This window comes from Macaca mulatta, chromosome 9 (genome assembly GCF_049350105.2).
Source record: "Macaca mulatta isolate MMU2019108-1 chromosome 9, T2T-MMU8v2.0, whole genome shotgun sequence".
Lineage (NCBI taxonomy): Eukaryota > Metazoa > Chordata > Mammalia > Primates > Cercopithecidae > Macaca > Macaca mulatta.
Genome location: NC_133414.1, coordinates 54,951,946 through 55,096,124, shown reverse-complemented (window position 1 = coordinate 55,096,124; position 144,179 = coordinate 54,951,946). Strand labels below are relative to the sequence as shown.

The 144,179-nt window shown below is 36.2% G+C and overlaps 1 protein-coding gene and 1 non-coding gene across 2 annotated transcripts; both read right to left on the bottom strand.

The window, feature by feature from the left end:
• Window positions 1–32,585: 32,585 nt before the first annotated feature.
• Window positions 32,586–104,700, bottom strand: LOC106996122 (ankyrin repeat domain-containing protein 30B). The gene is made up of 21 exons (XM_077946302.1): window positions 104,434–104,700; window positions 93,966–94,080; window positions 93,588–93,761; window positions 91,592–91,698; window positions 89,858–89,995; window positions 87,186–87,241; window positions 84,049–84,110; window positions 82,733–82,823; window positions 77,621–77,649; window positions 77,455–77,527; window positions 71,654–71,684; window positions 68,765–68,837; window positions 56,489–56,567; window positions 56,105–56,166; window positions 53,840–53,930; window positions 51,621–51,649; window positions 51,450–51,522; window positions 48,271–48,332; window positions 45,067–45,984; window positions 43,520–43,669; window positions 32,586–34,010 (listed from the first exon to the last, which is right to left on the bottom strand). The coding sequence occupies exons 1-20, from the start codon at window positions 104,655–104,657 to the stop codon at window positions 43,556–43,558; spliced, it is 2,601 nt and encodes an 866-aa protein (XP_077802428.1). The 5' UTR covers window positions 104,658–104,700; the 3' UTR covers window positions 32,586–34,010; window positions 43,520–43,555.
• LOC114676003 (U6 spliceosomal RNA) lies at window positions 88,514–88,620 on the bottom strand. Its single transcript, XR_003726834.1, has one exon. It is a non-coding gene; the product is annotated as a U6 spliceosomal RNA (small nuclear RNA).
• Window positions 104,701–144,179: the final 39,479 nt, after the last annotated feature.

The window sequence follows — 144,179 nt, the reverse complement described above, 5'->3', positions numbered from 1 at the left end:
TAGAGTTGTCTAATCATGTCAACTAGACCCGCATGGAGAAGTCTGATTTTTATCCTCAGGGGTCAGAGCCTATTTTTAAGACAAGCCACAGTATCTTTGTGTTACATAGCCAACCACTTTTTATTCTTTTTTTTTCAACTTTTATTTTAAATTTGGGGGTACAAGTGCAAGTTTGTTACAAAGATATATTGTGTAATGTTAAGGCTGGAGTACAAATAAATCCATCATCCAGGTAGTGAGCATAGCACACAATTGGTAGTTTTTCAACCCTTTTCTCTCTCCCTCTCTTCTCCTGTTCCCCAGTGTCTATTGTTCCCATCTATATGTTCATGTGTACTCAATGTTTAGTTTCCACTTATAAGTGAGAACATGTGGTATTTAGTTTTATTCTTTTTTATACTCAGTCTAGATTTGTAGCTCACAGGCTGGGTAGATAAAGATTTTTGTGTTCAAATTTCCAACCAATAGCAGCTATACGCACATATCTGGGCCTGCCAATTTTCCCATTTGCTTGTTGAAGAATCAACTCTTATGAAAAAATCAAGATCTGTTTATTTTCCTAAAACAGTGTAATGAATGGAATCATAAGTAGAATTGGGTAACCATGGGTCTCTGAATCCAGCTCCTGGGCACACACTTTCTCCTGCTTCTCAACAGTTAAGTTTGTGGATAAGGGAAGATTAATCATAAAAACAATATCATGGGTTGCCCTAATACAGAGGGCCTGCTGCTAGGTAAGGTAAGAGTTACACTAGGAGAACAGGGAGAGATAAGGCCACTGACTTAAAATGGAACAATCCCTAATCTTAGGGGAGAGGTGGAAAATAGAGCCTGGAGCTTAGGCAGGACTTTATTAAAAGGGAAGGAAGGGAGCAAGTTAAAAAAGGAATGGACAGGCTAAGCTAATCCCAAGAATGCAGCAAATCAATGTATTAGCAAATAGCTATTCAAAATTGTAGGAGTTTACATTTTAGTAACTGGCCTTAAGATTGGTTTTAGTAACAAGCACAATACTTTTTTTTTTTCTTTTTTAGTTTTCTCTGTCTTTTTTTGTCCTTTTTATAATGGAAAACTTCAAACATACACAAAATGGCAAGAATAGTACAACAAATTCCCAGGTATACATAACCCAACAATAACAATTGTAAGCATTTGGCCACTCACATCTCTTTAGCTCCCCCACCTCCTCCCTATCCTCCCAAGTTCCCATTGAATTATATATCATGTCATTCATAAATAATTCCATATATTTAGTTACAGCTCAATGAATTTCCACAAAGTGAACATGCTCATGTAAACCACACCTGCACTGGGAAATAGAAATTACAAACACACAGAGCCCCCTCTGCAGTACTCTCTTAGTCCTTTCCTCACTACTTCCCAAAACAGTAGCCACTATCACCTATTGTGAACTTTGTGTATATGGATTCATAGAATATGTGTATTTTTTGGTTTGGCTTCATTTGTCTAACATTGTTGGTAAGATTTATCCATGTTGTTGAACATAGCCATAGTTTGTTTATTTTCATTGCTCTATAGTATTTTATTGTAAGAATACACTACAATTTAGTCATCCATTCTACCACTGATGCCTAACTGGGTTGCTTCCAGCTCTTGACTATGACAAATGCTGCTGCTATGAACATTCTTATATGTCTTTTGGTACACACTTGTATTCATTTCTGTCGGGTATATAACAAGTATGAAATTGGGTCTCAAAATATGTATATATTAACTTCATCAAATGCTGCCTAAGAATTTTTTGAAGTGGTTGTGCTATTTTACCTTTGCCAGTTCTAGTTGCTCCATATCTTTGCAGTCACTTGACTGTCTGTATTTTTTATTTTGACCAGACTGGTCTGTGTGTCATGGTATCCCATTGTCACTTTAAGTTGCATGCCCTTGATGAAGACATTTTCTGATGCTTAATTGGCTCTTTGAATATATTCTGTAACTGATTTAATGGCGTTTTTCATATATTTTGGATATAAGTTTTTGATTGGACATAAACATTGCCGATATCTTCTCCCACTTTAACTTGCCTTTTCTTTCTCTTAATGGTGACTTTCTTAACACAAAGTTCTTAATTTTAATGTAGTCCAATTTATCAGACTTTTTCTGTATAATTAATGCTTATTTAGTCTTACTCAAGAAATTTTTGTCAACCTCAGTGTCATAAAGATATTCTCTTATGCTATAGAAACTTTGTTTTTTGTTGTTGCTTGTTTGTTTGTTTGTTTGTTTTTTGAGATGGAGTCTCACTTTGTAATCCAGGCTGGGGTGCACTGGCATGATCTCGGCTCACTGCAACCTCCTCATCCCGAGTCCAAGCAATTCTCCTGCCTCAGCCTCCCGAGTAACTGGGACTATAGGCACCTGTCACCACGCCCAGCTAAGTTTTTGTATTTTTAGTAGAGTAGGGGTTTCACCTTGTTAGCCAGGATGGTCTCAATCTCCTGATCTCGTGATCCGCCCGCCTTGGCCTCCCAAAGTGCTGGGATTACAGGCATGAGCCACTGCTCCCGGCTGTTACAGCAGCTTTATAAAAAATTTTTTAACCTTTCACATTTAGCTTTATAACCCACCTATACTGACCTTTGTTTATGATGTAAGATAGGAGTCAAATTCTTTTATTCCCCCATAATGATATCCAAGTGATCTACTAACATTTATTGAAAAGATTATTGTGGCCTCACGACACTGCAGTTTCACCTTTGTCATAAATCAGGGGATGGTATAAATATGAATTTGTTTCTGGTTTCTTTATTTATATGTCCTTCTGCTAATATCATCTTATTTTAATTGTAATAAAGATGGAAACACCTGATGGTATACATTCTTGAGCTCTGCTCTTCTTCAGAACTTTCTTGATTCTTCTTGGTCTTTTACATTTTCAAATACATTTAAAATTAGCTTGTCAATTTTCAAATTACCTGATAGGATTTTGAGTAGGATTTCATTCAACCATTATTTAATAAATATAAATGACTTATTTACAATATAGAATCTTTCTGTTCATAAGCATTTTGTATCTTTTTTATGCATATGATATGTATATCCTTTTTTAAATTTTTACTTTAAGTTCTGGGATACATGTGCAGAACGTGCACATAGGTATACATGTGCTATGTATTGCCACATAGGTATACATTGCCACATAGGTATACATGTGCCATGATGATTTGCTGCACCTATTAACCCGTCATCTGGCTTTTAAGTCCCACATGCATTAGGTATTTGTCATAATCCTCTCCCTTCCCTTCCCCTCCAATCCCTGACAAGCCACGGTGTGTGATGGTTCCTTCCCTGTGTCCATGTGTTCTCACTGTTCAACTCCCATTTATGAGGGAGAACATGCAGGGTTTGGTTTTCTGTTCCTGTTTTAGTTTGCTGAGAATGATGGCTTCCAGTTTCATCCATGTCCCTGCAAAGGACATGAGCTCATTCTTTTATATGGCTCTATAGTATTCCATGGTGTACTCTAATTTGTATATGTACAAATTAGATCTCAGGATTAAGAAACTCACTCAAAACCACAAAATTACATGGAAATTGAACAACCTGTTCCTGAATTACTACTGGGTAAATAATGAAATTAAGGCAGAAATAATGAAGTTTTTTGAAATCAATGAGAACAATGAGACAATGTACCAGAATCTCTGGGACATGGCTAAAGCAATGTTAAGAGGGAAACTTACAGCACTAAATTCCTACAACAGAAAGCTGGAAAGATCTAAAATTGACCCCCTAACATCACAATTAAAAGAACTAGAGAGGCAAGAGCAAACACATTCAAAAGCTAGCAGAAGACAAGAAACAATAAAGAACAGAGTAGAACTGAAAGAGATAGAGACAAGAAAAATCCTTCAAAAAATCAATGAATCCATGAGTTATTTTTTTGAAAAGATTATCAAAAGAGATGGACCACTAGCTTGACTAATAAAGAAGAGAGAAGAATCAAATAGACACAATAAAAAATGATAAAGGGGACATCATCACTGATCCCAAAGAAATAAAAACTACCACCAGAGAATACTATAACACCTCAATGCAAATAAACTAGAACATATAGAAGAAATGGATAAATTCCTGGACACATACACCCTCCCACCATGAAACCAAGAAGAAGCTGAATCCCTAAATAGACCCATAACAAGTTCTGAAATACAGCCAGTATCTAATAGCCTACCAACAACAACAACAACAACAACAACAACAACAGCCCAGGACCAGATGGATTTGTAGCCGAATTCTACAGGAGGTATAAAGAGGAGCTGGTACCATTCCTTTTGAAACTATTCCAAACAATAGAAAAAGAGGGACTCCTCCCCAACTCATTTTATGAGGCCAGCATCACCCTTACCAAAACCTGCCAGAGACACAACAAAAAAAGAAAACTTCAGGCCAATATCCCTTATGAATAGCGATGTGAAAACCCTCAATAAAAGACTGGCAAAATGAATCCAACAGCACATCCAAAAGCTTATCCACCATATGTAATACTTTTCAATAAAGAAACATTTCCATTTATTCAGGAAAATAATCTTTGAGTCTAACATAGACTAACATAGATTACTCTATTTCTTTGAGTCTAACATAGATTATAGCCTTAAAATGAATAAGATTCTTCTTTTATGTACTCAATGAATGTTTACTTTCAGCCTCTTTTATGCTGGGTACAATTATGGGAACTGGAGAGAGAAGGTCTGTCTTTATGTAGCTTGCAGTACAGTGACAGAGATAGAACAAGCATTCATCAACAGTTCCACACTAAAATGATGGGTGTAATAAATGCTATGAAGAAATATATTAGCCAAGTGTGGTGGTGCTCACCTGTGGTCCCAGCTATTTGGGAGGCTGAGGCAGGAGGACTGCTTGAGCCCCAGAGTTTGAGGTTGCAGTGATCCATGATTGTGCCACTGCATTCCAGCCTTGGTGACAGAGTGAGACCTTATCTAAATAAAAAAGCATAATAATACAAAGAAACATAAGGCAGGGTAATCACATTCAGGGAGACAGGGACTGCTACTTTAGATAGGGAGCTCTGGAACAATCTTTTTGAGGAGGTGACACTTGAGCAGGTCAGAATGGTATGACGGAGTGAGGTAAGTGAATGTCTAGAGGGCAGAGAGAAGAGACACTGTGCAGAGTCTGAATACAGACAGCACTTGATGAGCTCAAAGATCACCACAAAGACCAGTCAGACTGCAGGCACTGGGAAGAGGAAAGGAGAATGCACACAGTCCGAGGAGCAGATAAAACACAGACCATGGTTAAGAGCTTGGATTTCTTTGTTAACTGTGATAGGTAACCACTGGAGGATTCAGAGCAGGGAATGAAATAGTGTAAGATATGTTCTTACAGGAATAGTCCAGCTTTTATGGGAGAATAGATCATAGATTATCATAAATAGAATAATAATAAATGCAAAGGCAGCTTAGAAATGATTATATATGTCCAGGCATTGATATTGGTGGTGTTAAAACTGTGAGGACCAATATGATGGCTGCCAGCTGCATTTAGTTGTTTACATTTAAATTAATTAACATGTCATAAAAATTTATTCCTCCCAGGGTCTCGGGAAGAAAGGGAGAACGGGGAGTTACTGCTTAATGAGTGTAGTGTTTCAGTTTGGGGTGACAAAAAATTTTTGAAAATACATAGTTGTGATGATTGCACAACATTCTGAATGTAATCAATGCCTCTGAATTTTATGTTTAAAATGGTTAAAATAGCAAAGCTTATTACATATGCTTTAACCACAATAAAACATTATAACATTAATCATAGAAGCAAAACCCTAAAACCATTTTTTTTAATTGTATATATTTGATGAGTATAAGTGCAAGTTTGTTACATGGATATATTAGGTAGGAGTGAAGTCTGGGCTTTTAGTGTGTTTATCACTGGAACAATGTACACTGTCCAATTTCTCATCACCCTTTCCCTTCCCACCCTCTCGGCCTTCTGGGTCTCCAGTGTCTTATCATTTTACACACTATGTTCATGTGTACACATTATTTATTTCCCATTTTTAAGTGAGAACATGCAGTATTTGATTTTATGTTTCTGAGTTGCAAAACTATAAAACTCTTAGGATAAAAAATAGCAATAAATCTTTATGGCCTTGGGATTGTCAAGAGTTTCTTAGATATGGCACCAAAAGCACAGTGATAAAAGAAAATGAACTGAGCTTCATCAAAATTAGAAACATTTGTCCTTCAAAGGACATAACAAAGAAAATAAAAGGACAGGGCTGGGCGCGGTGGCTCACGCCTGTAATCCCAGCACTTTGGGAGACTGAGGTGGGCGGATCATGAGGTCAGGAGATGGAGACCCTCCTGGCTAACACAGCGAAGCCCCATCTCTACTAAAAACACAAAAAATTAGCTGGGTGTGGTGGTGGGCACCTGTAGTCTCAGCTACTTGGGAGGCTGAGGCAGGAGAATGGCATGAACCCGGGAGGCAGAACTCGCAGTGAGTGGAGATGGTGCCACTGAACTCCAGCCTGGGCGACAGAGCAAGACTCCACCTCAAAAAAAAAAAAAAAAAAGAAAAGAAAAGAAAGAAAGAAAATAAAAGGACAACCAGAAAAGTGTAGAAAATGTTTGCAAATTATATATTTGATTAGAAATCTGTAACTAAAATATACATAGAACTTTTACAACTCAACAATAAAAAGAAAAAAAATAACAATAGGCAAAACATTTAAATAGGCATTTTTGTAAAGAAGATATAACAGTGTCCAATAAGTGCATAAGAAAGCCTAACATCCCTAGCCATCAAGAAAATACAAAATCAAAACCACAAGGAGACATCACTTAACACCCAATAGTGTACCTATAATAAAAGAGCACAAACAATAATCAGTGTTGGTGAGGATGTAGAGAAATTAGATCTTTCATACACTGCCAGTGGGAAAGTAAAATAGTACACACTTTGGAAAACTGTGAGATGGTTGCTGAAAAGATTATGCATAGGTAGCTTATGACCTAGCAATTTCATTCCTAGGTACATACCCAAGAGAAATGAAATTTATGAATGAAACATACAAAAGCTTGTTCCTAAATGTTATAGCGGCATTAACATAATTATTCATAACAGCCTAAAATAATACACAGCATTTTTCATTATTCACAGTAGCCTGTTCAGAACCCAAATGTTCGTAACCCAATGCGAACTGGTAAGCAAAATGTGCTGTACCAATATAATACAAATTTATTAGACAATAAATATTAATGAAGTGCCAATACAGGCTAAAATATGAATGCACCTGGAAAACCTTTATAATAGGCCGGGTGCAGTGGCTCACGCCTGTAATCCTAGCACTTTTGGAGGCCCAGGCGGGCAGATCACGAGATCAGGAGATTGAGACCATCCTGGCTAACACGGTGAAACCCCGTCTCTACTAAAAATACAAGAAAATTAGCGAGGCATGGTGGCGGGCATCTGTGGTCCCAGCTACTTGGGAGGCTGAGGCAGGAGAATGACGTGAACCCAGGAGGCAGAGTTTGCAGTCAGCCAAGATGGCGCTACTGCACTCCAGCCTAGGGGACAGAGTGAGACTCCTCAAAAAAAAAAAAAAAAAAAAAAAATTGAAGAAGCCAGATACCAAAGGACACATATTGTATGATTCCATCTCTATGAAATTTCCAGAAATGTCACATCTGTAGAGACAGAAAGAAGGGCAGTGGTTTCCAGGGACTAGAGCTGCCGGGGGGGAAATGGAGAGTGACTGCTAATGAATAAAGGATTTCTTTTAGGGGTGATAAAAATATTCTATAATGGATTGTGGTAATGGTTGTAGAATTCTATGACTGTTTAAAAACCCATAGAATTGTACACTTTAAATAGGTAAATTGTATGGCATATGTTGTATCTCAATAAAGTTATTATTAAAAATTTGGTTCCTCAGTCACTTTAAATATGCAATAGCCACATGTGGCTAGTGGCTACTGTACTGTACAGCACAGACATAGCACACTTTTATCCTCACAGAAAGTTCTATCAGACAATGAAGGGCCAGAGTGGCTATGATGGAGATGGTAAGAAGTGATACAAGTTGAAATTATTTTGAAGGTAGAAATGTGTGCCTTCACTTTCTGCTTGCATTTGCCCTAAGGGAGCCTACAGAAAACTTTGATTGGAGAAAAATTTAGAAGTTGTGAGAAACTAAGCTGAAAATCAAATTTTGCAGTTATGGTTTTACAAGCTTTGAGTTTCTTTCTAATACCAGTATTTCCAATGCTGGTTGATTCTTGGACTAAAATAAATTAAACATAAAAGGCATTTTTCTAAAAGGACAATGTGTTTCATATATTATGGATGTACACATAATAAACAAAATTGTTAGATATTATAAGATATTCTATACTGAAAAAAATCTTTTTTTTTTTATTATACTTTAAGTTCTAGGGTACATGTGCATAACGTGCAGGTTTGTTACATATGTATACTTATGCCATGTTGGTGTGCTGCACCCATCAACTCGTCAGCACCCATCAACTTGTCATTTACATCAGGTATAACTCCTAATGCAATCCCTCCCCCCTCCCGCCTCCCCGTGATAGGCCCCAGTGTGTGATGTTCCCCTTCCCGAGTCCAAGTGATCTCATTGTTCGGTTCCCACCTATGAGTGAGAACATGCAGTGTTTGGTTTTCTGTTCTTGCGATAGTTTGCTGAGAATGATGGTTTCCAGCTGCATTCATGTCCCTACAAAGGACACAAACTCATCCTGTTTTATGGCTCCATAGTATTCCATGGTGTATATGTGCCACATTTTCTTAATCCAGTCTGTCACTGATGGACATTTGGGTTGATTCCAAGTCTTTGCTGTTGTGAATAGTGCCGCAATAAACATACGTGTGCATGTGTCTTTATAGCAGCATGATTTATAATCCTTTGGTTATATACCTAGTAAAGGGATGGCTGGGTCATATGGTACTTCTAGTTCTAGATCCTTGAGGAATCGCCATGCTGTTTTCCATAATGGCTGAACTAGTTTACAATCCCACCAACAGCATAAAAGTGTTCCTATTTCTCCACATCCTCTCCAGCACCTGTTGTTTCCTGACTTTTTAATGATTGCCATTCTAACTGGCGTGAGATGGTATCTCATTGTGGTTTTGATTTGCATTTCTCTGATGGCCAGTGATGATGAGCATTTTTTCATGTGTCTGTTGGCTATATGAATGTCTTGTTTTGAGAAATGTCTGTTCATATCCTTTGCCCACTTTTTGATGGGGTTGTTTGTTTTTTTCTTGTAAATTTGTTTCAGTTCTTTGTAGGTTCTGGTATTAGCCCTTTGTCTGATGAGTAGATTGCAAAAATTTTCTCCCATTCTGTAGGTTGCCTGTTCACTCTGATGGTAGTTTCTTTTGCTGTGCAGAAGCTCTTTAGTTTAATGAGATCCCATTTGTCAATTTTGGCTTTTGTTGTCGTTGCTTTCGGTGTTTTAGACATGAAGTCCTTGCCCATGCCTATGTCCTGAATGGTATTACCTAGGTTTTCTTCTAGGGTTTTTATGGTATTAGGTCTAACATTTAAGTCTCTAATCCATCTTGAATTAATTTTCATATAAGGAGTAAGGAAAGGATCCAGTTTCAGCTTTCTACTTATGGCTAGCCAATTTTCCCAGCACCATTTATTAAATAGGGAATCCTTTCCCCATTTCTTGTTTTTCTCAGGTTTATCAAAGATCAGATGGCTGTAGATGTGTGGTATTATTTCTGAGGACTCTGTTCTGTTCCATTGGTCTATATCTCTGTTTCGGTACCAGTACCATGCTGTTTTGGTTACTGTAGCCTTGTAGTAGAGTTTGAAGTCAGGTAGCATGATGCCTCCAGCTTTGTTCTTTTGACTTAGGATTGTCTTGGAGATGTGGGGTCTTTTTTGGTTCCATATGAACTTTAAAGCAGTTTTTTTCAGTTCTGTGAAGAAACTCATTGGTAGCTTGATGGGGCTGGCATTGAATCTATAAATAACCTTGGGCAGTATGGCCATTTTCACAATATTGATTCTTCCTATCCATGAGCATGGTATGTTCTTCCATTTGTTTATGTCCTCTTTTATTTCACTGAGTAACCACATGATTATCTCAACAGATGCAGAAAAGGCCTTTGACAAAATTCAACAGCCCTTCATGCTAAAAACTCTCAGTAAATTCGGTATTGATGGAACGTATCTCAAAATCATGAGTTATTTATGACAAACCCACAGCCAATATCATACTGAATGGGCAAAAACTAGAAAAATTCCCTTTGAAAACTGGCACAAGACAGGGATGCCCTCTCTCACCACTCCTATTCAACATAGTGTTAGAAGTTCTGGCTAGGGCAATCAGGCAAGAGAAAGAAATCAAGGGTATTCAGTTAGGAAAAGAAGAAGTCAAATTGTCCCTGTTTGAAGATGACATGATTGTATATTTAGAAAACCCCATTGTCTCAGCCCCAAATCTCCTTAAGCTAATAAGCAACTTCAGCAAAGTCTCAGGATACAAAATTAATGTGCAAAAGTCACAAGCATTCTTATACACCAGTAACAGACAAACAGAGAGCCAAATCATGAATGAACTTCCATTCACAATTGCTTCAAAGAGAATAAAATACTTAGGAATCCAACTTACAAGGGATGTAAAGGACCTCTTCAAGGAGAACTGAAAAAATTCTCATATAAGCACTTATATATGACAGGCACAGTTTTAAGAACCTTATATATATTAGCGCCTTTAATACGTTAACAACTATTTGAAACAGTGTAATTAAGTGCATATTCCAAATGAGGTGCAGAAAAGTGAAGTCAAATATGTCCAAGGTCACAGAGTTAGTAAAAAAAAAAAAAAAACTGTAAATTTTATAAACGAGTTTATATTCATGAACTGGGGAAGAATAATGGACTCCAAAGACTAAAAAAAGATAACTTCAGAGGAAACAAAAATAATTAGACTAAGAAGTACTCATTTGAAAAACTGACACCTAATAGAAAATTTCTAGGAAAGAATTGTGGTGGACAGTAATAAGGTATAGGTAAGAAATAGTTTAAGCTATTATGACCCAACAATTCCATGAGCAGAGAGCGGTGCCACTAAGTTTTATTTTATACATGTGCACTGTTATTTTAGTATTAAAACATACCTGATCTTATGGGAGCACATTTATTTTAAAAGTGTGAAATGGCCTTCTCCAAAATTGTTGAAAGGCCCAGTTGCTTAATTCATGCCCATTTATAAGTATCTATATGGTAGTCTTAAAAGATGAAGAATCGGTTTCCACGGTGTGGACTCTGGGGAATCAAGAACAAATGTTTTCAGGAGTCTTTTTTTTACGGTAAGTATATTCTCTTTTCCATCACCTCCCTTGAAAATTTCAACAAGAACTATCTGAAAACTTCCTTTTTAAAATCAAAACGGGTTTTTCATTCTCCTGTCAATAACCACATTACACTTCAAGGAGGGTTGCTCAACTATGCTTGACTGGATACATGGTGGGAAAACTCCAGTATGGCCCGACACCAGAGCTCTTAATGCACTTGGGTTCCTGTAAAGGTGACATGCTAGTTTTAATTAACCTCGAATCAGTTTTTAGATCAAAGGCTAGGAGCAACCATGGGAGTATGCATACGGCTGTGATGGTTGAAAGAAATTTGATTCACTGAATTGCTTGAGTGGAAAAATTTATTCTGAAACTTAAAATGAACTATCACAAACTCCATCAGCAAAGGAGCACTTTCAAAACTCTCTCTAAAATCACATGAAAATAAGCAAAGTGAAATTCTTGGAAGCATTCTAGCAAATGAACAATGCACCCATATGTTCTCAAAATATTTTTTCCAAATAATCATGCTGCTTTGCCCATGGTGAACATTGCTGATTTATACTTGAGGCTCTCTCTATGGATGGTGGAGAAAATTGGTAAGATTTCCTGTCTTTGTGACATGATCCACACAGTATCAAAGGAAGAAATGAAGCCACTTTGGCAACTTTAGTATGTGGTCAAACAAAACTCATGTTGGGCTCAGGGTGTGGGCAGGCATCTAAGGGACAGCTTCAGGCAGCACTTGGGGAAAGGAAATAAGCCTGAAGGTGTCCCTCTGTTAGATAAGGGTCTCTTCACTTTGACAGAACCCCAGTTTGTCTCAAATTGGTACCATGTTTCTATGCTTTTTTGGGAGTGAGGAGAATAAATTCTTCTAAATGACAATTAAGGGTATAGTAAGAATTCACTGTACTTAGGACAGCAAATCAGCACACATAGACAAGTACTCCAATCAGTTGTCATATCCTGGTCCTCTGGAGCTTGCAATCCTTATTCCTGCCACCTTTCCCTCCCCCCAACCCAATAGCAACCCCCACTCTTCCCAGATTGTGTTTTTCTCTACAAAGCAGTCCTATCTTCTTCAGAAGCAAATCTTATCACATGACTCTCCTAACTCCAACTCTTCATTGAGAAGAAGTCCCTCCACCCAGGTGTTAGTGATAAAGTCCTCCCTCACTTCTCTGCCCTCTTTTCTAGCCCCCACCTCCTCTCTATGCTGTAGTTATCTTGACTGGGTGGTGGCTGCCCACCTTATAAGGGATGCTAGAAATGTGTATAAGTGTGTTTTGATTGGTAGCTCCAGAAGGATAGGGAAAGTGAGAGGAAAGTGTCTTAGTCTTTTGATCTATTATGAAAAAATACTATAAACTGCATGGGTTATAAACAATGTGAATTAATTTCCTATAGCTCTGGAGGCTTAGAAGTCTAAGATGAAGGAACTGGCAGATTTGGTGTTTGGCAAGGGCCTGTTCCTCATAGATGGTGTCTTCTTACTATATCTCACATGGCTCAGGGGGCAATGAGCTCTCTGGAGTCCCTTCTATAAGGACACTAATCACTAATCCCACCATTTGTGAGGGGTTTGCCCTCAAAACCTAATCACCTCCCAGAGGCCCGATCTCTTAACATTATCACTTTATGATTTTGGGTTTCAGCATATAAAATATAGGGGTATGGGGGCACAAACATTCAGATCACAGTAGAAGGTTACCATATTTACTGGCCAGGATCAGGGTGCCCAGTGTCCTGAACAGGGGTTCACAGTCTGGCAAAGAAGAGTCAAGTTCAGGCATCCCCATCCCCATCCCCATCCCCACTAAAACACTTTGCATAGCCACAGCAACTCAAGTCCTATGCCTCTGCTTGATCCTGGCCATGAATGCTCCTTCTCTGAATCCTTCCTCACACCTCCCTGACCTGTATAGCCATCCCCTAATTATCTTTCAATAACTTCAATATCACTTCCTTGGAGAAGATTCTCTTGAACTTACTAAACTATGCTCTTTTATCATATAAGCTCTACCTACAGACCCCAGGACTCATCACATTGGTAAATAAGCAACATGTACACATTTTTTGACCATCAACTCTGACCTTAAGTAAGAGCCATCCCATTACTGGGTATATACCCAAAGGATTATAAATCATGCTGCAATAAAGACACATGTACACATATGTTTATTGCGGCACTATCACAATAGCAAAGACTTGGAAACAACCCAAATGTCCATCAATGATAGAGTGGAATAAGAAAATGTGCCACATATACACCCACCATGGAATACTATGCAGCCATTAAAAAGATGAGTTCATGTCCTTTGTAGGGACATGGATGGAGCTGGAAACCATCATTCTCAGCAAAGTATTGCAAGGAGAAAAACCAAACACCGCATGTTCTCACTCATAGGTGGGAATTGAATAATGAGAACACTTGGACACAGGAAGGGGAACATCACACACTGGAGCCTGTCGTGGGGTTGGGGAAGGGAGGAGGGATAGTATTAGGAGATACACCTAATGTAAATGACGAATTAACATTAGCACACCAACATGGCACATGTATACATATGTAACATGTGCACGTGTACCCTAGAACTTAAAGTATAATGAAAAAAAAAGAAAAGAATCAATTGAGAGCACCCCTGAATGGTGGGTGAAATATAATAAAATGTCAAAAACTAAATAGAGTCAGGAGGAATCCATGCAGGGATGGAGAAGGACAGCCTAGCATTGGTTTTCAGCACCTGAGCAGAAAAACTTTCTGCCTAAAAGGGCAGCTTGGCACAAAACATCTGAGGAGGACAGGGGTGAAGACAGAGGGAAAGCAGCAGAGGCAACCTGATGAAGGATGTTGAAGTCCCAGAGGGAGTGAGGACTCGCCTAAGGGCAGAGAAACAAGAGACTGGTCACACAGAAGGGTACTGAACAAATAAGTGAGTACAGCAGGTCCTTGAATAATGGCATTTCATTATAACATTGATGAAAAACAAATCTCATCTGAGGTCCCCGTCCGTGAGGCGTTTAAATGTTCTCATTATGTCTGTGTGGGGTTTCTTCAGGGACTCTGTTTTTGTCCTACATCCCAAAGCTCAGTAGATGAGATTAACTGATGTGTCTACATGATGCCAGTCTAACCAACAGTGGATGTGTGTGTGAGTGACTGTGCAATGTCATTATGTACATGACATTGCTTACAAGTTTGATGTAGGACAATTAATCCTTTTCAAACACTTATAATTTAGATTAAATCACTGAGCAGCATTGACAAAGAAACTCTATAATAATAGGGTTCCCTCATGGCACCCAAAACTGCCAGGAGAAGCTCCTGCCATCTGCAAACCCCAACTAGAACAAGCAGGTTGGAAAAGGATCAAGTGAATGAATGCAAATTACTGTAAAATAAAAATCTGTGAGAACTATGATAATCACAAAAGTGCTCTTGTTGACAATGATGCCATACAAAAGCACTCTGCGAGGCTGACATACTTGTTCCTGTTTCTGAACTGCATAATGGTAAGTGGTGCTCCTTACAATCTGAAATCTGCTGACATTGATTGCTTGATGCAACCCACCACCACTACAACTACCATCACTCAGTGGTTCACCAGAAATTTGAGTAAAAAATATCTTACTTATTTTTATTAATCTTTAGAAAAAGTTTTCTAACAAACATTAAACATTGAAATCAATGTGAGCTATGTAAAGCTATGTAAAGTTCACATTGATTTCAATGTTTAATGTTTGTTAGAAGTGTTTTGGGTCCTTATTTAGAAGTTCGGTGATGTTTCTGGGCCCAGAAATATATCATAGGAATGTCACTCTTATTTATATCAGTTAGCCTATGGTAAAAGTGGTTTTATTATACGTATTTCACTCAAGCTCAATTCCAAGACCTATTGACCACATTAAGTAAGGACTTACTATATACTAAGCATGAAGGGAGCCAGGTTACTATCAGAGATGGGAGTTACAGATGCAATTGACCCTTGAATGACATGGTGTGAACTGCATGGGTGTTCTTGTTAGCAGATATTTTTCAAGAAATATAAAACAATTTGGAAATTAATGGCAATTTGTAAAAACCTGCAGATGAAGCAAATAACAGAAATAGCAAACAAAAATATTTATATAATTACTAGTCTATTTTATCATTGCTACCATGAAATGTACAAAATCAATTATAAAAAGTGAAAATTTATCAAAATGTATGCATATAAAGAACATGATGCCAGCTTCAGCTAAGAGAAATGTAAACAAGCATAAAAATGCAGCATTAAATTATAACTGCACAAAGTTAACTTTAGCATGTATTGTACTACTGTAGTAAGTTTATGACCACCTGGTACTACTGCAGTGAGCTCAAGTGTTGGGAGTATCAGCTCAAAACACCATGTGATGATAATCATCTCCACAGGAGCAATTCATTTACCTAGGAAAATGTGTCGTACAGTAAAAGGTAATTTCTCATGGTTCTTGTCTGTTTTCCATTATTCTTTTTGTAATGCCACGAACCTCAAAACATGTGAAGTGCCACTATTGATGCCACAAGTGCTCCGATGATGTAAAGTCATGACTTTTTTACATGAAAAAGTTGAACATTTCTCCAAAGAAAAAGTTTTGAAAATATTAACAAGTTATAACCTATTAAATAGAATGAACCATGAATCTATACTGATACAAGTAAATTAATAACTTGAAGGTTTGATGAGAAAGAGATATTCATATAGTCTCAAATGAACTCTCTACAAAATAGTAATTCGTTAAAAAGTGAAAAAATAACATGACAGAGAAGATATTCAGCAGATACCACCATTAATAATAAAATCTAACATCACCAGTAACAGGCCAAATCAAAATTGTGGTCAAATAATAGGATGCAATAAGATCACAGGAGCATTTCTGTGATAGCCATGTTCAAAAAGTATGATATAAAACTAATTACAAGGAAACATTACAAAAACCCAATTGAAGAACATTCTGCATTACTAAACTTTATCTTCTAAAGATTCAAGGTCATAAATATCAAGGAAAGACTGAGAAACTGCTTTCATTGAAAGTCTAAGAGATATAAAAAATAAATATAATCAATGGATCTGAATGGAATCTTTTGCAACAAGGAATATTATAGGCAAGTAATAAAACAAAAAATCTAAGAATTAAATCTTAGAATATATTAATGTTAAATTTCTGTGAAGATTATATTGTAGTCACATAGAATGTCCTGACTTGTAGGAATACCCACTAAGAAATCAGAAATCATGGTAGAGTGTCAGCAATTTACTCTCAAATGGTTCAGATAATGTTCTTTGTAATAATGCTTGAAACTTTAATTTTAAGACTGTTTTCAAAAGCTAATCAAAAAACAAATAAGTAAGTAACATAAAAGGTGAAAAGTCTTAGGAAAACCTTAATTTTTCATGAGGAAAGATCCATATAAATCAGCACTTAAAATTACATAAATTTGATGATATGGTGTCAATTGTATTACATGCAACCATTGCCAATGACCACAGTACTAATATAACAAAATGTGTCTGTTGGCTGTATGAATGTCTTCTTTTGAGAAATGTCTGTTCATATACTTTGCCCACTTTTTGATGGGGTTGTTTGTTTTTTTCTTGTAAATTTGTTTCAGTTCTGTGTAGGTTCTGGATATTAGCCCTTTGTCAGATGAGTAGATTGCAAAAATGTTCTCACATTCTGTAGGTTGCCTGTTCACTCTGATGGTAGTTTCTTTTGCTGTGCAGACGCTCTTTAGTTTGATGAGATCCCATTTGTCAATTTTGGCTTTTGTTGTTGTTGCTTTTGGTGTTTTAGACATGAAGTCTTTGCCCATGCCTATGTCCTGAATGGTATTACCTAGGTTTTCCTCTAGGGTTTTTATGGTATTAGGTCTAACATTTAAGTCTCTAATCCATCTTGAATTAATTTTCATATAAGGAGTAAGGAAAGGATCCAGTTTCAGCTTTCTACTTAGGGCTAGCCAATTTTCCCAGCACCATTTATTAAATAAGGAATCCTTTCCCCATTTCTTGCTTCTCTCAGGTTTGTCAAAGATCAGATGGCTGTAGATGTATGGTATTATTTCTGAGGACTTGGTTCTGTTCCATTGGTCTATATCTCTGTTTCGGTACCAGTACCATGCTGTTTTGGTTACTGTAGCCTTGTAGTAGAGTTTGAAGTCAGGTAGCGTGATGCCTCCAGCTTTGTTCTTTTGACTTAGGATTATCTTGGAGATGCGGGGTCTTTTTTGGTTCCATATGAACTTTAAAGCAGTTTTTTCCAATTCTGTGAAGAAACTCATTGGTAGCTTGATGGGGATGGCATTGAATCTATAAATAACCTTGGGCAGTATGGCCATTTTCACGATATTGATTCTTCCTATCCATGAGCATGGTATGTTCTTCCATTTGTTTGTGTCCTCTTTTATTTCACTGAGCAGTGGTTTGTAGTTCTCCTTGAAGAGGTCCTTTACATCCCTTGTAAGTTGGATTCCTAGGTATTTTATTCTCTTTGAAGCAATTGTGAATGGAAGTTCATTCATGATTTGGCTCTCTGTCTGTCTGTTACTGGTATATAAGAATGCTTGTGATTTTTGCACATTAATTTTGTATCCTGAGACTTTGCTGAAGTTGCTTATAAGCTTAAGGAGATTTGGGGCTGAGACAATGGGGTTTTCTAAATATACAATCATGTCATCTTCAAACAGGGACAATTTGACTTCTTCTTTTCCTAACTGAATACCCTTGATTTCTTTCTCTTGCCTGATTGCCCTAGCCAGAACTTCTAACACTATGTTGAATAGGAGTGGTGAGAGAGGGCATCCCTGTCTTGTGCCAGTTTTCAAAGGGAATTTTTCTAGTTTTTGCCCATTCAGTATGATATTGGCGGTGGGTTTGTCATAAATAGCTCTTATTATTTTGAGGTACGTTCCATCAATATCAAATTTATTGAGCGTTTTTAGCATGAAGGGCTGTTGAATTTTGTCAAAAGCCTTTTCTGCATCTATTGAGATAATCATGTGGTTCTTGTCTTTGGTTCTGTTTATATGCTGGATTATGTTTATTGATTTGCGAATGTTGAACCAGCCTTGCATCCCAGGGATGAAGCCCCGTTGATCATGGTGGATAAGCTTTTTGATGTGCTGCTGAATCCGGACACATGAAAAAATGCTTATCATCACTGGCCATCAGAGAAATGCAAATCAAAACCACAATGAGATACCATCTCACACCAGTTAGAATGGCGATCATTAAAAAGTCAGGAAACAACAGGTGCTGGAGAGGATGTGGAGAAATAGGAACACTTTTACACTGTTGGTGGGGTTGTAAACTAGTTCAACCATTATGGAAAACAGTAGGGCGATTCCTCAAGGATCTAGAACTAGATGTACCATATGACCCAGCCATCCCATTACTGGGTATATACCCAAAGGATTATAATTCATGCTGCTATAAAGACACATGCACACGTATGTTTATTGCAGCACTATTCACAACAGCAAAGACTTGGAATCAACCCAAATGTCCATCAGTGACAGACTGGATTAAGAAAATGTGGCATATACACACCATGGAATACTATGGAGCCATAAAAAAGGATGAGTTTGTGTCCTTTGTAGGGACATGGATGCAGCTGGAAACCATCATTCTTAGCAAACTATCACAAGAACAGAAAACCAAACACCGCATGTTCTCACACATAGGTGGGAACTGAACAATGAGATCACTTGGACTCGGGAAGGGGAACATCACACACTGGGGCCTATCATGGGGAGGGGGGACGGGGGAGCGATTGCATTGGGAGTTATACCTGATGTAAATGACGAGTTGATGGGTGCTGACGAGTTGATGGGTGCAGCACAGCAACATGGCACAAGTATACATATGTAACAAACCTGCACATTATGCACATGTACCCTAGAACTTAAAGTATAATAATAAAAAAATAAAATAAATAAAAAAAACAAAAAAAACCTAAATGATGTCGGTTGAAATCTAAATCTATCATTGTAATTGTAATAAAAATTACAGGATACAAAGCACTAATAAAATGTTGGTAGTTTTACTTGTTTAAACAGCTGTCTATTGAAACATTTGAGTATGTAAAACTCAATACAGGTTTTTATTTGTAAGATCCACTAAAAAGTTTGTGAAAGAAGCCTAGAAACATGGTTTAAAATGCCACATAATTTTTTTTTTTTTTTTTTTTTTTTTTTTTTTTTTTTTTTTGAGACGGAGTCTCACTCTGTCACCCAGGCTGGAGTGCAGCGGTGCAATGTCGGCTCACTGCAAGCTCCATCTCCCGGGTTCATGCCGTTCTCCTGACTCAGCCGCCTGAGTAGCTGGGACTACAGGCACCTGCCACCACGCCCGGCTGATTTTTTGTATTTTTAGTAGAGATAGGGTTTTACCGTGGTCTCGATCTCCTGACCTTGTGATCCGCCTGCCTCGGCTTCCCAAAGTGTTGGGATTACAGGTGTGAGCCACCACGCCCAGCCTTAAATTTTCACCAAACGTGTATGATATAAAAATATTATCCTTTTTAAGAAAAATTTTTATATGTTTTATGTTAAATAAAAAACCATTAAAAGTTCAAGTAAGCATTCCAGTAATAAAATATTACAATTTTTTATATTATATAATTTTAAAATAAAAGTTAGTACCTTTTTTTCTGATGCTTTACTGACTTCATCTTTTAGATTTAAATCAGTAGATCCTATAGGAGCCAGTTGCAGAAAATATTGATTGTAGTTCAGCACCACCTGGAAAGAAAAATATTTATGTTCTTCACCTAAAAGTTTTATGGTAAACTAAGTGGAAGTCAGAAAAGAGTTGAGAACCTGCTCTGTGTTACTGAGAATAAAAACATGTATATGTAACTATTATACAAAATTGTTGTTAAATATAACTCACCCATAGTTGTGCATTGAAATAATTATCATTATGACTATGTATCAGAGCTTCTGGCTTTCTCATTCTTTATTCATTTATTCAACAACCATGTGACAAACACTGGAATTACAGGATGAAGATGAGATAATCCACTTCTTGGCAATGTTACACTGTTATATAACCTGAAAAAACAAACAGGTAATTTTCACACAGAGTAATAAATACCATGACAGATTTAAAATAGGGCACTACTGGAACACACAGATGGGACATCCAAGTTTTGGGTCAATATTGTAGACTTTTTGGTGGAGAAGATATGCAGGTTGATACCAGAAGGACAACAAAAACATATGTCAGACAGAAGGCAGGAGCAAATGCCAAGAGCTGGAGCTGGGAAAGATCACTGTGAAATTCTATGTAGTTTCATTGGCTGGATGCTAGAGGTGGAGTACTAGTAAGTGGTGAGAAAAATCTGAGTAACTTGACAACAACCAAATTGACTTGGGCATTTTTTATTGTATTCCAAGAAATGTAGAACATTTACTGAAGACGAAGGTCAACCAATGACAAAGTCAAAGACTGAAGATTTAAAATATCACCAGTCACATGACTGCTTATGAACTATAACTGCTTGGCTATGCATTACAAGACGAGTCTTAGGTCTGTTGACCTTAAATCACAACCATAACCCTGAGAAGAGAATGATGCCTTTGTTTTCTCAAAACAACTGCAGTGTGTAGGCTAAAAGTTCCACAGGGATGGCAGAGAGTTAGAGCCAAAAACAGATATGTCGACTATTTGAGAGTTTTCTAAAGATATGGAAAATGACAAATTAATGAGGCATAAATATACTCTTTTTTTAATTATACTTTAAGTTCTAGGGTACAAGTGCACAATGTGCAGGTTTGTTACATATGTATACATGTGCTATGTTGGTGTGCTGCACCCATTAACTCGTCATTTACATCAGGTATATCTCCTAATGCTATCCCTCCCCGCTCCCCTCTCCCCACAATAGGACATGGTGTGTGAAGGAAGTTCCCCTTCCTGTGTCCAAGTGATCTCATTGTTCAATTCCCATCTATGAGTGAGGACATGTGGTATTTGGTTTTCTGTTCTTGTGATAGTTTGCTGAGAATCATAAATATACTCTTAATTATAAGCATGTGTTTATATCTTTCATTAAATGTATATACAAAAGTAATTAGCATACTATCTATTGAACAAACAATAGCCAACTGATGTACTTATCAATTAAGCAAACTGTAAATAGCCATTTCCTATTTATAGTTTATTTTAGAAACCAATTAATAAATCTGAATTGAACTAATAAATCTTGCAATGTACCTTCTCCTGCTCTAGTGGTATTTTCTGCCACTCCTGCTACATTTTAAATGAGTCAAATATTATTTAAAATGTTTAATTTTAAGAAGAGAAATTATCCTGACAATGATGTATCACTTACAGAATTGTGCCCTTTAATATTTTCAGAGACTATACTGAACATGAGAATTGCTTAAACAGAAAAATACAATCCTATAAATAACCTAGAATTCTTACTTATTTTAGGTTTAGATAATAGAGACTATATATGTGTACTGCTGTTTAATCTGAGAAAAAAATTACAAATAATTTTGTTCTATCAGTTTTTCTCTTACTACTACAAAGATTAGAGAATTTAAGTCATATTTTGCAGTGAATGTATTTCCTTCTAATTCTTAGCCAAACTCTGTCTTTTATAAAAGTTCAGTTTTTTCACTTCAATAGATTTTTCCTTAAATTAACGTCCCATTCTCCCCCTTCAGAAAATTTACATTTTAATGTGTGTTATATGTTATCAACTTTTCAGCACAGAACCTTAAATACACAAGCGAAGAAAGTGGTACTAGCATAATGTCATGAGAAAACTGGACAGGCAAGAGAATAAGTAAGAATATCATGTGATCTATATTATGATTTATATTTCTTTATATGAACACATAGATTTCAGAAAATTTGTTTGAAAAAAGAATATAGGTTAGAACCAGTTTTCAAAGTTAGTTTGATTTATAACTTTCTAGAATTAGAAAGAAGGAAAGTATTAAATAGCTGCATATTTATAACTTTGATGCCTTTTCAGAAATTAGTATCAGTTTTAAGAATCATTTAATTATAGTTTTCTACTTAATAAGGAAATGTGTGGGAGTATTTCAAGCTCCATTGCAAGTGTTTCCATCTGGAGTGTTCTTCTTTACATCTTTTGTATAAGAGGTATTCTCTTGCCGTATGCCAACAAGGTCTGAAATTGTGTACTGTATACACTGGACACTTTAATACCAATGATAATATGATACTTAAAGCCTTCACCATTTTCAGACAAACATGTTTTCCCATATTTTGAGAGACTGTATTTCATAACATATCTGTGACTATAATGTTATAGACATGCCTGGTAAATTTAATGATGTGACAATACGCATCACTAGAGAGGTCTTGTAAAGGAAATACCTCAACACCAGATAAAGGAAGGAGGCTGTACTGGAAGAATATTACATCACCATTAGTAAACAGTATGAAAATGTACATTTTCACATGACTTCAACTAAAAAACTACTAAGGCAATGCTATTATCTTTTCCCCAAAAAGTTCTTGTTCTAAATATTTAATTCCTATGTGTAATAGATTACATTACTTCTTTATATCCTGTTTATATTTTTATAATACATAAATTTGATTCCGTAAAAATCAACATGTTTCTCAACAGATTGTCTAATTTTGTACTGAAGAAATATGAACTCTGTAGGGAATACTTTATTTTAACAAACTTAAGTGAGGCCATTTTTTACCCTCCTAACTCTCAAAAAAAAAATGGTAGAAGGGGCTGCCTCTCTTACAGTGTGCTGAAGTGGCCTCTCCCTAAATAAAGTATCTTCCAGCCTTTTACTGACCTTTGAACCCTCTACCCCACAGAGAACTGCCAAGGGCAACTTCCTTTGACAAAGAGATACCAGGTCAGACCTGAATGCTCAGAGAGAAAGGGGACAAATCCAAAACATGGGGAGCAAGCTTCTCTACAAGGGCATCCAGAAGCTTAGGGAAAGGGTCTCAGATATTCATGGCTCCACCTCTATTGTTATTATTATTATTGGCTGTTGAAAGAGTTGGGTGGTTTTACGCATATTTTCAAGTATAAACTGTTCAATGTTACATTAGTTTATTATTATTATTATTATTATACTTTGAGTTCTAGGGTACATGTGCATAATGTGCAGGTTTGTTACATATGTATACTTGTGCCATGTTGGTGTGCTGCACCCATCAACTCGTCAGCACCCATCAACTCGTCATTTACATCAGGTATAACTCCCAATGTAATCCCTCCGCCTCCCCACTCCCCATGATAGGCCCCGGTGGGTGATGTTCCCCTTCCCAAGTCCAAGTGATCTCATTGTTCAGTTCCCACCTATGAGTGAGAACATGCGGTGTTTGGTTTTCTGTTCTTGTGATAGTTTGCTGAGAATGATGGTTTCCAGTTGCACCCATGTCCCTACAAAGGACACAAACTCATCCTGTTTTATGGCTCCATAGTATTCCATGGTGTATATGTGCCACATTTTCTTAATCCAGTCTGTCACTGATGGACATTTGGGTTGATTCCAAGTCTTTGCTGTTGTGAATAGTGCCGCAATAAACATACGTGTGCATGTGTCTTTATAGCAGCCTAATTTATAAACCTTTGGGTATATACCTAGTAATGGGATGGCTGGGTCATATGGTACTTCTAGTTCTAGATCCTTGAGGAATCGCCATACTGTTTTCCATAATGGTTGAACTAGTTTACAATCCCATCAACAGCGTAAAAGTGTTCCTATTTCTCCACATCCTCTCCAGCACCTGTTGTTTCCTGACTTTTTAATGATTGCCATTCTAACCGGCATGAGATGGTATCTCATTGTGGTTTTGATTTGCATTTCTCTGATGGCCAGTGATGATGAGCATTTTTTCATGTGTCTGTTGGCTGTATGAATGTCTTCTTTGGAGAACTGTCTGTTCATATCCTTTGCCCACTTTTTGATGGGGTTGTTTGTTTTTTTCTTGTAAATTTGTTTGAGTTCTTTGTAGGTTCTGGATATTAGCCCTTTGTCAGGTGAGTAGATTGCAAAAATTTCTCCCATTCTGTAGGTTGCCTGTTCACTCTGATGGTAGTTTCTTTTGCTGTGCAGAAGCTCTTTAGTTTAATGAGATCCCATTTGTCAATTTTGGCTTTTGTTGTTGTTGCTTTCGGTGTTTTAGACATGAAGTCCTTGCCCATGCCTATGTCCTGAATGATATTACCTAGGTTTTCTTCTAGGGTTTTTATGGTATTAGGTCTAACATTTAAGTCTCTAATCCATCTTGAATTAATTTTCATATAAGGAGTAAGGAAAGGATCCAGTTTCAGCTTTCTACTTATGGCTAGCCAATTTTCCCAGCACCATTTATTAAATAGGGAATCCTTTCACCATTTCTTGTTTTTCTCAGGTTTATCAAAGATCAGATGGCTGTAGATGTGTGGTATTATTACTGAGGACTCTGTTCTGTTCCATTGGTCTATATCTCTGTTTTGGTACCAGTACCATGCTGTTTTGGTTACTGTAGCCTTATAGTAGAGTTTGAAGTCAGGTAGCATGATACCTCCAGCTTTGTTCTTTTGACTTAGGATTATCTTGGCAATGCGGGGTCTTTTTTGGTTCCATATGAACTTTAAAGCAGTTTTTCCAATTCTGTGAAGAAACTCATTGGTAGCTTGATGGGGATGGCATTGAATCTATAAATAACCTTGGGCAGTATGGCCATTTTCACGATATTGATTCTTCCTATCCATGAGCATGGTATGTTCTTCCATTTGTTTGTGTCCTCTTTTATTTCACTGAGCAGTAGTTTGTAGTTCTCCTTGAAGAGGTCCTTTACATCCCTTGTAAGTTGGATTCCTAGGTATTTTATTCTCTTTGAAGCAATTGTGAATGGAAGTTCATTCATGATTTGGCTCTCTGTTTGACTGTTACTGGTATATAAGAATGCTTGTGATTTTTGCACATTAATTTTGTATCCTGAGACTTTGCTGAAGTTGCTTATCAGTTTAAGGAGATTTAGGGCTGAGACAATGGAGTTTTCTAAATATACAATCATGTCATCTTCAAACAGGGACAATTTGACTTCTTCTTTTCCTCACTGAATACCCTTGATTTCTTTCTCTTGCCTGATTGCCCTAGCCAGAACTTCCAACACTATGTTAAATAGGAGTGGTGAGAGAGGGCATCCCTGTCTTGTGCCAGTTTTCAAAGGGAATTTTTCCAGTTTTTGCCCATTCAGTATGATATTGGCGGTGGGTTTGTCATAAATAGCTCTTATTATTTTGAGATACGTTCCATCAATACCGAACTTATTGAGTGTTTTTAGCATGAAGGGCTGTTGAATTTTGTGAAAGGCCTTTTCTGCATCTATGGAGACAATCATGTGGTTTTTGTCTTTGGTTCTGTTTATATGCTGGATTATGTTTATTGATTTGTGTATGTTGAACCAGCCTTACATCGCAGGGATGAAGCCCACTTGATCATGGTGGATAAGCTTTTTGATGTGCTGCTGGATCCAGTTTGCCAGTATTTTATTGAGGATTTTTGCATCGATGTTCATCAGGGTTATTGGTCTAAAATTCTCTTTTTTTGTTGTGTCTCTGCCAGGCTTTGGTATCAGGATGATGTTGGCCTCATAAAATGAGTTAGGGAGGATTCCCTCTTTTTCTATTGATTGGAATAGTTTCAGAAGGAATGGTACCAACTCCTCCTTGTACCTCTGGTAGAATTCAGCTGTGAATCCATCTGGTCCTGGACTTTTTTTGGTTGGTAGGCTATTAATTATTGCCTCAATTTCAGAGCCTGCTATTGGTCTATTCAGGGATTCAATTTCTTCCTGGTTTAGTCTTGGAAGACTGTAAGTGTCCAGGAAATTATCCATTTCTTCTAGATTTTCTAGTTTATGTGCATAGAGGTGTTTATAGTATTCTCTGATGGTAGTTTGTATTTCTGTGGGATCAGTGGTGATATCCCCTTTATCATATTTTATTGCATCTATTTGATTCTTCTCTCTTTTCTTCTTTATTAGTCTTGCTAGCGGTCTATCAATTTTGTTGATCTTTTCAAAAAACCAACTCCTGGATTCATTGATTTTTTGGAAGGTTTTTTTGTGTCTCTATCTCCTTCAGTTCTGCTCTAATCTTAGTTATTTCTTGCCTCCTGCTAGCTTTTGAATGTGTTTTCTCTTGCTTCTCTAGTTCTTTTAATTGTGATGTTACAGTGTCAATTTTAGATCTTTCCAGCTTTCTCTTGTGGGCATTTAGTGCTATAAATTTCCCTCTACACACTGCTTTAAATGTGTCCCAGAGATTCTGGTATATTGTATCGTTGTTCTCATTGGTTTCAAAGAACATCTTTATTTCTGCCTTCATTTCGTTATGTACCCAGTAGTCATTCAGGAGCAGGTTATTCAGTTTCCTTGTAGTTGAGCAGTTTTGATTGAGTTTCTTTGTCCTGAGTTCTAGTTTGATTGCACTGTGGTCTGAGAGACAGTTTGTTATAATTTCTGTTCTTGTATATTTGCTGAGGAGTGCTTTACTTCCAATTATGTGGTCTATTTTGGAATAAGTGTGATGTGGTGCTGAGAAGAATGTATATTCTGTTGATTTGGGGTGGAGAGTTCTACAGATGTCTATTAGGTCTGCTTGCTGCAGAGATGGGTTCAATTCCTCGATATCCTTGTTAACTTTCTGTCTCGTTGATCTGTCTAATGTTGACAGTGGGGTGTTGAAGTCTCCCATTATTATTGTATGGGAGTCTAAGTCTCTTTGTAAGTCTCTAGGGACTTGCTTTATGAATCTGGGTGCTCCTGTATTGGGTGCATATATATTTAGGATAGTTAGCTCTTCCTGTTGAATTGATCCCTTTACCATTATGTAAAGGCCTTCTTTGTCTCTTTTGATCTTTGATGGTTTAAAGTCTGTTTTATCAGAGACTAGTATTGCAACCCCTGCTTTTTTTTCATTTGCTTGGTAGATCTTCCTCCATCCCTTTATTTTGAGCCTATGTATGTCTCTGCATGTGAGATGGGTCTCCTGAATACAACAAACTGATGTATTTATCCAGTTTGCCAGTCTGTGTCTTTTAATTGGAGTATTTAGTCCATTTACATTTAAGGTTAATATTGTTATATGTGAACTTTATCCTGCCATTATGATATTAACTGGTTATTTTGCTCGTTAGTTGATGCAGTTTCTTCCTAGCCTCGATGGTCTTTACATTTTGGCATGTTTTTGCAATGGCTGGTACCGGTTGTTCCTTTCCATGTTTAGTGCTTCCTTCAGGGTCTCTTGTAAGGCAGGCCTGGTGGTGACAAAATGTCTAAGCATTTGTTTATCTGTAAAGGATTTTATTTCTCCTTCACTTATGAAACTTAGTTTGGCTGGATATGCAATTCTGGGTTTAAAATTCTTTTCTTTAAGAATGTTGAATATTGGCCCCCACTCTCTTCTGGCTTGTAGAGTTTCTGCCGAGAGATCCGCTATTAGTCTGATGGGTTTCCCTTTGTAGGTAACCCAACCCTTCTCTCTGGCTACCCTTAAGATTTTTTCCTTCATTTCATAAGTCCTTTTCAATTTTGTTATTTCTTTCCTATTAAATCCACACATTTCTCATATTTCTCTTAATCGAAATTCAGAATTATTATTTCCAATCAAGCACCTCATACAGTACCTGGCACAAATTATGGAAGGCAAAAGGAGATAAAAGAATCTTCATGACATCAGTCACTGTTCTATTCAGTGAGAAAAGGGTGTTGGTGATGGCTTTGAGGTATGTGTAGCTTATGAGATATTAAACATTGCCAGAGGAAATACAGAAGCTTAATAAACTGCTAACCAATTTTATGAATAATACTAAATCAAAAGTTATATTAGCTCCTTATAGGGTAAAATACATAAATACTACACTGACACTTTTTTCTTTATAAATAGAAGGTGAGAAAATTATACATGGGAGAAAATAATGTATCCACAATTTTTAGGAAATTAGCAAGGCTCTGGCATAAACAATAGTTTTTAAACGATTTCCCATAGAAATCTAAGATACTACAGAGGACATAGCAGTATTAAGGGATAATGATGTCACAGCTTCAGAGCCTCCATCCTTTCTTTAGCAAGTTAGCTCTTCTTGTACCTGTTCTGTTTTATACAATATGGTTGTATCTAACTTTTTTTAAAAAAAACGTTCTGTTCTTCTAAAAAATTTCAAGCTATGAAAGTCACTGATTAAGTCAAACTCCTTCATTTTACAAAAGAGGCAACACAAACTCAGAGCACTTATGTCTTACTGTAGGTCACAAAGCCAATTAGCTCCAGGCCAGAAATGGGCTTTAGGTCTTCTGTCTGAGACTGGCATTTGATGCCAGTGATTTCCTCCATATTTAGGAGAAATGTATACATTTAAAAATATAACTCAGAGAAAATGAGTGCATATGGTAAAACTGTCTTGTAGCTCAGACATGTTTAGGTGCAATAGGTTAAAAAGTAGCTGTCCAGCTAAATAGTGAATTCTAAAATTATGAATACAAAGTAAGCAATAGAAATTAATATCATAACATCTCTGAGTGACAGTCAACATAATCAATTTGTAAAAAACAAGTTTGTTAAACTCCAAAAAAAAAAAAAAAAAAAAAAAAGAAAAAGGAAAAAAAGGAACTCAAAGGAGAAAAACTTTATCAAGCCAGGTGATATTGAGAAAATTCTTAGAAAAACTATTAATTTTCTCCAAACAAGACTTGACTTACCAAAATCAATTAATAAATGAATTATCCATCTTCTGGGTCATTTTTAGCAAAATTGAAGACACAAAACAGATTTCTCTTCACCATCTAGCATACTTCTATCTAACCTCTTGTCATTAATTGGTACATACAAAGAAAGATCTGAACTTAATTTCAAGGATAACTTAAACCCATGCACAAATAATTGGTGAGCCTTCATTTCCCTGGCTTCAAGTTTCCATGTGAGGGCTCATGCTGTCTCTACTTTCCTCTTGGGAGGAGGGAAGATTTATGTAATGAGTAAATTTGGGCAAAGCACATTGAGTGTATTTGTTTGGCTTTGAGTCTCTTTGCAAACGTGTGTCTGCCTACAGTGACATGAGTTTGGATTGGCTGTCATCTCTGCAGGAAGCTGCCTGCTCCTGTGGCAGTGTCAAGCATCTCTTTCTTCCACTTGCAACAGTGTGTAAGAGCCTAGTCTGAGAAGAAATGTTCAGAAGCTCACTGTGGCTGCACATCTGAGCCACATCTTCCCATGAGTTGTCATAAGTCAGCAATAAAGCTGGTATGTTGATGTCTGTCCATCTGATTCTTATGTTCTGAACTCAGAGAAAAAATAGGAGCGTCATTTGCAGCCTACCCCACCACAGCCCCACCAAGATGGCTACATAATACTTGTAAAAATGTTTCCTACTTCCTTGACTTTGTAACTTTATATTCTTCAACACAACCCCCCGTGTTAACAAGAGAAAAGGCTAGAAGAAAGATTGTAAATAAAGAAATATAGTGAAATCAGGCCGGGCGCAGTGGCCTGTAATCCCAGCACTTTGGGAGGCTGAGGTGGGAGGATCACGAGGTCAGGAGATCAAGACCATCCTGGCTAACATGGTGAAATCCCATCTCTACTAAAAATACAAAAAATTAGCCAGGTGTGGTGGCAGGCGACTGTAGCCCCAGCCACTTGGGAGGCTGAGGCAGGAGAAGGGCGTGAACCTGGGAGGCGGAGCTTGCTGTGAGCCAAGATCATGCCACTGTACTCCAGCCTGGGTGACAGAGCAAGAGTCGGTCTCAAAAAAAAAAAAAGAAAAAAAAAAAAAAGAAAGAAATAAAGAAATATAGTAAAATCAATCACAATAGTAAAGCCCAACAAATACAATGTTCACTATTTCAACAATAACTTAGTGACAGGCTACTGTTACATTGTACCTGATATTATAAGTTTAAAAATATTGCTGTATTGTCTTTTTGAGACCAATTTGATAAATACATATACATCACACACATACTTTTCCATAATTAATATATTTTCAAGTAACCATGTTGTTAAATTAAAATGTAATATCATTCTGTATTTTAAGGAGCAGTCAAGTTTTATGACAGTAATTATGCACTCCCATGTAGTATAATCACATAAGTTTGCACATTTAAACCACTGCAATTCAAGATCAAAATATCAATAATGTCTGAAGGCAATTATACTTGCTAGTTTGTGAGTATTAAATACATGCACTGTGCCACAGAGAAAGAAAATGGGGAATACTTCATTGACCAAAGACCTGATAGATTAAGCATAGATGCACACATATATTTAAAGTGCAACTCAACATTCTGTGGAAAATGTGCAACTCAACATTCTGATATGACAGTGTTCCACCATGTGACACAAAGTTCCACCATGTGGCACAATGTTCCATCATGCAACACAATGTTCCACCATGCAACACAATGTTCCACCATGTAAAAAGCTACAGTCTTAGGAATATGGTTTTAGCTTGGACATATCTATATAACTACATTTAGAAAAGAAGTTGCTAAACTGAATGAACATTTGAGAAATAGAAAAGTTACTTAAATAAATTATTAGAAACTTTTTGAGTCAGTAATGTACTGGAAGTCCAAATCCAATCAATGTAGAAATGAGTCTTCCTCTCTCAAACATTTAAAAAACATGTACCAAGTGACTACTGGGTGCCATACATTGTCTTAGACACACAGGTACTATACAACTTTCAAACCTAAAAAAAACTTTAAACCAGCTAATTCTTATCTTTCATTAATGTGGTATAAAGTGAAGATTTCAGTTATCACAAAAACATTCTATGTGCAAAAGGATCCAATGACTGATGTATTTTTGAAGCTAATTTTAATTTTTGAATTTTACAATATAATTTTTTAAAGAACCAATAAAATTATAAAATTCCTTCCCATATATGGAACAAAGCATCTCAGAATTTAAATAAAAACAAAGTAAACATTTGGAAAAAGTATACATAGTTATCTATGATAGCTATCATAGTGTTAAGTGGTAAGGCTAAACTTAATGTGTTGGTGACAGGTGCAAGAACTGGCAAAAGAGATCAACATAGAGAACACTGGCTTTGACATCTAGCACAACTTCCATCACATGCAACAAAAATGAGGTATTATAATCAGTTTCTCTATAGTTTAAAAAATGGCCTAAGAAAGAACTTCAAATTAACAATATTCCAAAATATCACAACCTTGTAAATAAAGAAGATAAATACATTCAGTATCAATGCGATTTTAACATATTTTATGTTAGATTTAGATATTTTAACATTTTACTTTCTAGAATTATAGCCAAAAATGTCTAAATATCTTCTTGTTTGGAATGCTCCCTCCAAAAACCTCCCTTTTGTATTATTTTAGATAATCTGTACCAACTCTCATAGTATTATTAGATGTTTTCCTAGTAGAAATAATTAAATTTTAGCAACTCTAGTAGGCACCTTCTTTCTGTATCTCTAAGAGTTTTGTAAACAATTACATAAGAACTTTTTCAGCTCATTCTAAAGAAGTTATGAAAACATGTCACTGAATCTTCATAGAATTATTAAGCCAAACATGATTTGGCAAACCAATTGCCCAGAAAGGAACCCTGCACTCTTTGGAACTACTAATGAAGTTTAAGATGAACTGTCTTTCAACATATCTGGAAATACTAAAAATAAATAGCACTTTGCCCCCTAAAAACTAAGAGAAAATATCTTTGCTTGCACTACATTTGTATTTATACATGCTTTCATTATCTTGTGAAATTATACATGAGCTGATTATTCTGGAAAAAAAAGATAAGAAAATTTCATATGTGCATCATGATTAAACTTCACAGTAGTATTTAACATGCTTCCTCTTTTTGTACCCAGAAGTGCAGTTTTATGACCCTGAAGCACTTAGACCCTGATCATATCACTCTTTTTTCAGAAAAATAAAACTAAGCTATCAAAATAATTAAAAACTCAGCTAGCTAGGATCATCTAATTTATGTATTAAAACAATCGTTTAATTGTTCCCCTTTATTTAGCAGCAATGCTGTCTGAGAAAGTTTAGATTTGCTCCTCTAGAATTTTTTAGAATATGAAGCCAGGTAAAGAAAAAAGATTTCATTACATAAGCATACACTACTTTTCTCTGCATTAAAGAGACTGTGAAATCACCATCAAAACTATAAGCCAATGTGCATTGATTGAAATGGGTATTTCAGTGACAGAGATACACATTGAAAACTAGTTGCTACCTATTTATTTTAGTTCAAAAAATTGTGGGTTTTTTAATAATTTATTTTGTTTTTGTTTTTTTTCTCAACAGGGACTCACTAAGTTGCCCAGGCTGGAGGGCATTGGCTATTTATAGCTGTAATTATGATACACTACAGCCTGTAAATCTTGGGCTCAAGTGATTATTTTGCCTACTCAGCCTCCTAAGTAGCTAGGATGACTGCACACAGTTTTAAAATTTCTCCCCCAGTCAAAAAATGGAGTATCTATCTATCTATCTATCCATAATCAATGCTTTAATTTATATATCTTGTCATTGCTGGCATCATTTTGGGATCTCCAGAAATGGATTCTCACTATGAATAAAATCAGCTGGTTGGATTGTAAGATGTCTGCTACATCATCAAGGTAAATGGGAACCCTGCACAGCTTTATGGAATTCTGTGTAGAAAGAAGGTAATGGTTTATGTGTGGTTGTAGTTGCCATTAAAAGACTCAATATCATTGCCATATTAGTCATCAGTAATTCAAGTGATAGACATAAGTGAACATCATTTTAAAAATTTAAAGAGTTGAATGATTTAGCTATTTTCAAGCTATTGTAAAATTGCACAGCAATAACAGAGAGTTTACAAAAACTGAGAAAAAAAGTGATGTAGGTATAATGGCAATTAAAGACCCAGTCTTGTGTAAAAAAATTATAAGACTTTTAACTTAAAAACAAAACAAAAATGAATCCTTTAAGTGTTCCACGTTTATTTACTTCATAAACGTATTTATTTTAGATTACTTTAAATAATGAACATCTACATGTGATTAACTGTTTGGATGTCAAACATTCACTTCTGATTAGGGGCACAAAACTTGAGATGGTACAGGAAAACATTAAAAGTGTTATGAACAACAGTTAAACTCAAACCAATCAGAAAGTAAGCCAAAACATCTCAAAGTATATATTTAGTTACTAGGGAATAATATTCACTTTCTAAAATGTAACTTAAATGCAGTTTTTAAAGCAATTCAAAATGTGTTACTTAAGTTTATTGAATGAAGTTAACAAATAGGTATTTCATAAAAATGAGAGCTCCAGGGACTTTTAGTAAAATTTCTGATTTCTTTCTTTGTTAACACAGGTAATGTTGACCATTATTTAACACACGAGTCAATTAACTCAGTATTTCACCTACTTAAAAACAAGAATTGCATCAGAAATCTGAAAACCAAAGGAAGAAAGATAATACAACTAATCTTGAACAAGTAGGTCTTCGCACTGTTATTTTATGTCGTAGGCTTCAGGAAGAAATCATGAATTTTTCTTCTAAAATAAGTATTCTGTCGACTCAAACTATTGGTAAGATTTCCAACACAAGGTAATTCTAGGACTGGCCTCCTAGCATGAGTTGTGAATAAAGATCTGGTCTGTTGTTTCTCCAAAAGAAGTTTCTTACTGGTCTCTGCTTGTCTCTCATGAGTTCTATGAAGATTGCAAAAGAAAAAGCTTAGTATTTTATTTTATCCTACATAATTAGAAAAGGACTTGTATTTAAAAAGAAAACCCTTCTATAAGAATAAATAACATTTCCCATTAAACCGTACTTTATCAACGAAGATGTGTGAGAGTATGCCTAATGTATGTAATTATAGGTTTTAAATTGTTCTTAAAAAGTACATATATATTTTAGGAGAATTTCTAACAAAAAGTTTTTTATTTTGCCTGCCATGACTATTCACTGTGTAGAAACATATCAAAATGTCATGTTGTATTTCTTAAATACATACAATTAAGAAACTAAAACTAAAAAAGCTATAAATATGTGTTTATTAAACCAGTTTAAAGATTTAAAAAAATTATCCCTCAAATATATTTTCAGGCGCTTGATTTAACATTTCTTGTACATTTTCACGCATTATTTGGGATCAATTAAGCATTTGACACTGAGAAGTAATTCACACAAACAACTCCTAGGGGAGACAAAAAGAACTAAAACAGCTTCAAAGGCAGTCAGCTACCAACATTGTGACCAAGGCATCGGAGGTGGGGCCTGTGCCTTCTGTCTTCCACACACACCCTCAGGCTAACAAAAGTGTTATTTTTAACCATTTTGTGAATTATACATCCCTTAATCTCTGTATTAGTAATTCCCCATTTCACAAGGATGTTTTTATAAAGAATGAGAAAACTATACAGGGTGTTTTCTCAGGGTGCTGTCTAATGATAATTCCCGAGATCACTACCAAAGAAAGTTAATTTGCCAACTGGCAGAAAGTGAAATGTAGTAGTAATTGTACTTGACCATTTTGGTCTCAATTTTAATCCTCCAAACAATAGTTAAACTTATTAGTATTTCTATTTGGGGACATGCTGAAAAGCCATTTAATGACAATACTACTGTCTGAATTAAATGCTTCAAAAATACTTAGCTGAAAGACTAATAGATCAGGTTGACTAGATGTGAATCTGAAGGGGAAAAAAAGCCATATAAAACCAACAAATGTGGAAGAGACATAAACTCTCCTGGAGAAACATTTGAAAGCTCAGTTGATTTACTAACATCATGTTTCCATAATTATATTATCTAGTTAACTTTCACTTCCCACTGATGTTGTGACCCTGTCTCACTAAAAATTAATCTTTTGAGGTAAATTAATGAGCTTATTTTCTATAATTATATTTTGACTGACTAGTTCATTTGACAACAAATCCCTAAATTTTAATTCTTCTAAATAGAGGTGCCTATATTTTTCTAATTCTGTTTTATTAAAGTCTTCTACAGTTTTCATTTTGGAGCGTTCAGATTCCAGATCTTTAACTATCAGCTCCATCTTATTTATTGAAACAATACCATGCTCTCTTAAGTGCTATAGGTTTCCTTGAGTTTCTGCTTGTGTTTAAACAAATTAAAAGTACAGTAACAAACAATTTAATTGGACATTTAAAAATAACTAAAAGAGTATAATTAATTTGTTTGTAACACATTGGATAAAAGCTTGAGGTGACAAATACCCCATTTACCCTAATGTGATTATTATGCATCTCATGCCTGTATTAAAATGTCTCATGTAACCCATACATATATATGTGTATATATATGTACACAGACACCTACTGTGTACCCACAAAAATTAAAATTAAAAAGAAAACAAATCAAAACGGTATATTTTAAAGTAATTATAAGCTTCATAATTATTGTATGTTTGTTTCCTTTTGTTTTAAGTCAGTGATTCAGAAAGCAATTTTAAATACATGAATGAGAAGCTGAAGCTTAAAATACTTATCAGCAATATTTACTAAATTGATAATAGCTAATACCTAGATAGGAGGATAAGTTCTGGTGTTCTGTGGCATTGTAGGGTGAATACATTTAGCTATAATTTATGGTATGCTTTCAAAAAGCTAGAAGAGAGGATTGGAAATGTTCCCAACAGAAACAAATAATAAATGTTTGAGGTATTGAATATACTAGTTATCCTGATTTGAGCATTACACAGTGTATACATATATAGAGGAGATATCACTGTTACTTTATATCCCATAAACATGTATGTACATGTCAACTAAAAATATAAAAAAATTCATCTCATTAAAAAAATAATAATACGGGCCAAACTTAGTGACTTACAGCTAATTAATAGTATGTGGCCTGACCATCCTCACTCAAAACAGGGGAAGGGGGTACCAAGGGCAAGCAGTTTGAGATAGAGAGCCTTTTCTAAGCTAATGCTGCAAATCTCATGGTGTAACTCTTACCATATTCCATTTATTCAAAGCAAGTTCCATTTATGAATGCCTAGAAGCTCCAATGTAGGTGATCTGGCTGCCTGCCATAGCCAACGTTCCAGGCAATGGCCAGCATTAACAACAAGACACACAGCTGAGCAAACCTTCAGATTATTGTACTTTCCCAGTCTTTGAGCTGTCCCCAGGAAAGATAAGAGGAACAGTGACAAGCTGTCCTGGCCAAGCTTCTCCCAAATGGCAGATTTATTAATGCAACAAATGTTGTTTTAACGCACTAAATTGTGGGTGATTGTTAGGAAACAATAAAAATAAAAATTGATTTAAAAAATTACAATAGAAAACTTACACAGTAGGAACTAGTCACCTTTAAAATATGATCTAATAGAGGTTGATATTAATTTTTTCATGTCAAACTATGCTAATGAGAAGCAATAGAAAAGTAGAAGACAGACAGACATAAGAGCTACTGAGGAGGAAGATTTCCTAAAATTCCTTTTAATTAAAAATTCTTATTACTAGGCAAGTGTGCTTCTTTAGGATTTCCACTCAAGTTAGGAAATCAGTAAGGCAGGGAAGCAAAGAGGCAAGTTTTGAAGTGCAACAGCTAGAAAACAAAAAATATTTGGTTTAACAATCAAAATCAGACATTATCTGATTTCATAGAAGTAAAATCTTAAGAAAGCTAAGCAGCAGAGTATGAAGTAATCAATCTGGCATTCATTATTCATTTTCCTTTCCTCAATGAGAAAATAAAGAGAACATTATAAAATCATTTTTGATCATCTCAGAAGTAAAATAAATGTAGTGGGTTTTGAATGTTAATAAATTAAATGCAATTTACCCTTCTCTGTACTTCAAGTTTGTCTATACGAAGAAGTTAAGACCATTTAATCTTTATGTTGTACCACAATCCTTCTTCATATCATACAAAAAATATTAGCTTTGATATTTTGAAATTTAAACAACTAATTTCACTATTGTCTCTTATAAATTGCCTGAACATAACCTATTTTTTAGTGCTGAACTTCTGAAACTTTTTATTTGAATAGGATAAAATATTTATTCCAAAAAAAATGTATGAAGCTATAAAATATAGCTGTGCATCTTGATCTATTTAAGCAGAGGGAAGTAGTTACAGAGAATTGTGATTTCTGAGAATGCAGGAACTGTACCAAGAAAAGATCATCCCAGGTGTTATACATAAGAATCAGGGGCCAGGTCAAAAGAGGATCTACCTGTGAACTGCAAGATGATGAATTAGCTCCATTTCCAATGAGAAAAGCTTATAGCCTGGACTGACTCTTCTCCTCCCAGGATGGATAACATCTACAGATGACTGTGCAAATTACAATGAGTTAATAAAACCTAATGCATGAAATAGTAGACTGTAAGAAGATGATGTGACCAAGATTAGATGGAAATGGGACTCAAGAGAGAGGCATTCAATGAGAGACTAAAGGTTTGAATAGAGAAACAAAGGAAAGGACTCTTGTCTCTGTAAGCTTGACTTCCCACCATGTCATGGAGTCAGCAAGGAATAAGCTTGCCATGGAATCTTTCAAGAAACAAAAAGTAAAGATGTTTCTCTATATTGAGCTTTTATTATGCATGATAATATATAGCTGGTAATATGCAAAATGATTGAAAAAGAGTTATCATGTAAGTTGATGTGGTACTGGTTAGAATAGAGAGATCAATGTTTTAGAATTTAGAATCCAAAAATAGACCTGCACATTTATGGTCAATTGATTTTCAACCAGGGTAACAAAATTACTACATGAGAAAAGAATAGCATTTTCAACAAATGGTTCTGGGACAAATGGATATCCATATGCAAAAGAATAAAGTTGGCGTCCCAGCAAATACTGTATTTAAAATTTATCTGAAAATAAAATAGCTAAATTTAAGAACTAAAACTACAAGTTTCTTCGAAGAAAAGACAGGAATAAATCTTTGTGACTACATTTAGCAGTAGCTTCTTAGATATAACAACTCAAAATATGGATTAACATTATAATTTAAAGCTGTGGTGCTTGAAAATATACTAACAGTAAAGTAAAAAGGCAAGCCACTGAGTAGGAGAAAATATTGGAAAACTGTATTTCTCTTAGAAAACTTGTATCTAGGATATACAAAGAACACTTACCATTCAGAAAGAAAAAGATGACCCAATTAGAAAATGGGCAAAGGAAAGAAATATACATTTCTCCAAAAAAGACATACACATGGCTAAGATGCACATTAAAACAAGATTAAAATTATTAGTCATTAGGGAATGCAAATCAAAACCATGGAGGGGTGCCACTTCCCACCACTAGCATTGAATCATTCCTGGTAAAAATGTGGAGAAATTAGAACCCTCATACTGCTAATGAAAAATGGTATAGCTGCTTTGGAAAATGTACGGGCATAAAGTTAAACATAGAATACCATACGACTCTTCAATTCCACCCATAAGTATGCATCCAAGAGACATGAAAACATATGCAAACACAAAAACTTATACATAAAAGTTCATGGCAGCATTATTAATAATAGCCCAAAATGGAAACAACCTAAAGATCTATCAACTGATGTGTGGGTAGATAAAATGTTTGTTATATCTAGACAATGAAATATACTCAGCAATAAGAAGAAATGAAGTGCCGATACTTACTACAACAGAGGACCCTGAAAATGTTATGCTAAGTGAAAGAAACCAGTCACAACACGTCACATACTGTGATGTGAACAAGATAAAATGTACAGAACAGGCAAATATATACAAACAAAGTAGATCGGTGGTTCCCTAGAACTGAGCAAGGAATGGGAAACCGGTGGGTGACAAAAATGTAGAATTTCTTTTAAGAGTGATAAAAATATTCTAGAATAGACTGTGTTGACGATTGTATAACTCTGTGAAAATACTAAAAGCCACTGAACTGTGCACTTTCAAAGAGTGAATTGCATGGCATGTTAATTACACCTCAATAAAATTGTTACCAAGAAAACTGATTTGATACTAGTGACTTGAAGTCATAGGATGGTGTACTGCTTGCTTTTATATCATTGGCCAGGGTTCAAGACACAGAATGAGCAGTATGCCCATCTTATAGAAAAAGAATGCATTAAACATGTATTCTTCTAAGTCCATAAAATTAAAAAACAAATCTCTTTCACGTCTCAAAGCACTGACAGATTTTTATTTCCCCAAAGTATTTGGGTACCTCTTTTGGTCCCAAAACGTACTTGATGTGTTAGCTTATTCATCTGAATATCCATTTCAAGTAGACCAGTTTTAAAATCTCCATGGAAATTAAGCTTTCCATTTTCACATTCCTTTAACTTCTTTTCTGTCATTTCTAAAAGCTCCTTATATCTGCAGGAATGTACAGAATGACTAAATCAAAATGTTTCAGACTAATATTTAATAATGTCTTAAACAAACGTGTTCTAACCTACAAAGAAACAAATCAATAAATTATGACCCTCTCTCGTTTGTTTCAATGTAACACAGTTTGAAAACATTCTAACAAAACTTAACTTTATGTAAGTAATATGAAGAAAATTTTACAACATATATGACAGATAAAGGATTGATATTATAATCATATATAGAGTTTTTATAAATAAACTATTAATATTTATTTTAGTATTTGGTTGGGGGAAAGTAATCATGATTTTTGAACCACGATTACTTTTGTACCAACCTAATATGTTAATATAAAATACTAACCTATTATTAAATACGAGGTTTCACTCAGAGATCAGCATCAAAGGGGAAAAGCATATTTATATGTGAATATTTGCAAAAGACACAAAAATACATTTTTGATACATTTTGACCACAGTCTATAGGAAGAAAAGAATATACACACACAAATTATCACAAAAATTATTCAAAGTAGAATAGAAAGAAAAGAAAACAGTCTGAGTTGGGGAGGGAAAAGGAAATGAGAGATCATGTGAAGACTTAACGACAGCTGTAGGAAGAGATCTAAAGATCTTTGCTAGCACAGTGCTAACAAAGGGAAAGGCATCCAAAACCATGCAGAGAAAGATAATGAGAGAAAAATATTAATTGGAATCAGAGAACAAATTAAAGTTCTCAGCAAATAGAAAAGCAGCCATGTTGGGGGCTTCAAAGGCACTGAGGAAAATTCTATTTTTAATCTCGGTGGCAGAAACACAATTACTCATTTTACTCTTTTTTAGGTAATACATATTTTTATTATAACATATATATACATATATGTGTATATATACACATATGTGTATGTGTGTGTATCAAAAACAGCAGAAGTTTAGTGATATATATACATAACTCACATACGCATGGGAGGTACCAGTAGAAAATAAATAAATATCCATAATATATTTAAAAACTAAACAGAATCAAAAAGACTGAAATAAAAGTTAATCGAGATAATTTTTGATGATGTTTAAAAACAACAAGGGCAGATTTTCAGATATTAAAGAACAGCAGATATGCACACTGCCACCAGGAAGATTACCAAATACAATCATATCTTCAGAAATAAAAATTCAAAGTAGATAATGAAGACAGCAGTTGACATTATATGCCAAAGGCATTGTCATTATTGTTTTCAAAATCATTAAAGAATAAGAGTGTGATATTTAGGTATTCAAAAAAAGTTGCAGTTTGTGCTGTGACTCTGATAAAGCATTAAGATTGAATAATTTGTTTAATTATAAAAATGCAGATATAGGTCAAATTTATATCTGTTTTAATAAATATATTGAAATTATAGTTAATATATATTTTTAAAGTTCTAAAATATTGAAACCTTACCCAGTTATTTCTTTTCCTAATTCATTTTTTTCTTTATTTCCCAATCCAAATTATGCTCCAGAGATTGCATTAAGTCACAGTACATTCATTTATTTTCTCTTTTCTATATTCAGTCTTTTAAAGAAGTTAAATTATTATTAAAAATCTAGAGACACTCTTCTTTCCTAAAAATATTATTTCTCTTGAGTTCATGAGTTATATATGTGTAAACCATTTTATAACATGCAGTTTATACACTTTATTCCAATAATGACAGATTGAAACATAACTTTTTTAAAACAACCCAAAATGATTTATACTTTCATTAGTATCATTTGCAGAATTTGAACTGCCAAAATTTATTTGGTAAAAAAGTTTTTATGCATAAAATACTAAATGCTAACAATAAGTGAAAAAATAAGTAGTTATATTTATATTTTGGTGCCAAAGATGCCCTCAAAGCATTGTCATCAACAGTTCACAATACTCCAGGTTTGTTTATTCAGATCTAAGAAAGATAATTTTTTGAAAGCTCTCATTTGGTCCCCATAACATTTCTGATTCTTACCTAACTTCAGGATAAGGTAACTACGTTCATTCTCTGTAAGCATTCTTTTATGGTTTTTTGATTTTTCTTTTTTTATTAACCATTTTTCTCTAGATAAAGTTTATGTGTTTTCTACGTTTATCATTATCAATATTGTCAACTTATAATAGATTTATCAAGATGTAACGCCACTGCAAACTGAGGAGACCCTGTACTGTGTGTTGAAAATCCCTACTCTAAAATCTGAAGCTTCAAAATCTGAAACTTTTAAAATGCAGACATAATTTTTCTCAACAGTCAGAAAAAATTTTATTATTGACTAGAACAATTCTCCTCTATTAGAGTGGTTTCTGTTTTATATTTATTGATTGAAATATATTTTGAATAAAACTTTATTATGTCAATGTCTGAAAAAATAAATTATCAGTATAATAAATTTAATTGTGTTGTAACAACTGGTAAGAAAGAATATTTTCAATTTATACAATAACAGGTAGCATGTATGTCAGATATAATCCTCTGCTTAGGTAAATTTATAATAAGACATGATTATGTCTCATGAAAAAATAAAGCAATGTACAATTGAAAGTTAAATTGTTCTGCACCAACTAGAAAACACATCCTGAAGCATAAGGTCAATGAGAGTCAGAACAGTCAGAGAAAGCTTCATGAAAATGGAAAATGTGTCCATCAAGTCTGAATGAATGAGGACAGATGAACAAAAACTGAAAATGGAGGAAAAGCATGAGGAAGGCAGAAAGATAAGGAAACCGGCCCAAGTAAGTAAATATAAAATCCAGTGGCAGAGAAATAAAAACATAGGTCCATACAATAACTTGTAAGTGAATGCTTATAGCAGCATTATTCATAATAGCCAAAAGGAGAAGCAGCCTAAAGATCTATCAACTGATGAAAGAATAGCTGCTGTAGCCATGAAATAGAGTATTATTGGACAGTAAATAAAAATGAAATACTGATATGTACTACAAAATAGATGAACCTTAAAAACACTACGCTAAGTAAGAGAAGCTGTTCATTAAACACTACAAATTGTATGATTCCATTTCTATGAAATGTTCAGAACAGGAAAATCTATAAAGACAAAAATTAGATGATGGTTGCCTAGGACTGGGGAAGGTGGAGAAACACAGGAGTGAGTGGTGGTGATGACTAAGACATACGAAGTTTCTCTTTAGGGCGATGAAAATGTTCTGAAAATGATTGTGGTGATGGTTATACAACATTGTGAATATATTAAGAGACATTGAGTTGTACAATTTAAATGTGTGAACTGTATGATACGTGAATTTTTTTCCCAATGAAGTTCCTTTTTAAACATCCAATGGCATTATCAAGATAATTTCCTTTATTTTCTATTTTGAATATGCCTACTACACATGATCTAAATATGTATATGTTTATACAATATAATTAAAAAGAAAAAATAAAAGAATTGCCTAGCTATTCAAATACTGTGTATATTAACCTAAACATTTGCATTTTGGAGAGTAGTATAATGTCCTTGGCATCCATTCACAAAAGTGGAGCTAAGAAATAAGATAATTTTCTGGAATATTCCATTACACATTCTTCTCTGATTAAATATGGCTTGCCTCACCATGGCAACATAAATCACTGAAAAATACTGTTTATCTGAAGAATAGTCTCTCAACTTGTGGGATAAACAATGTATAATTCTTAATCTTCTTAAGGGTAAATATTATGAAAAATATGTAATTATAAGAAAAACATTGCAGAATGATAGCCACAGTTTTTAAAATAAGCACATTATAAATAGAATTGTAATAAAACTAATTATAATGAACATATAAAAGAAGTCTTCCCATGGAAATTAGTATCATAAAACAATTTATATTATTTAACCAGCTATAGATTCACTGTTGGCATGTTACATTTAATACATACTTGACTTTTGACTTGAAATCATTTCTTCATTAAATCCTATATCTCATCTTTGAGATTAATGTGATCATGTGATGTAAGTTCTAGTGAAGTCTCAGACACACACTGTTTATTGAGATCAGCCAATCGTTTTTGAAATTGTCTCACAATGACCTGACAAGACATATTTGTTATTGATTTGAAATCATCTTATCAAATTAACAATATTTACTTTTTAAAAAATCCCCAAATATATTGATTCAGCTTATTTTCTTCATTTGTACACATTGCTGCTTATTACCGAATCCACTCAAGGACAAAAGAAGGTGTTATCTTCCTGCCAAACTGGTAGTTTCTTACTAGACACCAGATTCATCCCACTAGTCATTTGTCCCCTAATGAATCGGTAATGCTTCACAACCTACTGAAGTCTCAAAAAAAAAAAAAAAAAAAAAAAAAAAAAAGTTGGGGCAGGACTAGTGGTGGCAAATTCTACACAGTGGAATGCTTGCTTTCTTCTGTATTAGAAGCACAAATCAACATCAAAGTTCCTCACATATACAATCACCTGTTGAAATTTTTCCAATAGATTTCTATCTCAGAATAAAACTATTTTTATTTTAAAGCCTTTAGAGACCCTAGGTAACCTGCTCTCCACATCTCTCCTGACCTCAGCTGCTATGTTTCTCTTCTCTACTCGCTTATTTTGTACTATACATGAACCTTGCCACCCCACATGAATTGTAAAATGGGGATCCAATGCAAAGCTAATGAATCACAGATAGCTACAATGACCTTTCTCTGGGACATGATAGTCTTTGAGCCTTGAAATAGAAATTATGAGCAAATTATTTATAACAATATTCAAAATAAGTTATAAATACCAGTGGGGTGATTAAATCAAATTTGATATTGTAAAATTCACTATATTTGTCCTAAGGTATTATTTAATAAAATGCAGATGTCTTTAAAAAATTGAGAGGTTATAACAATACATAATTTGAGATTCAAATATGTTCAGATTTAAGTCAAATTGACATAAATGAAAATAAAATTATATCAACTAAAATATACAAAAAGCTACTGAAAAAAAGTATTATTACAAGATGCAGAAATGTACACTTCAAAATATACTTCAAATACACTTCAGTTCCTCTGGAAAATTTATAATTAATTGTCAAAGTAGATTGCTGAACTGAATCTTAATTTCAAAATACTAATTGCTGATATGGGCATTCCCATTTATCTGCTTCAATGTGTTCATAAAATGTGGCGACAAAGAGACATTAAAACCTTTATTTCAACAGTAAAACCCAATGTCATTAATGTTCATCTATTAAAAATCTTAAACTTAAAATTTCATCAGTGACACAGTGTCTTTACTCAAAGTGTAACGTCTCTCTCAGCTTTAACTTTCATTTTGTGGAGATGAGGTATGTTTCTAAGCTGACATAGTAAGTATATTTATCATCTGTTTATATTCTACTAGATTCAGCATTTAACCAACGCCAAATATGCTTTAAATTTTCTTTCAGGAAGGTTGACAAGTATTTATATTTTTTGATACTTACTTCTCTTTCTTCTTTCTCTTTTTCATATTTATATATACAGTCTTTTAAATGTTTATTGTAATTAAATATCTCCTCATTTTTCTCTTTTAGGAGATGATGTTGCATTTTCCTCTCAAGAAGCGGAATATTAATTGTTATCTTGCTTTTGTTATCAGCTTTCTTATGTGCATGAATTAATTGCTGTCGAAGCCACAGATTTTTGCTTTGTAGTTGAAATAATTTCTGCTCCAGAGACTCCTGCTGTTCATCGTGTATGTTCACATTATCTTGTTCATTTTGATACATGTGTTCAGCTTTCTTCATTTGATACTGTGTTTCATCTCGCTCTCTTTGTGCATGTTCTGAAACCAATGTATTTTCCCTCAGAGCATCTCCTGCATAATTGAGATTAATTTTTAGGCTTTTGGATTTCCTTTGAGCTTCAGAAAGTGGTTGATGGAGCACCTCATTGTTATATATTGTATTATTCACATCAACATTAATTTTGTCTTGCAGACAAGCATCTCCTGCAGTGTGGAAAGCAAGTCCTTGGCTTTTTCTTGATGTCACAATTTGATCACGGTCTTGTACAGCAGAAGCCAGTCTAGGATGGTATGATTCAATTTCTCTCTCCCGTATTTCTTTGTCTTGTTTTTCCTTCAATTTAGAAGTGAGCTCTGTGTTCTCAGCCATCAGAACTTTAAGCTGCCCACTATATTGAGATGCCCTTTTTGTTAATGATTCCTCTTTCAGTTTTAGAGTCATTTGAAGTTCAGCATTCTTTTCTTTTAAAATCTTAATGTCCTTAAAGTATTTATTTTCCTTCTCCTGGTGTTGGTGTTTTAGTTTGGCTATTTCCAGTTTTAGCATGGCAATTTCCTTTTTCAACATGCGATTTTCATGTAGGAGATTATTTTCATTTTCATGAGCGTGAGAAACCTAAATAAAACAAAATAAACTTTTAGCTAGCAGTCAAAATGGCATATCATGGTTCCTCTGAAACGAAAGAATAACTTGTACATTTATACAATGAAAGGGTTTTTATAAGTAGGTATCATTTGAAGAATCATTGAATCAAAACTTCAAATGCTATAGAGCATAAATTCCCCAAATTTCAAACATTTATTTGAAGACAATGACTTCATGAAAGTACAAAATAAATGACTAGAGAATTTTTAAGAGCCTCAGAATTGAAAAAAAAAAAAAGTTCCTCCAACGTTTTGGAGATTTCTCCTTTTTTCTTTTTTTTTCTTTCTTTTTTTTTTTTTTTTATTATACTTTAAGTTCTAGAGTACATGTGCACAATGTGCAGGTTTGTTACATATGTATACTTGTGCCATGTTGGTGTGCTGCACCCATCAACTCGTCAGCACCCATCAACTCGTCATTTACATCAGGTACAACTCCCAATGCCATCCCTCCCCCCATCCCCTACCCCCTACCCATAATAGGCCCCAGTGTGTGATGTTCCCCTTCCAGAGTCCAAGTAATCTGATTGTTCAATTCCCACCTATGAGTGAAAACATGAGGTGTTTGGTTTTCTGTTCTTGCAATTGTTTGCTGAGAATGATGGTTTCCAGCTGCATCCATGTCCCTACAAAGGACATGAACTCATCCTTTTATATGGCTGCATAGTATTCCATGGTGTATATGTGCCACATTTTCTTAATCCAGTCTGTCACTGATGGACATTTGGGTTGATTTTAAGTCTTTGCTATTGTGAACAGTGCCGCAATAAACATACGTGTTCATGTGTCTTTATAGCAGCATGATTTATAATCCTTTGGGTATATACATGTCATCCTACCTCTCATGCTTGTTATGGGAGCTTGACTGACAGTCTCAAAGAAATCTCTGTCTACAGAATTTGACTGCCACACCCATTCTCATTCTAAGTGTAAACTTCTTCAATTTTATCTAACCTAACACTATCTGTCTTTATATAGAGATCACTTATATTTACTTATAAGTGTTGTTAACTTGCTTTTCTATTCCTACCACTTTAACGTAAGTCCTCATCCTGTGTATTCAGGTCTCACTGCTTAGCACACTTATGCTATTCAGGAAGCACATTACTAATAGTCAAAGCATTTAAAATCTCATCAGAGAGGTCTAATTTGCTAAATTCTTAGCAAGTTTAGAAAATAGTATTAGTAGCCTGCTGATACTTAACATACCCATACACTAAACTAGAAATCCACATGTCTGTTGCATTCCCCCATTATTTTTCTGACAATACTGCCTTCATGTTTAGAAAAAGTACCCTCGATATTTATTAAGCCACTGAATACCACTGTCATCATTATCTTACATTTGTATACACATTTTTCAGTTTGCAAAATATTTTCACTTTTATTACAACATTGCTCAATTAAACATATCGAAGAGGTAGATATTAGCACTAATTCAATGAACAAGGCCACTGACATTTGAATACACTAAATAATTTTCTCCAAGGTTACATAACTAGTAAGTAACAGAACCAGAATACTGACTGGTTTTTTGACTTCTACTCATGATTGTTACTGCTATAAAGCAGCTACTTCTAACAACTAGTGGGGCCCTTTCCAGCTCTTTGCACAGCTGTGATCTCAGAATACAGATATTTATGTGGCTGAAAGCATGGCTGCCACAAAATAACTCAAATAGTTCTATTTGTGAAAATAATGTTCACTCTTTAAAACACTACTCAACCAAATTGTTTTTACTGTAGTTTCTCAGGTTTCCTATTTTTCTTGCTTTTCCTTTGCCCAAAATATTCCTTAAGATCTGCACTGTGCAATCCAAATATAACAATACTTTCAAGTACCAGGCATTATCCTTTCAAGTTCCAAGATACACAAAACTATTTTACCTTTTTCCTCTGAATCCAGATATACCAGAGAATCATAAATTTGCCCACAGGTGGACCCCTGAACTGAAATTCTTCAGTTTTTAGACAATTGTAGATTCAGAACCCAGATAAATTCCTAGATTTCTAAGATGTATTTTCACACTATACTACACTACCTTCTTAAACTTAATCCTGAAAATACGTGAAATTGCACTATGAAGCAGTAATCTACTTAGCAAATAATAACTGCTTAGTATTTTCTGAAAAATATCAGAAATTACTGAAGGGCAATATGCAGAGGTAAAACAATAAAGTCAAAGTCTCTACTTTCAAGTTTCAACATCACTCAATATTTATATTTAAATAATAATAAAAACAAAATTACACAATACCTTAGAACTCCAACGTGATTCTGCATATGTTTCTTTTCCTGATTTTAAGGTCAACATATTATCTATAAAATATTAATCACAGATATATTAACGAGAATATTTACTATGATATATTTTAAAAGAGTATACAAATCTATTTTTTTCATGAATCTGTGGTGTTTCTTATTCAACCTGTAAATACTTTTTTCAGATTATTCCCACAACTTTTATGGTCAATCTAATAGAATTGCAAACTAAAATATTGTATTCATTAGAATAGAAAAAAATAGAAATTTGGCTAACTTGTATAAATTATTTCTTCAAAAAGGCAGTAATGTGTTCTTCTTCCCAGAAACACAGTATGTCCTATGCTTGAAATTTAATGAGATAACTTTAATTATGTGTTATCTTTTTTCAATTTTTTAGCATTACTTAGTTTGATTGACTCAGCAATCTGTTATTCAAATGAGATTATCAATAAATAAGACTCGAGAAATATAAATTTTTTATGTTAACAAACTTTATGTCCAACAATTTTAAGTTTCAACATGCATGACAGTATATTTTGTGTATGTGTAATAAATAAATAAGCTTAAAAAGCTTTTATTGCATATACATTAAATTTTAAAACTCCTTTAGTTATTTTGAGACAGTCTTTCAACTTGTGATGCCTTAGAGAATCATTAGAAATCTATATAAAAATAATTGCTTTAAGTAACCTATTTTTTCCCTAAAAAAGAATTAAATCAATGTCTACACATTAGTAAACTACTGTTTCCACATTTAATAGAATTAAATCAGGATCTACACAAGATCCAAGGAGTACTGAGAGTCATGAGACAGAATACACACACACACACACACACACACACACACACACACACACACACACACACACACATATCCAGTTTTCTTTATAAACAAAATTTTCAGATTTGAACTATTTAAGACAGGTTGAAGAAAAAAGCAAACATGCCTAACAAAAACTTTAGGGATGATTTCATCATTACGGGTCAACTGATTATTTGACATTCATGAACTAAAAATCTGATTTTTAAAACTGGTCTTAAACTCTGATCAGAATATCCCTGGAGTTCAAGTTTCCTCCAGGGAATCCAAGAGGTCAAATCATACTTTTGCTGTTGACCATGATCATTTGCATTTATTTAGAAGTGTATACTGGAATGTTTCAGAGACAAACTGTGTTGTAACACCATAGCTCTAATAATTTTTAACTCATAGTTCTAATTGCCATCAGAATATATATGATTGTGCATGCTTATATCTTAAATACTATACTTTTAATTTTTAATATATTAAAAATAAAATATAAAGCCAACTTAAAAGGCTTATCAAAATCTGAATTTGTTTTTATTTTTATGTATCTTATCAGCATAAAACAGTTTAATTAATTGTGGTACAGTCATATAATAGAATATGAAAATCATGGAGCCATAAGACAGAAAACAAACATAAAACAGAAATAATGTTCCGTTTTCTTTGTAAACAAATTTTTCAAATATTAACTCTTTAACATAGTTCAAAGAGAAAAGCAAACACGCACAACTGAAGCTTTAAATATCATTTTAATATTAAGGGTACATTTATAATTTGACATGCATGAACTATATATTTGGTTTTCAAATGTGCTTTTAAGTTGTGAGATGAGCATCCCTAAAGTTCAAATTTCAAGTAGAGAATCCAAAACTCAAATCATACTTTTGTTATCGACTATTTTCAATCTCATTTTTAGAAGTGTATACTGCACTGTTTCAGGGAAATAATGTGTTACAACAGCATAGCTTTAATGGTCCATAGGTCACAGTTTTCATTTTTATTAAAGTAGATGATTGTGCATGATTATACTTGAAATTCTTTTTTTTTTTTTTTTTTTTTTTTTTTTTTTGAGACGGAGTCTCGCTCTGTCGCCCAGGCTGGAGTGCAGTGGCGCGATCTCGGCTCACTGCAAGCTCCGCCTCCCGGGTTCACGCCATTCTCCTGCCTCAGCCTCCCGAGTAGCTGGGACTACAGGCGCCCACAACCGCGCCCGGCTAATTTTTTTTTTTTTGTATTTTTAGTAGAGACGGGGTTTCACCGTGGTCTCGATCTCCTGACCTTGTGATCCGCCCGCCTCGGCCTCCCAAAGTTCTGGGATTACAGGCGTGAGCCACCGCGCCCGGCTATACTTGAAATTCTTTCGTTTTAATTTCTAATATATCAAAAATCAGTAGATAAAACCAACTTAAATAAGACTGAAATTTGCATTTGCTTTTACTTTTTGCGTAAACAAACTTTAGTTGTGGTGCAGTTATATAACGGAATTATATAAAGAATGCAATAAAAACAAAACCAGAGCTAATTCTGTCTATTACGGATGGATCTTACAATATAATGCTGATCAAATAAAGAATGTTACAGAAAATTACACACAATGTACAATTATTTACATATTAGAAGTTAAAAACAAATTCTACATATTATATATGACTGTGCACATATGTTGTATAATGTTTAAGCATGTATAGGAACAATTTTTTAAAAACTAGTTTAGACAATTGTTTACCTCTAAACAATGAAAAGACACTAAAGCCAAATGCTTCAGAATCACAGTTTTACAAATATAATTATAAAGAAATGATTACTTCTCCCATTTTTAAAAACTAGGGGTACCACACATAAACACACATACACACGCACACAGGCACAAACATGCACACCACACACACACACACATACACACGCACAGAGTAAGCTAAATCAGAATAACTGATTTCCTTAGGATGCTTCAAATGACTACATCCACATGAGGTAACCAATGTTAAAACACAATTGGCATGTCAAAAAGTGAAGCTTTCTCTGCAGTAAAGGGTAGAATTTGAATCAAGTTTTGAACAGGAAAAATATTAGAGTTTAAAAATTCATCTTCTTGAATCTTTAAGTCATAAAGACATTCCCAATACAAAACATTACAGTATCAGAACATAAAAATAGAAACACCTAAAATTAAAGCTAATTTTAAAAAAAACTAATTAAAATTCGTGTTCTTGTAAATAATCAGTTTTTCAAACGTGGATACCACTATGGACACTATTAACTCAAATATTTCCATAATATTTGAAAAATAAACATTAGGGAGATGAGACTATTAATATGTCAACTATTGAAATATTCATTTTAATATAGTTGAACTGTAAAATTACCTGTTCTCAATGTTTGTTTATTCCTCCTTTCTAAAGCTTTATTTAGAACAGAGTTTTGCATTTCAACGGCAGGCTAAATGGGTTTAGAAGAAAAATGATTAATAACGAATGTATACTTCACAAAATACATAGTTAATAAATAATTCAAGATAAAATTATAAAACTCAATACCTCAAAGTCAGAAGGCTTTTCAGTAGACTCTAAAGCAAAAGAGATTTGTTATCAGTCATAGGTAAATATAACAAAACCAACCACAAATGAACCCAGTGATAGTATCTAACTGAGTCCTCTTGCTCAGCTTTGAGAATGATTCCTTTAGGTTTAGGAGATTTTCTTTTGTTTGTTTCTTTAGGACACTCACATGACAGAAATACACTGAAGAAACTAGGAATCTATGGTTCATCAAACATGCACTTAAGATTTCAAAAGTGAGAATCTGTTTTGCATGCAAAATGTGTTGATATTAATATGTATATGCTGAGTGATGAAAGCATAAATGATCTTTGATCAGAGGAGCAAACCGTGACCCTGAAAAAATAAATGTCAAAGCTGAACATAGAATCCTACACCATATGTTTAATGAAATACATTAGAATAATTTATATCATTACATTCATCATGTTCTTTAATTTGTCCTACAATTGAGACGGTACACCGTTATGATGAGAGTTCAGCTGAATGCAGAACTGACATCTCATCACTGAACGTGTTACAAATTGATCAGCTTGGATATTTACTTAGGGGATAATACTAAATAAAATATTCATTGTTTTCCATATCCATGTGGTGTAATCATATGCCTACATTTCTGTATCCTCTAGTTTATCCTCAGAAATTTTCTTGATTCACTCATGTAAAAAATATATACAAAATTCATTTAAAAGTTTGTGTAATGAGCTTTCAATATTGGCACATTTATTTGAAAATTTATGGCAACATACATATTACATACAAATAATATTTTATATTTTTAAATCAGGAAAATACTTATTTAAAAAAAATTTTAGAATTCAAGTAATAAATTCAGTATTTTTTTGTTTCTAAAAATTAGTCTGCTTTATTAAGTGTCTAATGGATTTTTATAGAACAACAATTTTACCAAAACAATTTGCTTCATTAAAAATAAAGCCAATGCTCTTAGATTCAAATCTCTCTCATTTGAATAGCTAATATCAACAAAATATATACCGTTTATGCCTGATAGTAATAGAGAAAACTAAAAAGTCACCATAGTTTACTCCAATTCTAGTAATCCTCCGCTTCCGGTAGTCTCTGGAGTACCCGAAATCTAATCTTCTGGAGTGCAAATATTGTAAATGCATCTGAAGTGAATTCACTCAAATTTCCTATTCAGAAACTCCAAAGTTGCCTGGCTATCTTCTTTCTTGCCCCATTTCCTGCCTCACAATCCCTCTTGCTTAGCCAAAATAATGTCCACATCTGTGGTCTTCATTTTTCCCATTCAATATCTTTTAAAATCAATTTTCCCAACACTTTCTTTCTCTTTGATTAGGAATAGTATCTGACACCTGTAATTATTATTTCTTTACCCCTTTTCCCCTCTGACCAGAAACAGACGCAGAAATAAAAGCAATATAATGCTTTCCCTTGACCCTGTTATGTCTTGATCTTCTATCCAATTGCTCTTCTTCCAGATTTTTCCAAAGGAAAGGCTATTCTCTTGCTACTTAAGAGTGAGGTCCAAGGACCACCAGCACCAGCATCACCTGAGAACGTATTTAAAATGCCAGAATCCCAAGTCTGCTGAATCACAATGTGCACTGTTAAAAAGGTATTCAGCTGATTTTATAAAGTGTGAAAAATTCTGGTCTATACTGAGTGTATGACAAATTATATACACGCATGGCTGTGCCAGTATGCTTATATTCTCCTATTGCAGATAAAACACAACTCTCTATGGTCAGTTGCTTCCATCCCTAATGCCTTCCCACCAGTGAGAAAGACAGGAGTGACAACATGTTTGCTGTAATTCCCTGGCAAATTTTGGTAATGGAAGGTCACTTTTTATTCTTCTCAGCTTTCTAATCATGCTCTATCTTTCTCTAAAGAATTATTTTATTTTACCATTCTCCATTATATAAACCTGCTTCTTGTTCCCTCATGTACTCCCTGTCTTCCTCAGTCTTCATTCCCTCTTTAACTCCTTTCTTCAGGTATATTGAATTTAAACTAATAATTCAGCTCTTTTTTTGGCACTCTCAATATAATCTGTTGCTAACACCTGAGAAGACATGTAACTTTCACTCCTTTTGTCCTTCCATGCTACGCGTTTAAAACATAATTTTCTTTGGCTGTCAGAGTATATCAGTCCTCACGCTTTTAGACAAATAATTGGTCAAATGATGTTTTAAATAAAAAATGGTTCTTACCTTCTATTTTGCCATTTATTGTCTTTATTTCTTTTTGATATGTAGCCTCAGTTAAACACACATAATTCTGTGTATCACTCTCAGAGATAATCTGTTAAAGATAATATCAATAAATAATTTCTTTTTTTTACTATTCTTTTGTTTTTTTTTTTCTGAGACAAAGCATCACAGGGTTGCCCAGTGGTATGATCTAGGCTCACTGCAACTTCCAGCTCCCAAGACCAAGCGATTCTCCTGCCTCACCATCACGAGTAGCTGGGATGACAGGCATTAGCCACCACACCTGGCTAAATTTTTGTATTTTTAATAGAGACAGGATTTCACCATGTTGGCTAGGCTGGTTTCAAACACCTGACCTTAAGTAATCCACCCACCTTGCCCTACCAAAATACTGGGATTATAGGTGTGAGACACCATAGCCTGCCTCAATAAATAATTTCAATTTAAAAATAATAATAACAAGCATCATATTTTTCATTTAAAATCTTTTTTAAAACAACATTTTTTACTCTAAAGGTAATTAGATTTAAGGCTGTTCACATATTGAAAACCAAAACATTCAAGAGAAAACCTCAGATACGCTCTGTAAATCATGCTTATCTTTTATCTTCATGTGACTACTGACTGGGTTACTGAGCAAAGAAAATAAATCATATTCCCAAAAAAATTCAATCGTGTGCATATTTCAAAAGGAATTAAATTCAAAGTATCTGCCTTACACTGTAGTCCTTGCAAAAAATAACAGGGCATTTCACACAAAATACAACACAATTAGACATTTGACATATGCATAATTACAGATTTTTTGTTAAAAATTATGCACGGCATGAAGAGAATTTTCAGAGTATGTCATGCAGAGTAGGAAAAGAATTCTGTAAAAGCTGTTTCACTTAGGAAAACAAAGACTTAAGATAATAAGAATAAATTTTACAAGTTTTTTGCTGATAAAGAACTGCTTGAATAAAAGATTCATAAGGAAAAAATATTTTTGTTATTTTTAAATGAAAGCAAACAATCATTAGATAAAGTGTGCAATTCATTCTTAAGACATAACTTCAAAAAAGTAGAGCAAGCCTTCATAAAGAGAGAAAAATAAAAGCATGTATTCATGAAACATCTAACATGTTCCAGACACGTATTTGCAGATTTTTCTTCACCTTAGAATAATGAGGATGATGATGATGGTGGTGGTTACCCCACTTTCTACTTCCTAGTCATTCTAGGTTGTTAAGAACAAAATGATGAACAAATATGTTTCACTGTTCTCTCTGTTCCGAATGTTTTGCTCCTAAACTTTCATATGGCCTAGTCTTCATCTTTGAGATGGAGATTAAATGGCAGTCTCAGACAGATCTACTCTGACCATAGAATTCCACTGCCACTCCCATACCCGTGCTAATTATAAAGTTCTTCAATTTTCTCTAACCAAACATTCTCTGTTTTGTTTTTAAGAAAAATTTATAATGACTTATAAGTGGTTTTTTGTTGTTGTTTTTGTTTTTTTTGTTTTGTTTTGTTTTGTTTTTGAGATGGAGTCTTTCAAGTCCCAGGCATTATCGTTTTAAGTTCCAAGTTGAGCAAGACTAAGACTACACTTTAAACTCTTTCTCCCTGAATCCAATTAGAGCTTTTGTACATCTAGATATACACAGAATCATGTATTTGCCCATAAATGAACACAGAGAAATTATTTAGTTTTTAGACAAACTCAACTTCAGAACTCAAATAGATTCCTAGTGCCTTCTAAGCCTTATTTTCTTTTGCACTATTCTACATTGGATTCAAAATTAATCCTGCAAATTAGCAGAATTGCACTATGCAGCTATTATCTACTTGGCACATGATTATAAAGTATGTTCTGATAAATGTCAGAAAATAAATGCTTTCTCTCTCTCTCTCTCTCTCTCTTTTTTTTTTCTTTTCTTTGAGATGGATTCTCACTCTGTCACCCAGGCTGGAGTGCAGTGACGCGATCTTGGCTCACTTCAAGCTCCGCCTCCTGGGTTCACACCATTCTCCTGCCTCAGCCTCCCGAGTAGCTGAGACTACAGGCACGCACCACCAAACCTGGCTAATTTTTAAAATATTTTTAGTAGAGACAGTTTCACCATGTTAGCCAGGATGGTCTCAATCTCCTGACCTCATGATCACCCAACTTACGGACACATGCAGAGGTGAGAGTATAAAGTCAAATCATCTTTTTTTGTTTTAAGATTACTCATTACTTAAGTTTTAAAATAGCAACAACAACAACAATACACATACCTCAGAATCTGAAGATGATTTTGTATCTTCTTTTTGTCTTGATTCTGATGTGGGTATCTTATCTACAAAATGTTATTCACAGACACATATATGAGAACATTTATTACTGTAAATTGTAATACCATATACAAATCTATTGCCATTTATGAGTATTTCAAAAACAAAACTAACAGCAAAAATAGAATTTCAGAATTGAAGCAAGTTCAGTAAAAAGAATTGATAGCATGAAGAAAGATATCAGAAAATATTTTTTTAAATAGCCATTGTATTTTGGTCTATAAAATTCTTTTGTAAATAATAGCACTTAAGCATAGAAAGATTTTCAGAGATATTCACTAATGTACCACTACTATTATTTTGGTATAAAAATAAAATTGTCATTACTTGTTTGATCTTGTGGAGCTTGTTCAATAATGCCAGTATCATTTTCTTGTTGTCCAGTTACTCTCTTTGTTGCTTCCTCCTATTACAAACAATAAACAAAAGCAACAACAACAACAAAAAACTTCAGGAAAAAATTGTATTTATTCACTCACACAATTTATCAGTAAGACAAAAGAGAACAACAACAAGAAAAACATACACTGTATCTATCAAATCATAGGCACTATCCTGGGAGAAGCAGAAAATATACATGGAAGACAGGTTCTGGCCTATATTCAAGAAATGGTAGAGATATGTGAAAACAAAAAAAGAACAGAAAAGTATAATTCACCAGTTCTACAATTTAAGTCAATAAAATGCATAAGAGTACAAAGGAGAGAACAATGAGTTTTACCTGAAAAGCATAGAAAATGCCGCCATAATGGGGCCGTAATTGGAAGGACAGGCAAAGTGCAGAGTCAGGATACAAAGACTCTAGGTACAACAGCATGTGCAAAATAATAAGGCATGAAACAACGTGGCAACTGAGGGATGCCAAAGTGATGTGGTAAAACTGGAACACAGTCAGAGCAAATGAGTTGAAGAGACAAAAAATGGGACCAAACCCTGTAACATATGTGTCACGCTAGAATGTGAACTTAACCCTTCAGGTAATGGGTATCCGCTCAATATGCAGATGGGTTACATCAAGAAAGGTGACCCTTCCAGTGATGTAAAGACAGATGAACATGGCGTGATGGGGCAAAACTAGAAAGGAGTACTTCAAAATTATAGGTAGATGGTTAATTATGGTAATAAGATATGGAAAATTCTAAGAAGGTAGATAATACAAATTTTGGTGTGTGACTGGCTTGGTGACCTGGAGGAGGGTTGAAGTGCAGGATGTGGGGGACGGTTGAAATGCAGGTTGAAGTGTTTGAGCAGTTCATGGCTACTTCCTAGATGTTATTTACTAGGATGGGGAAACCAGATGACTGAGTAGATTACAAAGAGTCAGAAAAGAGGCAGAAAAAGAATTAAAATGATGCTCTCAGTTTGAGATCTATAAGATTTGAGGCATCTAAGGGGCTTGGAAGAAAGATCTGGATAAATACATTTGGAGTATGAGTAGATGACCTACATGAGGAAAATTACATAGTGATAAGAAAATAAATATTTATAAGATAGACTAAATGGGTAGAATTAAGCAAAACAAATCTATGCAGACTGTTGAAATTTTGAAAATGAAATTAAAGGAGAGAGAAAAACGTGGGATTAAGTTTCTAAGTTATACATTTCCAAATTTGTTCCAAGAATATAATATTATTGATATAGGTAAATATTTCTGAAATATTATTGCAATAGGCATCTTTGAATTGAATGAAAACATTTAATTCTACAACAACAAGATTCTGTAAAACAACCTTTATAAAAACCTTGAAATTTTTAATTGTGCAAGAGAAATGCTTACCTACAGAATTACGAGGCATTTTTAAGTACTACTATAAAGTGAGATAGAAATGTGAAACCCTGCTTTAAAATTCACATGCTTTTCTTATGTTCCTGTAAACAATATAATACTAACTCGAATTGCCTATTTACACCATATAGGATGGCAGTTTAAAATTGGAGAAAAGATCTCACATAAAGAAAATTAAGCAATAATTATTCAAGTTGAAGATTTAATAGTTTTTATATATAACTATGATTGTCAAGCAGGATTCAGTATTCACAGGTGAAGAAACTGAAAAATTCAAGTCAACAGGATTCCTGAGTTTTAGAAATAAACAAATGTATGTGCAAGGTTTAATAATTATGAAGACTAAAGTTAATAAGGCTTCCTGGAAATAATATAAAATATCTCCACTGTAAGAGATATATTTAAAAGTAAAAAGTGGAGGGAGCGGAGCAAGATGGCCAAATAGGAACAGTTCCAGTCTCCAGCTCCCAGCGCGAGCGACACAGAAGACAGGTGATTTCTGCATTTTCAACTGAGGTACTGGGTTCATCTTACTAGGGACTGCCAGACAATCGGTGCTGGTCAGCTGCTGCAGCCCGACCAGGGAGAGCTGAAGCAGGGCGCGGCATCGCCCCACCTGGGAAGCGCAAGGGGGAAGGGAATCCATTTTCCTAGCAAGGGGAACTGAGACACACAACACCTGGAAAATCAGGTAACTCCCACCCCAATACTGCGCTTTACCAAGGGTCTTAGAAAACGGGCACACCAGCACACTATATCCCACTCCTGGCCGAGAGGTCCCATGCCCACGGAGCCTCCCTCATTGCTAGCACAGCAGTCTGCGATCTAACTGCAGGCAGCAGCCAGGCTGGGGAGGGGCGCTGCCATTGCTGAGGCTTAAGTAGGTAAACAAAGCCCCTGGGAAGCTCCAACTGGGTGGAGCTCACAGCAGTTCAAGGAGCCTGCCTGTCTCTGTAGACTCCACCTCTGGGGACAGGACACAGCTAAATAGCAACAACAACAAAAACAGCAGAAACCTCTGCAGATGCAAATGACTCTGTCTGACAGCTTTAAAGAGAGCAGTGGATTTCCCAACACAGAGGATGAGATCTGAGAATGGACAGACTGCCTGCTCAAGTGGGTCCCTGACCCCTGAGTAGCCTAACTGGGAGACATCCCCACTAGGGGCAGACCAACACCCCACACCTCACACGGTGGAGTACACCCCTGAGAGGAAGCTTCCATAGCAAGAATCAGACAGGTACACTCGCTGTTCAGCACTATTCTATCTTCTGCAGCCTCTGCTGCTGATACCCAGGCAAACAGGGTCTGGAGTGGACCTCAAGCAATCTCCAACAGACCTACAGCTGAGGGTCCTGACTGTTAGAAGGAAAACTAACAAACAGAAAGGACACCCACACCAAAACCGCATCAGTACGTCACCATCATCAAAGACCAGAGGCAGATAAAACCACAAAGATGGGGAAAAAGCAGGGCAGAAAACCTGGAAATTCAAAAAATAAGAGCGTATCTTCCCCTGCAAAGGAACGCAGCTCATCGCCAGCAATGGATCAAAGCTGGACAGAGAATGACTTTGATGAGATGAGAGAAGGCAGCTCCAGTCCATCAAACTTCTCAGAGCTAAAGGAGGAATTACGTACCCAGCACAAATAAACTAAAAATCTTGAAAAATGAGTGTAAGAATTGATAACTAGAATAATTAATGCAGAGAAGGCCATAAACGAACTGACAGAGATAAAAACCATGACACGAGAAATACGTGACAAATGCACAAGCTTTAGTAACCGACTCGATCAACTGGAAGAAAGAGTATCAGCAATTAAGGATCAAATGAATGAAATGAAGCGAGAAGGGAAATCTAAAGAAAAAAGAAGAAAAAGAAATGAACAAAGCCTGCAAGAAGTATGGGATTATGTAAAAAGACCAAATCTACGTCTGATTGGGGTGCCTGAAAGTGAGGGGGAAAATGGAACCAAGTTGGAAAACACTCTTCAGGATATCATCCAGGAGAACTTCCCCAACCTAGTAGGGCAGGCGAACATTCAAATTCAGGAAATACAGAAAACACCACAAAGATACTCCTCGAGAAGAGCAACTCCAAGACACATAATTGCTAGATTCATTAAAGTTGAAATGAAGGAAAAAATCTTAAGGGCATCCAGAGAGAAAGGTCGGGTTACCCACGAAGGGAAGCCCATCAGACTTACAGCAGATCTCTCGGCAGAAACTCTACAAGCCAGAAGAGAGTGGGGGCCAATATTCAACATTCTTAAGAAAAGAGTTTTAAACCCAGAATTGCATATCCAGCCAAACTAAGTTTCATAAGTGAAGGAGAAATAAAATCCTTTACAGATAAGCAAATGCTTAGAGATTTTGTCACCACCAGGCCTGCCTTACAAGAGACCCTGAAGGAAGCACTAAACATGGAAAGGAACAACCGGTACCAGCCATTGCAAAAACATGCCAAAATGTAAAGACCATTGAGGCTAGGAAGAAACTGCATCAACTAACGACCAAAATAACCAGTTAATATCATAATGGCAGGCTCAAGTTCACACATAACAATATTAACCTTAAATGTAAATGGACTAAATACTCCAATTAAAAGACACAGACTGGCAAACTGGATAAATACATCAGTTTGCTGTATTCAGGAGACCCATCTCACATGCAGAGACATACATAGGCTCAAAATAAAGGGATGGAGGAAGATCTACCAAGCAAATGGAGAACAAAAAAAAAGCAGGGGTTGCAATACTGGTCTCTGATAAAACAGACTTTAAACCATCAAAGATCAAAAGAGACAAAGAAGGCCATTACATAATGGTAAAGGGATCAATTCAACAGGAAGAGCTAAGCTAACTATCCTAAATATATATGCACCCAATACAGGAGCACCCAGATTCATAAAGCAAGTCCTTAGAGACTAACAAAGAGACTTAGACTCCCATACAATAATAATGGGAGACTTCAACACCCCACTGTCAACATTAGACAGATCAATGAGACAGAAAGTTAACAAGGATATCCAGGAATTGAACTCATCTCTGCAGCAAGCAGACCTAATAGACATCTGCAGAACTCTCCACCCCAAATCAACAGAATATACATTCTTCTCAGCACCACATCACACTTATTCCAAAATAGACCACATAATTGGAAGTAAAGCACTCCTCAGCAAATGTACAAGAACAGAAATTATAACAAACTGTCTCTCAGACCACAGTGCAATCAAACTAGAACACGGGACTAAGAAACTCAATCAAAGCCACTCAACTACATGGAAACTGAATAACCTGCTCCTGAAGACTACTGGGTACATAACGAAATGAAGGCAGAAATAAAGATGTTCTTTGAAACCAATGAGAATAAAGATACAACATACCAGAATCTCTGGGACACATTTAAAGCAGTGTGTAGAGGGAATTTTATAGCACTAAATGCCCACAAGAGAAAGCTGGAAAGATCTAAAATTGACACTGTAACATCACAATTAAAAGAACTAGAGAAGCAAGAGAAAACACATTCAAAAGCTAGCAGAAGGCAAGAAATAACTAAGATTAGAGCAGAACTCAAGGAGATAGAGACACAAAAAACCCTCCAAAATATCAATGAATCCAGGAGTTGGTTTTTTTAAAAGATCAACAAAATTGATAGACCGCTAGCAAGACTAATAAAGAAGAAAAGAGAGAAGAATCAAATAGATGCAATAAAATATGATAAAGGGGATACCACCACTGATCCCACAGAAATACAAACTACCATCAGAGAATACTATAAACACCTCTATGCAAATAAACTAGAAAATCTAGAAGAAATGGATAATTTCCTGGACACTTACACTCTCCCAAGACTAAACCAGGAAGAAGCTGAATCCCTGAATAGACCAATAGCAGGCTCTGAAATTGAGGCAATAATTAATAGCCTACCAACCAAAAAAAGTCCAGGACCAGATGGATTCACAGCTGAATTCTACCAGAGGTACAAGGAGGAGCTGGTACCATTCCTTCTGAAACTATTCCAATCAATAGAAAAAGAGGGAATCCTCCCTAACTCATTTTATGAGGCCAACATCATCCTGATACCAAAGCCTGGCAGAGACACAACAAAAAAAGAGAATTTTAGACCAATATCCCTGATGAACTTGACGCAAAAATCCTCAATAAAATACTGGCAAACCGGATCCAGCAGCACATCAAAAAGCTTATCCACCATGATCAAGTGGGCTTCATCCCTGCGATGCGAGGCTGGTTCAACATACGCAAATCAATAAACGTAAACCAGCATATAAACAGAACCAGAGACAAAAACCACATGATTATCTCAATAGATGCAGAAAAGGCCTTTGACAAAATTCAACAGCCCTTCATGCTAAAAACGCTCAATAAATTCGGTATTGATGGAATGTATCTCAAAATAATAAGAGCTATTTATGACAAACCCACAGCCAATATACTGAATGGGCAAAAACTGGAAAAATTCCCTTTGAAAACTGGTACAAGACAGGGAGGCCCTCTCTCACCATTCCTATTCAACATAGTGTTAGAAGTTCTGGCTAGGGCAATCAGGCAAGAGTAAGAAATCAAGAGTATTCAGTTAGGAAAAGAAGAAGTCAAATTGTCCCTGTTTGAAGATGACATGATTGTATATTTAGAAAACCCCATTGTCTCAGCCCATTGTCTCAGCTCCTTAAGCTGATAAGCAACTTCAGCAAAGTCTCAGGATACAAAATTAATGTGCAAAAATCACAAGCATTCTTATACACCAGTAACAGACAAACAGAGAGCCAAATCATGAATGAACTTCCTTTCACAATTGCTTCAAAGAGAATAAAATACCTAGGAATCCAACTTACAAGGGATGTAAAGGACCTCTTCAAGGAGAACTACAAACCACTGCTCAGTGAAATAAAAGAGGACACAAACAAATGGAAGAACATACCATGCTCATGGATAGGAAGAATCAATATCGTGAAAATGGCCATACTGCCCAAGGTAATTTATAGATTCAATGCCATCCCCATCAAGTTACCAATGAGTTTCTTCACAGAACTGGAAAAAACTGCTTTAAAGTTCATATGGAACCAAAAAAGAGCCCACATTGCCAAGACAATCCTAAGTCAAAAGAACAAAGCTGGAGGCATCACGCTACCTGACTTCAAACTCTACTACAAGGCTACAGTAACCAAAACAGCATGGTACTGGTACCAAAACAGAGACATAGACCAATGGAACAGAACAGAGTCCTCAGAAATAATACTACACATCTACAGCCATCTGATCTTTGATAAACCTGAGAAAAACAAGAAATGGTGAAAGGATTCCCTATTTAATAAATGGTGTTGGGAAAATTGGCTAGCCATAAGTAGAAAGCTGAAACTGGATCTTTTCCTTACTCCTTATATGAAAATTAATTCAAGATGGATTAGAGACTTAAATGTTAGACCTAATACCATAAAAACCCTAGAAGAAAACCTAGGTAATACCATTCAGGACATAGGCATGGGCAAAGACTTCATGTCTAAAACACCAAAAGCAACGGCAACAAAAGCCAAAATTGACAAATGGGATCTCATTAAACTAAAGAGCTTCTGCACAGCAAAAGAAACTACCATCAGAGTGAACAGGCAACCTACAGAATGGGAGAAAATTTTCGCAATCTACTCACCTGACAAAGGGCTAATATCCAGAACCTACAAAGAACTCAAACAAATTTACAAGAAAAAAACAAACAACCCCATCGAAAAGTGGGCAAAGGATATGAACAGACAGTTCTCAAAAGAAGACATTCATACAGCCAACAGACACATGAAAAAATGCTCATCATCACTGGCCATCAGAGAAATGCAAATCAAAACCACAATGAGATACCATCTCATGCCAGTTAGAATGGCAATCATTAAAAAGTCAGGAAACAACAGGTGCTGGAGAGGATGTGGAGAAATAGGAACACTTTTACACTGTTGGTGGGATTGTAAACTAGTTCAACCATTATGGAAAACAGTATGGCGATTCCTCAAGGATCTAGAACTAGAAGTATCATATGACCCAGCCATCCCATTACTGGGTATATACCCAAAGGATTATAAATTAGGCTGCTATAAAGACACATGCACACGTATGTTTATTGTGGCACTATTCACAACAGCAAAGACTTGGAATCAACCCAAACGTCCATCAGTGACAGAATGGATTAAGAAAATGTGGCACATATACATCATGGAATACTATGCAGCCATAAAACAGGATGAGTTTGTGTCCTTTGTAGGGACATGGATGCAGCTGGAAACCATCATTCTCAGCAGACTCTCGCAAGAACAGAAAACCAAACACCGCATGTTCTCACTCATAGGTGGGAACTGAACAATGAGATCAGTTGGACTCAGGAAGGGGAACATCATACACCGGGGACTATCATGGGGAGGGGGTAGGGGAAGGCATTGCATTGGGAGTTATACCTGATGTAAATGACGAGTTGATAGGTGCTGACGAGTTGATGGGTGCAGCACACCAACATGGCACAAGTATACATATGTAACAAACCTGCACGTTATGCACATGTACCCTAGAACTTAAAGTATAATAATAATAAAAAAATAATAAAAAAATAAAATAAAATAAAAGTAAAAAGTATTCTTCCAATGATAAGTTTGTTTACTCTGTTATCAATCTTCCCTTGCATATTCTATAATATGCATATTCCCTTGCATATTCTATAATAATAGGTACTTTAAATTCACCAATGTTGATTACATTTATTTGATTTGTGCATATAGTACCATTACGTACAGATATTATGAGCAAAATTCTCAGAATATTACTAGATATTACTAATTTCTACATTTATTTCTTTCAGAGTACTGAAGCCTAAAAGATATTTTTTCTTTTAAGAGACACAGAAGAATCTTGTTCATATGATCAGAAAATTTAATTTTAATAACAAGTTTAAATAAAATGCTTATTTATTTATACTCTATTATCAAAAATATTTAAATCAGTTGCCAAGGTTATATCAAAGAGTGAGATAAATTAGTTAAATAAGTTAAGGATATGTCAAATTTTAAGTTAGAAATCTGAAATCAGAAACCAAAGAATCAAAATTAATAATTCACAATAAAGCTGACAAGGCCTAAATCAGATTTTACTTTGCATTCTATATTAATATAAGTATGGCTACATTAAATATAAAACATAAAGTTACTAAAAGAAGTGAGAATTACATTTTCATGCCTTGTTTATAAATTTTTTGTTGATACACTATAAATGTACATGTTTTAGGGTACATATTATCACTTAATACATTCACATAATCAAATCAGAATAATTGAGATATTAATCGCCTTAAGTATGTATCTTTCCTTTATGTTAGAAACATTGAAATTATTCTCTACTAGGTATTTTAAAGAGTACAACAAATTGCTCTTACCTATACTTGTCCTTATGTTTTCTTTCAGTTTTTTATTAAAATCAGCTATAAGTCACTCAAAAACACCTGAGCTATATTTTATTAGCTGGCTATGTTTTCTTAATTTTTATTTTAAATAATTTATATCATATCTTTTATTATAGAGAGTTCCTGCTCTCATTGAAACCAATATTTTTGCTGTGTATTTATAAAAATCTGTCTCATCTTGACTCTCTCATGTAGTCTCTATGATTATCTTACCCTTCTTCAATGACTTATTTCCTATCATCCCCTTCATCTAATTTATTATTATATAAATATGGTGGTATCCATTAGATAATTTTTTTAACCAAAATAACCTAGGACAAAAATTTACCCTTACATAGTTTATAGTAATACAGAAATAATTAAAATTTTAAAATTACATGTTATATTTTGAAATATCTCTTCACAATTTACAGTTGTATTAGTTACCTCTTGCATGGAAAAATGTGAGACTTTAGTTTTTAATAGTACCTTGTTTAACTGGGTTTGCTTTAAAATGGTATAGGTTGTTTCTATTCTGTGTGGCAAAAAGCTAAGTATAAATAACTGTATAAATTCTGCTTCTTCCAAGAAACAGAGAAAAACAGAATAAGTCATGGGGGGGCAATGATTGATTAATGAAAATCATACGTAGCAACTAAATAGAAACCTGTAAATAAATATACTGACAATTGAGACAGAGATGCCCTCAAAAGCAGATACTGAAAAAACGTGTTCTGTGAGAAAAAAGTCTGGCGTAAATCATTTTTAAAAAGGTGACGGAGGAGGGAGAAACAAACAAGAGACATGATCAGTCAATCAAGTATGAGCTTCAGTCGTGAAAGAAAAGGAGAAACAACTACCCTAAGACATATGACAAAATACATAAAATACAGACTTTTGTTAATAATATATTCCCATAATGCTGATCAGTATTTACACTATAATTAGTTATTTTGTTAATATCTGTGTAATCAAGATTTTAATTTATTATTATATAATAAGACACTCAATTAGTTAAACATGGTCTTCAATCAATACCTAAAAGCAAGAACAGTCTTATCACAGAGAGAAAAAATTTAAAAAGGAATGTTTCATAAACTTTTCACCTGAAGAAATTATTGGTAATAAGGATTTCAGAGTAATGTATTCCTTGAAAACATATGTTTAATAGAACATGAGTTTTGGCTGGGCTTTGTGGCTCACACCTGTAATCCCAGCACTTTAGGAGGCCGAGGAGGGCAGATCATGAGGTCAAGAGATCGAGACCATCCTGGCCAACATGGTGAAACCCTGCCTCTACTAAAAATACAAAATTAGCTGGGCGTGGTGGCATGCACCTGTAGTCCCAGCTTATGTAGGAGGTTGAGGCAGGAGAATTGGTTGAACCAAGAAGGCAGAGGCTACAGTCAACCAAGATCATGCCACTGCACTCCAGCCTGGGTGACAGAGTGAGACTCCGTCTCAAAAACAAAAAAACAACATGATTTGAGACTAAAATATATTACAATATTTTTAATCTAAACTCTACTTGGAGGATACTAGAAAATATAGTGTAACCTTTTTAAAAAATTTTTTTTTATTATTATACTTTAAGTTCTAGGGTACACGTGCATAACGTGCAGGTTTGTTACATATGTATACTTGTGCCATGTTGATGTGCTGCACCCATCAACTCGTCAGCACCCATCAACTCGTCATTTCCTAGTTACTACATATCTCTGATTTACTGTCTTCTTATTTAAGACATATTTCCTTAAGATAATGCATGTGAATTTATGCATTCTAAATATTAAAATATAAATTTAAGCCACATTTAGAAATTCATTAGATTTAATTATAAGATACATTATGCATATTATCTCACTCGTAACATTCTATTACATAAAAAAATCAATTGTCTGCTTATTATTCACATTGCAAACCTCTTAAAATGCTTTTTATAGGCAAGACTGTATTCTGGGTACACAAGGATGCACGCAAGTATGTTTTCTAACTTGCGGTATCTCATAGTGATGGAAGAGCTTCAAAAAGATTATTTAAATAACTAAAGAACTTCAAAAAGATTATTTAAATAACGAAATACAAAATCTTCTGAAATTTAAAATTTTCAAATGTGATCAAAGATCTTTGAACAATATGTTTAAAAACTGCAATTTAAAAATTCTGAAATTAAAATCTTACCATATGCCTATTAAGAGTCTCTGCTTCCAGAACTGGTTGTTTACTTAGAGTTTAAAGTATACTTTTAAATAAATAACTTAGAAAACACACTGGCATCCCTTAGTAATACAGATTCTGAGAAAGAGAATTTACATTTCTAAATTTCTACTAATATTTATTTATTTATTTATTTTTTGAGACAGAGTCTCGCTCTGTCACCCAGGCTGGAGTGCAGTGGCGCAATCTTGGCTCACTGCAAGCTCCACCTCCCAGGTTCATGGCATTCTCCTGCCTCAGCCTCCCGAGTAGCTGGGACTACAGGCGCCCGCCACCACGCCCGGCTAATTTTGTTTTGTTTTTTTTAGTAGAGACGGGGTTTCACAGTGTTAGCCAGGATGGCCTCGATCTCCTGACCTCGTGATCCACCCGCCTTGGCCTCCCTAAGGGCTGGGATTACAGGCGTAAGCCACCACGCCTGGCCTCTACTATTATTTTTTAAATTAGAGTAAAGGTCTTGCTATGTTGCCCACACTGGTCTCAAACTCTTGGGCTCAAGCAATCCTCCTGCATCAGCCTCCTTGGTAGCTGGAACTACAGGCATGCACCACCATGCCCAAATAAATTTTCACAACTTCTAATATTATTTTGGTGTATTTAAAGAACCAAGAAGAGAAACTGAGACAAAGCTCTCTCCTAAAAACTACGTGATATCAAAATAGTAAGTGCAAAAATCCTATATGTTATGTGGCACAGTTCTGGAACTGAACAGTATCAGAGAAACTCCTTGATTACTATAATAAGTAACTTGATCCATTAAAGATAAATTTAAGCATGAGCTTTTTTTAAGTTACAATAGGATAATTTTAACACTCACAGTAAGTACACTTATCCAAATAAAAATTTACCAGATTTTATATATTCTCTACTGTGGAAAAGTTTTTTCTAATATAGTGCTCCTGTCACTATATATTCTCCAGCCCTTTCTTTTTATGGCCCTCACACCCTCAAAGTATTTACCAAACATTTGTTATTTACTAAAGTAAAAAAAAAAAAAAAAAAACTGTTTAAATCAACTACTCATATTTCTATAAAATGTTTTTATCTGACCAACTTTATATTGCCAACATGAAATAATGATACTTACAGCACTGCAAAACATGAAAAGTAAATACTATACAGAACTAGATTCCAACTGAGAAAATCAACTTCACAAAAGACCATTTTACCTTGGTAGCAAGACTAAAGTCTTCCTCAAGTTTTGTAGGCTGTGAATTTTCAGTAGTCGGTTTGCCAAAAGGACTTTAGAGAAAAAAGATACAACATAAAGGAGCAAATTCATATATTTAAAAAGGAAATCTGCTAGTTCATATCTTGGTGCTCACTCCAAAAAAATGAGAAGAAAAAACCAAAATCTGGGGAAAGATCAGTCCTCGGTATATTAAATCATGTTTCTTGGTATAATTAAAATATGCCCTCTGTTTTTAAAAAATATTTTAGTTCACTATTTTTGACTCTACCTCCCGAACCTATAACATCCAAAGAACACTCACTCTTAGTTCCATAAAAAATAGTGACAGCCAATATAATTGGCATACCCTGAGAATAACTCGTCCTCACAAACTGTCCTCAGTGATGAACTGAAAATGTATTTAATGGCTGACATAACTTTTGATAACTAAATTGGAACAAACTTGATAACCTAAAATGAGGAAGAAAGATACAGTTACCTTGTCCTTTATCCACTCTCTACCTCTGATTTAAAGACTAATCTGTGTCACAGGAAAATGACATTGTTTCTCAGCATAAAAACCACTTAAGAAGACCCTGTTGCTTTCCTTCACCCTAAAACACTACAGAGGGTGCCCTGAAATATTTGAAATGTTGAAAAGCTGAACCTACAAATGTCAAATCACAAATGTATATTTCTTATTGGGAATATTTTTCTCAACAAAAATTGAAACTTTAAAAATAATAAAATCTAACTACTTATTTTATACTTGTCCTTCCCTGTTCAGGGCTACATCAACTAGCAAAACCTTAAAAATTTTTGTACTTATTCCCAAGGAGAGAGACTGCTAGAAAAACTGAGTCCTGATAATTGGATTTCTCTAAGTACCGTATATACACAGAGAGAAAGATCTGGAAGTGGGAGCAACTATATATAGTGAAAGTGTCTCACTTCCACATCTTTCTTCTGCAGGGTTTCATGGCAGTCTCCAACCTTTAAATATTCTATTTAAAGATTACTATCTGTGCTTTGATGAGCTGAATATCTGTGTATACATGAAAAGATAAATTCAATGACCAGCCAAGAAGTTCTGTATTTACCTATTCCTGGAAAACAACTAAATGGAGTCTCAGTCAGTCATTCACCTCCACCATAAGCATGTTACCAGAAACCCAACTGAAGCTCCATGACTTATTTGATAGCCAATATTACCCCTGCTTTACATGTACATGGTTACAACATCAGAGGCTTGGAAAAAGAGGCAAAGGGAAGGGGACACCTGCCTTGGGCCTCAGATCTATGTAATTCAGCAACCTTCAATCTCCTAGCACTCAAGGGGCTCTAAGCCTCTCCCGTGAGATTTGGGGTGAAAGAACAGAATAGTACATTTCTATCTGATTTTAGAGACTTTTCCCAGTGGCTCATTTTTTTTTAAAATCTTTCCATAGAAACCTTGAAGCTTGTCCATTCTTCCAATTAAACAAGCAAAAAAGCAGTGACCTATTCAGGACTTCTTTTGTACCATATTTAATATGCCTTTCTAGATAACTCCCAATGTCTAATGTGTTTGTTCTAATTTATCTTCATCAAACTTGTCATAAGATCCAACATTCTGATCTCTTTGGTAAAACCCTTACTCCTACCAATCCTGGGATTATTTCTCTTCAGACTTGGCCTTTCCCTGCTAATTCCCTTGTTACCTACTTCCACTGGGTTCTCCAGCTAATTCCATTCTTATCCTTTTCAATTTGTTTAATTAGACCCATTTCCTCTTCCTTTCTATTATTCAAACACTCACTTACATGGTGATATAAAAACAAGAGTAATGGGCTTTGAAATGAGTTTAAATATTACTTGTTACCTCCTATATTTAAATAGGTCACTTTGAGTTTCAGACTCTCCATCTGAACAACAATTTTTCCAGGATATTAAATACAGGTTGAAATATGAAAGTATTTTGATTAGTCTCCAAGAGTCCTTAAAATCCTAAAATTCCATGTACTTTTAATTTTACCTATAGAAAAATGGGGCTGGTAGAAAGCAATAAAATAATAGAAGAAAAGAACACCAAGGAAAGCAGAGAAGAAAGTAATCAGGAAAAGATCATAGAAAAGTCATGGAAGAAGAAAAAAAGACTCTAGCAAAAAAAAGAAGAGTGCATGCAACTAGGCAGGGTACTGCTTTGAAGAAAAACTAAGCTGGGAAGTCAGTAAACCGAGAAATCTATAAGAAATAGCTTCTAAATATGATTAACATATCTCTATGTAGATACTCTCCAATAAGAGTAAAATAATTCATCTATAGGATTTACCTGGTCTTGCTTATGAAACAAAAACCTATGTCTTGTCACCACAGCTAAGTCAGATCTGCTCTAAAAACTTTGATGATAAATCAAGGTACTGGTTACCACTCTAACTGTTAAACATGTTAGAACAAAGTCTTGGATTAACCAGTGTTCTAAGGGAAATCTTTAAAATGAGTTAACGTATAACAAAATGTGACTTTGTGAATTGATCCCATCTGGACCTATACCTTGATCCTAGTGATACGTAGGTCTCCATCAATCTATGCCGAGAGGGAAGAGAAGGGATTTGGTAGCAAGGTAGGCTGATGGCAAACTTAAAGGTCAGCTACTTTTTAGCTATGAAATCATAGGCTAATTAATCAACCTCTCTGAACCACATTTGCCTCATTAATACAAAGTAGGTGACAGTAGCACAGATGTTTTCCAAAGCTGTGTGATGACTATGTGAGATGATAAATATTAAGCACATAATACGTTGTCTAGCCCAGAGTAGAATACTCGACAGATAGTGGTCTCTTTTCTCTGTATTTTCTGACTTAACATTATATATGTTTTTTTTTTAAAAAAACAGCAAAGTCTTACCTGAATGTAGACTCTACAGAACTCACATCCACTATTAAAGAAAAAAGTAAATACATTAAATCAACAAAGATAAATAAAAGATACAGAATATTAAAAACATAAGAGGGCATGATGGCACATGTCTATAATCCCAGCTACTTTGAAGGTGAGGCAGGAGGATCATCTGAGGAGCTCAGGAGTCTGAAAGCAGCCTGGGAGACATTCCGAGACTTCAACTTAGTTTAAAAGAATCATGCACACTTTCATGCATAATTCAGGTCTTGGTTTAAAAAGCATAATACTCCAACGCTTTTTTACAAAGACTCAGATGATTTGTTATAAAGCATTTATTTGGGACCATACATCGCGACTATAGTGAAATTATTATTAAGTATACTATTGTTATGAAATTAATGCATTAAGAATGTTTATTTCCCCTCTTTTATAGATCTCAAATGCAAGGAAAAACAGAATTTATCACAATTTGATATCTGCAAGTGAACTACAGTGTACAAAGAGTCATAATCCAAACAGAACCCTTTAAGACTGACAGAAATCTGTATTATTAGCAGAATTAGTATAAGCAGACAGTATCAACCTTAGAAAGTATAATTTCTCGACAAATGAACTTGGAGCAGTTAGAACAGAGTATACAGTAGTCTCTCTTTATCTGCTCTATGTGTAGAAAGACATACAACGTGATTTCCCTCTGTTCTCACACCACCATCATTAAAACAGAAGACATCTGTGACCAAATGTTGGAGGATTTTCTCCACCAATAAATAAGCAATCAATTATGTAGCAGAAACCAGCTGGTTGTCCCCTATTTAATTCCAACACTGTCTACCTAGAAATAGTCTCAGATCCCACAGTCTGAGGGTTCAGTCTCACAAGACTGCCCTCCCACACCAGTTGCAAATCTGGATCTCTGAAACATCTAACCATCTGGTTTCATGTTGGGGTCCTCACAACTTCGTCTTTGGGTTGGATTAACATGCTAGAGTGCCCCAAATCCTAAAGGAAACATACTTACCAGTTTATTATAAAGGGTATTATAAAGGAGACACATGAAGAGATGCATACGGCAAGTTATAGGGGAAGGAGCATGGAGCTTCCATGCCCTCCCAGGGCACATCTGCCTCCAAACACTTCCATACATTCAGCTTTCTGGAAGGTCTCTGATCCCAGTCCTTCTGGGTTCTTAAACAGCTTTACTACATAGGCATGAATGAAAAAATCTGTGGCCATTGGTAATCGATATAACCTTCAACTCCTCTCACCTCTAGGAGGTTGAGGGGTGGAGATGAAAGTCCCAGCACCCTAATCATGCCTTGTTCTTTTTTGTGACCAGCTCCTATCCTGAAGCTACCTAGGGACTGCCAGCCATCACTCAATTATTAGCATACAAAGACATCACTTTGGAGATTCTAAACATTTTGTGAATTGTATGCCACAAAACAGTGTTGAAGACCAAACATATATTTCAAAATATAATATCCATGGTTTTGATTTCTGTAATTTCAGTTACTCATGGTCAACCATAGTCCAAAAATATTAAATGGGGAATTCCAGAAATATATAAATCATAAGTTCTAAATAAGGTGTCATTCTAAGGAGTATGATGAAATATTAAGACATGCTGTTCCATCTCACCCAGGTCATGAATCATCCCTTTGTATAAGCTAAGTGACCATTAGTCATCAAAATGGTCTGTCATCAAAATCCCAACCATCAACATTATCATGGCTCAATGATCCAGGGTCACGTGAAGCAGATGATCCTCCTTCTGATGTGTAGTCAGATAGCCAGAAACAATTAGTAGCCTAACACCACATGACAGCACCTACCTCATTCACCTGACTTCATCTCATCACACAGGCATTATATCATCTCACAATCATCACACGAACAAGAAGGGTGAGTACAATACAAGACACTTTGAGAGACCACATTCACCTAACTTTGAATATAATATGTTGTTATTGTTTTATTATGACTTATTGTTAATCTCTCACTGTGCCTAATTTATGAATTAAACTTTATTGTAAATATGCACATACTTAAAAAAACATGGATGTATAGGGTTCCATACTATCCACAGTTTCAGACATCCAGTGGGTGTCTTAGAAAATACTCCCCATGGATAAGGGTGAATTACTGTACATGTGTATGTCTGTGTGTGTGTGTGTGTGTGTGTGTGTGAGAGAGAGATAGAGAGATAGAGAGAATACAGATCTCCACTCTCCACAACAAGCACGTAAAAAAGACAGCACTTTTCCTCATACAAGACCCTTAGGTTTTGACAATCCTGGAAAAATGCTGGCACGCATACTCCCCAGTCTAGACAATTTTCCAGACCCTGGGTATGTTGACTGCTTCAGTTGCAAAGCGTTAGGTAGGATCTTGGGAGATTTCTTCTTGGACACCAGAAATATTAACCACATCAACAGTGTACCTAACAACTCTAAAATAATTCTTTTGAACAGATTATCACTGCAGAACTTGTAAGTTAACTCCAATTGACTTTTCAGTAATCTCACTGCTTGAAATTCTCACATTTAAAAGAAATTTGCCACATCATTTTCTCTCACTCCTCTCCTACTTTTCATTAGCCACTGTTCAGTCTCCTTTACGAAGTCCTTTGACTCTGTGAAATGTTGATATTTCCAGGGTTTTGTCAATGGCTTTCCTCTTATTCTACATCTTCTGCATCATGGATATACTCATTGAGATCTATGGCTTTGTCAAAAAATTATAATAAAATTATTCTAAGCCTGCATCTCCAACCAGAGTTCTATCTCCAGCTAGAAATACCTATAATAATCCAATTACCTATTGAAAATATCCCACATAAATGTTTCATTGAACTCAATATGTGAAGAAAATTGTTGGTCTGTCCCATGATTGTTTGCACTTTTCTGTTGACCTGACAATTTCTGACTCCTTCCCCATGAGCATTCCCCACGTGGAAACTTATGAATGACCTGAGATTTTTTCTCTCCCCTAGCTTTTTAAACTCAGTAATCACTAAATCATATTAACCGTACCTCTTTTCTGCATTTGTTTTTTATCTTTCCATTCCCACTGGAAATACAAACTTATTTATTTTATATTTATATTTCCTAGTTAAGACATGGCCCCTTAACTGATGGCTTTCACAGGGAAAAAGAAACCCTACCTGTAGGGGATCGGACAAAGTGGTTAGAAAAATTATAAAGATAGTTATAGGAAATAGACACGAACCTTCTTGGAAGGCCGGTGGGGTTGCATAGCTTCAGTAAATGATTTGGCTGAAAGTAGCCTAATCCTCTTTACTTTGAGTTGATAGCAATATAGCAAACATCTAGGGAATGTGGCAGAGTTTATCCAAATAGCTTGTTTACTCACGTGGTCCTAAGACCAAACTTTGATCATCCGAGGGTGCGTGATTGCTCTGTACTGGGGGTCAGCAATGTTAATTACACTCTAGTGGTGTTTACTTGAGATCTTTGTCATTTACTCTGTACTAAATAATGCGAACTCTGCCACCTCATCGAGGCCAACAATGCAGACTCACGCAGCAGAGCCCCTGAGCCGCACTGACAGGCAAAATATCTATTTCAGTGTAGGTCTCTCATCCCTTGGTAGGTCAGGTTCCACGGGATGGAACTCGCAGGTGGTGCCCCGCAAGATGAATGCTGCAAAAGGATCACGACGGACCACTCAAAAATGAAGGTGAAAAGGACTGCGCAGTAAGTGAGTCAGTAAGTCATTGGTGCCCACTCGGGATTTCCAAGTTCCGGGAGAATTGTTCAGGCTAGGGTTTCATCATGGGACAACAATTATCAGCAGAAACAGTATATAAAAGTATTGAAAAAGCTGCTTAAAGTTAGTGGAGCCTCGGTATCGCAGGCTCAATTAAGGGACCTAATGCAAACTGTTGTATTCCATAACCCATGGTTATGGGATTTCAAATTCAGCTCACCAAATGGTTTTTAGACAAAGTTTTATTGGAGTACAATCATGCCTATTTCCTCACACACTATCTATGACTGCTTTCATGCTACAATGGCAGAGTTGGAAAGCTGTGATAGAGACCACATCACCTAACATATTTCCTGTTTGGCCCTTTACAGGAGAAGTTTGCAAATCTCTGGTTTGTACCATGACCAGTATGCCCTAATACTTTAATCTAATCTTGGGACGCTGCTGCTCAAACAATTCCAATGAATCCCTGCAGAAAACATTGCTGGCTTCCTACACATAACCATTATTTATTCTTTCTTGCTACAGAAACACAAGTTAATTTATATATATATTATCCCATTACTCCCATCTCATCTACAAAATGAGAAATGATTCTAAGCTAATCACACTAATCACATTTGCTTTTCTAGTGACTGGTACAAATGAGTATTTGTACTTGGGATGTTGATTCAGGAGAAATACTTGAGTCTGGGAGGCAGAGGTGGTAGTGAGCTGAGATCACGCCATTGCACTCCAGCAGGAGCGAAAGAGTGAAACTCTGTCTCCAAAAAGATAAATATTTAAAATGTATTCCTGTATGTTAAATATTTTCACTTTAATTTTTAACATTAATTGAAGCAGTAAATACTCCCACTTCAATAAAACTCTCTGATACAAGCTGTCATTTAATGTTGACTTTTAGTGGCTATGAAAGACAGCCTAATTAAATGCTTTTAGAGTTAAAATGACAAACTATGAGGCCTTAAATCAAAGTGGAGCTAATTGTATTAAGTACAACTAAAACACATGATAAGTAAACAAAAAAGGAATTTCCAATATAATATGTACAGTACAGTAAGATAAGAAAACAAATTCTACCTATAGTCTATGACTGCACACATATGTTGAGAATTTTTGTTTTTTTGTTTGCTTTTTGAGATGGAGTCTCACTCTGTCACTTAGGCTAAAGTGGCACAACCTCAGCTCACTGTAACTTCTGCCTCCTAGGTTCAAGAGATTCTCCTGCCTCAGCCTCCAGAGTAGCTCAGATTACAGGCACCCACCACCACAACTGGCTATTTTTTGTTATTGTTAGTAGAGATGGGGATTCACTATGTTGACCAGGCTGGTCTGGGACTCCTGACCTTAAGTTACTTGCCTGCCTTGGTCTCCCAAAATGCTAGGATTACAGGCATGTGCCACTGTGCACAGCCTGTTGTAAAATGTTTTAAACATGCATGGAAATGACAACAAAAACTAATTCAGGCTGTTTTGTACCTCTAGGCAATTAATTACAGTAGCATAAAAAGACACCAAGGCCAAATGCTTTGGAGTCACTCTTCTAAAACACTGTGTAGCAAAGAGTCATCAAGGAATGATTGCTTGACTTACTTTTTAATATTATAAGTCACACTCACACACACATTCAGTCAGCTAATTAAAAAGGAAAAAAACTGATTTTCTTTAGATTCTCAGAGTAACAACACTCACAACTGTCATGTCAGCAAGTGAGATTTTCCTCTAGGTAAATATCAGAATTCCAATCAGTATTTGAACCCCTGCAAATATTTGACAGTCTCAAATTTCACCTGCCTTAAAACCAAGCACATACAGAAATTGCAAGTTGGAAACTTTATACTATCAGGACATTAAAGTTGAACCACATGAAGTAAAGCGGATTTTTTTTTTTTAAATCTCTAAATCTTATGCTTGTAAATGGCATTTTTTCAAACATAAATACTAACATTGGCATTATTTGTATCAAATTTTCCCATCAAATTTTGAAAAGAAAACAACATTGGGAATATAAGGCTCTCAGCATTTCAAATATTTTAATATTCTTCTTTCCAGAGTAAAATTAAAATTACAAAATTTACCTGCTTTGAATGTTTGTATATGCTTCATTTCTAAGGCTTTATTTGGAATAGAAACTTTCATTCCACAAGTAGGCTAAATGGGTTTGGAAACAAAATAATTAATACATAATGTATACTTCATAAAATATGTAGTTAATACTCAAGATAAAAATATAAAAGGTATTACCTTCAGAAGACCATCTTTATGAGGAGACTCTAAAAGAAAAGGGACGTATATAATTGATTATATGCAAGCCTGTCAAAGCCTACCAAACATTCATACAGTGTGAATATGAAGATGAATCCTCATGCTTGGATTGAAAAGAGATTACACTAGGTTTCAGGGTCTTTTGGGTGATTGTATTTGTTAACATGCCTACTTGTCAGAAATATACCTAAGAAAATTTCAAAAATAGATTTCACCAAACATGCTGTTAAGATTTCAACAGTGAAAATATATTTAAAGTGACAATAACTAAAGCACAAAAATCCTAATAGAAGTAAGAGTAAGCTGCTGTATAAGGAAAGAAGTTGTATTCAATAAGATGACCAAGTCATGCCCCCACCACCCCCCAACAAAAATAAATACCCAAGATAATGGTAGAATGCAATATTTTATTGTTAAGGAAACACATCAGAATCACTTATGTCAATATACTACATGTAGCTATTATGTTCTTCAATTTGTCCTGTAATTTAGGAATTGCAAAGCTGTGATGAGAGTTCAAAGGTACAATTTACTTATCATTACAGAGAATGTTCTAAATTTATCAGCATATCTACGTATAGAATAAAAGTTAATAAACATATTCATTTTTGTACCTCTGTGAAATACAAGTATTTTTACATTGATGGGGTTCTCTAGCTTAGTTCTCTTAAAATTTCCTGATCCACTTATACAAAAAGGTTCAAGCACACCCATCAACAAACCAATATAGGCCAGGTGCAGTGGCTCATGCCTGTAACTCCAGCACTTTGGAAGGCTGAGGAGGGCGGATCTCTTGAGGCCAGGAGTTCCAAACCAGCCTGGATAAAATAGCGAAACGCAGTCTCCACTAAAAATACAAAAATAGCCAGGTATGGTGGCACATGCCTGTATTCCCAGCTACATGGGAGTCTGAGGTACGAGAATCACTTGAACCCAGGAGGCGGAGGTTGCACTGAGCCAAGATCATGACACTGCACGCCAGCCTGGATGACAGAGCAAGATACTGTCTCAATAAAAGAAAAAAAAAGAAATCTAATATGAAAGTATCAAAAACTAGAAGTAAATTTCCAGAGGCTTTTTACATATCATTAACCTGTGTATTTCAATGTTAGAATAATGGTTATTGAAAATAACAGTTTTAGTGTTCAAGGAATGTATATTACAATTGTTTTGTTTCTAAAACTAATTCTATCTGTTCTACCATGTGAGTTGTTAAACTACTGTTATGAAAAAATTCTTATAGAAAAAAGCTTCAAGAAAAAGTAGACATCTCTTTGATTTAGAAATATATCTCATTTCATCAAATAATATGAATAAAACATTTTAATCTCTCATTTTTCCCTGCTTTTTTTTTTCAGTATGACACACTTTAGTACATTTAGAAATACCAACTACATATGTGGTTTTCTTTGAGAGATAATTGATCAATAATTAAGACACTCAGGGATATAAACTCTCTAAAACACACAAAATTTATGTCTACCCATTTGAACGCTAAATATGCATGACCATATTGCATGTATGTGTTTTAGAAAAAAAGTGCTTAAAATTGTATTCAATACACTTTAAATAAAAACCTGCTTTAATTACAATGAGAAGGTCCTTCTCCATTCATTAATATCTTTAAAATTTACTTCTGAAGCAGTGAAGAAAACTTAGAAATTCATATATAAGAAATGATACCATTAATTCATCTGCTTGTTTTAGGTAAAAATTTGATAAATGTACATCCTCACTAAGTGCAAAGAAAGCAGAGTGTCATGAGACAGGAAATGAATATGTAACCAAAATATTTTCCCTTATAAAGACAATAGCTGGCTTTAAACTTTCTAACACAAGATAAAAAAGCAAAACACGAAGAGATGAAACATTAAGGGCTATCTCATCATCAAGAAACCATTTATCACTTGGCACTTAAGAATCCTATGTATGGTTGAAAACTGGTTTTAAATCGTGATCTGATTATCCCTGAAGTTCAAAATCCATGCAGAGGAACCAGGTAGGGAAATACTACCTTAGTTATTTTTTTGTTACTTTTATTTTTATAAAGGAGTACATTGGAGTTTTTTAGAGTCAGGACAGGTCACATGGCGTATCTCTAAAGATTAGTGAGCCACATTTGTAATGGCTATTGAAATGTATGGCTGTACATACTTGTATTTTGAGTACTTCACTTTTAATTTCTAATATAGCGTGAAGTAGGACATACACTTTAACCAAGGCTTGTTAACACCTGTAATTATATTTACATTGCTTTTTAGTCACCATGAAGAGAGTCTAATTAAGTGGTGCAAAGTAAAAATGCACACTATGAATTTTTTTTCTTTTTTTTTAGATGGAGTCTTGCCCTGTGGCCCAGGCTGGAGTGCAGTGTTGCAGTCTGGGCTCACTGCAAGCCATGCCTCCTGGGTTCACGCCATTCTTCTGCCTCAGCCTCCCGAATAGTTGGGACTACAGGTGCCCACCACCACGTCTGGCTAATTTTTTGTATTTTTACTAGAGACGGGGTTTCACCATGTTAGCCAGGATGGTCTGGATCTCCTGACCTCGTGATCCGCCCACCTCAGCCTCCCAATGTGCTGGGATTACAGGGTCAGCCAACGCGCACAGCCTGAAATCTTAAAATAAATGAAAAATGAGCTAATCGCTGAACAAAAAAATAAAAAGTTGCTATAGAATGACAAGAACATTGTACAACCATTTATATATGATTTTTGCAAAAAGTGTTAATAACAATATGTATATGCTCAGTGATGAGGAGAGAAGTGATCTTGAATCAGAGGAGCAAATCATGACACTGAGAAAATAAATGCAAAGGCTGAACGTTGAATGCTACACAAGGTGTCTTTAATGCAATACATTATAATAATTTATATCGCCGGGCGCGGTGGCTCAAGCCTGTAATCCCAGCACTTTGGGAGGGCGAGGTGGGAGGATCATGAGGTCAGGAGATCGAGACCATCCTGGCTAACCCGGTGAAACCCCGTCTCTACTGAAAAATACAAAAAACTAGCTGCGCGAGGTGGCGGGCGCCTGTAGTCCCAGCTACTCGGGAGGCTGAGGCAGGAGAATGGTGTAAACCCGGGAGGCAGAGCTTGCAGTAAGCCTAGATCCGGCCACTGCACTCCAGCCTGGGCGACAGAGCAAGACTCCGTCTCAAAAATAATAATAATAATAATAATAATAATAATAGTAGTAATAGTAATAGTAATAATTTATATCATTACATTACAAACATTCATCATGTTCTTTAATATGCCCTGTCATTGAGAAAGTACAGTTTGAATGAGAGTTCAGCTGAATGTAGAATTAACATCTCATCAGTGAAAATGTTATGAATTAATCAGCTTAGATATATACTTAGGGCATAATACTAAATATAAATATTCATTGATTTTCATACCCATATGGTATAATAGTATGGCAACATTTTTGTAATTTCTAGCTTAGCCATCTCAGTATTTCTTGATCCACTCATGGAGGAAAATGCACAAACCTCATCAAGAATAGCAAATTCAATAAGCTTTCAATATTGATATATTTGTTTTTAATTTATTCGCAACAGACTTGTTAAATATTAATAACATTTTCTATGTAAAAATCAGCATAATACCTATGAATAACAATAACTTAAGTATTCAAGTCATAAATTCAGAATTTTATGGTTTCTTAAATTAGTCTGGTTTGGTGTATCATGTTATTCTCTAATGAATTTTTATAAAATGGTAATTTTACCAACACAATTTGCTTCCTTAAAAATAAAGCCAAGCCAAGGTTCTTACATTCAAGCATCTCTTACTCAAATTGCAAATATCAACAAAATATATACATATATATATTTGATGCCTCATATTAATAAAGAAAATTAATGAGACACTGAGGTTTAGTCCAATTCTACTAACCCTCATGATTCCAGTCGTCTCCGGCGCACCAACACTCTAACATTCTGCAGTAAAAATATTCTAAATGCTTCTGAAGTGAGTTCACTCAATTTTCCTTCATAGAAAATCCAAAATAATCTAGCTGACTTCTCTCTTGTCCCCTGCTTCCTGTCTCACAATCTCTCCTCTTTAGTAAAAATAATCTCTAGACTTGTGCTCTTGATTCTTCCCATTCAACACCTGTTAAACTTCTTTTCCCCACTCTTTCCTTTCTCTTTGTTTAGTGGTAATATCTTCCTTCTATAATTTCTATTGTGTTGCCCCTTCCTTCTTCAACTCTGGCTCAAAACATACTCAAAAATAAGATCAACATAATCCTTTCCCCTGACCCTTTTCCATTGCAACCTTCTACTCAATTGCTCCTCTTCCACATTTTTCCCAAGAATGGCCTCTCCTCTTGCTACTCAGAGCAAGGTCCAAGGACCACCAGCATCAGCATCGCCTGAGAACTTACTAAAAATGCAGAATCCCAAGTTGGCTGAATCACAGTGTGAATTGTTAACAAGGTTTCCAGCTGATTTTCTATGAAAACTTCTGGTATATACGGATTGTATATGACAAATTATATACATATGTGGCTGTGCACATAGGCTTACTCTCACCTACTGCAAATAGAACACAGTTCTCCATGGTCAAGTGCTTCCATCCCTAATGGCTTCCCACCAGTGAGAAATACAGGAAGAATCAGAATACCTTTGCTGTGATTCTCTGGTAAATTTTGGTACTAGAAGGTCACTTTTTATTCTTCCCAAATTTCTAACCATACCCAATCTCTTTGTAAAGAATTATTTCATTTTATCATCCTCCATTATATAAACATGCTTCCTGTTCCTTCATGTACTCTCTGTACACTCTGTCTCTCTCAGTCTTCATTTCCTCTTTTACTACTTTCTTCTTTCTTATTTTCTTATTTTCCTCAGGTCTTGGAATATCTTGAATTCAAACTAGTAATTCAGCTCCGTTTCAGCGCTCTCAATATAGTCTGTTGCCAACACTTGATAAGATGTATAACTTATCACCATTTCACTTCTCTTTTTCTCCGCACTTTGCATTTAGAAGGTAATTCTCTTTGGCTATTAGAGGATATTCTTCCTCATCAGTTTAGAGAAATATTTGGTCAAATGGCTTTTAAGTAAATAATGGTTCTTACCTTCTAATTTTTCACTTATCATATGGAATTCTTTTTGAGGTGTAGCCTTGGGTAAACACACATCCTTCTGTGAAACAGTCTCACGGTCACTCTGTTAAAAGTAATACCAATAAATAATTTAAATGGAAAAATCCTAATAATGAAGAGTATCAAAATTTTCTAATTCAAATCTTTTTTAAAAACACAGTTTCCTGCTTCACAAGCAATTCAATTTTAGAGCAGATATGTATGAAGAACCAAAACATTTTGATAGAAAACCTCACGTAATATGGTCTACATCAAGCTTATCTTTACGTTCATGTGGCCATTAACTTGGTTACTGAGCAGGAAAAACACATTACATTCACGAAAAAATTCACTCATGCATATTTCAAAAATTATCTCTTAAAAATATCTAACTTATCAGCAATATGTTTTCGACAAAATTTATGCTGACAGAAAGTGCTTGAATAGAATGTAAATGCAGTAAGAAAAATAATTATGTCATGTCTAAATCAAAGCAAACAATATTAAAGTCTTTTTGTCTCATGACAAAGCAGATAAAATCTACCTGTCTATTCACTTCCACCCTTTGCTGTTACCACCAGGCAGCAGCTGCTTGTTTGTAAGAGGTCAGATCCTTTCTTTGTCTTTCCATAGTTGTGACCTTAAAATACATCACTACTATTTGACACTCAACCTGAGGCAGCTTGACTGCCACAGAGGACCTCAAGGAGTTCTATTTGTGAAAATAATTTATATTTTTAAAAGAATACACAACCAATACTCTTGTTATTATAGTCCCACAAGGTTTCCTATTCCTCAGACTTTTCTTTCTCCTGAAATGTTCCCTCAGCTCTATACTGAACAATAAAGATACGTCAATACATTCAAGTCTCAGCCATTAACTTTTCTGGCCCCAACTTTTACAATACTGCTGTTTAAACTGTCTCTCTATGAAGCCAGTTAGAACTTCTGTACATCTAAATATACCACAGAATCATATATTTGCCCATAACTGGACTCAGTGTCATTCTTTTGTTTTTAGACAAATGTACTTCAGATCCCATGTGAACTTCTAGTGACTTCTAAGCCTTATTTTTTACACTATACCACACTGGTTTCTTAAATTAATCCTACAAATAAGCAGAATTTCACTATGAAGCAGTAATCTACCTAGCACATAGATTCTCTATTCAGTGTACTCTGAAAAATATCAAAAACAATTTGGGGTGGACATACGCAGAGGTGAAAAAATAAAGCCTAAGCCTCTGATTTTGTGTTTTCATATCATGCAGTACTAATATTAAAACAAAAACTTTAATAATACATAGTACCTCTAAATCCCAAGAATTTTCTTCTTTGTCCTTTTGTTTGGATTCTGATGGGATCATCTGATCTATAAAAGGTTAATCACACACACATTCATGAGAACACTTCTCTACTATAAATTTTAAAAACATATACAAATCTACTTTCATTTGTGAGTCTGTGATATTTCCTCTGTAGCCCATATATTCTTTTTTTTTTTTTTTTTTTTTTGAGACAGAGTCTCGCTCAGTCACCCAGGCTGGAGTGCAGTGGTGTGATCTCAGCTCAATGCAATTCAAGCAATTCTCCTACCTCAGCCTCCCAAGTAGCTGGGATTATAGGCAAGGGGCCACATCGCCCCGCTAATTTTTCATATTTAGTAGAGACAGGTTTCACCATGTTAGTCGGGCTGGTCTCAAACTCCTTAGTTCAAGCAATCCATCTACCTTGGCCTCCCAAAGTGCTAGGATTACAGGAGTGAGCCACTGCGCCTGGACACTATCAAACTTTTTAAAGCTTTAATTCTTCACCTTGGATATAAAATGTCTGACACATGCTGAATACAGTAACAACATGACATAATAAGTAATAATTATAAGCTCTCAAAGGGGTTCTGGCACAGAGTAAGCACTAAATAAAGTAAAAAATAATAAAAAGATGATAATAACAAGAAAAATGCTTAGTACCTTAGTAAAGTAGTAAATAATAAAAAATGACAATGATAATAACAAGGAAGATGCTTAGTGCCATAAAGATACCTGACAGTTGTTAAGTGGACAAGTGGATAAATGAATAAAAAGTATTTTTTAGGAAATTCTGTTGGAAAAATGCAGAAATTCAATAGGGACACCTGTACTGTATTATGAGCACCTCAAAGACCCAAACAATGTGTATTCTATCTTTGTCTCTTGCAACTTGCAAAACCTAACTTATAGAGGTCCTTTGATAAATATATAATAAATAAGTGCTCATATAGTTCATATTGTACAATGCATTATATCACATTTAGATATCACAGTAGCATTTTTGTTATTATGAAAAATTTTTGTAACTTTATTATAATTTGTTGAGCCTAGAGTTAAGCTATTTGAGTATTTATAATGATAATATTTTGACTATTAGAAACACAGTCTCTTGTTGTAACAAATTACTATTAACACACTAATTATCCAGCAGATAGAACAACATATCTTGTTCTAATGAAGTAAATATATCTTATTTGGTTTCAACTTAGGGGGAATGAAGTTGATAATAGTGAGACCTTGTTGGTACAAGACTATGTAACATAACCTGCGCTTCTCAACAAAAAAATTGCTTTTCTGACTTCTACATTCAGTAAGTATCTTTGAAAAATAATCTCCTATTGGTACAGAGGCACCCTGGCTAAGTTTTGTTATTCTTGTTGGTATTTGTTTATGGTGCCAGAAAAGTATTACTAAATTTCAAGTTCTAAAGATAGTTACTTTTTTAGTGACACAAGTCACCGTCTCACAGTTGATCCTTGAATAAGGGTTTCACTGTAGCAGCCCACTAATAGGCAGATTTTTCTTTTCCGTTGCCACTGCAAGATAGCAAGACAAATCTCTCCTCTGCCTCCTCCTTATCAGACTACTAACATGAAGGCAAATAAGAATGAAGACCTTTATGTATAATAATTCACTTCCACTCAATAGTGAATATATTTTTTCCTTCTTATAAAAGTTTCTTTCTTCCAGCTCACATATAAAATAGAAACTATGAGTTAATTGACTGTTTATGCTTTCAGTGAGGCTCCAGATCAACAGTGGACTACTAGTAAAGTTTTGGAGGAGTCAAAAGAAACAGATTTTCATATGAAGCAGATTTTCAGCTACATGGAGGATCAGCACCCTAACTCTCATTGCTCAAGACTCAACTGTAATTAATTCTCATTTACTAAATCCAAACTATGTATTGTAAAAATTAAATAGAGCCCAGAAGTTCAATATCAGCCTGGGCAACATAAGGAGATCCTGTCTCTAAAATAAATAAATAAATAAATAAATAAATAAATAAATAAATAAATAAATTTTAAAAACCCTGTTTCTTCATCGGTTATTGTGGGAGTTCAGTCAGGCTGGTGAAAAACATTTTAATATGAAGTTATAGGACATAGACACAAATCCTCTTAGAAGGCCAGAGGGTTTTGTAAAAGTCTCAAGATAAGGTTATGGCTGAAAGCAGCCTAATTCTTACCTTGAGTAAATAGCTTAAAGTGGGTACAAAGGAAGGTAGAGTAGTTTATCTAAATAGCTTATTTACTTATGTGGTCTTAAGACTAACTTTTGATCACCCATGGGCAGGATGGCTCTCCTGGGGTGGGGGGGGTGACCAGATTAATTACCCACAGGTGTGTTGACTGAAAGCCTTTGTCATTAAAACTTTGCTAATAAATGCCCACAGGGCCAGCTAGCCAGGACTGTGGCTGCTGACTCTTTATAGCACCTTCCTTGGTGTCTGTAATCAGCTCAGAACCCTTGCTGCTCTTTCACTGAATATGGGTGTCTGGGTATGTGTCTCAATCATCTGTAGGACGGACCGCCGCAGGTTATAATATTCAAATGTTACAGCTTTCTGTTATTAATTCCTACTTTTCATTATTAGATGTTCAATTCTTTGTGGCTTGTAATTCAGGGCATGTAAGCTACTTTATAATTTGTGATAAAATTTGTTTATAAATATATGAATTCGTTAATATATGAAGCAGATTTTCAGCTGCTTAAATTAAATTGGCTAACCTAAGCATCCCCTATTACTGAGTTCATCAATCACAACAAGGGTTATACATTTTATAACAAGCCTAAGTTGTTAGGACAATTGAGGAAACATACAATATACAAACTTAAAAATTGCATTACTTATGTATAGAAAAGTATTATATAGGATTTTAGGGACCATAATTAAACAAATATTTTTTCAGATAATATTTTTTGAGATTATAAACTACCTACAATGAAATTATTAACTAATTCTGAATTATAAACTAAAAATTAAAGCTACATATATACACACACACACACACACACACGTACATATGTAAACACATGCTATTTACACATTGCTTTTTGAATGGCCTTTTTGTGATCAACACTTCCATAATCTTATGGTAGCACCACCAAGAGTAGTTTACTATCAGAAGTCTTACCTGGACTGGCATTTTTAGATAATTTTCGTATATATTCCAAAAGTTGTTGATGAATGCTAGGTATTAAAATGTAATAAATAAAATTACTATTTTAACACTGATATTATAAAAAGCATTTACCAAATGTATTAAGTTCTTAGAGTATTTCAGACAATATCAGAGCTAATATCAGAACATTACTTATTCCATAGACTTTAAGTTTGTTAGCTCTATGAACTTATTAAGTTTCTAATTAAAGAAGAATTAAAGTAAGATGAAATAGTCATGAATTGAGGGCAGTATAACTCAGTAAATTAACTACAGTTAGCTTGGCTTAATGGAAAATGTCCCTAACTCAGAAAAAGTCCTAGCATGTTACCAATAGGTACTTTTTGTTGAACAAGCTGCTTCTCTTAGGCTCAATGTCTTCTAAAAATGAGGATTTTAGAGCCTCATTTCACTAGGTTATTATAAAGATTTAACAAGATAACATTTTTAAAATGCTCAAAGAAATAGTGAGGCAATGAAATAACTTGTTCTTGAACCTTATTGCTGAAACTATTTTAAAATTCCCAATAAAACCCAATGTGTTGGCCTGGTGTAGTGGCTCATGCCTGTGATGCAAGCACTTTGGGATACTGAGACAGGAGGATTGCTTGAGCCCAGAAGTTCAAGACCAGCTTGGGCAACAAGGGAAGACCATGTCTCTACAAAAAATAAATTTAATTTTTTTAAAAAGTGTTTCTTCATAGGTTATAATGTTCAAATGTTGCAGTTTTCTGTTATTAATTCCTACTTTTGGTTATTAGATGTTCTAGTCTCTGTGGCTTGTAATTCAAGGCATCTAAGCTATTTTATAATTTGTAATGAAATTTATTTATAAATGTATTAATTCATCAAATTGGATAACCTGATTATCCTCTATTACTGAGCTCATCAGTCACACCAAGGGCAGAAAACTAATAGATGTCAGCATCTGGCTTGGACTACTACTACTCTTTATCTACCTCCTTAAATCTGAACTAACAAATCTTTGTTAAACTGAGGCTTAGTCACTATGTTCATTTCCAGCTGCTGTGGAAGACAAAACCCTACCACTGTTTTTTGTAAGTTCCACAAAGAAGATGCAAGTTGTTATTTTCTCATTTCTGAGATGCCTACTTACAACATATTTGCACAGAAGATCCTATGTGTTGCTCACCACATCTCATTTCATACATCACCTTACATAAATATTTTTTGTATGAAAATCACAACTGCAATACTTGGTGTCACGCATTTTGCTTTGACTCACACCGTTTCCTTGGAGCTAGTTAGAAAGTAGTCAAACGTCCTTTTTGGGGACTGCAAGAAATATGCAACACTTCACAGATTTGTGTGCCATCCTTGTGCAGGGACCATGCTGATCTTCTCGACATTGTTTCAATTTTAGTATATGTACCACTGAAGCCAGAACAGATCCCAACTTTTACACATGAAGACTGATCAATGATGGATGAGGCTTAGCTCTGTTAAATCTAACTAACTTACTTGAGATAGAGTGAAGTCTATTGAATGGCTTCATGGTAATGCAGAATTTGAAAATATTTTAAAACTCGAGATAGAGATGCAAGTAGCATGGGAGATTTTTGCTTTTAGGAAAAAAGAATCACTTGAGGGGACAACTACAAGTTGGAACCGACTACAAATTTGGAAAGATGACATAGGATCTTACAGAATAAGATGAGGCCTTCCACTACCTATAAAATGGTGCCTCACGGGATATAAATTGCCAGGGATATAGATCTGGTAACAAAATAAAAATGGATCTCTAATTTATTCCTGTAACATTATTTCAACCTGTCTTACAGTTTTAAACTATCACAACTAATATTTGCTAGAGAAAATAGAAAAAAGTCATTCAAAGGATAACTTACCATGAAGGTCTAGGCCAAGTCCAGGCTAAGATGTGGGTTTCACATCAGGTTTTGAGTGGGAGGAGAAGGGTCAATTTGCTCACTATGTGGGTGGCTAAAGTTAAAAGTCCTAGCTGCCAGAGCAGGGTGCTGGTACTTTGGAAATAATGGCTGAGAATATGTATGTGAACTTTAAAAAACTAATGACTTTGAAGTCTACATATGGATCACCATAAAGGCTGAGGGATCTATGTCAGTAAGGTCACAAAGGTCAATCATTACCAGACTGCAGGAGCAGGTTCAATGGCAATGATGCAGCAACAGAATCAATGGAAACAACAAAATTCCTACTTTTATACATGAAGACTGATCAATGATGGATGAGGCTGAACTCTGTTAAATCTAACCAACTTACTTGAGATATGGCGATTTCCGCCTCCAATCCTTTTGACTTATACAAAAAGAATGTCTTCCTTGGACTTACTTAGGGAACCCTTTGGATTTTTTTTTTTTTTAAATTCAAGTATTTAGATATGGAAGACAGCCCCTAGGGGACACTATCAGGTTTTCTGCTAAAGTGGACATTTCAAGACCCAAATAACTAATTAGAAAAATCAACTAGACAACATTAGGGATAAAGTTGTTGAAAGTCCTTAAATAAAGAATCTTGGACACGATACTCCTAACTAGTCTAGCTTTTTGCCTAGTTTCTGGCTGATGAAGTGAACTAACTCACATTCAAAAACTACCTGAAACAAACTATAAAATCTCTCCTAGCCTCTAAATGTAAACACTTACTGATCAAATCCACAAGCAATAGCATAACGTACTGCAGTCATTCCACACGTATCTTCAGCAAAGACGTCAACATTTCGCAGAAGCAGCATGCCGACTATCTCTGATGATCCATGACATACAGCGAACATGAGAGCTGTGCTAAAATAACAAAGAGATCACTTCATTATTATGAGCAGAACCAATTTAATATATGCCTGTCAGTGTAGAATTAACCATTTACATGTACTAACAAACATAAATATCTTGAGTGCTCAAATGTTTATCCTTGTAAATCACCACGAATGCTGAAAGGAAGGAGCAAAAAGACTCATGTCCCAATGGGATATGGCATAGTAGAATTGACTAATATAAAGTCCTTTGAGGAGCAAGAAATTATGCTCTGTTCACTAATCTAACAGAGGCAAAGATTTAAGTGAAGAATTATCTATTCCTTCCTTAGTCTGATGTAATAGTTTATACTTCAAAATCAGCTAGAAGTCAGACCAGTGACAGCAATCTGAAGGCTTAAAACAATATTAGGAATAATGATATTAGTAGTAGTCATGGTAAGTTTAGTTAATGATGCTGATAAGAATGTATGAGACCCTGAATTAAATGCTGTTGATATTCATAATGTTACTTCAATGCAATCATCCTTAAAGGACATATTATTATTCTCTTTTTCATATAGAAAATCATACTTGGTATTAAGTAATGTTTGCAAGGTCAAACCTATCAAGTGAGGAAGCTAGAAATTAAACTCAGTCTTGTATGAATCAAAAGCCTCTTTTCTCTTTATTACTCACCTATGGCTTATCTTAATTAACTAAAATGTTAATCCAATTAAAGATGTATTTCTTCCCTCTAACCATACAAATTAAAAATAAAAATACACTATGAATAAAAAAGGAAAAATAATAATAAATTCACAGTATCTGGTGATAGCAATTAATAGTCACATAGGGATAACCTAAAATTAATATTCTTCAAATGAAACAACTTAAAGCAAACAGTTATCCTAAAGACAAAATGGTTTTAAACTCCTATTTCTATTTAATTTTGCTTTTTTTTCCTTTGGGACAGAATCTCGCTCTGTTACCCAGGCTGGAGTGTGGTGGCACTACAGCTCATTGCAACTTCTGCCTCCAGGTTCAAGCGATTCTCCTGCTTCAGCCCCCCGAGTAGCTGGGACTACAGGCATGTGCCACCATGCCCAGCTAATTTTTGTATTTTTAGTAGAAACGGGGTTACACCATGTTGGCTAGGCTGGTCTCAAACTCCTGGCCTCAAGTGATCCAACCACCTTGGCCTCTCAAAGTCATGGGATAACAGGCGACAGTTACCATGCCGAGGAAATACTGCATTTTTTAAAAAGTGTATAAAAAACAGAAGTCTGAAAAATACTATAAAAGTGTTAATCATTCAATATTGAATTATAAAGTAAACTTAAAAAGTTCATACTTCTTAAAACTAATAGAGAACCACTGTAGCTAACAGAAGATAATGCAACCAAAAACATCAGATTACACATAGGAATCAGTCAATATAATAAGAGAAGATAACTCCTACTATATACTGTTCTTTATGTTGACCAGTCAAAATAATTGCTTTTCTTCTGATAATTTGTGTTGATATTTTCACTATAATCTAATAATTTTAAGTAAATGTTATTTAAAATTGTTATTACTCTAGAACAAGTGTTATTACTCTAGAACACTGCACAAGTGTTTTTTAATAAAAAAAGAAATACTATACCATTTAAAGCTATTGACTGCATTCGCATTTGCATTTTTTGTCAGTAAAAATTCCACAATTTGCTCACTTCTTTTCGTTATGGCCAGTAAAAGTGGTGTGAGGCTAGCCTGTAAAATAGCAAAACAATTTAAAATTCAGGAAATTACATATTTCTCAGCTGAACTGAAAACCTTATATAAAATCCTATGAACTTAAACACATAAAATAGAAAGTAAGTCAATAGCAGTCCCTTCTTTGTCCCTTTTCTGTGCTTTCCCATGCACTGCACCTTCCCTTGTAAATATTCAGCCTCTGCATCACCATGTTAACTCTGGTTATCTCCAAAAATCATTATATTATAATGATTTTATGGTTTCCCATCTAAACCAAGAGCTTCTTGAGGGCAAGGGCTGTATCTTTTATCTCTATATCCTTAAACCCTAAGACATAGTAGTAAATACTTTGTTTTTGACTAAATTAGTAATCTAAATTGTTACTCCTAAAGCAGTGTTTCTTAAACTATATTCCAAAGAATAATTACCTTACCAGAAGCACTATACCTCAACAGATTCTACCATTATCTATTTTCAAGAATATTATAAAACTGTGAATTAAATGTCCATCATTCAATAAATGACTTGAGCTTTGACTATTCCTTATTTGACATTATATTTCTGTGGCAGACATTAACATTTGACAAATTATAATTTCAGGGATACAGATCTGAAAGTTTCCCAAGAAAAATGGAGGTTTCCTTTGGGTAATACCAACTCGCTTGATTCTCTTCTATCAATAATCCCAAGATCCCAGATGCTGATGTCAAGCACACCTGTTCTACATGGGTCACTAAGGAAGTGACTCTAAATTAATAGAGATTGGCTTCAAATGAACTTTGATTGCTTATTATTAAATGGTCCATGGGGTTTCTCCTATTACAAGACAATAGAATTTTATCTCAGCTATTAAAAATTCAGTATGAAAGTTTATTCTCAATTATAATGATAATCCTAAGATTCTAATGCATATCTACTTCTTAAAATGCAACAAACCATTTTTATTCTGGTTTCTATGGAGTTGCTACTTAATTTTTGGCAAAATATCAAAAATATGAATAAAATGACTTATTAATGAAAGTTCTAACTCATCTATATGGATTAGCATAATAGAAGCCACTAAATCACTTGAATTTTAAGGGACAATTCTGAGGAGAAGCATGTAATATTTTCTGCAATAGGCATAACCTATTCAAATATAACCATGATTAATCTAAAAAGGCTTAAAGGCATTTTAATAGAAGATAATTATTTATGGTTTATATACAGAAAAATCATTGTTTAAAAAGTCTTCTAAATTCTAGAAGTCAACCCCATTATTAATGAATTAATGTAAAATATAAACTATACAAACTATATATTATAAACACCTATCAACTGTCTTGAATACCTTGAAATCTTTACCAAAATATATTATGAAAGAGGAATTGATAACTGAAATATTTGCAGAGGCAAAAGAGATAAGTAAAGTAAGTGATGTAACTAGGTGGGCACAGAAGCAAACTGGAAACATATGCTTTATGTAAAGCTAGAACATCTTCATAGCATACCAAACAGTCATATGGGCTCAAGAGATACCAGATTCAATCCTTTAAGAGGAAACCCAGATTTCTGCATATTTCCTAAATTTTACATGTTGACTCAATTTATGCAGGCAAATTTTGCTTTCCTCTAGTTTTACACTAACTGGAAAGAAAAAAAACACTTGTGTGGGAAAGAATATTTGAAAAACTTTTACCTTTAACAAATTCAAATATTTACCATCAATGCACAGAAAAGCCATACTCTCTAATAGTTCTTGTAAAAACATAAATATTTAAAGTAAAATCTTAGACAATTAACTTCTTTCAAGCTATTTTTATTCAAGGAATGTTTGAGTTTCCAAATATAAAAAACCGTACACATGTTAATGTTAAAACAAATTGATTTCAAATATTTTGAAAATAACATTGGTTAATGTCTACCTTGTTTTGCGTTTCGATGACTGCACCGTGGGACAGCAGTTTTGCCACCACTGACAAATTCTTATTATAAACAGCATAATGGAGAGCTGTGTTGCCATACACATCTACAATATTTAGACCGGCACCAGAGTCTACCAGAATATTTGCACAATCCTCCCTCTGGCATTGTAGAGCCTGTCAGTATTAAAGCAAGAATTATTATAAACTAAATAATTTATAATATAAATTATAAAGAATATAAATTATAAAGTATAGGAAATCAAAATAAATATTCCACAGGTTTCAAAACTAGTTGTATTTCAATGAGATAAATTCATTTTTATTCTATGTATTTAAACTAAATCTATCTCCTGCTGAAAAAAACTGGCTACTGTTTACCTTCATCAGAGGTGTCCTGTTTTCACCATCAAGGACGTCAAGCTGGCACTTTCTGTCTACCAGAAATGTTACTACTTCCGCATGGCCGTTGACACAGGCCCAGTGTAGAGCAGTCCTATGAGAGTGAGAGGACTTGTTGGCAAAGTGTAGTCCACTGTCTCAAAACATACAATTATTTATGTAATTGTAAACATTAAATGCCATGCTCTTTTTCTGCCTTCAAAACAAATATTTAATATTCTCCTGAAGAAAGTACAGCATTCATTTACTCTCATTACTCACTGCATTAATGAAAGAGTGGTCCATCTGAATAGAAGGAGCTTGGTCTTTGGATTCAGTTCAACTTGGGCTTGAATATTACTTTAAGGTCTTTCACTTTCTAGCTGTCACTTAAACTTTCTGCACCTCAATTTTCTCATCAATGAAATGAAGATGAATACAGCAGTTATCTCACAGGTTATCACTATGATGCCTCAATGAGAATCTATGCAAAGTATTTTGGAGAGTTCCTAGCACATGTAACAGCTCGGGAATTGTTAGATACTATAATTATTACTACTGCTTAACAAAGACAACATTTTCAGTAAAATGGTGCAATTATGCCTACTTTGTGGTGTGTTTTAAAGGTTAGAGATAACATTGTGTTTTAATGATTCTAAGATGCTCAATTTCTCATATTTTAACATTTCTGATTGAAATGCCACTTATAATTCATTATTTATTACCACTATGTTTGGCAGAAATTTAAACAATCTTTTACTGGTGCATAAAATAAGGAGGCATCACACAATTCACAGTGCCTTCCAAGAAGTGGAATATAGTATATAAACAGGACAAGGGCAGTCCTAGTCACAGGATTAACACTGAAAAAAATTTTAGCCTTTTAGAGTACTAAGCAAAAGGAGAGTTGACATAAAAACAACAAATTATTAAAACACAGTACTTCTTTAATATTTTAAAAGCTTCAAGCCAAAGGAAACTTGGGATTCAAATAAATAGGTATGGCTCATCTAATTCTGTATTAAGATTTATAGAATGTATGAAAATTCTATTTAGATTTATAGAATACATGTAAATTAGGTATTTCCAATGATTAATATTGCTATTTAAAGCTATTATAAATTTCCAAAATTACTAGTTTCTCACTTCAGAAGTGTTTTTGTTTGAAAGATGAGAGGAAAAGCTTCAATTGAGATTCAATCCTAATACTCCAATTTTATTTATTTTTTTATTTTTTTAGATTTTTCTTTAATATATTTTTTAAATTTATTTATTATTATTATACTTTAAGTTGTAGGGTACATGTGCATAACGTGCAGGTTTGTTACATATGTATACTTGTGCCATGTTGCTGTGCTGCACCCATCAACTCGTCATTTACATCAGGTATAACTCCCAATGCAATCCCTCCCCCCTCCCGCCTGCCCATGATAGGCCCCTGTGTGTGATGTTCCCCTTCCTGAGTCCAACTGATCTCATTGTTCAGTTCCCACCTATGAGTGAGAACATGCGGTGTTTGGTTTTCTGTTCTTGTGATAGTTTGCTAAGAATGATGGTTTCCAGCTGCATCCATGTCCCTACAAAGGACACAAACTCATCCTTTTTGATGGCTGCATAGTATTCCATGGTGTATATGTGCCACATTTTCTTAATCCAATCTGTCACTGATGGACATTTGGGTTGATTCCAAGTCTTTGCTATTGTGAATAGTGCTGCAATAAACATACGTGTGCATGTGTCTTTATGGCAGCATAATTTATAATCCTTTGGGTATATACCCAGTAATGGGATGGCTGGGTCGTATGGTACATCTAGTTCTAGATCCTTGAGGAATCGTCATACTGTTTTCCATAATGGTTGAACTAGTGTACAATCCCACCAACAGTGTAAAAGTGTTCCTATTTCTCCACATCCTCTCCAGCACCTGTTGTTTCCTGACTTTTTAATGATTGCCATTCTAACTGGTGTGAGATGGTATCTCATTGTGGTTTTGATTTGCATTTCTCTGATGGCCAGTGATGATGAGCATTTTTTCATGTGTCTGTTGGCTGTATGAATGTCTTCTTTTGAGAAATGTCTGTTCATATCCTTTGCCCACTTTTTGATGGGGTTGTTTGTTTTTTTCTTGTAAATTTGTTTGAGTTCTTTGTAGGTTCTGGATATTAGCCCTTTGTCAGATGAGTAGATTGCAAAAAGTTTCTCCCATTCTGTAGGTTGCCTGTTCACTCTGATGGTAGTTTCTTTTGCTGTGTAGAAGCTCTTTAGTTTAATGAGATCCCATTTGTCAATTTTGGCTTTTGCTGCCATTGCTTTTGGTGTTTTAGACATGAAGTCTTTGCCCATGCCTATGTCCTGAATGGTACTACCTAGGTTTTCCTCTAGGATTTTTATGGTATTAGGTCTAACATTTAAGTCTCTAATCCATCCTGAATTAATTTTCATATAAGGAGTAAGGAAAGGATCCAGTTTCAGCTTTCTACTTATGGCTAGCCAATTTTCCCAGCACCATTTGTTAAATAGGGAATCCTTTCCCCATTTCTTGTTTCTCTCAGGTTTGTCAAGGATCAGATGGCTGTAGATGTGTGGTATTATTTCTGAGGACTCTGTTCTGTTCCATTGGTCTATATCTATGTTTTGGTACCAGTACCATGCTGTTTTGGTTACTGTAGCCTTGTAGTAGAGTTTGAAGTCAGGTAGCGTGATGCCTCCAGCTTTGTTCTTTTGACTTAGGATTGTCTTGGAGATGCGGGCTCTTTTTTGGTTCCATATGAACTTTAAAGCAGTTTTTTCCAATTCTGTGAAGAAACTCATTGGGAGCTTGATGGGGATGGCATTGAATCTATAAATTACCTTGGGCAGTATGGCCATTTTCACGATATTGATTCTTCCTATCCATGAGCATGGTATGTTCTTCCATTTGTTTGTGTCCTCTTTTATTTCACTGAGCAGTGGTTTGTAGTTCTCCTTGAAGAGGTCCTTTACATTCCTTATAAGTTGGATTCCTAGGTATTTGATTCTCTTTGAAGCAAATGTGAATGGAAGTTCATTCATGATTTGGCTCTCTGTTTGTCTTTTACTGATATATAAGAATGCTTGTGAGTTTTGCACATTAATTTTGTATCCTGAGACTTTGCTGAAGTTGCTTATCAGCTTAAGGAGATTTTGGGCTGAGACAATGGGGTTTTCTAAATATACAATCATGTCATCTGCAAACAGGGACAGTTTGACTTCTTCTTTTCCTAACTGAATACCCTTGATTTCTTTCTCTTGCCTAATTGCCCTAGCCAGAACTTCCAACACTATGTTGAATAGGAGTGGTGAGAGAGGGCATCCCTGTCTTGTGCCAGTTTTCAAAGGGAATTTTTCTAGTTTTTGCCCATTCAGTATGATATTGGCGGTGGGTTTGTCATAAATAGCTCTTATTATTTTGAGGTACGTTCCATCAATACCGAATTTATTGAGCGTTTTTAGCATGAAGGGCTGTTGAATTTTGTCAAAAGCCTTTTCTGCATCAATTGAGATAATCATGTGGTTCTTCTCTTTGGTTCTGTTTATATGCTGGATTATGTTTATTGATTTGCGAATGTTGAACCAGCCTTGCATCCCAGGGATGAAGCCCACTTGATCATGGTGGATAAGCTTTTTGATGTGTTGCTGAATCCGGTTTGCCAGTATTTTATTGAGGATTTTTGCATCGATGTTCATCAGGGATATTGGTCTAAAATTCTCTTTTTTTGTTGTGTCTCTGCCAGGCTTTGGTATCAGGATGATGTTGGCCTCATAAAATGAGTTAGGGAGGATTCCCTCTTTTTCTATTGATTGGAATAGTTTCAGAAGGAATGGTACCAACTCCTCCTTGTACCTCTGGTAGAATTCAGCTGTGAATCCATCTGGTCCTGGACTTTTTTTGGTTGGTAGGCTATTAATTATTGCCTCAATTTCAGAGCCTACTATTGGTCTATTCAGGGATTCAACTTCTTCCTGGTTTAGTCTTGGAAGAGTGTAAGTGTCCAGGAAATTATCCATTTCTTCTAGATTTTCTAGTTTATTTGCGTAGAGGTGTTTATAGTATTCTCTGATGGTAGTTTGTATTTCTGTGGGGTCGGTGGTGATATCTCCTTTATCATTTTTAATTGCGTCGATTTGATTCTTCTCTCTTTTCTTCTTTATTAGTCTTGCTAGTGGTCTGTCAATTTTGTTGATCTTTTCAAAAAACCAACTCCTGGATTCATTGATTTTTTGGAGGGTTTTTTGTGTCTCTATCTCCTTCAGTTCTGCTCTGATATTAGTTATTTCTTGCCTTCTGCTAGCTTTTGAATGTGTTTGCTCTTGCTTCTCTAGTTCTTTTAATTGCGATGTTAGAGTGTCAATTTTAGATCTTTCCTGCTTTCTCTTGTGGGCATTTAGTGCTATAAATTTCCCTCTACACACTGCTTTAAATGTGTCCCAGAGATTCTGGTATGTTGTATCTTTGTTCTCATTGGTTTCAAAGAACATCTTTATTTCTGCCTTCATTTCGTTATGTACCCAGTAGTCATTCAGGAGCAGGTTGTTCAGTTTCCATGTAGTTGAGCGGTTTTGATTGAGTTTCTTAGTCCTGAGTTCTAGTTTGATTGCACTGTGGTCTGAGAGACAGTTTGTTATAATTTCTGTTCTTGTACATTTGCTGAGGAGTGCTTTACTTCCAATTATGTGGTCGATTTTGGAGTAAGTACGATGTGGTGCTGAGAAGAATGTATATTCTGTTGATTTGGGGTGGAGAGTTCTATAGATGTCTATTAGGTCTGCTTGCTGCAGAGATGAGTTCAATTCCTGGATATCCTTGTTAACTTTCTGTCTCGTTGATCTGTCTAATGTTGACAGTGGGGTGTTGAAGTCTCCCATTATTATTGTATGGGAGTCTAAGTCTCTTTGTAAGTCTCTAAGGACTTGCTTGATGAATCTGAGTGCTCCTGTATTGGGTGCATATATATTTAGGATAGTTAGCTCTTCCTGTTGAATTGATCCCTTTACCATTATGTAATGGCCTTCTTTGTCTCTTTTGATCTTTGATGGTTTAAAGTCTGTTTTATCAGAGACTAGTATTGCAACCCCCGCTTTTTTTTGTTCTTCATTTGCTTGGTAAATCTTCCTCCATCCCTTTATTTTGAGCCTATGTATGTCTCTGCGTGTGAGATGGGTCTCCTGAATACAGCAGACTGATGGGTCTTGACTCTTTATCCAGTTTGCCAGTCTGTGTCTTTTAATTGGAGCATTTAGTCCATTTACATTTAAGGTTAATATTGTTATGTGTGAACTTGATCCTGCCATTATGATATTAACTGGTTATTTTGCTCGTTAGTTCATGCAGTTTCTTCCTAGCCTCGATGGTCTTTACATTTTGGCATGTTTTTGCAATGGCTGGTACCGGTTGTTCCTTTCCATGTTTAGTGCTTCCTTCAAGGTCTCTTGTAAGGCAGGCCTAGTGGTGACAAAATCTCTAAGCATTTGCTTATCTGTAAAGGATTTTATTTCTCCTTCACTTATGAAACTTAGTTTGGCTGGATATGAAATTCTGGGTTGAAAATTCTTTTCTTTAAGAATGTTGAATATTGGCCCCCACTCTCTTCTGGCTTGGAGAGTTTCTGCCGAGAGATCTGCTGTTAGTCTGATGGGCTTCCCTTTGTGGGTAACCCGACCTTTCTCTCTGGATGCCCTTAAGATTTTTTCCTTCATTTCAACTTTGGTGAATCTGGCAATTATGTGTCTTGGAGTTGCTCTTCTTGAGGAGTATCTTTGTGGCGTTCTCTGTATTTCCTGGATTTGAGTGTTGGCCTGCCCTACTAGGTTGGGGAAGTTCTCCTGGATGATATCCTGAAGAGTGTTTTCCAACTTGGTTCCATTTTCCCCCTCACTTTCAGGCACCCCAATCAGACGTAGATTTGGTCTTTTTACATAATCCCATACTTCTTGTAGGCTTTGTTCATTTCTTTTTCTTCTTTGTTCTTTTGGTTTCTCTTCTCGCTTCATTTCATTCATTTGATCCTCAATGGCAGATACTCTTTCTTCCAGTTGATCGAGTCGGTTATTGAAGCTTGTGCATTTGTCACGTATTTCTCATGTCATGGTTTTCATCTCTTTCATTTCGTTTATGACCTTCTCTGCATTAATTACTCTAGCCATCAAATCTTCCACTTTTTTTTCAAGATTTTTAGTTTCTTTGCGCTGGGTACGTAATTCCTCCTTTAGCTCTGAGAAATTTGATGGACTGAAGCCTTCTTCTCTCATCTCGTCAAAGTCATTCTCTGTCCAGCTTTGATCCATTGCTGGCGATGAGCTGCGCTCCTTTGCCGGGGGAGATGTGCTCTTATTTTTTGAATTTCCAGCTTTTCTGCCCTGCTTTTTCCCCATCTTTTTGGTTTTATCTGCCTCTGGTCTTGATGATGGTGATGTACTGATGGGGTTTTGGTGTAGGTGTCCTTCCTGTTTGATAGTTTTCCTTCTAACAGTCAGGACCCCCAGCTGTAGGTCTGTTGGAGATTGCTTGAGGTCCACTCCAGACCCTGTTTGCCTGGGTATCAGCAGCAGAGGCTGCAGAAGATAGAATATTGCTGAACAGCGAGTGTACCTGTCTGATTCTTGCTTTGGAAGCTTCCTCTCAGGGGGGTACTCCACCCTGTGAGGTGTGGGGTGTCAGACTGCCCCTAGTGGGGGATGTCTCCCAGTTAGGCTACTCAGGGGTCAGGGACCCACTTGAGCAGGGAGTCTGTCCCTTCTCAGATCTCAACCTCCGTGTTGGGAGATCCACTGCTCTCTTCAAAGCTGTCAGACAGAGTCGTTTGCGTCTGCAGAGGTTTCGGCTGTGTTTGTTATTGCCCTGTCCCCAGAGGTGCAGTCTACAGAGACAGGCAGGTTTCCTTGAGCTGCTGTGAGCTCCACCCAGTTCGAGCTTCCCAGCAGCTTTGTTTACCTACTTAAGCCTCAGCAATGGTGGGCGCCCCTCCCCCAGCCTCGCTGCTGCCTTGCCGGTAGATCACAGACTGCTGTGCTAGCAATGAGGGAGGCTCCGTGGGTGTGGGACCCTCCCGTCCAGGTGTGCGATATGATCTCCTGGTATGCCTGTTTGCTTAAAGCGCAGTATTGGGGTGGGAGTTACCCGATTTTCCAGGTGTTGTATGTCTCAGTTCCCCTGGCTAGGAAAAGGGATTCCCTTCCCCCTTGCGCTTCCCAGGTGAGGCAATGCCTCGCCCTGCTTCAGCTCTCGCTGGTCGGGCTGCAGCAGCTGACCAGCACCGATCGTCCGGCACTCCCCAGCGAGATGAACCCAGTACCTCAGTTGAAAATGCAGAAATCACCGGTCTTCTGTGTCGCTTGCGCTGGGAGTTGGAGACTGGAGCTGTTCCTATTCGGCCATCTTGCTCCGCCCCCCAATACTCCAATTTTAAATCTCTCACTTTGCTCAGGCTGAGCAAGTAAGTGTGAAATTTTTAAGGATGAAAGGGTCTTGAGAGAATGTATCTTCTACATAATAGGCATTCAGCTTACATGCGATAAATGGATTAAAAGAATGGATCAATACAGTTGGGAAGTTCAGTATCTTATAAAACTACTATGAATAAAGCACTTATATTTGCTCTTTTATTTTTCTAATAACACTACACTAAAGTGATTAATCTATAGTTATTGACATGTAATAAATCTATATAATAAAAATGTGTCTAATAAAATATGTAAATCAGTAAGCACAGATAAAAAGATTCTCTTCTGAAGATGCTAAAAGTTCACAGAACATACTAATCCACAAAAAATAAAAATTAAAATATAGAAAGCAAGAAACTATTTTATCTGTGTAAAATTCATATTGCTGCTCCTCCCAAAAATTATTTTATTAATAATAAACTTTTACTAATAGCATTGTCCATGCTCAATGCAGAAATCAAATAAAAAGGAAAAACATTTTATATAAAAACAAATGTCCTTAACAAATTTTATATTTTGTACATAATTTCAGATAACACAAGACCATAGTCTGTGTATGTATAATCAAACTGAACTTTACCCTCACTTAGTATACCAAAATACATTTTCAAATGTCAACATATTTCTGAATATATTTCTACCTTGAGTGATCACATATTATCCCATGCTGTAAACTCACTGAAATGTACTTATAAAAGCCATTAAATGGATTTTTAATACATTGATATTTCTTTTTTTCTTTTTTTTTTTTTTTTTTTTTTGAGATGGAGTCTCGCTCTGTCTCCCAGGCTGGAGTGCAGTGGCCGGATCTCAGCTCACTGCAAGCTCCACCTCCCGGGTCCACGCCATTCTCCTGCCTCAGCCTCCCGAGTAGCTGGGACTACAGGCGCCCGCCACCTCACCCGGCTAGTTTTTTTTTGTATTTTTTAGTAGAGACGGGGTTTCACTGTGTTAGCCAGGATGGTCTCGATCTCCTGACCTCATGATCCACCCGTCTCGGCCTCCCAAAGTGCTGGGATTACAGGCTTGAGCCACCGCACCCGGCCTACATTGACATTTCAAGCAGTGCTCAGAAAAGAAATTGTGTGTATGTTTCATTATTTTCTAAAAATATTTTTGTGTAATAGAATTGACCACTAATGGGCATATACAATTTTTTAAATATGGTACTTACCATCAAATTGTCTATTTGAAAAGTCATCTGCAACTTAAACCTTAAGGAGTACTATAAATATCACTGCTTTTTATCCGCACAAACTTTGTGGATAGAGAACAGTATTTGACTCCTTTTTTAACTTAAATGCCTTCCCTAACCGGGAACACTAAATTTGTTTCCTTTGTGCATAGGTCACTTGCAGATCTTAAAAAAGGACTTTGCCCAATTTTAAATTACAGGACAAGTACTTTTTTTAGATCTGCAATTTAGATCTCTAATTTAAACTGCCCAATTTTAAATTAGAGGGATTTTTGTTGATTTGAGTGAATTCTCTATAAAATGAAGAGTTTTAAATCTAATATATATATATACACACACACATATAGTAAATATTTTTACAAGTATGCTGCCTTTTATTTTTTCTCATATGCAGGGTGTTTTAATTTTTGTTTTACTAAATTGCCCTTCAGAATGCTTGCTTCTGACAATCTTAGAAAAGTTTTGTCAACATAAAAATATATCTGTGTAAATAGGCATATATGTTTTCTTCTGTTATTTTTATCATTTTGTACATTAAAAACTTTTAATCTATATTCCATCAGGAACTTATTTTCTGGCATAAAAATCTAATTTTCTCCAAAAAGCAGGCATTTTACTTAGGAAACTAATTCTTTTCCTACTAGTATAAAGTGTGACCATTACCAAGTTCTAAATTCTTACAAATGTTTGGGTGTTTCTGGATTTTCTATTCTGTCGTATTAATTTACCTGTCTTTTCAGCTGTTAGTAAACAATTTGTGATTTTTTTTTTTTTTTTTAAGAGAGAGAGAGAGTTTCTCTGTCACCTAGGCTGAATTGCAGTGGTGGGATCTCCGCTCACTGCAATCTTCACCTACCGGGTTCAAGCGACTCCTGTGCCTCAACCTCCCCAGTAACTGGGATTACAGGCACCCGACATCATGTCTGGCTAACTTTTGTGATTTTGTAAGAGATGGTGTTTCACCTTATTGGCCAGGCTGTTCTTGAACTCCTGACCTCAGGTGATCCACTCGCCTCGGATGCCCAAAGTGCTGGGATTACAGGCGTAAGCCACCGCGCCCGGCCCATCTTCTGCAAGTTAATAGCGCATTTTGGTATCTAGAAGGGCAAGATTTTTCTACTCCATTACCAAATATGTAAAATGTCATCACAATAGTAAAAGCCTGTGTAATTCAAAAAATGTTAAAACGTTGATAACTTTATTTGGTTTATGTAAAATTGATAAAGAACTCACATCTTAAGAAAAATCACTCTTCTTAAATTCAAGAACATAAACCATCTTCCCACCTCAAAGTTTCCTTCTAAGGTCCCTCAGCAAAGAACATATTTACATAGACATTCATTGATATCAAAATGGATATTGGACTTTATCCAAAGAATGTTTAGCCAAGAAGTACATATATTATGGGAATTATTTCATTATGCACCATTTCATAATGTAGCTAACATTATCTTTTAAAGCTTGTACATTAAAAGTAAAATCCTGTATGTACTTAATTTTGTGAGTTAAATCATTAAAATTCTCTACACAGTGCTCTGTGAGAGGAAGTAGGAGTGAAGGAGAAAGCAGCTAAAGTTTGGGGTTGATTTTAAGGTGGCCTGGGCCTTCTGCCCAGCAGGGCGCCCCCGTCCCAGGCCTGGGGGCCTGCCCTGGAAGAAGGCCTAGACCCTGGGGCCCATGGTGGCCGCCCTGCCGTCAGCCATTCCTCCACCTGCTCCCTTCCTCCCCAGGCCCCCCAGCCCCCGACTCTGAAGGGGAAATCCTCCTGCAGCCACCATCTCCTTCTGCAGCCCTGGCTCAAGCAGGGCCTGGTACCTCTTCCTGGCGTCTTTTACATTAAGGTTGATGGTCTTCTTCTTCACTGTCATCTTCTGCAGCTTTGAGACTTGGCCCCGGGAGGCAGCTTTATGGATCTTTCTAAGATCCCCGTACTGGATGATGTAGGAGTCGTTGTTGGTGTACACTAGCTGGCTGAAGGGGCTCGGGCGCACCTGGCCCGTGGGCAAGTCATTGCCACCGACTGGAGAGAGCCACTGCATGGCTGCGGCAACCTGCTAGAGAGAGCCCGCGCCTCCGGATCGCCCTCCCCCAAACCCCTCCGTTGGCCCTAGCTTCCCGCTAGCCCTTCCCCAGCCACCACCCGCCCCCTCCCACCCAGATCGTCTTTGCCCTTCTTCAGTCCACGCAGTGCCTCGACACCCGTAAAAAGTTCTGTTTTCGCCAAGCTCTTGCACACTCAGGCCTCTCTCAGCAGAAACGCGCAGAGCAGAGCCGTTAGCCAGCAGCGCATGCGCAGCTCAACAGGCTGAGGAGACACGCGCCCTGGCCACGTTCCCCAGGCACCGCGTGCAGGTGGCAACTGCCGCTGAGGCACTTCCGTGTTGGCGGGCCTCCCTGGAACGGAACATGGGGGGCGCCATGCCACACGGCCCGCTTGACATAGCCACTCCCAGCCCCTCCTCGACCTGCGATCCAGGAGCTGGACCCTGGCACTGGGCACGGTGCAGCCTCTGGGGTGGCACTGAGGGTCGGTTCCCGCCCTCCTGCAGTCAGGGACCCACCCCCTGATTTAGGCGCCCCAGAGGCTTCTGGCCCAAGGATTCGCGCTGCTGGTGACGCTGACAGTGTCAGGGTTGCAGCCCCTGCTGCTGCGTGCCATGTTCAGGTAGGAGCTGTACCTGAGTCCATGGTGGAGGCTAATTTTGTATATTTTTTTAGTAAAGACGGGGTTTCTCCATGTTGGTCAGGCGGGTCTGGAACTCCTAGGCTCTGGCGATCTGCCCAGGATCACACAGTCCTGATCCCAGGACAGATTGCCTGAGCCTAGGAGTTCCAGAACTGTCTGACCAACATGGAGAAATCTCATCTCTACTAAAAAAAAAATACAAAATTAGCCGGGCATGGTGGCACATTCCTGTAATCCCAGCTACTAGAGAGGCTGAAGCAGGAAAATAGCTTGGACCCAGAAGGCGGAGGTTACAGTGAGCCACCCGTGGAACATGGGCGGCGCCATACCACACAAGCCCGCCTGACATAGCCACTCCCGGCCCCTCCTCGACCTGCGATCCAGGAGCTGGACCCTGGCGCTGGGCACGGTGCAACCTCTGGGGTGGCACTGAGCGACTGTTCCACCCTTCTGCAGCAGGGGACCCACCCCCTGACTTAGGCCCCCTGGAGGTTTCTGGCTCAAGGCTCCGCGCTGCTGGTGACGATGACAGGGACAGGGGACGAGTCACCACACCAGGCCGATGTATTCCTTTCTGATGAATAAATTGACTGGGTGCCAATTTATCATCAGAAAATATGGATTACTTCACTAAACCATCTCCCAAACCTCTCTTCTCGGTGCTCTGCCTTGGTTACTTTTTTTTTTTTGAGACAGAGTCTCGCTCTGTTGCCTGGACTGGAGCGCAGGGGCGCAATCTCGACTAACTGCAACCTCTGCCTCCCAGGTTCAAGCAATTCTACTGCCTCAGCCTCCCAAGTAGCTGGGATTACTGGTGTGTGCCACCACGCCCAACTAATTTTTGTATTTTTTAGTAGAGACAGGGTTTCATCATGTTGGTCAGGCTGGTCTTGATCCTGATCTCATGATCCACCTGCCTCGGCCTCTCAAAGTGCTGGGACTACATGACAAGCATAAGCCACCGTGCCCCGCTGTAATTTTTTTTTTTTTTTGGAGGCGGAGTTTCCCTCTGTCACCCAGGTTGGAGTGCAGCGGCGCATTCTCGGCTCCCTGCAAGCTCCGCGTCCTGGGTTCACGCCATTCTCCTGCCTCAGCCTCCAGAGTAGCTGGGACTACAGGTGCCTGCCAGCACGACTGGCTAAATTTTTTTGTATTTTTAGTAGAGACAGGGTTTCACCGTGTTAGCCAGGATAGTCTCCATCTCCTGACGTGATCCGCCCGCCTCAGCCTCCCAAAGTGCTGGGATTACAGGCTTGAGCCACCATGCCTGGCCAATTTCTTTTTTCTTTTCTTTTCTTTTCTTCCTTTTTTTTTTTTTTTCTTGAGATGAGTTTCTCTTTTGTCGCCCAGGCTACAAGGCAATGGTGTAATGGGCTCACTGAAACCTCCGCCTCCCAGGTTCAAGCGATTCTCCTGCCTCAGCCTCCTCAGTAGCTGGGATTACAGGCATGTGCCACCATGCCGGCTAATTTTGTATATACATATGTATATTTTTTTAGTAGACACAGGGTTTCTCCATGTTGGTCAGGCTGGTCTCAAACTCCCAACCTCAGGTGATTCACCTGCCTCAGCCTCTGAAAATGCTGGGATTACAGGCATGAGTCACCACCACCTGGCCAGTTACTTTGCAATTTAAGTAACATAAATGCTGGCTGGGCAAGGTGACTCTGGCCTGTACTCCCAGCACTTAGAGAGGCCGAGCCCAGTAGATCACCTAAGGTCGAGGTCGAGACTAGCTTGGCCAACATGGAGTGAAACCCTATCTCTACTAATCATACAAAAATTAGCTTCTACTAAACATACGAAAATTAGCTTGCGGCCTGGCGCGGTGGCTCAGGTCTGTAATCCCAGCACTTTGGGAGGCCGAGGCGGGCAGATCACCTGAAGTCAGGAGTTGGAGACCAGCCTGGCCAACATGGCAAAACCCTGTCTGTACCAAAAATATCCGGGCGCGGTGCTGCCTACCTGCAATCTCAGCTACTAGGGAGGCTGAGGCAGGGAGACTCACTTGAACCTGGGAGGCAGGGGTTGCAGTGAGTGGAGATCAAGCCATTGCACTCCAGACTGGGCAACAGAGCGAGACTCCTTCTCCAAAACAAAGTCTAACTAAAAATAAAAATAAAAAATAAAAAGTCTAACAAATTGTAGAGACTACATTTCATTAACTTGCAGTGTTTCCTTTGTTAGTTTACACTAAAATGTAATTATTTATTCCAGAATAGGCTAGAAAGGTATAATGCGCTCTCTTTTCCATTGGAGATGAAAAATAGGAATGATTATTCTTGGCTCTTCAGGAGTCCTTGAAGGTCCTTGGATCTTCACAAAGGAACTCACAATTTCTGTTCTTCTGACTTTTATCCCTAGTGAAATTGATTCTTCCCCATTAAGCATCAGTAAAATGACCAAAATAACGATAACGTGAAGAAGGGTTAATAACTAAAAACATATTCAAATATACATGGCCACCACTAAGACCTTGATCAACAAAAGGACAAAGAAAATGAATGCACTTTCAACACATACATGTATACATGGGACTATGTTCTTTTCACTAGTAGCGATTAAAGAAATGCTAATATAAAAAAGAGTAAATGAACCATCCTACACTATTAAAGGGGCATAAGAAAGGAATATCGATGGTCCAGTTAATAATACTACCAAAAAGGCATACTAATATTTTTCTGGGGGCATTGTAAATTAGCATAGTGCTTTTTGGAGGAAATCTGCCAATATGTTTTTAAAAATAAAAGGATTTAATTCTCTTTGATCTACTGGCTTATGCTTTGGAATTTATTCTAAGGAAATTGTTCAAATGAACAAAAATATACATAAATGAAATTATTTGTTCCATCATTATTTTCAATAGGGAGAAATTAGAAATTACTTAAATTCATCATAGAAATGTGGATAAATGATAGACTATCAACTTAGAAACATATTGTCTTCTTGGCCAGGTGCGGTGGCTCGTGCCTGTAATCCCATCACTCTGGGAAGCGGAGGCGGGTGGATCACTTGAGGTCAGTAGTTCTAGACCAGCCTGGCCAACATGATGAAACCCGGTCTCTACTAAAAATACAAAAATTATCTGGGCGTGGTGCACATGCCTGTAGTCCCAGCTACTTAGTAGGCTGAGGCAGGAGAATTGCTTGAACCTGGGAGCTGGAGGTTGCACTGAGCCAGGATTGTGCCACTGCACTCTAGCCTGGAGGACAAACCGAGAACCCATCTCAAAAAAAAAAAAAAAAAAAGAAACATATTGTATTCTCTCTTAGAAAGGGTAGATGAATGGAAAAGTATTAATAATGAAAATAACCAAAAATTGGACTTATAAACTATGGAATTATAACTATTAGTATTTGAAAATATATGCAGATCTACAATTCTTCACATGGAATTACAAAATTCAACATTTATGAATACCTAAACATAAGTTTGGTAAAATCTGATCTATGCTGATGTAGGGGTATTTATAGTCTTATTTTTTTAGACGGAGTTTTTGCTCTGTTGCCCAGGCTGGAGTGCAATGGCGCAATCTCGGCTCAGTGTAACCTCCACCTCTTGGGTTCAAGCAATTCTCTTGCCTCAGCCTCCCGTGTAGCTGGGATTAAGGCACCTGCCACCACACTCAGCTAATTGTTAATAGAGACAAAGTTTCACCATGTTGGCCAGGCAGGTCTCAAATTCCTGACCTCAGGTGATCCACCCACCTCAACCTCCCAAAGTGCTAGGATTACAGGTGTGAGCCACCGCACCCAGCCAGGGTTAGTCTTTACTGATCCCAGTTCATGTGATTATTCATATGATTTGCCACTAGGGATATTCCATAATATGCAGTATATTTATCACATTACCTTTCTAAAATCTAAATATTTTTGAATTGTGATTTCAAAGAAATCTGACTTTGAAATCTTAGTTTGAAATCTGATCCTAACGATTTCAGATAAACTATTGGAAAATATTACAAATGACAAAAATTGTGCATTAAGATTAAATTGTTGATTAATTTAAGTCACCTTGCAGCCGAGTGTGGTGGTTCATACCTGTAATCCCAGCACTTTGGGAGGCTGAGGCAGGTGGATCACGAGGTCAAGAGATCAAGACCATCCTGGCCAACATGGTGAAACCCCATGTATACTAAAAACACAAATATTAGCTGGGCGTGGTGACACACGCCTGTAGTCCTAGCTACTCGGGAGGCTGAGGCAGGAGAATCGCTTGAACCCAGGAGGCAGAAGTTGCAGCGAGCCAAGATCGCACCACTGCACTCCAGCCTGGTGACAGCAAGACTCCATCTCAAAATAAATAAATAAATAAATAAATAAATAAATAAATAAATAAATAACTTTGTATATCATAAGGGTTTAATTAAAAAAAAAACTTTTTTGTAAAATATATGTATATTAGTATTATTAGTTCTTATAATTTCATCAATGTGAGGCATAAATAAAATTTGTTAAGTTAAAACTTTCATTATACATTCATTCATTCATTCATTCATTTATTTTCAGACAGAGTTTCGCTCTATCATCCAGGCTGGAGCACAGTGGCATGATCTCGGCTCACTGAAATCTCTGCCTCCCAGGCTCAAGCGATTCTCGTGTCTCAGCCTTCCAAGTAGCTGGGACTATAGGCATGTGCCACCATGCCCGGCTAATTATTAAAAGTCTTATAAGAACATTAGAGTTCTGGGATTATTTTTTGTTTATTTAAGAGACAGGGTCTCACTGTATCACCCATGCTGGGGTGCAGTGATGTGATCATAGCTCACTGTAGCCTTGAACTCCTGGGAAAAGCAATTCTCTCACCTCAACAACCCCAGTGGCTAGGACTAAGGTGCTTGCCACAACGCCCAGCTAGTTTTTAAATTTTCTGTAGAGATAGGTCTCACTACGTTACCCAGTCTGGTTTCAAACTCCTGGGCTCAAGGGATCCTCCCAACTTGGCTTCCCAAAGTGCTAGGATTACAGGTGTGAGCCACCATGCCAGGATAAGAACATGAGATTTCTCTTACCATCTGTTTATATCTAAGTGGAATAGTATAGTATTATGTGTCAGTGTTGAATTATTTTAAAGTATTATGCACTGAAACATGCTAATAATCTGGGTCAGTTTCTATCTTGACCTAGGCTTAAACATATTAGCTAACAAGAGGGGCCCAAAATATTGATTACACACCATCTCCTTATTTATTTTTTTGAGACAGAGTTTTGATCTGTCACCAAGGTTGGAATGAAGTAGCATGATCTCGGCTCACTGCAACCTCCGCTTCCCCTGTTCAAGTGATTCTATGCCTCAGCCTCCTGAGTAGCTGGGATTACAGGCATCCACCACAAGGACCAGCTAATTTTTATATTTTTAGTAGAGAGAGAGTTTCACCATGTTGGCCAGGCTGGTCTCGAACTCCTGACCTCAAGTGATCCGCCCACTTTGGCCTCCCAAAGAGCTGTCATTACAGGCATGAGCCAATGCGCCCAGCCACCATCTCCTTTCATTAAAAATTTGTGAGCTGAAAATAATTCGAAGACAGTTATTTTCATATAGAGTCATTTAATCAAACAGGGATTAATATTAATGACTAATATTAATACTTATTTTATCTAAAATTATGTCTAACTGATTTTTCTAAATTCTCTGACTTGCTAATAATGTTAAACATTAGGTTTAATACATATAATTAGGTCTGTGTGGATGCACTATGTAAATAAAATTGTTTTTAACATTTTGTAAGGTCTGCTGCTTTACAAGTCTTATTATCTTTGTTCCATTTTGATACCAAAATTTTAACTGTGATAATTAGGCTGGAGACACCAAATCGAGGTATGTTTATATAATCACTCTCAAGGATCTCAAGGGTCACTTTCTGGTTGCATTATGAAAATTGTAAAAGGATTCAAGTATACATCCCTGATAATAGCTCTTGATAAATCATATAAATCTATATGATAGATACAGTTTAAGATTTAGATCTAGATAAATTCAGCAACTCTGTAATTTATCAAAGGGTTTTGGTTAAAATTGAAGACATTCCTCAATATAGAATTAGTTCTAAAAAATTTGTTGCAACGAAGAATGTTAACAACTTACCTTTGTGTTTTCTCTGAATACTGAGCAATTCAAGATAGACATAGAAGTAAAGCATAATGAAATAAACATGTGAGCTTTGTAGTTCATGGTGTTGTTGGCGCGGTGCTTAGCAACAGGGATTTTCCTACACTACACTCCATTACAGGGCACCCTTACCTACTCGGTCACATATGGAACAGAAACTTTATTGCTAAATTTACAGCATAGCAGAGGCAGAACAGAATTCAATTTCACTTCAGGCTGGGACATCCTAAAGAGAAAAAACACGGAATGGGTGATATGAGCTACCCTAGTTTATTCCTTTCTTCTAGTATCTCCAATCACCTCCACTTGAGGAACTACTGAACAAGAGCACAGGAGCAGTGCTCTAAATGACATTAGATATCCTTCAATATCTTTGTCAGTCTAAATTCAAAGGAAATATTTTAACTCAAGTAAAAAGACTAGAAAAGAAAGCTAACCCATATGGGGATGCAGAATTTTTTCTTTTTGTTGTTTTAAAATCTCTTGTTTTTGGCCACAGGCACTCTGAGCTAGAAGAAAATATTTAGAAGGATGAGAAATCCTTCTGTATTGAATAAGGAAATTACTCCCAGATGGCAGTGGTGTAAATCTACTATGAAAATAACTATACACACACACACACACACACAAACACACGTATGTATGTATGTATATATGTATATATGTGTGTGTATAAAAACATATGTATAAACATATAAATAAATAAATATAAACATATATAAAAATATGTTTATAGAAAATGTCTGGAATCTTTTTAGAGTCTAGAGTCCTTCTTGATGGCCTTAATTTATAAAAATAGCCTCAAATTATTTTATTTAATTAAAAACTGTAAGAGATTAACATTTTCTCCTCATAATGTCCAATCAAGTATTTTTCTTTTGAATGAAGAAAAATATAATACATTGTCTGTAAAAAAGTAACTCTTTGATTTAGTAGTTAGCAGTGAACAGTTGATATGGTTTGGATGTTTTATCCCCTCCAAATCTCATATTAAAATGTGACCTGTATTGTTGGATGTGGGGCCTTGTGGGAGGTATTAGGTCACAGGAGCAAATCCCTCATGAATGGCTTGATTCTCTCCCTTGGGTAATGAGTGGTAAAGAGTTTACAGGAGATCTAGTTGTTTAAAAGAATGTGGCACCTTCCCTTTCTCTCTTGCTCCCTCTCTTGCCCAGTGACATGCTGGCTCCCCTTCAAATTCTGCCATGACTGGAATCTTACTGAAGCCTTCACCACAAGCAGTTGCTGGCACTATGCATTGTGTACAATCTGCAGAACCAATGGCCAAATAAATCTATGTTCTCTATAAATGACCCAGTATTAGGTATTTCTTTTACAACAACACAAACACACTAACACACTGGTGAAAATCAACTTAAATACTTAAATACAGGTAATAACATAAATTTAAAATGCAAACTAAGAGTTGTAAAATTTATATTTCCCCTTCAAAAATTAGCATTCTAAATTCTCTCCTTACAATTTGTTTTACTTTATACACTTTCAACTTCCTATGCTCAAGTTTTCAGAAGACATTGAATAACATCACATCATTAAAGAGAAGAAAAGGAAAAATTGACTGCGAAAATTAAGCATACAATGTATTGAATTAATAGAGATTTGTTGAACAATTTTTGTTAATGGAGTTTATATTTTTAAGTATAAATATTTTTCCGCATATCTTTAAACAAAGTTTTTTTTTTAAAAAATCCTATATTTTAAAAATATAGGATATTTACAGCAAATGGTCCCACGGATCCCAATTATTAAACAAAACACAAACATAAATTGATTTCAGTATATCAAATATGCCTTAATAATTATTTTAGGTAGCTATAAAAAGTAGAGTTACAAGATTGAGAGGCATTTCGACTTCTGGGAAGACTTTAAAAACATGAAGCTACATTTCCCACCACCATCAAAGATTTACGTGTAAGAGATTTGTCTTCATTTTGTTTTAATTAGAGCAAACAATTTGCCCATGGGCATCAAAACTTAGAATGAGTTTGACATCACAACACAGTTTATATTCTCTGAGGAAAAATGAAAGGAAACTAAAGAATTTTATTTTTCAGACATCAAATCACGAAACTAAACAGTCCAATTTTCTTTGGGTTCTCAGTGGTACATTTGTGTCTTCACAGTTTAAAAAGCCACACTTTTGGCCGGGCACTGTGGCCCCACGCCTGTAATATCAGCACTTTGGAAGGCCGAGGCAGGCAGATCACCAGACCAGGAGATGACGACCATCCTGGCTAACATGGTGAAACCCTGTCTCTACTAAAGATACAAGAAAAACAATTCACTGGGCGTAGTAGCGGGCCCCTGTACTCCCAACTACTCGGGAGGCTGCGGCAGGAGAATGGCTTGAACCCGGGAGGTGGAGCTTGCAGTGAGCCAAGATCATGCCACAACACTCCAGCCTGGGCAATTTTTCTTAAAATCTGGAGGTCTAAAACTTTGCTAAAATAAACGTTTAGCAAGAAGCAAGTTCACATGCGTTGGTTGCTGAAATAAACTGCTAAAGGGAATGCACTAAAATGTCGAACACAATTATACAAAGTAAATACTCATCGAACATGCCAGATGTTTCCTAAATTTAAATTGTTAAATGGACATCGTGGAAGAATCATTTTAGTTTTAAATTCCATAATAAGCAAAATAACTTTCTTATACAGAAACATTTGTTCCTTTGTGTATAAACCAAATCAAATATCATATATAAGTTACACATAAGATATGAATCATGTATAATGCAACTTATCAAACATTTTAGATGAACATGTCAGTTTTTATATTATCAACATAGAACTGTTTTAAGATAAATCAATCATTTCTTCATTTTTCATCTCAATTTATAAGAGATGACATAAGTTACATGACTCAGCGAATCTACACTGAAAGCACTGGATAGGTGAATTAATTCACTGGATAAGTGAATTGCAATTTTTGCTCAAATATGGAAAAAATCTGACTGATTATAATCAAAATCATCAACTGTCAGTTACTTTTTCTGCAAGCTCTTTACTTAATATAAAATCTAGACATTAAGAAACTAATTTATTCTCTTAAATGCTATAAACATTTTATTGCATTTCATTATTTCTTTAGTTGTCAATTTTGATAGTGTTTGACTAGAAGTCGAGAATAGGAAATCCACTAACCTTAGGTGGGCCAGTTACTTACTTTCTCATTGCCTTGGTTTTCTTTCTTGAAAAGTGAAGAATTGTTTTCTTCATAATTATAATTGTTTTCTGAAAACGTAAAACACTGGTAACATTGCCTGGCATTGAGTAAATTACTAGTTTTTAGTATTAGTATCGATTCACATTTTTCCTACTTAAAATTAGATAATGACTCTTCATTTTCTATATGATTTTATAGCATACAAATTTAGATACAAATCAAGACATACTTGAGTATCTAGTAGATGCTCAGTAGTATACATTGAATAAAATAATGCATTATTCCTCACAATCTTCATAGGACAAGTAACTATCATCTTTTCCAAATGGACATGAAAGTTTCATGACAGAAAGATTCCATAACTAGATTTGTTGCCAAGCTTACCTGTAGTAGATCTAGGACTTCAAGACAGGCAGGTTCTTAACTTCTACACTCGATTAACCTATATGGCCTGCCTTTGTTCATGCTTTGCCATGTTTATCTAGTTCTCTGGTTCTTTCACTAGATTTTAGTTTCTTGAAGGTAAGTTTACCTCTATAGAACCTACCTCAGTGACTTACCAGGTACTGGGGAAGTAAATATTCAATGTTTGCTAAATTAAATAGCAAGTTACAACTGGGAGAATCTGACAAAGTAGAAAGATTTTGAAGCTAGTTAGACATAAGTCAAAATCATACTTTGGATATTTGTTATATTCTGCTCAAAATATTACTTAACCTCTCTGAGCCTCCCCTTCCTCTTCTACACCGTGGGACTGATATTACCTCCTATGAAGATTATGCACAATAGATAGGATTCATGTATTATGTTTATTTTCATGTCAAGTAATTCGAATACATTTTGTTCCATTTGCCCTGGGTTCTAAGTCAAAGGCTGGGAAACTTTTTTCTGTGAAACGCCAGATAGCAGGCCAGGCGCAGTGGCTCACGTCTGTAATCCCAGCACTTTGGGAGACCAAGCCAGGTGCATCACGAGGTCAGGAGATTGAGACCAACCTGGCCAACATGGTAAAACTCCTTTTCTACTAAAAATACAAAAATTAGCCGGGCATGGTGGCTGGTGCCTGTAATCCCAGCTACTCTGGAGGCTGAGGCAGGAGAACTGCTTGAATCCGGGAGGCGGAGGTTGCAGTGAGCCGAGATCACACCACTACATTCCAGCCTTGGTAACAAAGCAAGACTCCATCTCGAGGGAAGAAAAAAAAAACCCAGATAGCAAATATTTTAGCCTTTACAGACTATACAATTTCTGTTGCAGTGATTCAGCCCTGCTGTTGTGGTATGAAAGTAGCTATAAACAACACATAAATAAGTGGATATGGCTGTGTTCCAACAGACCTTCTCAAAAATGCTGCATGCCGGATTTTGCCTGGGGGCCATAGTTTCCAAACCCCTATTCTAAAGCGTGACATCTGGGGTCACTAGCTAAAAGAAATTCTCATCTAAAACTACTGGATTAAACATTTTAATATTGTTTATCATGTATTTACCTCTGGACACTGATTTCTTGTGTTGTAATTATAAATACTAATTATAGAAACAGGACAATTACAATTATCTTTGCAAAGAGTTTTACGTACTCAAAATGTGCATCCAATTCAGCCTTACACGTCAGGTGCTTAGCAGCACTTTAAAGATGTTGACCAGTATGAGCAGAATGGTTCATATTGAGTCCTTTTAAAATAGCCTCATGAGGGCAAGATGTTGACTTCTGGAGCTGAACCAGCCTAACCTGCCTTTCTTGTTCTTGTTTCTGTGCGCTGCTACCTCACGTGACTTGTCTATGTCCCGAATTTAAATCTTGTTTCCAATACTCCTATAATCCTCTCTTTACCTGAGTTGGTATTGTTCATCTCAATATCTTGTTACTGACCTTGGCTTGACTGTTTCTCTAGTCATTGAGTCCGAGATACCCCAAGGCGTTTTTCATAAATAGCTACCCCCTGTCCAGCATATTTTGTCACTTAGCAAGCTTGACAGCACTACTCCTGGGCTGTGAATTCCTTTTAGATCCTTATTCATTTTAGGGTTAACTGAACTCCTTTGCCTTGTGTATAAGGCTCTGTGGGACTTGGCTCTAGTCATATTCTCAAAACTCCAAAATATAGTCAGGCCCCTTTCACATGCCTTGTTGTTTCACACTTCTGTGCCTGCTTTCTCTCTGTGACACACTTTCCTTGTTTGGGTATTTGGCAAACTTCTACTAATCCTTCAAACTCGGGGATGGCTGAATCTTGATTCTTCCCCATAAAGGTTCCCCTTTCCAACTAATATCACCTCTGTACTCTTATCCCTAATCTCAGCAGCAATCAGCCCCAGGAAACCAAACCAAAAGCTCTGCAGCAATTGACCCAGAACAGATAGGATTTATTCAATGACTGCAGCTTCCCTTATTTTTGTTTCCACCTCAGGACCAACCAGAAAAAGCCAATATGCTCCCCAAACCAATTACAGGGGACGCCCCGCTTCTAGTTAGCACAAATGCAGCTTCTTCATGCCAACCACCTCAAATCAAAGCATACTTGAACCCTTCTCTTCTGTTCACTATGATGTTTTCCACTGCCCTGCCTACCTATGAGTTTCTAGCTAACGCAGTGATGATGGCTGATTCCCTTACTTTAGAAAGCTCTGATAAAATAAGTGACTAAACAAGCTCTGCCTCATCTCATGTAGGTGAGTTCTTTTATTCCCACAATCCCTAGCACCAAGCATCATTAATATGTTAAACCTGCCCACACTGATGGGAAGAACATCAGGATAGGCAGTCAGACTAAGTCTAGAAGTGTTCTGTGGTGAAGCCCTTCTCTAAAACTTTTAGTACACTTAACCTAGGGACCAGTCAGATCACAGGTCCGACAGGATGTCTCATGAGCTAAATGGGAGCAGTTGACCAATGGAAATGTATATGTAGAAAAGCAAAGAATAAGAGATATAGAGAAGAGAGCTGCAAAGTTACTAGGAAAGTCTTAAACATCCCTCTACTTTTGCTATTATCACTGGCCTTCTGATCTGCAAGGATGAATCAACTTATATAAAGGGCCTAGAGTGGGACAGATGTTTTAATGTTTTTTAAATCAAAGAATAAAACCTCAAACATGAAAAGAATATGCATATTTGCAAATACTCTCATCTGGCTTTTTTCCTTTATTCTACAATACAAGGCAATTTCACTTTAAGTTCTCTGTAATATATTTTATAAGACAATACCAAGGAAGCTTAATCTATTTTACACATAGAAAAGACTGATCATGATATGAGGAATAGGTTTGCCTCCAGGAGCATTAGATCCAGCCATCAGTGCACACCAGTACACCTCTGATACCTGAAATTAATCTCAGCAGTGGGAAAGCTTAGTCATGCAGGCTGTGCTTCCTGCTGAAAGTAAAACCATCAAACTCAACACACATGCAGGAGGTTGCCTTTGAATCTTAAGGACCATTATCATTATCTGCCATAACTATGCCAAAAGAATATTGCCTCTCTCATTTATTGCACTGAAAAACCTTAACACTTTTCCTCATTTCTATTGTATAATTAAATATCAAATGTATTTATTTTGGCAGTGTATCATATTAGGGAATGTGCTATGGAGCTGGAAAACATGAGTTAAAATGCTCATTCTAACCCTCAGATAAAGGACACGGTTTATCAAACCTTTAGTTTCCTAATCTGTATAATGGGTATGTGAACATCAGTATCTTGGGGAATATTATGAAAATAATATTAGATAATGTGTGAAAAATATTTAGTGTAGTATAAGATAAATAATAGGATTATTTTATTACTATATACTCTATGCATATGACTATACATATATGAGCATGTATATATTTACTAGGTATACATGATATATATTTTAACATTTAGATTGGGCTTCTTCAAATTAATAGTTATGCTGTAAGATGTTCCAGTATCTACATACCATATACAACATATCAGATGTAGTAAATTAAACTATGAATGTGTGTATGGCAATATATTTTAAAACCGTGATACCATTAAGCGATAAGGATGTTTGGCAGACAATTGGGCTCACTCACTACCAAAGTAACCACTCTGCACACCAGCTTCACAGCACAGACAATTCACACTTCTTTCTACTTCAGGGAAATAAAACCTATTACTGTTCTCCATGCTTTTTTATGTCACTATCGAATGCTCAAATATGTAATTATTCGGTCCATGGACAGTAATGACTCATGATTTATTTTATATTGCACGCATCCTTGCCTCCTTCCTTTTCCTGAGGTTCTGACAGCTTGACTACAGTATCTTTAATGCTTCCTCTCAGAACTAATTCAAATTTCACCTCTGCCACAAATACATTTCTTTATTCCCTCTTTCCTCTGTGTTACCATGGCACCTGCTTGTCCCTATGAAGGAGGATAAAACATCGACTTACGTTTTGTTCATTATTCTCTCACCGGGTGGATTGTGAGTTCTCTGAGGACAAGAGATGATGCTTTCTGTGGCTTTGTAGCACAGTGACAGCAAGTCACTTTATTCATTTATTCAGCACATTTGTTTGGTAGAAGTTCATTAAGTATCTACAACACGATAGGTGCTATGCTATTAATGTGGGTTTCGCCAGCAAATAAGACAAGGCCCCTGCATATTTCCAGTTGAGCCAGGAAGATAAGCATTGGATAGGTAACTGCAGGCATGATGAGGAGTAGGGAAAAAGCAGTCTGAAGCTGAAGGGAAGGCAGGGTTGATGTTGCTAGGTGATGTTGGGAAGAGGTGTTCCCATCAGGAGGAATAGCTTCTAGGCAGAATTAGTACTGTTGGAGCCAAGGGCTGAGCAAAGTATAATCGGGCTGGAGTTTGGGAAACCAGGGGGTCAGTGGTACAGAGTAGATCTGAAGAGAGAATGTAGCCAGATTTCTCTTGGACTTGTAGATTATTTTGCACAGTTTTAAGTGTTAGAAGAAGGCACTGAATGGTTTCAAACAAAGGAGTCACATGATCAGATTTGTAGTTTAAAAAGACATTTAGGTGTTGTATAGATTGGATCTGGGAATAAAGGGTTTCTTGAGAGACAAGTCAGAAAAGCAGTTAAAACATCCAAGTAACATGTGATGGTGGCTCAGATCAGGATTGTGTCAGAAGCAATAGACAGGAAGAGGCAGCTTCAAAATATATTTAATGAGTCAAATGAACAGATTGTTGTCTTCATTTGCTATGGGAGGTTGTAAGGGGTGGAAAGGAGTCAATAATAAAATTGGCTTTGAATTTGAGCAACTCTATCCTGACCCAAAATTAATCTTTAAGTCTAGGTCAGATTCTGGCATTCCTATGATTACAGCTCTCCAAAGGCTCTCCTTGTTCTGAGGGAAAAGTCCAGTTCCTTTGCATAGAAGGTAGACCACAATCAGAACTCAGCCTCAATGTAGAATTTTGTCCTTTTTATTTCACCAGTGCCAAATTCTGTGAAGCTTCCCAAACATGCTACATGGTTTATGCCTTCGGTATCTGCCCATAATTTTCTCTTTCCCAAACTTACACTTTTTCATATAAACTCCTGAAAATTCCAAAATTCCTTCAAAACTCTTATTGGGTAACATTGCTTAAAGCTTCTGTTAGCTTATTCCTTTCTATTGTTTTATCTTTTTTTATTTTATATAAGTTTATTTTATACTTATTACATTTCATTAGAATATTGTGGTTGTTGCTGTTTTTGCTTATGTATTTTTAGCACAGATATTTTAATCTTTTGACTTCAGCGGATTTGAAAGGTTGCTTTATTCTTTCCAGGCCTAGATGAAGTTAAATCTTAGGGTATAGAAAACTGAAACTAGAAAATTTTATACTTTTCCTTTTGGAGAGCCAAAGTTGCAAAACACACACACACACACACACACACACACACACACACACACACAGAGATTTTCTTTCAAAATTCAAAGGTATTTTTCTAGCCTGAAGTAATCAACCTAGAAACAGAAAAAATAGAAAGAAAAAAATAAGAAAATCCTATATTAAGTTCAAGTCACTATGCTAGATCTCATTACTCAAATTATCTCATTTTATCTTTAGAATGATCCTGTGAGGCTAGTTACACTAGTTCTGTGCAATACTCAATCTCTACCTTTTAGAAACCCTAGGGATAAATTTAAGAACCTTTGCAGTGTTGCTCACAAGAAACTGAAAGACATGGTTCATTATTTTCCCCAGTGCAGACCCCAAATGACTTCTTCCTTGTTTGATATTCTACATTATAGGGAATGACATCATTAAGCTGGCACTCGGTTTATGCTGGGTAAAGGGGGAACCATGTCAGAGATAAATTAGATTGTTGTTCTGTCACAATAAAGATCTCATCTTTCATTGTAAAGGCTCCAAATTATTTCCGAAGCATCAGGGAAATGCACACAATGACAATAAACAAAAGGACAGCAAGAAAAATTCTTGGGATTCTCAGAGCCAGTTCTCAATGACCCTCTGCTCGCACAATGACGAATGTTCAAGACTTCCTAGAGTATTATTTATTATTTATCCATAATGTTTTGCTTTTTTTTTTGATGTTTTGGACTTGGGAATTATGACTTATTTGTCACTTCTGGAGAAAGACCTACCTTTCAGGCACCCATTTTCTTCATTTACATTATTAAATATAACAATACCAATTGGAAAGTATGATTGAGAACCTTAAATGAGTTTAGGAATATAAAACTCTAGCATAATGCATGACACAATCAATTATTTTTATTTATTTAATGTTGGATTATTTCGAGTCTGAATTTTAAAAAGACTCTTGATATGCATACACAAAACTAAGTAAAAAAAAAGTATGCTAATTTTCACTACACTTTGGATAGAATTGGCTGCTAAACTGCAGCATTAACCTTTCACAGGATGTGCTAGATTTACGGAGAAAGACCTTCAGCAGCAGAGACCATATCAGCAATAAATGACTTCTTGGCCATGAACAAGCTAACTCAGTTTAGCTCAAATCCTAATAAAAAGTGTTTTTCCTTTTTTTTCCCTCAAGCAAATTTTTATGGAAAATTAGTAGCTGGAGAATATGACCTACAACATCAGGTTTGTTATAAATGCTTTATAGTGAAATGTTCCTTATTCGAAGAAAATAAAAATGCCAAGGAAAAATATATATGACATTTATAACCCTTTCACTTCAAAATGCATGAGAATTCTATATGGAAACATAAAAAGAACATGCTAATTCACCCTCTAAACAACAAAGGAAAACCTGAATAAAAGGACAATGGCCTCAGGCTTAGTGATAAGAAAAGTTAACAGTGACCTGAATGTCAATTTGTTGGCCTACTTGTTCTTCGAAGTTTTTATATTTTTCTTTGCAGTTGGTTAGAAACTGAATAATAGCTATGCCGATGACTATCAAATGTATAATTTAAATCAAACAACAACTTTCCTTGAATTTTAGACTCATTTCTGTCTCTTTCAAAAACTCCACTTGGGCATCACATAGCATTGTCAAAAGTTTAATCCAGCACTTTTCTCCAAAAACCTCTGTTATCTTATTTCATTTAAAGTTACCACGAAGCCATATGCTTAGTGACGCTTGATTTTCTTCACTCAATCATCCACATTCAAACCCACTTGATTCTTCTTCCTGAATACGCTCGAGTGGACCCACTTTCCTGCAACACCGTGACTACTAGTCTTCCAACACACCGCCTCTCACCTTGTCTACTGAAATAGTCTCTCACCTGCTCTCCTTGACTTCCCCTCAGTTCACCCCATTCCATTTGTCACACTTGAGCCAAGGCTCTTTCTAGAGTGTAAATGCAAATCTGTCCATAACTTCTCACTGTTTAAGTTCCTTCTAAATGTTCAAAGGAGAAATTTCAAACTCTTCTACATGGATACATAATCTTGCCCCTGCCAGTCTTTCAACCTCAGTTACTCTTTCCATCAACCTTTTTACTTTTACCATCATTGCCATTTCCTTTAACTGCCATATTAGCTCTCACATTTCAGCCTTTCCATTCACTATTCCTTCTATCTGAAGTACCATTTACAGCTTCTCTACCACTATTCAATAGTCACATTTCAACTTAGAGATTACTTTGTGAGGGAAAATTTCTCTAGTGCCACCCATGGCCAAGTGAATTAAATGCCCTTTTTGTGTACTTCCATAGAAACCAAACATTTCTCATAACATTTACAATTTTTTTAGGTTTAATTGTACATCTTCATTAGAGTGCAAATTTTCTGAGGGCAAGAACATCTGATGACATAGTCACCTCAAGGCCTACGATAGTATTCAGCACACAAAACATGCTCAATGTGTTAAATGTATACATGTATGTACAGTCTGAAATTTAATCTCCTTCGGCACTGAGAAAATTGAAACAGCCAGAAGAGAATTGCCACCCATCCCAACACTATCTGTAAGAATCTACATTAATCTTTGCCTCTCTACTTGGACTCGCCTCAATTAAGCACTAGGACACTCACTCAAGGACTTTGCTCCACATTCTCTTTCTCATTTACTATTTGTTTTCACTAATAGATCATTCCCAAGAGTAAATAAATATATTATTTCTTCTCAAAACAAACAAACAAGAGCCTTCTTCCTTTTCTTACACTTTCTGTTCTATTTACTGGCACATTTCTTACCCATTTATAATTCTTTGAAGGACCTGTCTGTATTTACTCTAATTCATCTCCCTCTTATTTTATATCAAACAGACCCCATTCGGCACATTTCATCATTCTCTCTTCCTTCAGAGATTTTCATTTCTAGTTTTACTTACTCCTCCTACCCTATGTTAGTCCTCCTTCTCAGTTCCGTTTGCTGATTTTACTGCATCAAACTGAACTCTAAGGGCTGGTATGCCGTACGCCTAAGTCCTGACATCTGTCCACAAAATTTTAGAATGCTATATATGTCAACAATTTCCAAAATTGCATTTCTAGCCAAAAAGCCTTTTTCTTCTGAAATCCAGACTTGTGTAGCCAGTGCTGACTCATTATTTCCAGTGGAATGCTTAAAACTCATGTCGATCTGCATGTACCAGAATTTCCTGTGCTTTACGAAAATGTATTATACACATGCTCTCTTCTATCTCAAGTAATGACAACTCTATCCATCCAGGTGCTGAGGTTAAAATCTTTGGAGTCATTCTTAAGGTCTCCATCTCCACAGACAAAAGATGCTTTTGGCTCTATCTTTAAAATATATATAGACTCTTACCACTTCTCACTGCTTCTACTGCTAGCAACTCTGACCAAGGCATCCTCACCTCTCACCTGGGTTACTGCATTAGATTCCTAACTGGTCTTCCTGCTGGTATATTTGTCCTACTACAATCTATTCTCCACACAGCAACTGCTTGATACTTTAAAATGTTAAGCTAGATTACCTCACTCCTCTTACCAAAATAAAAGTTAAAGTTTTTACTACAACCTTCAAGGCCATGGTATCTGGTCCCTAATTACCTCTGACCTCATCACCTATTATGTGTCCTCCTTGCTCATTCTGTTTTAGGAACACTGGCCTCCTTGTTCTTGCTTGCTCATGATAGGCACATCCTTGCCTCAGAGTCATCACACAGGCTGTTCCATATTCTTGGAACACTCTTCTGCCAGATTGCTATACATTTTCTACTTTCACCTCAAGTTCTTATTCAAATGTCATCTCTTTAAGGAATCTCCACAGTTTTCCATAGTGCTTGTACTAGTTTACATTTCCACCAACAGTATAAAAGTGTTCCCTTTTTACCACATCCACACCAACATCTATTTTTTTTTTTTATTTTTTTGATTGTGGCCATTCTTGCAGGAGTAAGGTGGTATTTCATTGTGGTTTTGATTTTCATTTCCCTGATAATTAGTGATGTTGAGCATTTTTCCATGCTTGTTGGCCATTTCTTCTTTTGAGAATTGTCTATTTAAGTCTTTAGCCCACTTTTTGATGGGATTGTTCGCTTTGTTCTTGCTGATTTGAGTTCTTTGTAAATTCTGGATATTAGTCCTTTGTTGGATGTATAGATTCTGAAGATTTTCCCCCACTCTGTGGGTTGTCTGTTAACTCTGCTGATGGTTTATTTTGCTCTGCAGAAGCTTTTTAGTTTAATTAAGTCCCATCTATTTATCTTTGTTTTTGTTGCATTTGTCTTTTGGTTCTTGGTTATAAAGCCTTTTGCCTACACCAGTGTCTACGAGGGTTTTTCCAACGTTATCTTCTAGAATTTTTATTGTTTCAGGTCTTTAAGTCTTCCATCTTAAGTTGATTTTTGTATAAGGTGAGAGAAGAGGATCCAGTTTCATTCTTCTACATGTGGCTTGCTAATTATCCCAGCACCATTTGTTGAATAGGGTGTCCTTTCCCCACTTTGTTTCTGTTTGCTTTATTGAAGATCAGTTGGCTACATTTGATCCAGCAGTCCCAATACTAGTTATCTACTTTGAGGAAAATAAGTCATTATATGAACAAAACACTTGCACACGCATGTTTACAGCAGCACAATTTGCAATTGCAAAAGTATGGAACCAGCTCAAATACCCATCCATCAGAGAGGGGATAAAGAAAATCTGGGGCTGGGTGCGGTGGCTCACGCCTGTAATCCCAGCACTTTCAGAGGTTGAGGCGGGTGGATCATGACATCAGGAGATCAAGACCATCGTGGCTAACATGGTGAAACCCCATCTCTACTAAAAATATGAAAAAATTAGCCGGGCGTGGTGGTGGGCACCTGTAGTCCCAGCTCCTCCGGAGGCTGAGGCAGGAGAATGGTGTGAACCCGGGAGGCCGAGCTTGCAGTGAGCTGAGATCGCGCCACTGCACTCCAGCATGGACGACAGAACGAGACTCTGTCTCAAAAAAAAAAAAAGAAAGAAAGAAAAGAAAAGAAAACCTGGTAGATATACATATACTCCATGGAATACTACTCGGTCATAAAAAGGAATGAAATAATGCCACTCACAGCAATCTGGATGGAATTGGAGACTATTATTCTAAGTGAAATAACTCAGGAATGGAAAACCAAATATCATATATTTTTACTCATAAATGGGAGCTAAGCTATGAGGATACAGAATCACAAGAATAATACAATGGACTTTAGGGACTAGGGGGAAAGCATGGGAGCAGAGTGAGGGATAAAAGATTACGCATTGGGTAAAGTGTATACTGCTTGGGAGATAGGTGCACCAAAATGTCACAAATCACCACTAAATTATTTATGTGACCAAATACCACATGTTCCCCAAAAACCTATTGAAATAAAAAATAAAAAAGAGTGAGTGAGTTTCAAGAGGAGGAAAAACATTGAAAATATAGAATTAAAAAGTGGTTAGACTGACATTTAGAAAATTGTCATATGTAGCTGTATATCTACCTATGAGCTGGCATTTATATTATTATTCCAGGTTTCTAGAAGTAAGTGCAATTTTAGAGTTTTGTGATGCTAAATAAACTGAAACATGCCATATATTTTGATATATTGTCCTTGAGAGCAGGCCGAGTAGTATTGAGTGCAATTTTACATTATGATATGACGTGGTTTGGCTGTGTCTCCACCCAAATCTCAACTTGAATTATATCTCCCAGAATTCCCACGTGTAGTGTGAGGGATCCAGAGGGAGGTCATTGAATCATGAGGGCTGGTCTTTCCCATATTATTCTTGTTATAGTGAATAAGTGTTATGAGATCTGATGGGTTTATCAGGGGTTTCTGCTTTTGCTTCTTGCTCATTTTCTCTTGCCACTGCCATGTAAGAAGTGCCTTTTGCCTCTCACCATGATTCTGAGGCCTCCCCAGCCATGTGGAACTGTAAGTCTAATTAAACCTCTTTTTCTTCTCAATCTCGAATATGTCTTTATCAGCAGTGTGAATTTGGACTAATACATAGTATGATAGCAGTCAGTCTGCCAAACAGAGAAAAAATACATTATTTTTAATGTACATATATGTATACTTTTTTTCAAAATCCGGTTGTATCATCCAATTAAATTATGATTTAAAGGTACCTGACAATTAATGGAGAAAAAAATTAAAACACAATATTATAGTATTTTATATTATTTTAAATATCAAAATGTGTAGTACTTAGGCATAAACTTGAAAAAAGTGAAACATCTGAAAACTACAAAATATTGTTGGGATAACAAATAAATGGAATAAATGGAATTCACAAGTCATAAATCTCAATATTGTTAAGATTTCTACTCTTCCCACATTGCTCTATAACAGGCCCAATCAAATCATAGCTGGATTTCTTCTTTTAGAAACTGACAAACTAACATTCTGAAATTTACATAGATATGCGAGGACCTACAATGGCAGGTTGCTTTGAAAGGCAACAAATTTGGGGAACAGCACCTGGTCTCAAGACTTACAGTTATAGTAATTAAGACAATGTAGTACTAATATAGTTACATACATGTATATCAGCTAAGTTTTAATAAAGTTCTGAGACAATTCATGTACATAAGGATAACATTTTGAACAAATGCTCATGAAACAATGAGGTAGCTCAGTATGTGTTTGTATGTATGTGTGTTACTCAATACTTCACACCTTAGAGGTATGAGTGTGCACTATAAAGAGAAACTGGAAAGCTTTGGGCATGTTGGATATGTTCACTATCTCCTTCATGGTGATTGTTTAATGGGCACATGTACATGTTAAATTCATCTCATTTACACTTTATATATTGATGGTATGTTTGATATTCATTAAACATAAAGCTGTAAAAATATTATCAAAAAATAAAAAGCAAATATCATCTCAATAAAGCTTACCCTGACTAGCAACTAGCCATTTTAAAATTTCACTCCTTTTCTAAATTCATTTCCTGTACTCAGTTTTATTTTTTGTAATCTCCATGGCATGTATTATCTTCTAAAGTAATATGCAGTTGGTACTCTAATGTCTTCTCCTCCCATTAGAATGTAAACTTTTTAAAGGAAGTTGTTTTGGTTGTGTTTTTCACTGCTGTATTCCCTGTTTCACCTAGAATGATTCCTTGCATATGCTGTATGCTCAATATACATATGTAGAATAGATAATCAGGCCTTTCACATAAATATCCTCTTTCTTTTTAGTTTTATTGAATTGAGAGCAAGGTCAGTAAAGGGCAATGATTTCATTTGCTTTTTATGAACCTGGGACATGCCTTGTGCTTTTCATATAAATGAAAGAAACAGATTGATGTAAGTTAAAACATAAACAACACTTAGCTCTGATTGGGTCAAGGCACACTCCTTTGTTACATGGGAAAAATGAGCCTGCACCTTGAACAAATTTACCGTCATAGCTGATTATAAAAGTAATTCTTCCTGCTTATCCCGTGCTTTGTAAATCTGAAGTGTACAAAGAAAAGAAACCATAATTCCGCAATCCAGAAATACTATTAATGTGGATATATTTACCTGTAGTCTTTTTCCCAAATACACACACAAGTGTAAATATCTAAATGTATCATCACATAGTATGTATGATTTTTAATTATTTCTAGTTTTAGTCAACACAACATATACATTAAATTTTTATACAAATTACAAAAACACATAGCACAGGGACCCTGGGCCCAGTCTACTTTTTCCTCCTGGGCTCTGGGCCTGTGTTAGCAGGGGCTGCCTTGAGGATCATTGACATGGCCTGGAGACATTCTCCCCATGGTTTTGGGGATTAACTTTAGGGTCCTTGCTACTTAGGCAAATTTCTGTAGCCAGCTTGAATTATTCCTCAGAAAATGGGTTTTTCTTTTCTAATGCATAGTCAGGCTGCACATTTTCCAAACTTTTATGCTCTGATTCCCTTATAAAACTGAATGCCTTTACCAGTACCCAAGTCACCTCTTGAATGCTTTGGTAAATAGAAATTTCTTCTGCCAGATACCCTAAATCATCTCTTTCAGGTTCAAAGTTCCATAAATCCCTAGACCAAAGGCAAAATGCCACCATTCTCTTTCCTAAAATATAATAAGAGTCACCTCTGCTCCAGTTCCCAAGAAGTTCCTCATCTCCATCTGAGACCACCTCAGCCTGGACCTTATTGTCCATATCACTGTCAGCATTTTGGGCAAAACCATTCAACAAATCACTAGGAAGTTCCAAACTGTCCAACATTTTCCTGTTTCAAGGACCTTGAACAGAGGGACCGGCTGAAGCCATGGCAGAAAAACAAACATCGTGAAGATTTCATGGGCATTTATTAGTTCCCCAAATTAATACTCTTATAATTTTTATAATACTTTTACAATTTCTTACACCTGTCTTTACTGCAATCTCTGAACATAAACTGTGAAGATTTCATGGACATTATCACTTCCCCAATCAATACTCTTGTGATTTCCTATGCCTATCTTTACTTTAATATCTTAATCCTGTCATCTTCATAAGCTAAGGATGAATGTCACCTCAGGACCCTGTGATGATTGAGTTAACTGCACAAATTGTTTAAACAATATGAAATCTGGGCACCTTGAAAAAAAGAACAGGATAACAGCAATGTTCAGGAACAAAGGAGATAGACATTAGGTCTGGCTGCCTGAGAGCTGGGAGGAACAGAGCCATATTTCTTTTCTTTCAAAAGCAAATAATAAAAACTTGCTGGTTTTGCAGCTTGCAGGTCATCACAGAATCTGCTGACATGTGATGTCTCCCCCGGACACCCAGCTTTAACATTTGTCTCTTTCGTACTCTTTCCCTTTATTTCTCAGACCAGCTGACACTTAAGGAAATAGAAAAGAACCTACATGAAATAACATTGAATTATCGGGGGCTGGTTTCCCCCAATATCTGGCACGCCAACGTGTTTTTTTTCTTTTTCCCAGATGCATGTGCACTTTTTCCCAAGTTCATTTCTTTTTCCCAACTGGTCCCTCAATTAACCAAAGATCAGCCTATTCCTGAGGTTGTTACAGTGTTCACTGATGGCTCCAGTAATGGCAATGCTGGTTATGTAAGTTCTACAGACAAGCTTATTTCTACCTCTTATACCTCTGAGGCAGAGTTAATTGCTGTGATTACTGCCTTACAAGATTTCTCCAAACCTTTAAATAGTGCCTCTGATTCTGCTTATGTTGTACATGCCACTAAAAATATAGAAACTGCTACTATCAAACATGGTGATAATTCTGAATTGGTTTCTTTATTTTCAAGGTTACAATGCCAATGTAGACACCCTTTCTATATTACACATATTAGATCTCATACCACTTTACCAGGACCCATGTCTGCCGTTAACCATAAAGTCGACTGTTTGGTCTTTTTTGCAACCCAAGAAGCTCAGGAGTTCCATAATCTCACTCATGTTAATGCTGCTGGATTAAAAGATAAATTTGCTCTTACCTAAAAACAAGCTAAGTTTATTGTTCACAGCTGCCCTCAGTGTCAGGTCTTCACATTTCCAAATCAAGAACCTGGCATTAATCCCAGAGGCCTAACTCCTAATGCTTTATGGCAAATAGATGTGACTCATGTTAGCTCCTTTGGCAGACTGTCATATGTGCATGATTCTGTGGATACCTTCTCAGGTTTTATCGGGGCTACTTGCCAAACAGGGGAAGGCATGGCCCATGTTAAAGAACATCTCTATTCTTCCTTTGCAGTTATGAGGCTTCCATATCAAATTAAGACAGACAATGTCCCTAGATGTGTTAGTAAGGATTTTGATTTATTTATGCAACAGTAAGGAATTTCCCATATTACTAGAATCCCTTACAATCCTCAAAGACAGGCTGTGGTAAAACAGGCCAATCGCACTTTAAAAACCCAAATATCCAAATAGTCTGAACAACAAAAATGTAATTTAACTACGCCCCAGTCCCAATCACATTTGGCATTGTTTACTTTACATTTTTTTAATGTTCTTAAAGATAATAATCTAACTGCAGCCAAATGCCATTATATAAGCAAAAAATTTCCCCTAAACAAAGGGAAGCCAGTGTTATAGAAAAACTCCCAAACTAATACTTAAGAACCTGGCACAATTATAACGTGGAGGAGAGGATATGCTTGTCTTTCCCCTGGAGATCATCAATTCCCTGTCTAGATACGCACCAAGAGACTCAAGCTTCAGGTGAATACTGGCAATGAAAACCACAAAGAAAAGACATCCATGTCAGAGACCACCCTTAGATGTGGTGAGATCTGTGCCAATTCCTCAGAAGCTGGCACACCAAATCACAATAGGTCTGATTCAATCCTCCCTGATGGCAATGCAGACCCATCTAACTAACCCCACTTCTCCTGATTACCTTTCTTTTTCTCCTCACAAACCTAAAAATCTCACCATTTCTATTAGCCTGAAAATAACATCCCTCTGTTCTTCTCTCCCTCCTTCAGCACTCCATCTCATTTACAATAGATTTTATTTAATGATTCTCCTCTTTAAACAATATGAAATCTGAGCACCTTGAAAAAAGAACAGGATAACAGCGATGTTCAGGGAACAAAGGAGATAACCATTAGGTCTGGCTTCCTGGGAGCCAGGCAGAACAGAGCCAAATTTCTCTTCTTTCAAAAGCAAATAGGAGAAATATCACTGAATTCTTTTTGTCAGCAAAGAACATCCCTGAGAATGTGTCATATGTGCATGATTCCTAAGGAGAAGGATCATGCATTCCTGAGAAGGAGAATGCATTCCTAAGGGGAGGCCTCTGAAATGACCGCTTTAGGAACGTCTGTCTTTTACAGTTGCAGATAAGAGATGAAAGAAGCCCCAGTCTCCTGTAGTGCTCCCAGGCCTATTAGGATGAGGAGAATCTCGCCAAATAAATTTTAGTCAGACTGGTTGTCTGCTTTCAAACCCTGTCTCCTGATAAGATGTTATCAATGACAATGCGTGCCTGAAACTTCATTAGCAATTTTAATTTCGCCTCGGTCCTGTGATCTCGCCCCCTGCCTCTATTTGCCTTGTAATATTTTATTACCTTGTGAAGCACGTGATTTCTGTGACCCACACCCTATTCATACACTCTCTCCCCTGTTAAAAGTCACTAATAAAAACTTGCTGGTTTTGCAGCTTGGGGGGCATCACGGAACCTGCCGACATGTGATGTCTTCCCCGGACACCCAGCTTTAACATTTGTCTCTTTTGTACTCTTTCCCTTTATTTCTCAGATCAGTTGACGCTTAAGGAAATAGAAAAGAACCTACATGAAATAACATTGAATTATCAGGGTCTGGTTTCCCCCCATACCCTTTAAAGCAGACAAAATGAAGCTGTATACATTTTGGTAGACCCTGAATATAATTACATAAACAAATCCTTCACTTCATTTTCTACTGGACTCTGATTATCACATCTCAATCTCCAAATTTTGTCTATATATGTCATTGATTATATCCATTGCCTATGACCCTGTGTGTATATAATTTATGGTTTAAACAGTACATACATGCTGGTAATATTCCCAACTAAAAAATGGATTGTTTAGGACCTGGTCAACTCCTTCTCCTGAGGTAATGTAGCTTAAATATTACTTCATTGGTTCTTATGGCACACAAAGGACATTTAACAAATCTATTTTTTTCCTAAAACGATGTAAATGTATTTATTATTTTACTTCATCAAAACAACTACATATATGAATCCAACATCACCATATCTCATCATGATAAAAAATATGCTGGGGCCTTTCTAGAAACTACAGTTGTGATTACATTACCAGAGCACCCTCCTCTGTATGTAATGACAGATAGCAGGTGTTGATGCAAACAGTGTGCACTGGAGAGCTTTTTAGTAGGATGGAGTTAGGCATCTATCTCTCACCTCACATCCTATCTCTACCATTTACTATATGTTGTACAAAAGATTTAGCCTCTCCCAGATTTAATTTCCTTTTTTACAAAATGAAGATTATGATACTTCTCTCATAGTATTTTTATGAGTAAATTATAGATTTAAACATATTCAACAACAGAGGCACAACAAATATTAGCTACCATTTCCGACTTTTCACCTATACCTGAAACCTTATTAAAAGAGTTAGCACATATTTCCTGGTACAAAAACAACAGTGCAGATCAAACTTGAGTATATGAGGGTATCAGGACTACGGAACTTCACAGGATAACAATTCGTGCTTTTTGTGATTAGTAATGATGGACTTCATGCAAGAAGTGAAAGAGCCAGTGCTGACCAGATATCCTGACCCAGGATCCTTGTGATACACATGAAGTGGCCATGGATCTAATTCGTACAGTCCCACTGCTTAAGGTCATCAATAGGGTGACAACCCTGTCCAATTTGCCTGATAATCCCAGTGGACACGTGCTCTCCCAGTGCGTTTATTCATAGAAACACTTGTAACCCTCAAGACTGTCCTGATTATTTCAAGAAAGTAGAAAAAGAAAAGCAAGTAGACCCAACATACACAGAAGGAAGGAAATAGTAAAAATGAAATTGAGAATAGGAATACAACTTAAAAACGACAAAACCAAATAATTTTCTTTAAAAATATCAGTGATATTGATAAACCTCTAGCAAGAGAAGACAAAAGACACAAATCACTAATAGCAGGAATAAACTGGATATACACTACAGATTCTGCAGCCACTATGAACAAATTAATGCTCATAAATTCAACAACTCAGAATAAATTGACCAATTCCATGAAACATAATAAAAATTCAATCAAGATGAAATACATATCCTGTTCTATAATGGTACTATAACCATTGAATAAATGGGTAATTAAAAAGGTCCCCAAAAAGAAATCTCCAGGCCCAAATGCAATCACTCACAAATTTTACCAATATAAAAAGAAGAATTAAGACCAATTTTAATCAGTTGTTTTTAGAACTAGAGGAGGAAGAAACAGTTCCTGTTATCTTGACACCAAAACTAGAAAAAGTTGAAAAAAAAAGAAAGCTACAAAACAAAATCTTCAGTGGCTCATGCCTGTAATCCTGGAACTTTGGGAGGCCGAGGTAGGAAGATCATGAGGTCAGGAGTTCAAGACCAGCCTGACCAACATGGTAAAACCCCATCTCTACTAAAAATACAAAAATTAGCTGGGTGTGGTGGTGCATGCCTGTAGTCCCAGCTACTTAAGAGGCTAAGGCAAGAGAATCTCTAGAATTTGGGAGGTGGAGGTTGCAGTGAGCTGCAATCACACCACTGCACTCTAGCCTGGGTGACAGAGCAAGACTTCATCTCAAAAAAAAAAAAAAAAAAAGCAATTTATAGATCCAATGCTATCCCCATCAAGCTACCACTGACTTTCTTCAAACAATTAGAAAAAAACTACTTTAAATTTTATATTGAACCAAAAAAGAGCCCGCATAACCAAGACAACTCTAAGCAAAAAGAACAAAGCTGGAGGCATCACATTACCTGACTTCAAACTATACTACAAGGCTACAGTAACCAAAACAGCATGGTACTGGTACCAAAACAGAGATATAGACCAATGGAACAGAACAGAGGCCTCAGAAATAACACCATACATCTACAACCATCTGATCTTTGACAAACCTGACAAAAACAAGAAATGGGGAAAGGAGTCCCTGTAAAATAAACGGTGCTGGGAAAACTGGCTAGCCATATGCAGAAAGCTGAAACTGGATCCCTTCCTTATACTTTATACAAAAATTAATTCAAGACGGATTAAAGACTTAAATGTTAGACCCAAAACCATAAAAACCCTAGAAGAAAACCTAGGCAATACCATTCAAGACATAGGCATGGGCAAGGACATCATGACTAAAACACCAAAAGCAATGGTAACAAAAACCAAAATTGACAAATGGCATCTAATTAAACTGAAGAGCTTCTGCACAGCAAAAGAAACTACCATCAGAGTAAACAGGCAACCTACAGAACGGGAGAAAATTTTTGTAATCTACCCATCTGACAAAGGACTAATATCCAGAATCTACAAAGAACTTAAATTTACAATAAAAAATCAAACGCCCCATCAAAAAGTGGGCAAAGGATATGAACAGACACTTTGCACAAGAAGACATTTACGCAGCCAACAGACACATGAAAAAACGCTCATCATCAGTGGTCATCAGAGAAATGTATATGAAAACCACAATGAGATACCATCTCACACCAGTTAGAATGGCAATCATTAAAAGGTCAGGAAACAACAGGTGTTGGATAGGATGTGGAGAAATAGGAACATTTTTACACTGTTGGTGGGACTGTAAACTAGTTCAACCATTGTGGAGGACAGTGTGGCGATTCCTCAAGGATCTAGAACTAGAAATACCATTTGACCCAGCGATCCCATTACTGGGTATATACCCAAAGGATTATAAATCATGCTACTATAAAGACACATGCACACGTATGTTTATTGTGGCACTATTCACAATAGCAAAGACTTGGAATCAACCCAACTGTCCATCAGTAATAGACTGGATTAAGAAAATGTGGCACATATACATCATGGAATACTATGCAACCATATAAAAAAGATGAGTTCATGTCCTTTGTAGGGACATGAATGAAGCTGGAAACCATCACTCTGAACAAACTATCACAAGGACAGAAAACCAAACACCACATGTTCTCACTCAGAGGTGGGAACTGAACAATGAGAACACTTGGACGCAAGGCAGGGAACATCACACACCACGGCCTGTCATGGGGTGGAGGGATGGGGGAGGGATAGCATTAGGAGAAATACCTGATGCAAATGATGAGTTAATGGGTGCAGCAAACCAACACAGCACATATATACATATGTAACAAACCTGCACGTTATGCACATGTACCCGATAACTTAAAGTATAATAAAAAAAAATCTTATATGAATATAGAAAGCAAAATTCCAACATAATATTAGCCAATCAAGTTCAGCAATGTAGAAAAATGATTATATACCATGACCAAAAGAGATTTATTTCATTGGTTCTTCATCTTATGGCTGCACAGAAGACATTTAGAAATACCTCATCTTATCCTAAAACAATTTAAATGTATTTATTATTATAGTTTGCAAGGCTTGTCCCACATTAAAAAAACAATGAATGGAATTCATTGTATCAATGGGCTAAAAAAAAAACAAAAAAAAAAATCTTCTCATTATGTCAGTTAACACCAAAAAAAGCATTTGGCAAAATCCAACACCCATTTATTATAAAAACTGTCAGCATACTGGGAATAGAGAACTTCCTAAACTTGATTTTTTTAAAATTCACAAGATATCTATAAGCTAATAGGATACTTAATATTGAAAGACAATGTTTTTCCTTTGAGATGAGGAACAACGCAAACCTATTCACTCTCACTACTATTATTCTAAATAGTGCTGAAAATTGTAGGCAATACAATAGGCAAGAAAAATAAATAAGGATTTGAAAAAAATAAAACTGTTCTTGTTTGCAGATGACATGATTATTTACATAGTAAAACCCCAGGGATATACAAAAATACTCCAATAATGAGTACAGCGAGGTTCCAGGATCTTGCAAGACCAATACAAAAAAACTAACATGATTTCTATATACAAAGATTGAACATGTAGAAACTGAAATTAAAAACACATTGCCATTTACAAGCACATAAAAAATTAAATACTTAGATTTTAATCTAACTAAACATGTATAGGATCTGTATGCTGAAAATTCTTACATGCTGACAGAAATCAGAAAAGAAATGCATTGTGTTTGTGAATAGGAAAACTCAGCATAGTAAGGATATCAATTCTCCTCAAATTATTTATAGTTACAATATGGCTCTTATCAAGATATCAATATGTTTTCTTGTAGACATAGGTAACTTATCATAAAAATCACATGGAAAAGCACAGGCCCCTCAATAGCTAAAAGCATCTTAAAAAAGAAGAATGAAGAAAGAGAAATAATTCTACCTGGTATTCAGACCTACTGTATAGCTACAGTTATTAAGACAATGTGGTTAAGAAGGAGGGGTAAATACATAGGTCAATATAGTAGAATAGAGAACCCAGAAATAGACCCACCCACCGAAATATGCATAGTTGTATTTTGACAAAACTGTATAAGCACTTCAGTGAAGAAAGGACAGCCTTTTAAACAAATGGTGCTAAAGGAGTTAAATTATAGAAATGGGGAACAATTAGGGGGTGACAGGAATCAGGAACAGAGAGATGGAGTCGGGGTGGGTGAGAATGACTATAAAAGGCAACATGAGGGGTCTTTGTAATGACAGAACTGCCTCATAAGTGTTATTAATGCCAACTCCATGGTTATGATATTGTACTACAATGTTACAAGATGTTGCTGATGGGGGAAATAGGTAAGGGATGTGGATTATCACTCTGTATGATTTCTTCCAACTTCATGTGAATCTAAATATATCTCAAAATAAAAATTTTAGTGAAATGTCTTCATGTGACTGATATACAGAACTGTCTAGCTTTCATCAGGAGAAACTCTAGGAATATCAGAATCTATATTCTTTTATTTATTTATTTATTTATTTATTTATTTATTTATTTATTTATTTTGAGATGGAGTCTCACTCTGTCACCAGACTGAAGTGCAGTGGCACGATCTCAGCTCACTGCAACCTCTGCCTCCTGGGTTCAAGCGGTTCTCCTGCCTCAGCCTCACCAAAAGCTGGGACTACAAGTGTGTGCCAACACACCTGGCTAATTTTTGTATTTTTAGTAGAGACGGGGTTTCTCCACATTGGCCAGGATGGTCTTGATCTGCTGACCTTGTGATCCTCCTGCTTTGGCCTCCCAAAGTGCTGGGATTACAGGCATGAGCCACCACACCCAGCCCAGCATCTATATTTTTTATAAAAATCAATGTAAAAATATATGGCTAATAATGATAGCTAAAGTTTATTGAGTATCTACTATGTACTGATCACTTTTCTTGGTACATTGCCTGTGTTATTTTCTCTTTACAAGTCTGTGAAGTAAGCATCATGAATATCTTTACCTAATATGAGAGAATGTTAAAACATAATGAGGTGGCTGGGCACAGTGGCTCACACCTATAATCCCAGCACTTTGGGAGGCCGAGGTTGGCGAATCGCTTGAGGTCAGGAGTTTGAAACCAGCCTGGCCAACATAGCGAAACCCCATCTCTACTAAATTAAAAAAAAAAAAAAGGACAATAATTAGCAGGGCATGGTGCCACATGCCTGTAGTCCCAGGTACTTGGGAAGCTGAGGCAGGAGAATCGCTTGAACCTGGGAGAAGGGGGCTACATGAGCTGCTGAGATCACACCACTACACTCCAGCCTGAGGGACAGAATGGGACTCCATCCAAAAACAAACAAACAAACAAAAATGAGGCTTGGTACTTTGTTCAAGGTCATATGGGTATTATTAAGGTTAAACCCAGGAACGCTCATAACAGTGTCTATGCTCCTAACACTTTGCATACTGCCTCCCAGTACAGAAAGCAATATGCTATATTGACCATGGTTCACCTTGTGGAAAACTGATTTTCAATCAACATTATGGCCCTCCTCATGAAGTTCCAAGATAAAACAACAACAACAACAACAACAAAACAGCTCACTTGATCATTAGTTGGCTAGCTAACCATGTATACAGACCTAATAGAATATCTGAATAACAATTAAGATCTTAATGCTATAAAAGGTAAAGAATAAACAAACAAATTATCATTTGGCTTCAGGATTCTCATTTCTGCCTCGGAAAACTACCAGTTGTAAATGTTTGGTTTATCTTTTTCTTAATAGTCTGACAGAATAGTTGCATCTTATGTTGATCAGTGCACTAATAACAGAAAACTAAAGCAGCTATAGAGTTTTGGAGACTGTGACAGGTACCTTGTCAACACCTAGCACAGGGACTCATTATTTCTCATTTAATATATAAGTATATGAATTTATGAATGAATTAATAATTGCATGAAGCATATAATATGTTCCAACTATTGTATAAGCACTGATATAAAAATGAATGAGATGTAGTTTCTGGTAAAACAGATATGTACACGGTTAATTGAGATAAAATGTGAAGTGTAGAAAGATTTCTTTAAAAAGTGTGTTAGTACAGTCACATAGGAAAGCAGATTTGGAACATCCAGGGTTTGTAGTGGATGACAGTGGTAGAAGAAAATCTAAATGAAGATTTTTGAACGCATAACAATTTCCCAAAAAGGCAATAAAATAATCTTTAATTAATTTATTCATTCATAACATTCAGCAAATTTAGTGAATATCATGAACCAACTATTACTTTTAGTTATTTTTTTCCCTATCAACTTCAGTGCACTTAGAATGGGAATAAGCATGACACTGACACCAAATAAATTACCGGTTGATTGATTCATGTGATATAAGAGCCATGGAATGGACCAAGTCTGCAATCACAGCTTGTACACTCTGTGCAGCCTTTGATCCTAACCTCAGCCAAAGATTATTCTCCATTCTTTTCTTTAGTGCTTACGATAATATATTGACCCATGGATATTATAATTTTTACAGTGACTTATTATTAAAGAGTGCACCAATACTTCAGGCAAGCAGGAGTGCTGAAGAATTATCTACTCATCTTCTATTCACCTAGCTTACAGACAGTGCATCATAAAAAAGCATATAAACTTCTATTTGTTCTACTCAGGGTTCATACCTAAACCGTGTATGTGCTTCATGGATGATTTTTTTTTCCAGAAAGAGTCCTGATCATATCCAAAATTTGACCTAATATATTGTCTTTAGTGTCATGCCACAATATAATGAGTAATTCCACTGCATTATACCCAGAGAAACTCGTTTCCCTTCTAGAAATAGTTTTGTTCTGACTTGTTATTGGTCTGATTTGCCATGGGATGTATTATTTTCTTATCAGTCACTTTAGTAATTATTAAGATGTGTTGCTTATGAAAATACTTTTTTAGAATTATCAATTGCTTTTAAATGCACAATTTGATGTAGTAACTTACAGAGTAGATTCAACATCCTCATACAAAACAAACAAACGAAACAAACGAAAACATCCAAAGCAATAGACAATGCCTTTCAAAAGGACACATGGGGTATTAGATTCCCAGATTCATCGCTTTCTTATATTCTTGTGAAGAAAGTGAAGCAAAGCCAGGGATCCAGCTGCATTTTTTTACTGACATTATTCCAAGAAATCCTGAAGAAAATGAAAGTTAAATTTTACAATACAAAATGATGGTAAGATGGGGTGGAGACGCTGGTATTTCATCCTTTTGCATCTTGTCAATTCACTCACCTACTGCACATAGATATAGAAATCATCCATTTCCTTCATTTCCCCTTCTAGTTCATCAGAAGGCTGCATCTTCATTTGAAAAGCACTTTGCAGTTCTTAAAGGATAATTATGCAAGTGCTGGATGATGTTTCATTCCAACAACAACAACAAAATTGAATTTCGGATGGCCTTTAGCTTTCCACAAAACAGCCTCTAAGGAGCTCTTGGAATTATGGTATCTAAGTCTAAAGATGAAAAAGAAATTCAAATTGAGAATTTAGAAGTGAAACATGTTTGCTAGGCTTTTTCTCTCCTGACTTAGAATGTTGTTTCCAAAAGGTTTAGTATTCTGCAGTCATGTGATACGCAGTCATTCAAAAAACACGGTACTAGAAGACTGGGTGGATTCAAACAAGAACAACATAAATATCCTCATGAAACCAACAGTCTGGTATATGTGAAAACAGGGAGGAAATTTTTTGAGTTCTTAGTATATAGCTGTGGCTTTGGCCTATGTTTGCACACATCTTATTCAACCTTTACAGCAACCCTGTTATATAGCTTACGTTACCTTCTTTTTAGATAATAGGTTTTCACCTGGTTCATCAAATTTGTTACTGATGTAGATGTAAGACAACCTCACTACCACTGACCTGGTCAAAGCCACCATCACCTCTGCTCCTGTCCATTCAAATAGCTTCCTAATTGGTCTCCACATTTATTTTTGTCCCTTTCCAACCTGTTTTCCACTAAAAAGCCAGGGTAAAGCCTTTGAAAATGTAAATGAGACCCTAGGACTTCCCTGCATGAAATGCTTCATTGGTTTCTCTCTTCTTTTAGAGCAAATTTCTAACTCATCAATGGCTTACAGTGTAGCACTAAATGACAGGATCCTTACCTACTTCAACCTCATCTCTTCCTTTACCTCCCACCTCACCTTCCCACTCAACATACACATTTTTGCTCCTTATGCTGTGCTCATGCTGGGCTCCTTTCAGTTCCTCACAAAAACTGAACTCATTCCAGTCATTCTAACTGCAGGACCTTTGTACTGATGTTTTTCCTTTGAACTCTCCCCCGTCCCAGCCCCCTCCCTACCAAACCCAGCCTGTCATATTCACCATTATGTAGTGCTTGGTCTCAAGCGTCCCTCCTTAGGCCTTTTCTGATCATCCTATCTCAATTAGAGCCCTTTCGGTATGCTTCCATATACCAAAACCAAAAAATCATAACATGATTTTTTTTCATGGTATGTTTCACAATTTAAAAGATGTATTTGTATGATTAAGTCTACTAGACTATAAACTTCTGATAGTAAAGTCCAGGTTGCTGGGAACACTGTTACATTCAAAGTACCTAGCAGTACTTTGCCCATGGTAGACACTCAGAACTTTACTGTTTACCTAATGAATTCACTAACTTAAAGGGCTCTTTAGATTAGCTGCCACACTGGAAGAACCTCCAGAACCTCAATAACTAATAGTACCATCACAGTCAATGTTAACCAAACCTTTATATTTCTGATACTGTACTTAGTTACACATTTCTCCCAACACTTAGGAGAACTCAATGAGGAATGCATTATCATCCATCTTCATTGATGAAACAGAGTCATAATGTTTAATTAAAATATCTAATCACACCTAATTAGTTAGCAGTTGAAATGGATTCAATATAAATAAGTTTTGCTTTTAAATCAGGACTTTTCCATGTCCAGTGATTGGTGGCTTTGTGCTATTCAACTATGTCAGTTCTCCTTTGGTTCTGTTTATCTTTCTTAGTGTGTCCTGGGAGGCTGATCTCTATGGGTTATATTCCCAGTTTCCGTTGATCCGCTTTCTCCTATTGTTCCATCGAGTTCAGCCAATAACCGGATTCAGCAGCACATCAAAAAGCTTATCCACCATGATCAAGTGGGCTTCATCCCTAGGATGCAAGGCTGGTTCAACATTCGCAAATCAATAAACATAATCCAGCATATAAACAGAACCAAAGACAAGAACCACATGATTATCTCAATAGATGCAGAAAAGGCTTTTGACAAAATTCAACAGCCCTTCATGCTAAAAACGCTCAATAAATTTGATATTGATGGAACTTACCTCAAAATAATAAGAGCTATTTATGACAAACCCACAGCCAATATCATACTGAATGGGCAAAAACTGGAAAAATTCCCTTTGAAAACTGGCACAAGACAGGGATGCCCTCTCTCACCACTCCTATTCAACATAGTGTTGGAAGTTCTGGCTAGGGCAATCAGGCAAGAGAAAGAAATCAAGGGTATTCACTTAAGAAAAGAAGAAGTCAAATTGTCCCTCTTTGCAGATGACATGATTGTATATTTAGAAAACCCCATTGTCTCAGTCCAAAATCTCCTTAAGCTGATAAGCAACTTCAGCAAAGTCTCAGGATACAAAATTAATGTGCAAAAATCACAAGCATTCTTATACACCAGTAACAGACAAACAGAGAGCCAAATCATGAATGAACTTCCATTCACAATTGCTTCAAAGAGAATAAAATACCTAGGAATCCAACTTACAAGGGATGTAAAGGACCTCTTCAAGGAGAACTACAAACCACTGCTCAGTGAAATCAAAGAGGACACAAACAAATGGAAGAACATTCCATGCTCATGGATAGGAAGAATCAATGTCGTGAAAATGGCCATACTGCCCAAGGTAATTTATAGATTCAATGCCATCCCCATCAAGCTACCAATGAGTTTCTTCACACAATTGGAAAAAACTGCTTTAAAGTTCATATGGAACCAAAAAAGAGCCCGCATCTCCAAGACAATCCTAAGTCAAAAGAACAAAGCTGGAGGCATCACGCTACCTGACTTCAAACTATACTACAAGGCTAAAGTAACCAAAACAGCATGGTACTGGTACCAAAACAGAGATATAGACCAATGGAACAGAACAGAGTCCTCAGAAATAATACTACACATCCACAGCCATCTGATCTTTGACAAACCTGAGAGAAACAAGAAGTGGGGAAAGGATTCCCTATTTAATAAATGGTGTTGGGAAAATTGGCTAGCCATAAGTAGAAAGCTGAAACTGGATCCTTTCCTTACTCCTTATACGAAAATTAATTCAAGATGGATTAGAGACTTAAATGTTAGACCTAAAACCATAAAAACCCCAGAAGAAAACCTAGGTAGTACCATTCAGGACATAGGCATGGGCAAAGACTTCATGTCTAAAACACCAAAAGCAACGGCAGCAAAAGCCAAAATTGACAAATGGGATCTCATTAAACTAAGGAGCTTCTGCACAGCAAAAGAAACTACCATCAGAGTGAACAGGCAACCTACAGAATGGGAGAAAATTTTTGCAATCTACTCATCTGACAAAGGGCTAATATCCAGAACCTACAACGAACTCAAATAAATTTACAAGAAAAAAACAAACAACCCCATCAAAAAGTGGGCAAAGGATATGAACAGACATTTCTCAAAAGAAGACATTCATACAGCCAACAGACACATGAAAAAATGTTCATCATCACTGGCCATCAGAGAAATGCAAATCAAAACCACAATGAGATACCATCTCACACCAGTTAGAATGGCAATCATTCAAAAGTCAGGAAACAACAGGTGCTGGAGAGGATGTGGAGAAATAGGAACACTTTTACACTGTTGGTGGGATTGTAAACTAGTTCAACCATTATGGAAAACAGTATGGCGATTCCTCAAGGATCTAGAACTAGAAGTACCATATGACCCAGCCATCCCATTACTGGGTATATACCCAAAGGATTATAAATCATGCTGCTATAAGGACACATGCACACGTATGTTTATTGCGGCACTATTCACAATAGCAAAGACTTGGAATCAACCCAAATATCCATCAGTGACAGACTGGATTAAGAAAATGTGGCACATATACACCATGGAATACTATGCAGCCATAAAACAGGATGAGTTTGTGTCCTTTGTAGGGACATGGATGCAGCTGGAAACCATCATTCTTAGCAAACTATCACAAGAAAAGAAAACCAAACACTGCATGTTCTCACTCATAGGTGGGAAGTGAACAATTAGATCACTTGGACTTGGGAAGGGGAACATCACACACCCGGGCCTATCATGGGATGGGGGGTGGGGGGTGTGTACACGAGGGGCGGGGAGATGGAGGAAGGGAGAGAGAGAGACGTGAGAGGGATTTATTAGGAAAATTGACTCACATGATTACGGAGGCTGACAAGTTCCACAAAGGGTCGTCTGAACTGGAGAATCTGGAAAGCTGATGATGTGGCACAGTTCAAGTCCCAAGGCCTTACAAATAAATAAGCTGATGGCATAACTCTCATTTCAAGGCCAAAAGCCTAAGAACCTGGGGTGGTCGGGGTTGCGGGGGCGAGCTCTGGTGCAAATCCCAGAGTTCAAAAGCTGGAGAACCTAGCTTTCTGACACCCAAGGGCAGGAGAAGAACATCCTGGCTCCAAAAGAGAGAGAAAAGGAATTTGCCCTTCCTCTACCTTT

Coding starts and splice junctions, on each gene's coding strand:
- LOC106996122 (XM_077946302.1), bottom strand. CDS start 104,657: ATGCAGTGGCTCTCTCCAGTCGGTGGCAATGACTTGCCCACGGGCCAG. Junction 71,685..77,454: donor TATACAAACATTCAAAGCAG/GTAAATTTTGTA, acceptor TTTCTTTAATAG/TGGATGTGAGTTCTGTAGAG. Junction 45,985..48,270: donor AATCACGTTGGAGTTCTAAG/GTATTGTGTAAT, acceptor TGTTTTATTTAG/GTTTCTCACGCTCATGAAAA.